Below are 144,179 nucleotides of genomic sequence, written 5' to 3'. Positions count from 1 at the left end.
GAGTTTGATAAGTCCTTTTAATAGATTTTGGATACTAGCCCTTTATCTGATACGTCATTCGCGAATATCTTCTCCCATTCTGTCAGGTGTCTTTTGGTTTTGTTGACTGTTTCCTTTGCTGTGCAAAGGCTTTTGATCTTGATGAAGTCCCAATAGTTCAGTTTTGCCCTTGCTTCCCTTGCCTTTGATGATGTTCCTAGGAAGAAATTGCTGCAGCTGAGGTTGAAGAGGTTCCTGCCTGTGTTCTCAAGGATTTTGATGGATTCCTGTCTCACATTGAGGTCTTTCATTCATTTGGAGTCTATTTTTCTGTGTGTTATAAGGAAATGGTCCAGTTTCATTCTTCGGCATGTGGCTATCCCAATTTTCCCAGCATCATTTGTTGAAAGAGACTGTCTTTTTTCCATAGGACATTTTTCCTGCCTTGTCAAAGATTAGTTGACCATTGAGTTGAGGATCCATTTCTGCATTCTCTGCTCTGTTTCACTGATCTATGTGTCTGTTTTTGTGCCAGTATCATACTGTCTTGATGATGACAATTTTTTTTTTTAAGATTTTATTTCTTTATTTGAGAGAGAGAAATCACAAGAGAGGCAGGCAGAGAGAGAGGAAGGGAAGCAGGCTCTCCGCTGAGCAGAGAGCCCGATGTGGGACTCGATCCCAGGACCCTGAGATCATGACCTGAGCTGAAGGCAGCGGCTTAACCCACTGAGCCACCCAGGCGCCCGATGATGACAATTTCTAATAGAGCTTAAAGTCTGGAATTGTGATGCCACCAACTTTCGTTTTCTTTTTCAACATTCCTATGGCTATTCAGGGTCTTTTCTGGTTCCATATAAATTTTAGGATTATTGGGGCGCCTGGGTGGCTCAGTGGGTTAAGCCTCTGCCTTCGGCTCAGGTCATGATTCCAGGGTCCTGGGATCGAGCCCCACATCGGGCTCTCTGCTCAGCAGGGATCCTGCTTCCCCCCTCTCTCTCTGCCTGTCTCTCTGCCTACTTGTGATCTCTCTGTGTCAAATAAATAAAATCTTTTAAAAAATTTTTAGGATTATTTATTCCATTTCCTTGAAAAAATTGGTGATATTTTGATAGGGATTGCATTAAATGTGTAGGTTGCTTTAGGTATCATAGACATTTTCACAATATTTGTTCTTCTAATCCATGACCATGGAGCATTTTTCCATTTCTTTGTGTCTTCCTCAGTTTCTTTCATGAGTACTTTATAATTTTCTGAGTATAGATTCTTTGTCTCTTTGGTTAGGTTTGTTCCTAGGTATTTTATGGTTTTCGGTGCAATTGTAAATGGGATCAACTCCTTAATTTCTCTTTCTTCTGTCTTGCTGTTGGTGTTAAGAAATGCAACGGATTTCTATGCATTGATTTTATATCCTGACACCTTACTGAATTCCTGTATGAGTTCTAGCAGTTTTGGAGTGGAGTCTTTTGGGTTTTCCACATAAAGTATCCTATCATCTGCAAAGAGTGAGGGTTTGACTTCTTTGCCAATTTAGATGTCTTTCATTTCTTTTTGTTGTCTGATTGCCGAGGCTAGGACTTCTAGTACTATGTTGAATAGCAGTGGTGATAATGGATATCCCTGCTGTGTTCCCGACCTTAGCGGAAAAGCTTTCAGCTTTTTCCCATTGAGGGATGATATTTGTTGTCGGTTTTTCATAGATGGCTTTGATGATATTGAGGTATGTACCCTCTATCCCTACACTTTGAAGAGTTTTGATCAGGAAAGTTTACTGTACTTTGTCAAATGTTTTTTCAGCATCTATTGAGAGTATCGTATGATTCTTGTTCTTCCTTTTATTAATATATTGTGTCACATTAACTGATTTGTGGATGTTGAAACAACCTTGCAGCTGTAGAATAAATCCCACTTGGTCTTGGTGAGTAATCCTTTTAATGTACTGTTGAATCTCATTGGCTAGTATTTTGGCGAGAACTTTTGCATCCGTGTTTATCAAGGATATTGGTCTGTAATTCTCTTTTTTGATGGGGTCTTTGTCTGGTTTTGGGATCAAGGTAATGCTGGCCTCATAAAATGAGTTTGGATGTTTCCCTTCCATTTCTCCTTTTTGGAACTGGTTCAGGAGAATAGGAATTAATTCTTCCTTAAATGCTTGGTAGAATTCCCCTGGGAAGCCGTCTGGCCCTGGCTCCTGTTTGTTTGGAAATTTCTGATGACCGCTTCAATCTCCTTACTGGTTATGGGTCTGTTCAGGTCTTCTATTTCTTTCTGGTTCAGTTTTGGTAGTTTTTATGTCTCTAGAAATGCATTAATTTCTTCCAGATTGTCAAATTTGTTGGCGTAGAGTTGCTCCTAGTATGTTCTTATAATTGTCTGTATTTCTTTGGTGTTAGTTGTGATCTCTCCTCTTTCATTTATGACTTTATTAATTGGGGTCTTTTCTCTTTTCTTTTTGGTAAGTCTGGCCAGGGGTTTATCTATCTTATTAATTCTTTCAAAGAACCAGCTCCTAGTATCGTTGATTTGTTCTACTGTTTTTTTTTTTATTATTTTTGGTTTCGATTTCATTGATTTCTGCTCTGATGTTTATTATTTCTCTTCTCCTGCTGGGTTTGTCTTTCTTTGCTGTTCTTTCTACAGCTCCTTTAGGTGTAGGGTGTAGGGTTAGGTTGTGTATTTGAGACCTTTCTTGTTTCTTGAGAAAGGCTTGTATTGCTGTATATTTTCCTCTTAGGACTGCCTGATTTGAAAATCTGCCTGCCAGATTTTCAATGGTTGTGTTTTCATTATCATTTGTTTCCATGAGTTTTTTCAATTCTCCTTTAATTTCCCAGTTCAGCCATTCATTCTTTAGTAGGGTGCTCTTTAGCCTGCATGTATTTGAGTTCTTTCCAACTTCCCTCTTGTGGTTGAGTTCTAGTTTCAAAGCACTGTGGTCTGCAAATATGCAGGGAATGATTCTCCAGTCTTTTGGTACTGGTTGCGACCTGATTTGTGACCCAGGATGTGATCTATTCTGGAGAATGTTCCATGTGCACTAGAGAAGAATGTGTATTCTGTTGTTTTGGGATGGAATGTATATCTGTGATGTCTATCTGGTCCAGTGTTTCACTTCAAGCCTTTATTTCCTTGTAGATCTTTTGCTTAGAAGATCTGTCAATTTCAGGAAGGAGGGTGTTAAAGTCCCCTACTATTACTGTATTATTGTTGATGTGTTTCTTTGATTTTGTTATTATATGGTTTATATAATTGGCTGCACCCATGTTAGGCATAGATATTTCAATTGTTTTATCTTCTTGTGGGACAGACCCTTTATGATATAGTGTCTTTCCTCATGTCTTATTGTAGTCTTTGTGTTAAAAATCTAATTTCTCTGATACAAGGATTACCACTCCAGCTTTCTTTTGCTGTCCATTAGCATGATAACTTGTTTTCTACCCCCTCACTTTAAATCTGGAGGTGTCTTTGGGTTTCAAATGAGTATAACATTTGAACATTGAAGACAGCATAACAATGGGTCTTTTTTTTTTTCTTGAAGACAGTATAACAATGGGTTCTTCTTTTTTTTTTTTAATCCATTCTGATACCCTGTTTCTTTTGATTGGGGCATTTAGCCTATTTACATTCAGGGTAACTATTGAAAGATATGAGTTTAGTGCTTCTTTGTATTGCCTGTAAGGTGACTGTTAATGTATATTCTCTCTGTTCCTTTTTAGTCTGTTACTTTTAGGTTCTCTCTTTGCTTAGAGGACCCCTTTCAGTATTTCCTGTAGGGCTGATTTGGTGTTTGCAAATTCTTTTAATTTCAGTTTGTCCTGGAAGCTTTTTATCTCTCTTATAGTCAATGACAGCCTAGCTGGATATAGTATTCTTGGCTGTGTGTTTTTCTCGTTTAGTGCTCTGAATATATCATGCCACTTCTTTCTGGCCTGCCAGGTCTCTGTGGCTAGGTCTGCTGCCAATCTAATATTTCTATCATTGTATTTTACAGACCTCTTGTCCCAAGCTGCTTTCAGGATTTTCTGTTTGTCACTGAGACTTGTAAGCTTTACTATTTGATGATGGGGTGTGGACCTATTTTATTGATTCTGGGGGGTTATCTGTGCTTGTTTTGATGCTTGTCCCCTTCCCCAAATAAGGAAATTCTCTGCTATAATTTGCTCCAATATACCTCTGCTGCACTCTCTCTTCTTCTTCTGGGATACCAGTTATTCTAATATTGTTTTGTCTTATGGTATCACTTACCTCTCAAATTCTCCCTTTGTGGCCTAGTAGTTGTTTATCTCTTTTCCTTAGCTTCTTTATTCTCCATCATTTGGTCTTCTTTATCACTAATTCTCTCTTCTGTCCCATTTATCCCAGCAATAAGAGCCTACATTTTTTTTTTATTTCTTTATTTTCAGCGTAACAGGGTTCATTGTTTTTGCACAACACCCAGTGCTCCATGCAGTACGTGCCCTCCCTATTACCCACCACCTGGTTCGCCCACCTCCCACCCCCCCCCGCCCCTTCAAAACCCTCTGGTTGTTTTTCAGAGTCCATAGTCTCTCATGGTTCATCTCCCCTTCCAGTTTCCCTCAATTTCCTCTCCTCTCCTTCTCCCCATGTCCACCGTGTTCTTTGTTATGCTCCACAAATAAGTGAGACCATATGATACTTAATTCTCTCTGCTTGACTTATTTCGCTCAGCATAATCTCTTCCAGTCCCATCCATGTTGCTACAAAAGTTGGGTATTCATCCTTTCTGATGGAGGCATAATACTCCATTGTGTATATGGACCACATCTTCCTTATCCATTCGTCCGTTGAAGGGCATCTTGGTTCTTTCCACAGTTTGGCGACCGTAGCCATTGCTGCAATAAACATTGGGGTACAGATGGCCCTTCTTTTCACTACATCTGTATCTTTGGGGTAAATACCCAGCAGTGCAATTGCAGGGTTATAGGGAAGCTCTATTCTTAATTTCTTCAGGAATCTCCACACTGTTCTCCAAAGTGGCTTCACTAACTTGCATTCCCACCAACAGTGTAAGAGGAGGGTTCCCCTTTCTCCACATCCTCTCCAACACACGTTGTTTCCTGTCTTGCTAATTTTGGCCATTCTAACTGGTGTCAGGTGGTATCTCAATGTGGTTTTAATTTGAATCTCCCTGATGGCTAGTGATGATGAACATTTTTTCATGTGTCTGGTAGCCATTTGTATGTCTTCATTGGAGAAGTGTCTGTTCATGTCTTCTGCCCATTTTTTGATATGATTATCTGAGCCTACATTTTTTTATTGCACCTCATTAATAGCCTTTTTAATTCCAACTTGGTTAGATTTTAGTTCTTTTATTTCTCCAGAAAGGGATTAATTTCTCCAGAAAGGGATTCTCTAATGTCTGCCATGCTTTTTTTGAGCCCAGCTAGGACCTTAGTCATCATCATTCTGAACTCTAGATTTGGCATCTTACTAATGTCTGTTTGGTTTTTTTTTTAAGATATTATTTATTTATTTGAGAGGGAGACAGTGAGCGAGAGCATGAGAGAGGAGAGGGTGAGAGGGAGAAGTAGACTCCCTGTGGAGCTGAAAGCCAGATGCTGGACTCGACCCCGGGACTCCAGGATCATGACCTGAGCCAAAGGCAGTTGCTTAACCAACTGAGCCATCCAGGCAGCACCCCCAAGTTATCTTTTTAAAAATCTGATGAGTTACTGAGAAGGTACCACTTTGGATCTAAATGTCACGATCAGAGCAGCTGACTAGTAAGTCTCCTTGTGTGCTGACAAAACTTATTTTTCCTTCTTTTCAGGGATGGGAAAACAACTTTTTAGTCTGGAACAGCAGACCGCTCACTGCTTAGCCATGAAGCTTGACAATCCCAAAACCAGAGGCAGAGAATCCTGGGGAGGGTGTGAAGTGTGTAGTTGCCTAAAGGGGAATCGGGAAGGAATCTCTCTTCCCTGGCATGACCAAACATTTGGAAGGGAGAGGAGCAGCTAGGCTATTGGAGGCAATTTGAGTGCAATGTCTGGAAAGGGCATTTGGGCTTGGCTAAGGTCCACAGATTATCTGGGGTGTGGAGCTGCTCCAACCTCGCATACAACCAGTGCTTCCCACCAGAAATATCCAGAATGATGTCTCTTTAATTCTATTATCAGGACCATGAGGTTTCTAGCAGGGAACAGCTCTGCTGGAGGCTTTCAGGAAGCTTGATAAATAAGAAGACTCATGTAGTGGTGGAAAGATCTCAGGCAGCTGTCACTTGGGAGATGGAAGTTCAAGGTTAATTTCACTTGGTTGGCAAACATGTATTGAGAAAAAAGTTCATTTTCATAATGCTTCTTTTGGCTGGAGACAGGAGAAATGCAGGAAAGCTTAACATTTCTAGGCTCTCTTTTGCACTAATCAGGTTATACTAATGAAAATATTTTAGTGTGCAATGCATAGTATTAAGTGCATCATGTATGTAAATTCTTTTAATCCTCACAGTAATCCCATGAGGTGTAGGCACTCTTATTCTGCCTTTTTTATGGTTGGGACATTGAGGCACAGAGAGATTAAGTGATTGCCCCGGAATCACCCAGCTGATAAGTGGCACAGCTGCGATTTGAACCACGTCTTAGAGTTGAGCTTCTGCTCTTTGTCAAGACACTGTACTGCCTGAGCACGCAGGGAGCATGTAGATAGAATAGTTGGCTTGGTCTCTGAACTCTCTGTAAGACTTCATGGAGCATTGATTTATCTCACTGGGTTTAAGCCATTGATTTCCATTTATATTACTTCTCTCCTTCTGTAACCTTCCAGAGGCAGGGGTTTGACTTTGCATCCCTGGCACCAGCTTGCATTCCTGGCACCTTAGAAAATTCTGGAACCTGGGGTCCAAGAAGAACAGCAAGGCTGGGAAATTCAAGTGACCCTGTGGCCTTTCCAGCTCTGGTCAGGGGAATAGAGATAATGTGTCAGAGTTTAGAAGTCACTGAAACCAAAGTTAAAGATGAATAGAATCACTCATTTCTGATGTGTTCGCTCTCCTTTTATTATCAATATCTTCATCTTTCCAGAACTATGTAAAGCTGATCAACATTCCCCAGAAGGTAAGCTAGCGAGACCGTTAGCTAGCAATGCTAAATAGATCGATTCAGAGCCACTCTTGACATCATAAAGCCCGATTCTTTTTCTCTGTCCTGACTGGGCACCTTTAAGATATTTATTATTTCTTTCCAGCCTGCTGTACTTCTGCGGGGATTCTGAGGTTATCTCTGGGGCAAGCTGTGTGCATTGGGAGCAAAGATTCAGTTACTGAGTGTGTCCAGAATGAAGCCGCAGACTGACAGTTCCTCTCCAGGTATATTTCAAGTTCATCTCCTGCCTTGTTCCCCCAAGCCCCCATCTTATGCACTAGACTGACTGTTCCCACATAGATCTGGTAGCTGCTGCCCTTGGGTCTGGCCTCAGATCGTTGCCTTTTCGAGATACCCGATATCCCATTTCTTCCTCTTTTTGGAAGCCCTTCTCGGTCTGTGATGTTCAAACTCCACCTTTTCTAAGCATCTGTCTAGGATCTCCCCACCTACATTTGACTTCTTCCTTCCCTACTCTGATCATCCTTCTTTCTAGACTGTTCTTACTAAGACAAGCCTCATATTAAGTATTTGAATGTGTCTGTCTTTTTCATTGGGAATTTTGGAGGACCAGAAATTGTGTGTGTGTGTGTGTGTGTGTGTGTGTGTGTGTACACATGTGGCTACTCCCACGTACATAAGTATACTCAATGTCTTTGCTGTCCCATAAGGCAGAATAGCAGGTACTCAAAGATACTTTTTCCATTTGAATGACCACCCTCCATCTTCCTGTTCACCTTCTGCCTCCACACATCATGGATGCCTCATTCTGATACCACAGAAAATATTTGAACTCTTCTGCCTTCTAGTCATACAGTTTTTGGATTGTCTCTCTTCCCATTCTTTTCATTTCTAAAAATGCTACAGAGTCCATAGCCACCTAGCATCTGCCTGGCCTCAGTAGTTTGATAAGCATTTAATAAGTTTGATAAGCATTTAAACTGTTTACCCAAATTAGCATAGAACTTACACATGTATTAGCAACATTTTAATAATGTTGCTCTATATTTCCTGCAAAACTATTGATGATTTTGTTATTTTTAAGTAGAAAGCTATGACTTCATTATAAAAATTTAAAGTTGTCTCACTATTAAGTAAAACTAGCTTTATATGTCAATCTTTAATTAATTACTGTGGTATTGCTAAATTCAGTCACCTTCCAAAGACTCAAAATTATTGCCCCTCAGTCTGTGGAATGCACTTAAAACAGGCATTTAAAATCACTTGTGTGGGGATACACTTGAAGAAATACCACATTTGTAAACAATGATCTTCCTATTTCTGAAAAATCTAACTCAATCCATAATGCAGACATGTTTGCAAAATGAATATTTCCTGCCAGATGAATCAGTAATTTCTGGATTTTAATGCTTCCTACGCTGCTCATTTTTAAAAATGTGAACCCCTGTCTTGGATCTTTCGAGAGTCCTGGACGTGGCTGGGGAGGGCTGGTGCTCTCTGTGTCATGGAACAGTGGTTCTCAAGCCTGTCTGTACGTTAGAATCACCTAGGGAGCTTTAAAGATATATCTAGATCCACTTCAATAGATCTGACTTGCTTGGTTTGGTGTAGGGTTTGGGCATTGTTTTCTTTAGTTTTGAAACTCTCCCCAGGTGGCTGTAAAGTGTAGCTAGGTATAAGAACAGTCCCGGGACTTTGAGGAGAATGCCAGCCATAACTGATACAATGCACTGAGTTTCAGCCTGGGTCCACCTCACTCAAGGTCCCCAGCAGCCTACCGAGACTGTGCTACCGGGGCTGTAGTCCATGTTCCCTTGGCCTAAGGCTGAAAGCCTCTGAGGTTATAGCTCTATACACCTAATGCAGTGGGTCAGAGGGGGTTTAATCTAGCCCCACTCGTGTGTGTCTGTATGCTTTCCTTAATAATAAGTACATTTATGGATTCACTGGGCTCTGTACTTGATGTCCAAGTTATTTTTAATTTCCCCAACAATTCTATAAAGTAGTGAAAATTATTATAACTTTACAAGGAGAAAACAAAAGAGCAGGGAGAGGGAAGAAAGTAATATGCCCAGGGTCATACAACTAGGAAGTGTTGGGATTTAAATCCAGGTAGTCTAACTGCAGAGTTCACACGCTTAAACCAAAGGGTTCGAGTAAAATGCCCATGAGGTAAGGCAAGGAACAAAAATGGCCAAAGCTGCTCAGGGGCAAAAACTAGGGAGTGGTGAGGACTGAGGAGCGTAAGGAGGGCAGCACCCCTCTGCTCTAGCCAATTGCTGGCAGGCAGATGTGTGGCCCCAAGTATAGTTAGCACATCTGATGTTTTAAGAGGTACTCTAAAAAATCTGGAATTTTAATTTTTAAAATTTATTTATTTATTTAAAGATTTTATTTATTTATCAGATAGAGAGCCCAAGTAGGCAGAGAAGCAGGCAGAGAGAGAGGGGGAAAGCAGGCTCCGGGCTGAGTAGAGAGCCCAATGCAGGGCTCAGTCCCAGGACCCTGAGATCATGACCTGAGCCGAGGGCAGAGGCTTTAACCCACTGAGCCACCCAGGTGCCCCCCAAATCTGGAATTTTTAATATGAATCTTCCTCAACTTTTAAACTAGCAAACCTCTGTTACAAATTATGCTGTCTTCACTGTTCTTCATTCTCATTAAGGAGAAGGCTTCCATTAAGGGAAGCCCTAGTCAAGGGCAGAGATACTGAAAAGACAATATGAGCAATGCATTAAGTTCTGTGAAAAGAAAGCATGTAGATTCTTTTGGGGGAGGGACTGGTCTTTCCACAGACAGGACCTGCATTGATCTACACAAGCTCTTTGTGTTACCCTTCTGAAACTGGTATATACTCTTCGTTGTCACACTAAACTAAGCTGCAGGTGCGGGAATGTCTTATTGATCTGAAGGTCATAGCAAGGATCTCTCCAGTTTTTTTGTCATCTCTGTGGTCAGTGGTTCAGCACAGATGAGGGTATCACGATATCATAAACACAGGTGTTAAGATATAACCTGCCCCCATCAATTTAATATCCTGTTTTTGCTTAATTTTCATGTATAAATTTTTCATTTTTCTGCATGTGCATTAATTAGTCTCAGCTGGGAAGTATGATGAACACTTTCTTAGTATTTATTCATTCAACAAACATACAGGCTGAGAAGTATTTAAGAACTTGGAAAAATAAAGTGTTTTATAATTTAAGGAACATTGCTTCAAATCTGATTTGGTCAGATATTGAGCCTTTCTAAGTAATACCTAAGGTTAAGGAACATTAGTTATAAGCAACTTTTGAGACATAGATTTCTCCCTTAGTGTTCTAATACAGCACAATAGTTTAGATAGTCTTAAAACAGTGCAGTGTTTTGCAAGAAATGTCATTGTTAAGGGCAATATAACCATGGGACCTGAATGATAGCACTTTGATTTAGAAACAGTCAAAAGCTTATTTTTCATAGCCTCTATAGCAACGGTTCGGATTCCATGAGTTTGAGTTACTCATCTGAACGTAATAGGAACTGTCTTTTTGTTAGAGGAACCCAAACTGAGTTCTTTTAGAAGATGTAGGGGGTCATAACTGGTACCTTAGAAAAACAGGGGCAATGTAATTAGTTATTCTTAAGGAAAAACTTCAGATGAATACATTTCTCTTGGAAAACCTAAGGTTATGAAAAAAATTGCACTGTTTATTTTAAAAAATAAGTTTTGGAGATGATGGATTGTTTATTTCAGAACTTGAACTGTTCAAAATTATCCTTGGCTTAAGTTTGTAAGCAGATTTCAAAATATTCTGTTTTTTTTTTCTTTTAATGATGAGGAAATAATTATTAAAATTTATTCTAGATTTATAAGTATTTAGAGATAGGTGTTCTCCTGTTTAAAAATTCTGTTTCTTTTAAATACAAGTAGGTCCTGAAATTAATGCCAAGCTTCAACTCGACTTTCTAACCATACAGCACATTTTATTGGACTGTGTTCTTTTTCCAGATAGTAACATCCATTTGTAATCATATGATTGAAGATGAAATGTTCAATTTGTACATAAAATTCTAGTTTCTTAGAAAGAATGCTAATGTCTAACTTTTGGGAAATTTAGAATTACTACTTCAGTTTGGTAGCTACTTATTGAGTATTGTATCTAGTAATTCTATTGGTTATCTAATTAAGAAAAAAAATATATGGGCCAAAGGATTGGATGAAATCTTCTGGAAGGAAGTGGGCTTTGATCTAGGCCCTGGAGGATGGATTGAAACCTTCCTTCACCACTGCAATGGTGGCTGCAATCCTTATGAGTGACACTGGTGATTGAAGGGAAATGATTGGAATTAGAGTATGTCTTTGAGACGAGGAATGGCTGAGCAATAATATTTAAAAAGGTAAATGAAGTTCTGTAGGAATGATTTATATAATTTTAAACTGATTATTGCTCATCTACTATCATCTGGTCCTGGGTGATTCCACTGGTTAAAGCATACATCTAGTGTAAGCCAGATCATGCTTGCTGCTTCCTCTTCTTCTTCTTCTTCTTCTTCTTCTTTTTATTTTTTTTAAAGATTTTATTTATTTGACAGAGATCCCAAGCAGGCAGAGAGGCAGGCAGAGAGAGAGGGGGAAGCAGGCTCCCCACTGAGCAGAGAGCCTGATGTGGGGCTCTAACCCAGGACCCTGGGATCAAGACCTGAACTGAAGGCAGAGGCTTTAACCCACTGAGCCACCCAGGTGCCCTTCATGCTTGCTTCTGTCCCAAGGCTATAGACTACACTTACTATCTCAGAAACCCGCAGCATGGGTCATCGAGCAGGTGGCTATTGACAGGGAAAAGGAAAAAACCTGCATTAGCCAGCCCAGGAATCTTGTCTTTTGCCTTTGACAGTTATTCGACATGGCATAGATACCAGAACAAAAATTCAGTTGGAGTTGCCTTAATATTGTCACTGAATGTATTATTCTAAGTTTTCTGGTAGAGAAGAGAGAAGATTCTTTCACTGATTACAGCCTTTTGATGTGGACTAATTGCTTCTCTTAAATCTTGAATGAAATGTCTTCCTGTACTTGTAGAAGATAATACAGATGACTATGAGTTATTTACATATAATCATATATTAAGCAGTTGTTGGAAAATTGGAATTCAAAAAAGAACACTGGAAAAATGAAATTGTTATACCCGATGAATTTAACACGTTTTCGTTATGCATCTGTTATGCGTGAGATTCTGGGCTAGATTCTGCGAGAGAACCAGGGAAACAGATTTAATCCTGATCTTTAAGAATTTTATCAGTAATTACCATTGCTGACTCAGTATTCGGGAGAACTGCTTCACCATGAAGTCCAGATAATGAGTTAACACAAGTGTATGGAGCTTGTGCTATGTGTCAGACCATATAAAATCCAGGACACATTAAGTGTAAGAGCTGTGCCTGGAGAGGACACGGGGGTTAGACCCTAGAAGACAGTATATGCAAAGGAGATCTATACAATTTGAGTATAATTCGATAGGTATATAATTCTCTCCTAAAACTAAATTTTAAACCCTTATAAGCTCCTGTATTTCTCTCTGTAGTAGTAATACAATAATTTTGGATGAAAACAAGGTAACTCTAAGTATCTAAATTCCTCAACTGGTGAAAGGCCATTTCCTACATTTTGTAGGTGAAATTAGTGGGTAGTATGCTAACTAGGCAGACTTTGGTCTGCCCCTGGTAATTGATGGAATTCGTTAGCTGAAAGTAGGTACTCAATTGTATTGTGCTCTTTAATGTGGTCTTAACTTACATGCTATAATTAGGTTAAGAGGACAGGATTTTCAGAAATTGTCTTCTGTAAGCAATATTCTGTTACAGATACAAGAGCTTACTCAAATTTTGTGCTTTTTATTCATTTTAGGAAAAAGTCCCTACAATCAAATCAAGTAGCCTTAAGCGGAAGATTTCTGTGCTCAAAGATATGAGGGAGTGCCATCCTTTTCCAAAGCAGGGCTAGGAAATTTGGAAATCAAATTTAGAAACGGAACATAATTTGGTGTCTGTTTCAGCCTCTGCATGAGGTCTCCTGACCTGACTGTTTTAATTTCCCTGTGGGGGAGTGTCGGTCTCATAATCCATTGAGCCATGGGAGAGTTGGTGCTGAGTCAAGCAGGAATTTATTCCAGGCTCCCTCATATCCTGGCTGGTTGACCTTGGAGACGTTACTTCACTTTTTTGAGACTCAGTTTCTCCATTGTTAAAATTCAGCTAAGATTATATCCAAACTTAGAGGATTATAGAAACATTAATTGAGTTAATTTATATAACTGGTGAAAAAAATGGACACTTTATTTATTAAATAATTAGTAAACTAAATATTATTGCTCTATCTGTGATAGAAATAGTAAGTTTGACCAGTAACCTTAATTATTCTGTACCTGATTTTCTTTTTCTGGTCATGTGGCAATGGCTAATTATTTCATGTCCCTTTATTCATATGTGTTCTTATTAATTAATTCTTTAGTGAATAGGCATCAAAGCACTTATGTCTGTCTTTACTTAGCCAACTGAGAATTCAGAGTTGTTTATATTTCTTGCCACTGAGAATAGGGCCATGCCAATTTATATGAAATACTCTTATTTTAGCTTTTTTAGTTTAGTATTTGGGCAATTTTCTTGATTAAAATAATGTTTAATATTTTTCTTAAACAGTCACAATCCACATATGAAAATATATAAAACATTTCTCATTTCTGAACAAATATTCCAGCGAGTGTGGACTTTTGACCCAGGGAGTTCATCATACATTTCTATCACTTTGGAATGAGAAAGAAACCAGTATGGCCACATCCCATTTATTCTTCACTTAATGAAGTGATACATAAGAAAGCAATTGTTGACACTGTTTATAAGTCATAGTTTTTGATGGCTTCCTTAGTTCAGTCTATAGAACAGAAGGGAATATTTAAATGAAAAAGAGAAACAGAACAGAAGAAATAGCCGTGCATCTGTTCCTTAACTGGCATTTTAAATGATTTTGAGAAATAAAAAATGGGATTACTTGGATCGGTGTTTATTAATTGAAATGGGGTGTGTGTGTGTGTGTGTGTGTGTGTGTGCATATGGATGTGTGAAAAACATTTATAATTATGGAGGTACTAACAGAATTCATTTCACCGAATGAGAGATGCAGTAGCTTCATCACTCATCTTCCTGCTTCTGAGCTTGCATCTCATTTTTTATTATCAGAATGGTACCAGAGTCTATCTAAAACATAGGCCAAGTCCTGTCACTACTCAGTTGGAAACCTTCCCCATTGCACTATGAGTAAAAGTCGAAGTTCTCATAATGGTCAGCAAGGTCCTATACTCTGCCATCTCCTTAGGTCCAGGGAACTGGGATGAGCAAGGACACCAATTCCTGAGTTTCAAGCTGATAACCCACCTCTACAGTGTGACTCGGCACTATAAAGTCACGTGCCACTTCATTTCTGAATTTTATTCCAGTTCTTTATCAGCTCTAGGGTCCAAATCTAAATCCTATTGCATTTGGAAGAGGCCATGACAATAAAAATTATTCCCCGGTAGGTGCTATTTTCCCTTCCTCCCACCTCCTCTTCTCCCCACTCCACGTCAAAGAGCATCTGTATATACGTATAACTTTCAGACCAATGACAGCAGGACACATGCTCCCATCTCCCTGAATAATATCATTGCTGCCTGACGTCTTCTTGCTGGGCACTTAGGACTTCCAGACAAACCCCCAAATATTGGGTGTAGTTCTGATTAGATTTTAGTTTACTGTTTAGTTTGTTCTTTATATTGTTTGCATTTTCAACCTCTAAGCTCTGCAAATAATTGCCCTAAACCACGTTAGTAATGTGCACTCAGCCTAGGGACAATTTCATTTACATCCCATTAAGGCTGCTTCTTGAGGATCTAGGATGATTTAAGTGTTCTGAAACACAGAAAGTACTGGTATTAGAGGGTGTTTGCTGCTTTGGAGCAGTAAGCAAATCTCTTGCATCTTTGTGGTTATATAACAAAATTCATAAAGTTTTGAACGGACATTAGCTTTTTCTTTGTTATTTTACATAACCCAGGTCAGAAAAAAATGCATACATTTTTGTTGTTATAATTGCTGTTTTCGTGTAAGGGAAGTTTTCTCGTTTACCTGCATCCAACTTGCTTCATGAATATTCAGCTGTTGATGGAGCTGCAAGCTAATATCTATGGAAATGAACTCATTAATAGTATTTTCCTGGCTCCTACTTGGTTCATGAAGTATACAGACTATTTATGATATTTCCTATTTCATTTTCCTCTTGGCTTTTGAAACATAGTGGGATTATTGATAATAATTGTTATCCCAGATTTTCAGTTATTTTTTCTCATTATTTCTTGAGTGCATAAGCAAAATCTTTCAGATATTTGCCTTTTTTTTTTTTAAGATTTTTATTTATTTATTTGACAGAGAGAGATCACAAGTAGGCAGAGAGGCAGGCAGAGAGAGAGAGAGGGAGCAGGGTAGAAGCAGGCTCCCCGCTGAGCAGAGAGCCCGATGCGGAACTCGATCCCAGGACCCTGGGATCATGACCTGAGCGGAAGGCAGCGGCTTAACCCACTGAGCCACCCAGGCGCCCCTCAGATATTTGCCTTTTTAAAGATTGTTAATGTATTTTTACAAAGCAAATTATGGATAAAAATTATAAGTGGCTTAAAGACAAAATAAAGATATTTTACATATTTATACATATACGATGCTAATCCTGTTGTTAATGCATTGATTATCACAGGTTGTATAAAAGACTGATTCTTCTTGGAGGTCTTTCAGAGATTAAATGTACTGTCATTTAATGAGAATAACATCTGGCAAGTATATTTGGTGACATAAAATAGGAAAAATTAGTAGTTCTAGCTAACAGTGATATATTGGTTTTTGAGGTAATAGTTGCTTCACAAATATTAATTTATTTAAACTTTGCATGAAGACTATAAGAATAAATACCATATTATTCTCATTTTACAGATGTTGGGACTGCATCAGGGAGGTAAATTTACTGGTGAGATGTCTTGTATCTAGCATTTGGTAGACCTGGGGTTTGAATCCAGGCAGACTGGCTCCAGAATTCAAACTTTAAACCACCTCACATTCTTTCTTTTTTTTTTTTATGTTGACAAAGTCTGCAAACTGGACTGTCTGTTGTCTCAACACCTGTGCATTCCTTCCCCACTGACTGAAAGTACCACGTGCTTCATGGGGCATCTGGGTGGGTCAGTTGGTTAAGCCTCAGACTCTTGATTTCGGCTCAGGTCATGATCTTAAGGTTGTAAGATTGGGCTCCAGTGGGGCTGTGGGCCAGCATGGAGTCAGCTTGAGGATTCTCTCTCTCCTCCTCCCTCTGCCCCTCTCTCCTCTCCCCTGTGCATGCTCGCAAGTGCGCTCTTTCTCTATAATGAGTAAATTAATTGAAAAAAAAAAAAAAGCACCACCGGTTTCAGATAGAGAATTCCCTCCTACTCAGAGTGTTTTCTGGGCTCTCTTCTGTTCCACTGATGTGTACTAGCCCCAAACTAACTGTTAACATTACTATACATTAGTTCCTTTTAGAAATAGAGTTCAAATAGAATGAAAATGGAAAGGAAACAGAACTACAGACTGAGAAGTGGATGGTATGTTGAATATCTAGACATGAAGAAAGGAGAGAAGGGGGTATGGCAAGTCAGAAGGGGCAAAAGGATGTTGGTAGAAAAGTCATATGTGTCTTAAGGATAGGAATGAACAATTTTAGCAGTTCTGAAGAAAAGGTAAAATAGATACAGAAATTTCTAAATAAAAAACGTTCTTTAAATTAGTTCAAGCATACATGTATCATGAAGCAAATTTAAAAAACCTTTCTTCTCTACCTTGTGGGATTTTATAGTGAGCTAGAACAGAGTGTGAAAAAAAAAAAAAAAAAAAGGTCTGGATACCAGGCAGAGATGAATCCTTGTGTTGGGATCCTCAAGTCATTTCTCTGGGTTGTTTTCCAGCACTAGATACTTTTCCTTCCCTCGCTGCTACATTTCCTTTTCATGGGAACTAAATTCTCAAATAATGACTTAAACAGGAATAGTGTTCTGCACTTTAAATTTGGGAAATGACCAGTTTTCTGTGCCAGAGAAAAATTTGTGCTTGAGAATATTATCTATATAGTGTGCTTTGTACTTCCTGCTTAGCCTTTTCTTTCATTGTGCTGTGTTTTTTAAGTTATCTGATATCACTGTGAATTCCTGAGCAGCACAATGTGAAGTATTATATTAGAACCACAATAGTCTCCTGGCATCTCTGACTAAATATTTGTGCAATATTAAAAATAAGTTAATTGAGCCGGCATTTTATTGAGGAAACGTTTTCACAAGTATGTTTGTATAAGCTTATGAACGGCCCTTGGAAATTCATTTTATCCCATATCGATCACCAACACCGGAAACATACTTTTATTAAATGCCACCCCAAATTCTGAGATATTGGAAATACCCTTTTTTGTTATTAATTCAGAATGTAATGAAAGGTTCATTATTTTCATCTGACTTTGAGCTCTTTTACAAATATTATGACTTGTAATATATAAAGGAATAGATTTTAATTTTTGTTCTATAATCTCGCCTAATGCACCACGTTTGTTTAATGGTCCTCTTGGTGCTATAAAGAGTTGATAGCATTCAGAAGAGCTAAGGCAGCTCCAAGGATATTAGTCTTCTTTTCTGTACCTGACTTTTCTGTAGAACTTTTTTCAGATTGGCCTGTCATTTTACTTTATTTTAAACTATTAAATATTTTTTTAATAAAGTGACTTTTGGCAATAAATTTTTCTTGGCTTATATATTCCAAGTATCATTTGATTCATGATGATCTTGTGTTCTGTATATTGTTTTGGGTGATTGATGTCTTTTTCCGGAATGGTCAGTGATACACCAAACTTCAGGAAAAAACCAACTAAATAAATAAGATTAAGAAGTGCCCAATGTTTATAGTCTGCTGTTTTGAAACCCCTCAGAGCTAATCCTCCTCAACACACCTATAAACACCTACCACACACCTATGCAGATACAGGATGTCTCATAGGCAGGGAATGCAGCCAAGGCTCTGAGCCTTGGTTTCCTCACATATTAAATTAGGTTAATAATAATAGTACTTTGGGGTGTTTGGGTGGCTTAGTTGGCCGAGTCTCCGGCTCTTTGTTTTGACTCAGGTCACTATCTCAAGGTCCTGGGGTAAGCCCCACATCCAGCTCTGCACTCAACACGGAATCTGCTTGATAGTCTCTCTCTCTCCCTCTGCCCCTACCCCTGCTTATGGGTGCATGCTCTTTGGATTTCTCTCTCTCTCTCTGTCTCGTTCTTCCTCTCTCTCAAATAAATAAATAAATCTTCTCAAAAGAGTAATAGTACCTACCTCACAGAGAGGCGAAAAGAATTCACAGAGGTAATTTTTGTCGGCACTTTGCACAGTGTCAGTGCATAATCAGGGCCAAATAAATGCTAACTGGTATTTCTGCCACTACTGCTGCAACCACAGCCATAGTTCTATTACATCTATTGTGGTTTTATTTATTGCTAACACTGGAGAAAAGAGAACTAAAGGGTAAATCCCCGCCTCCCATTTTTGCTCCTCTCTTAATAGTAAATCAAGCCAACTAATGCTAACTTCAAGACAATTCCTTGGTTTCAAAACAAATAACTCAAGGTATTTGTTGGGGGTGTGCTATTTGTTAAAATATGTGTATATTCCATATTGTCATATAATATTGGATCTTTTCTGCTCAGAATTCCAGGTTTGTCCTCAAATGTGGTTCATGTCAATCAATCTCTTCAGTCATATTTTCTACACATTTCAGAAATTTAAAAACTGACAAATGCAAAGAAGGTAGAAAAAATTAATTCAAGATCAAACGGTAAGGTGTTTATAGAGACTGCAGCCCATCTATCATCCTTGAGAGGACTTAGAGCACAAAGTACTAATAAAAGTTGAACAATGTATGTGGAGTAAGGCCACACTATGGCTTTGATTTCAGTGATCCGCTACATGATCTTGGTATGGACAGAACTCACACAGGTTGATAAAGTAAAATGACAGGCCCATCTGAAAAAAAAAAAATGTAAACTTTATGTTAGAATTAACATCTAATATAATTGTTAATGCCTTGGAGAAACAGATGTTAAGTCAATAGGCTCCAGTTTTCTTCGTGCTTTTTCTTCAAGCTTTTTCTCTTCTCATCGTGGGAATTTTTCACTCTACTACTTTAAGACCAAGTGCCATTTTAAAACTTAGAACTCCGGGGGCTCAGTCAGGGGACCATGCGACTTGATGTCAGGATGCTGAGTTCAAGCCCCCTGTTGGGTGTAGTGATTACTAAAAATAAGCAAACTTTGAAAATAAAATCAAATAGAAGTTAGAAGTGTGGAATTGTAAGGGCCTGGTTGGCCAGAGAGAGCCATTTCCTTGTGGGCTTGGGTTGACCCTGCCCCTCCCAGAGGAACTTGCTTGCAGGCCCCAGATATGGGGGCAGGCCAGGTTGGATGGAGACATCCAATCAGTGGGGTGCACATACATTTGCTGTGGTGAATTGGGATTCAATTGGCCACCCCTATTGCTGACCCAGGGTGACTGTGCAGTTTTCCTTGTGTGTTGCATTCTCATTGGTCACCTGTGTGTGGGCCGGGCTCAAGCACCTCTATAAAGGTTAGTCTGTGAGGCAGGGGAGTAGTAATAGTCTTTGGGGTAGTAGTGGTAGTGTGGTAGTCATCGGGAGCATGGGGTCATTGGGACCAGCATCGTCGGGAGCATGGTAGTCGTCGGGAGCAGAGCGTCATGAACCTCGCTGGGGAGCGGCCTCACCGCCTAGCCTCGCCGCCTCCCTCGCCTCCTCGCTGGGGAGCAGCCTCGCCTCACCGCCTTGCCGGGTAAAGGGAGCGACCTCGCCTCGCCTCGCAGGGTAAGGGCAACTGCTTCACCAGGTAAGGGGAACCTCCAGGGTCGGGGTCCTGGTTGTCGTCGCCTCTTTGTAAGAGAGGGCCTCCACTGGTTGGTTTGATTTTCGATGCTTGGTGCGAAGTAAAGCTTTGCTTGACTTTCACTTTGTTGGTTTTTGTCCTTTGATCACAGACCCTAACAGAATGATTACTATTAAAGAAAGCTTTATAAAAGGTAACAGGGCCTTGGCAAAACCTCAAGATTATGTGCTGAAAATTTAAAGGGCCACAGAGATTTCTAAGTCACAAAAATCAGTAAAATGAATTTTATATAAACTAGATGACAATATTAGTGTTGAGAATAAAAAACAATTGCCATTTAGTTTTGGTCTGGGGGTAACAGGGAATAGTGACGACTGCAGCGGGTGAAGGGAACTTGTGGTTGCTTTTGCTCCAGGCTATTGCTACCATTCAGGAATGTGGAACCTGGGTTGATTTTTTTTTTCCATTTGAAGCATTTGAAGAGGGACTGTAATGATTGATTTTTATGTAAATGTTTTTATTTCTTTAAACGGTAGCAGTTGAAACAATATTTTAACCAATTGTGTTACGTTCAAAAATACCTCTACTGCTTTATATCTCCACTTTAGACTTAACTCACTGCCTTAAGTCAATGGAAGTTAAATATCCAAGAAAGATGGCTATTATTAATCTACTTTTATGGGCTGAGCGGTGAGGATGAGACGTAGGAATTGAAATCACAAAAACACACAAGAGAAAAAAACTTAACAAAATAACAAAAATTGGCAAAAAACACACTTCAGAAAAGTTTGGTATGCTTTGAAATCACTTAATAAGTATTCTGATTCTTACTCTCCTTTCCATTTTATGCATCTCCGAGATTCCATTGATCATGGTTTTGGTTTTTCCTTCATCTTCTGTCCATTTTCACTAGTGGCTCTCTAACCATCTATTAACCATCCTTAAAATCTTGTGCCTTGTACGTGGTTAGATTACCGATTACATGCTGATCCTTCATGAATTCTTTCCCCTGAGAAGTCCTGAAGAGCACAGTTCTGTCATGCTGCCTTTTAACACATTGAGGTCAAACAGAAGACACTAAATAATGTTTTAATTATCCTCAAATCCTGGGGAAGTTTCAGCCAAGGAAGTTTAAAAAGTATGGTTGTATGGTGAAAAATGATCTTGGCCTAGATGTTGGTGATGTTAATTTTGAAATAATAGATGTTTTGAGAAAGAATAAAACATCTTTTTGTGGGAAATTGAGTACATATTAACAGACTCTCAACAAATAGGACGTAATAAATCCTTTTGGTTCTGAATCATGAAAAAACACCAACATTCCAAGAGTTTTTCCTCTGGATATTGACATACTGTTTGGTATCCCTGTGATCTTTTTAGGCATCTATCTGAGTAACCCAGGGTGACATATATTTTTCTTTAATGGTTTGTAGAGAGATAGATGCCCAAGAGGGTTAGTCTTCAGTGCTACTGAACAAGTGACAAGTGATTTATTATTCTCTGATTTTGGAGCTTTGTATGGGTGGAATGTTCTCATGGCAGTCTAGGGACAAACTAATATCTGTTCCAAAAGATGAAAACATGCTGCCCATACATTTTCTATAGGGTTATATAGTCTAATGGAGAACAGACATGCAAACTCCAAGTATTTTATAATTGTTGTGCATCGTGTCTGAGTTGAATCTACACAAAGGGAGCTTTAAAAAATCTGCTTTGTTTGAAAGGAACTTTAAGCTCTGCCTAATAATTTTATAAAAATGTGGTGGACTTTTTACTTATAATCTAACAAAATCATTGAAATAAGAAGATATATGGAGAAATAGGGGACATTGCTTAAAGCCCAGGAAGCCAGAAAAAATTATTTTTATAATGTAGCCCAGAGATGTTGATAATGCAGAAGCTTTTAGTCTCAAATTTGTGAATTTCCTTAATAGTGCTATAGGTATTTTGGGATTGTATATACCAGGGGCGCTCAACTGCACCACTGTGGGGGTGCTGAGTCATGGCAATGTGGAGAGACATTTTTGGTGGTTGCAACTGGGATGGTAGTTGCTGTTAGCATCTAGTCAGTGCAGGCCATGAAACACTGAAATATCCTACATGTACAGGACAAACCCCACAACCAACATTTTTCTGGCACAAGTGTCCAGAGTGTTAATACTGAGGTACCCTGGTATATGATGATGAAAAAGAAAAGCAATTGTATGATATTCTTATATTCTAAGTTGCTGATGATTAGCTATATTCTAATAGCTGGGAAGATAATACACTAGGGGAATTAATACTACACAGTCTGGTGGTCTTTAGAAACAAAGACCCTCTAGTGAAGAAAATATTTTTTACTTAAACCACTAAAGTTATTGAGTGCTTACCAAGTGCCAGGCATTGTTGGGAGACACTGGGGAAACCCGAGTGAACAAAACAGGTAGTCTGCCGTCACAGAGCTCTGGTATGAATGTGGGGGACTAGTAAACAAATACATAAAATGGGACATGGAGGAGCAGGTAGTGCCGTAGGGTAGATAAAGTAGAGTAATGGGGTAGGTAGGTAATGATGGGGGGTGGGAAAGGGAACACTTAGACTGGATGGCCATGAAAGACCTGAAGCTTAGGAGTGAGTGACAGCAGGAGGCAGCCAGATGAAGAGGGTTTTAGGCTGAGGAAGCAGGTTGTGAAAAGGTGCCAAGGTGGAAGTAGGCGTGGCTTGTTGGGGAGGCACAGAGAGGTGGCTGTGGTTGGGCAGTGGCCCAGAATGGGGAAGCTGGGATGAGACAGAATAAGAGAGGAGGGAGGGGCCAGATCATGCTCATTTCTTTTTTAGGTTGAGAATATTCCATCGTTTGGATGTATTTATCCATTCACTTACTGAAGGACATCTTGATTGCTTCCCACTTTTGTCATTTATGAATACAGCTGCTATGAACTTGCAAGTGTAGGTTTTGTTATGGATAAATTTTCAGCTCATTTAGGTAACTTCTAAGGAACACGATTGCTGAATTGGCATGGTGAGAACATTTATGGTAAGAATATGCCAAACTGTTTCCCAGAGTGGCTGTATCAGTTTGCATTCCCACCAGCAATGAGTGAGTGTTTCTGATTATTCCCCAGCCTGACAGCCTTTGGCACTCTGAGTATTTTGGATTTTGTCCTTTCTGATAGGTGTGTAGTATCTCATTGTTGTTTTAATTTGTAGCTGCCTAATGACACAAGATTTGAACACCTTTTCATATGCCTATTTGCCATGAGTATATCTTCGGTGAGGTGTCTGTTCAGTTCTGCCCATTTTTTAATTTCATTGTTGACTTTCTTATTGTTGAGGTACTTTGTACCTTTTGGACTATGATTCTTTATCACGTGTGTCATATAATTCTTAGGGAAATAATTACTGGTTTGTGGCTTGTCTTCTCATTCTCTTGTCATTCACAGAGGAAAAGTTTTTAATTTTAATGATGTCTGGATTGTCAATTATTTTTTTCATGGGTCATGCCTTTGGTGTTACATCTAAAAATGTCATCACCATACGTGGGGTCACCTAGAAATTTCCCCCTATGTTAATTCTAGGCACTTTATGGTTCTGTATTTTATATTTGGGTCTGATCCATTTTGAGCTAATTCTTCTGAAGGATGTAAGGTCTGTGTCTAGATTCTTTTTTTTTTTTTTTCTAATCTTTTTACATGTAGATGTCCAGTTGTTCCCAGCACTGTTTGTTAGAAAGACTATCCTTTCTCCATTGTATAGCATAGCCTTTGCTCCTTTGTCAAAGCTTAGTTGACTATATTTGTGTGAGTCTGTTTCTGGGCTCTCTGTTGTATTTCATTTATCTATTTGTTCTTTAACCAATTCCATGCTGTTTTGATTATGGCTTTATATTAAGCCTTGAAATCCAGTAGTGTCAGTCTTGTGACTTTTTCCTTATTTTTTTAGTACTGTTTTGGCTATTCTGAGTCTTTCATTCTGTATATAAACTTATAATCATTTTGTTGATATCCACCAAAGAACTTGCTAGAATTTTGATTAAAATTGTTTTAAATCAGGTTGGGAAGAACTAGCATCTTGACATTACCGAGTCTTCCTATCCATTAAAGTGGACTGCCTCTCTCCATTTATTTAGTCTCTTTTGGTATATTTTTATCAGAGTTTTGTGGCTTTCCTCCTGTTGTACATATTTTGTTAGACTTATACCTAAGTATTTCATTTTTGGAGGTGCTAATGTAAATGGTATTGTGTTTTTAATTTCAATTTCATTTGTTCATTGCTGGCACAGAGGAAAGTGAGTGAATTTTGTATATTAACCACGTATCCTGCAATTTTGCTATAATTGCTTCTAAGTTCCAGGAGTTGTTTTTGTCAGTTCTTTTGCATTTCCCACACTGACAATCATATCGTTTGTGAACAAAGACAGTTTTATTTTTCCTTTCCAACCTATATGCCTTTTTACTTCCCTTTTTGTCTTACTGTATTAGCTAGGAAATGGAGGACAATGCTGAAAAGGAGTGGTGACAGGAGACATTCTTGCCTTGGTCCTGATTGTAATGGGAAATTTTCTAGTTTCTCACCATTATATATGATGTTAGCTGTAGGGTTTTTTAAAAAGATTTTTTTTTTAATAATGTTGAAGACATTCCCTTGTATTCTTAGTTTACTGAGTATTTGTCATGAGTGGGTGTTGGAATTGTCAAATGCTTTTTTCTTCATCTTTTGTTCAGATCGTATGATTTTTCTTTTTAGACCGGTAATATGATGGATTTCATTAACTGATTTTAGAATGTTGAACCAGCTTTGCATACCTATGGTACACTCCCCTTGGTTGTGGAGTACAATTGTTTTTAGACATTTGTGGCTTTTATTTGTTAATATTTTGCTTAGAACTTTTTTAAAGATTGTATTTATTTATTTCACAGAGATCACAAGTAGGCAGAGGCAGGCAGAGAGAGAGGAGGCAGCAGCAGGCTCCCCACTGAGCAGAGAGCCCGATGAGAGGCTGGATCCCAGGATCCTGAGATCCTCAGGTCCTGCGATCAGGACCTGAGCCGAAGGCAGAGGCTTTTTAACCCACTGAGCCACCCAGGCGCCCCACTTAGAACTTTTATACTTACAAGAGATATTGGTCCGTTATTTTCTTGTGAAGTCTTTGGTTTTGGTATTAGGGTGATGCTAGCCTCATAAAACAAGTTAGGAAATGTTTCTTCTACTCCTGTTTTCTGAAAGAGATTGTAGAGACTTGGTATAATTTAAATGTTTGGTAATATTTAATAATAATTTTTTTCCAATTGTGTGTAGATATGTTATTATTACAGTAAGTTCATTGCTCAGTTTTAGCACCTAGCTTCTAGTACGCTGAATATGTTTATTATGTTTATTGCATATTGTCTGCCTCCTCCCACTAGAATAAGAGCAGAAATTCTTGACTATTTTGTTTATTGATATGTTTTATATACCTAAAACAGTGGTTCTCAACTGGTGCTTTGCAGGTTTTTGGGGTTTTGCAAAAATCCTTTTGGAGAATATATAAGGTCAAAGCTATTCTCGTAGTAATACTGAGACTTTATTTGCTTCCCGCCGCCCCCCCCCCCCCGACCCGCTACTGTGCTGTTGCTTACACTGGTGGGGGAAAATCAGTCATGTGTAAAACTGCTGATGTTTTAGTGTGAATCCAGCAGTGGTACCAAACTCTACTAGTAGCCAGGACATACTTCCTGGTCCTCACTCATGAGGGAGTGACAAGGGGATGCCAATTTCACTTAAAGCTGTAAAAATTACGAGTTTTATTAAGTCCTGACTCTTGAGCATGTGTCTTTTTAATATTCCGTGTGATGAAATGGGAAGTATACCTAGTACTTCTGCTCATACTCAAAAATATGGTTGTCTCCAGGGACTAGAATTTGTGATTGAGTTGCTATGGAACATTATATTTACTTGAAATAACAACTGTGAGATAAACTATGTTTCAGTTTCAGGGCATTCAGGCATTTGGCAGATAGTTTTTTTCAGAAAAAGAATGAAGTAAGCTTGTCACCTCAATTAAAACAACTGATAGTATTTGCTGATGATGATAAATTCAAGTTTGCAAGTGAATTTTGAGTTTTGGAAAATTTATATCTATGAGCTCGATACTTTCCTCATACTTACAGATTTTTCTAATGAGTTGGATACTGATACTAACTATTGTGATGTGGGTTTTCTTTGATATTAAATAAGAAAATGTGTTAATATCTTGAAGGTATGTTGAACTCCCAGTGAATCATTGCTAAAATACCTTATAGCATCAAGCATATATAATAGATCTCTTCAAACTGCAGATAGATCAGTTGGTGTTAATGCAACGGAATGTGGAGAGTTCACTGATATGGTTGGTTTCAGATTAAAAATCATGACTACCCTTTAAGAAATGACCTGAGGTTTGGTGTTGTATTAAAGAAGAATATCCACAACTATCTGAAAATGTTATAGCAATGAACATGTCTGTGTGACTTTTAAGAGTGATCTGCTGTGCATGCCTGACGGAAAGAGTGGGGAGGACAAAAATGAGTTGAAGGAGATAAATTAGTACATCAGAATTATAAAGTAAACTGGTACATTCTGAGAATAAAATTCATCGTGGAGTTTGCCTTACCCTTTGAGCAAGCAGTGGCCCAGATGGACAGACATGGAGGAAGGGAATTGCTGTCTTGTCTCTCTTCTATCCTCATGAGTTTTCTTCCTCCTTTTACTTTCTTGGTAGCACATTTGTGACATTTTTAGCTTTCTTAAGCTTTAATTAATATATGACATTTACCCTGTGTTACCAAAGATATGGTAGGAAAAAAACTATACAGAAGAAATTGAAGAGGAGATGAAGAGTTCTGTTCTTGGTGTAGGGAAAGAGAAGCCCCTGACCGCAGCGAATCTAGGAATGTGTTGTGTAATCATTATTAGGGGAATGCTGGCAAACTGAGTTCATGCTAACACACCTGCAAGCTGGAAGGTACAAGAAGGGGCAACTGTGAGCCTCACCTCTTCCAAATGCAGTGTAGGCTGTCTTAGCTCACTGGTCTCTGCATCTCCCTAGACTTCAGACATTATTATGCCCCATTTATGCAGCCCATATTTGAGGTTCATGGTCCAAAGGGTATCCTCTGGTGTGATGATCAGGAGCACCAAGTGGCAGATCCAGAGGTTATTGTGCATAGAGGGAGCTGACATAGGGTTTGAAAATGAAGAAGAAATAACGGAACCTATTTTTGCTATTGAGACTCACTTACTTATTTTTTCTTCACAGTCTGTTTCTTTCATCTTTGGAAGAATGAACTCACAGGAGTGGTCCCTAGACCAAATGCATCAGAATCATCTGGTGAACTTACCCAAAGTGCAGATTTCTGGGTCCTCAACTAGTCTGCTGAGTCAGACCTTCTGGGGATAGGGCAATCTACAATTAGAAGAAACTCTCCAGATTTCATGCACAATAAAAAGCTTGAGAACCACTGGCATTACAGGCTTTTTCCGGTACTTATTTTCAGTGTATTCGTATCAAAGTGAAGATGATCTAATTCTGATGAAACTCTGGACCAAAGGGAATTAATGAATGCAGAGATAAAACAGCGTATGAAATCCCTCATGTATTTTTGTATTTAGGGTATTAATGCTTCTTTGACTGATTGGAGAAAAATTAAATGCTCCAATTACAAAGTCTGAAAGGACTTTGTAGATGCTGGTTGTTACAAGAGGATTCTGAAAACACGTTATTTTTCTTAAAGAGGTAGACTTACGTGTTTTGTCCAGTATGTCAGTTTTCGTGATTTTGTGCTCTAGGCAAACTATCTGAAATCTGACTGAACTGTGTATATAAAAATCAAGCTCTTAGGAAGATAAATGCCTCATCAGAAATGTTAACAATTTCCAGGTTTTCTTTCATATACAGCTAAACAAAAAGTTCCATGTTGTCACAGAGGCTAAGAAGATAAAAAGTCAGGTGAAGAAACAGTTTACTTTCTTAGTTTGTATGTGCCTTTCTAACTCCTATTTTGATTCATTCGTACTGTCTCCTTACTTTAATTCCTGGGCTTCAGAATGTGACTGAGTTCAGCTCCTAGGAAAAGGTTTATAAATGTAGAGGTGAACTTTCGGTTTTGCTTGCATGGGAGGTTACCTGTTTACTGTGTTGTGTGGTCAACATGAAATGTAAACTAGGCGACTACACCACCAGTTTATTTTAAAACTAAGTGGAAAGAACTGATGGAGCCTTTTTGATAAGAGTGTACAAAACCAAATCTAAAATTAAAAATGAGACTGATAGTGATTAAAATGGGTAAAGTCAGAAAATTTGAAATCTCTTTTCATGAGCAATTTTACTGAACTCTCTAGATGATAGTTCAAAAATCATATCACATGTTTCCAATTAAAAAAACAAGGTGCCCTCCATTCCTTTCTTATTAAGTTTATTTAATTCAGCTGAATTATTTCATTCTGTTGAGGCTGTTAGTATTGATGTGGCTTTGTAGTTATAGACTGAAACATGAACTGATTGACTCGGATATAGAGATGGGTTTGAAGCTAATGCTAGGAATGAGGTCCTATGGCTCATTTGTTTTGTTTCTTTTAAATAGTTTTGCTTTTCTTTTTACTGATGTTACAGTATGCTCACAGCCAAATATTCTGTGCATAAGGAGGTATACAAAGGTCACTTTAACCACTGCTGCATTTTGATATGTGCTGCATATTTTTTCTTAGTATGGATGCACACTGCCATTACACAAGTATATTTATGCTTATATGCTTGCATGTAATATGTATATGTGCGTACATATATGTGTGCACCTATCAAGAACGCTGTTTGATAAATTTGTTCATGACACAGTATTTTATAGACATCTGTCTATACATATTTCTATGAAGTTTTTATCACATTCCATTTATGATTAGAGTTCTGCATAGTATTTTGTAATTTGCATGTACCATAATATAAATGATTCCCTTTTAATGGGCATTTAGGTTGTTCCAATGTTTTCACTTTTGTAATTAATATTTTGTCTTGTCTGAAAGTTTTCTTGGGATAAATTCATGGAGGTAAGAATTTGTGGGTTAAAGGGTATGCCCATTTAAGAATTTGAGATATATGGTCAAGTTGTTAACAGAAATGTGGTGCCATTTTATACCCCCCCCCCTTTTTAGAGAGGGAAGGCGGAGGGGCAGAGGCAGAGGGAGAAAGAGAAAGAGAATTTTAAGTAGGCTTCACACTCAGCCCAGAGCCTGATGGGTGGCTCCTTCTCACAACTCAGAGTCAGGACCTGAGCTGAAATCAAGAGTTGGATGCTTAACCAACTGAGCCACCGAGGCGCCCCTGTGCCATTTCATATTCTTACTCCAATGTGCTTGAGGGTGATAACTGTGGAACGTTATGAGCAATACTGGGTTTTCTTAATGTCTTAAGTGTTTGTAAATATAGCATGTCAAAAATGGGATTCTTACTTTAATCTTCATTTGTTTGATATAGTATCCAGAGGTTCCTTGGAGACTCTGTGTGCCCTGGGGAATGATGGGCTGTGTAGTCATACCCCAACTTGGCTTGGTAGTGCTTGAAGTTCTTAAGACAGACAAGAGAAACGATGATTTCACCTGGTTACTAGGTGGTTAATGAGCAATGTCTTGAAGACACAAGCCAGATTTGCTGGATGGAAGGTCACTTCTCCTTTTCCTTCCAAACTTTCTCTTTTAAGACCCAATATAAATAGCTCTTTCCACTCTTTTCTTCCTTTGCAAAAATAATAGCTTACTTGGTCATGGGTCCAAGCTTAATTAATGACTTATTAAGGAGAGTCCAGATCTTTGAAATACTAAGGAAATTTTTTGCCTACCATAGGGCTTTGAAGAGCCCTGACCGGATCCCAGAAATACAAAATCTGGCTTTCTAAAATTTGGGGAGGGGGTAGTTAAGAAGGAAGGGAAATTGTTTCATTCCTTCTTAAAGAGTCACTTTCTTTCTCTCTTTCTTTCATTCTCTTTTGATCTTTGACTCCCTACTTCCTTCCCTCAGTCTATCTCAGTTCCAAAGAATCACCTTGGAATTTCTGACCCCCCCTTTTTTAAATCAGAAGTCCCATTTTTCTTTTATTAATGTGTTCTATCACATTGATTGATTTGCGGATGTTGAACCAACCCTGCAGCCCTGGAATAAATCCCACTTGATCGTGGTGAATAATCCTTTTAATGTACTGTTGAATCCTATTGGCTAGTATTTTGGCGAGAATTTTTGCGTCTGTGTTCATCAAGGATATTGGTCTGTAGTTCTCTTTTTTGGTGGGATCCTTGTCTGGTTTTGGGATCAAGGTGATGCTGGCCTCATAAAATGAGTTTGGAAGTTTTCCTTCCATTTCTATTTTTTGGAACAGTTTCAGGAGAATAGGAATGAGTTCTTCTTTAAATGTTTGGTAGAATTCCCCTGGGAAGCCGTCTGGCCCTGGGCTTTTGTTTGTTTGGAGATTTTTGATGACTGTTTCAATCTCCTTACTGGTTATGGGCCTGTTCAGGTTTTCTATTTCTTCCTGGTTCAGTTGTGGTAGTTTATATGTCTCTAGGAGTGCATCCATTTCTTCCAGATTGTCCAATTTGTTGGCGTAGAGTTGCTCATAGTATGTTCTTATAATTGTCTGTATTTCTTTGGTGTTAGTTGTGATCTCTCCTCTTTCCTTCATGATTTTATTTATTTGGGTCCTTTCTCTTTTCTTTTTTTTTTTTTTTTTAATTTTATTTTTTTGACAGATAGAAATCACAAGTAGGGAGAGAGGTAGGCAGAGAGAGAGAGAGGAGGAAGCAGGCTCCCCGCCAAGCAGAGAGCCCGATGCGGGGCTCGATCCCAGAACCCTGGGATCATGACCTGAGCGAAAGGCAGAGGCTTTAACCCACTGAGCCACCCAGGCGCCCCCCTTTCTCTTTTCTTTTTGATGAGTCTGGCCAGGGGTTTATCAATCTTATTGATTCTTTCAAAGAACCAGCTCCTAGTTTCATTGATTTTTTCTATTGTTTTTTTGGTTTCTATTTCATTGATTTCTGCTCTGATCTTTATGATTTCTCTTCTCCTGCTGGGTTTAGGGTTTCTTTCTTGTTCTTTCTCCAGCTCCTTTACGCGTAGGGTTAGGTTGTGTACTTGAGACCTTTCTTGTTTCTTGAGAAAGGCTTGTACCACTATATATTTTCCTCTCAGGACTGCCTTTGCTGTGTCCCACAGATTTTGAACCGTTGTGTTTTCATTATCATTTGTTTCCATGAATTTTTTCAATTCTTCTTTAATTTCCTGGTTAACCCATTCATTCTTTAGAAGGATGCTGTTTAGTCTCCATGTATTTGGGTTCTTTCCAGCTTTCCTCTTGTGATTGAGTTCTAGCTTCAGAGCATTGTGGTCTGAAAATATGCAGGGAATAATCCTAATCTTTTGATACCGGTTGAGACCTGATTTGTGATCCAGGATGTGATCTATTCTGGAGAAGGTTCCATGTGCACTAGAGAAGAATGTGTATTCTGTTGCTTTGGGATGAAATGTTCTGAATATATCTGTGATGTCCATCTGGTCCAGTGTGTCATTTAAGGCCTTTATTTCCTTGTTGATCTTTGGCTTGGATGATCTGTCCATTTCAGTGAGGGGAGTGTTAAAGTCCCCTACTATTATTGTATTATTATCGATGTGTTTCTTTGATTTTGTTATTAATTGGTTGATATAGTTGGCTGCTCCCACGTTAGGGGCATAGATATTTAAAATTGTTAGATCTTCTTGTTGGACAGACCCTTTGAGTAGGATATAGTGTCCTTCCTCATCTCTTATTATAGTCTTTGGCTTAAAATCTAATTGATCTGATATAAGGATTGCCACCCCAGCTTTCTTCTGATGCCCATTAGTGTGGTAAATTGTTTTCCACCCCCTCACTTTAAATCTGGAGGTGTCTTCGCGTCTAAAATGAGTTTCTTGTAGGCAACATACTGATGGGTTTTGTTTTTTTATCCATTCTGATACCCTGTGTCTTTTGATTGGGGCATTTAGCCCATTAACATTCAGGGTAACTATTGAGAGATATGAATTTAGTGCCATTATTAGCCTGTAAGGTGACTGTTACTGTATATTGTCTCTGTACCTTTCTGATCTACTACTTTTAGGCTCTCTCTTTGCTTAGAGGACCCCTTTCAATATTTCCTGTAGAGCTGATTTTTCATTAGATTTTGGTGTTTTGTGCTTCGCAAGACTTAGAAATTTAGGAAATTTTGACTCCTAACTGTTTACCACAGAACATTGAGATCGTGGTGGATAAATTTAGTTCATATATACATGATCACTTTTGGTCTTGCCCCCAAATTCTTTTTTTTTTTTTAAAGATTTTATTTATTTATTTGACAGAGATCACAAGTAGACAGAGAGGCAGGCAGAGAGAGAGAGGGAAGCAGACTCACCTCTGAGCAGAGAGCCCGATGCGGGACTCGATCCCAGGACCCTGAGATCATGACCTGAGCCGAAGGCAGCGGCTTAACCCACTGAGCCACCCAGGCGCCCCTTGCCCCCAAATTCTGAAGGATATAATTCCCAGGGAGAAACCACTGTGAACCAGGGTTTCACCTTTTACAACTAAACTATTATTCTCAGGAGTTACTGGGTTTTTAAACTCTGGTTTCCTATAAAAAATTTAGTTCTAATCAACACCCTGTTATTTTATTAACCTAATGTTACCTTCACAATATCTTTTTTTTTGTTTGTTTCATGCAGGTATTCTCACACTGAATGAACCAGTGTGCTGCATTCAAAAATTGATCAAAATGTAACAGAAGAAACAGTGAAGGTGAGAAGAGGCACAGTCGGCCCTCAACCCAAGCACACATTCCCTTTTAGTTAAAATTTCTTCTGTGGGATGTTACTCTAGGCTCTTCAGCTTCTCCTCAGTTCCACTAAAAGTTCTGTGCCAGTCACTTGTGTGAGCGACCCTGAGATAAAGGGAAAGAGGGTTTGGGAAAAGAAACAGAGAGTGATGAGGATGGCGTAGAAGACATGGAACAATTTTTTGCCGAGGCCTTTGGGCAGTTTGAAAAGAGGAAGAAAAACAAACCCATGACCAAGAACCTCAGTGTCTGTGAGCAGGGGGGAACAGAGCCCTAAGTGGGAGCATTGCCTGAGGTGGCTTAGGAAGCCAAGATGTGGACAAATGTGACTTCAATCTTTGATCACCAAAGAGTAAATGATTTGGGTGGTTCCGTGGTGCAGAAAATGTCTGCATAATGTCTTCAACTCAGAAACAAATGTATAAGCCTTTCCTTTTAGGCTGCAGGAAAGGAAAATGATGATGAGTTTTGTAAAGGGGGTGGAGGTAAATGAAAATTAATTGCACTACTGTTATTATTCATTTAAGCTGCCTAAATTATTATTGATGTTTATTTTGGGTGCTGATTTGCTGTTTTATTTTACAAAAAAAAAAAAAAATCCCAAGGATTTTTATAGGCTCTTCTGACTATTTTTTTATAAATTAAAAATGAACTTTCAAATTCTCTTACCATGGGAGCATTTTAGTTTGTGTGTTTTTGGTCCCAAGCAATAGACACTTATTATTCAAACAAGTTGAAGACACTTCAGCTCTCATTTGGGGACTCCAGACAGAAGAGAAGGTTCAGGACCTGTGACTCAGGGAGGTTGATGAGATTGCCAGGTTTTTTTTGAAGGGTCAGGGGTGGGAGGTTGGGGGAACAGGTGGTGGGTAATAGGGAGGGCACGTTTTGCATGGAGCACTGGGTGTTGTGCAAAAACAATGAATACTGTTACGCTGAAAAAAATAAATTAAAAATTGAAAAAAAAGATTGCCAGGTTCTGTCTAGCTCTTCACTTTGCCATCCAGGTTATCCGCTTTGCCCCAGGGCTGGCTCTTCTCATCCCTGCAAAATGACCTTGTAGCTGTCCAAGCTATCACTTCCAGACACAGCACCTTTCCAGAGGGGAAGCTGTCCATTCCAGGACGCTGTTCCAGAGACCAAAGAAGCCTTTGCCCCCAAAAGCCTGCCAGCACATTTGTACCCCAATGTTTATTGCAGCAATGGCTACGGTTGCCAAACTGTGGAAAGAACCAAGATGCCCTTCAACGGATGAATGGATAAGGAAGATGTGGTCCATATACACAATGGAGTATATTATGCCTCCATCAGAAAGGACGAATACCCAACTTTTGTAGCAACATGGATGGGACTGGAAGAAATTATGCTGAGCAAAATAAGTCAAGCAGAGAGAGTCAAGTATCATATGGTCTCACTTATTTGTGGAGCATAACAAATAACACGGAGGACATGGGGAGATGGAGAGGAGAGGGAGTTGAGGGAAACTGGAAGGGGAGATGAACCATGAGAGACTATGGACTCTGAAAAACAACCAGAGGGTTATGAAAGGGCAGCGGGGGTGGAGGTGGGGGTGTTGGAGGTTGAGGAACCTGGTGGTGGGTAATAGGGAGGGCACGTACTGCATGGAGCACTGGGTGTGATGCCAAAACAATGAACACTGTTATGCTGTAAATAAACAAATAAAAATAAATTAAAAAAAAAAAAGCCTGCCAGCAAATCTGCCTGCACTATGTTACCTGCTGCCCATTCTCACTAATGGGTTAGGGACTGTCACGCTTGGATTTAATTATTCGGGCTTTTCCTGAGAGCCAGGAATGGGTTCCTGGTTCCCAGAGCTGTGTAGGAGTAGAAAGGATATCCAGACAAAATTGGTCCTCTGCCCTTTTCGTGGTTAGAAAGGATAAGCATGCCCTGAAATTTTCAGCTTGCAAAGAGAATACTATCCTCTCATGGACTTTTTTTTTGACCTGCTTCACTATTGCACTTACTATATTTATTTGTAGATGCTGTTCTCAAATATTGAAGATATCCTTGCTGTACCTAAGGAATTTTTAAAAGGCGTGGAAGAATGCCTGCATCCAGAACCTAACACTCAACAAGAAGTGGGAACCTGCTTTCTTCACTTTGTAAGATCAATTTCTGTTTATTTTAGAAGCTCTGCCCATCCCCCAGATTTTAAGGTTTAGCTTTTGGCACAGTAGCATGTGAGAATTCAGTGTAGAAGTAAAATGTGACACCGAAAGTTTGGGGTCTTTTAAGGCCAATGAAATCTTCCACTGAGAGCCAGGAAAGGGGTGAGGTCCTCACATCATCCATTTTATTCAGTGAAGAACAAACAGCCTTTTCTTTTTTCCAACAAGTTAGTTCTTGGCATTCTCTGTAGCTTTGAATCCTAATGAATATTCAGGCTGTTCATAATGAATGGATTTTTATGTTTCCCCCAAACATAGAGCATTTCCTTTTTGAGGCAGAAAATCCTTACTCTTAGAATGGCGTGATGAGCCTTTTGTGAGTCAGAATGTTTTCTTGTTAATGGGCTGGTGACAAGCCTGCAGGTGAATGAGCCCTGTCACTCTAGGTACACAGACACCAGAGTCTCGTTGTTTTTCAAGGGTAGTTTCTCAGAAGGTCGTACTGAGTGGTGCAGAAGAATAACCAGTCAGTCCTTCCTTGTTTCAAATTACACATCATGCTCATGTAATCATTTCCGTCTCTTCGGACAGGATAGTTGAAATTATTTGTGCAATTGATTTATAAAGTAAGAAGTCACCTATAAAATGAAAATTATTTTCAGAACTGAAGGGCATTCATAGCAAAAAAAAAAAATAGTGCTGCTATTTATAACATTTCACTGATGCTAATTTTCACCCACCTGAATTCCTCTCTGTACCAAAATGCCATACAATTGATGTTTTATTTAAAAATGCAAAAGAATATTTTGTCACAGAAGTCAATTTTTGTTTATTTTTATTTCTATTTAGCCTTTAGAAAGTTAACGGTATGTAATTTTTAGGTCTGTAATTCTGTCTGGAGTGGGCAAAGCTGCAGGAAATATTTCATAAAGGTACTTAATATTAAATGGAGAGAGGCTCCTTGGCGCAGGAAGATCAAGCCGTACTTTCCTTGGGTATGACTGGAAACCACGCATGTTTGTGTGCACTTAATGCAGACTGTCCCTCTTCATGAAGGAATTCACATCTTCGGCCAGCTGAAGCATCTGCTGCCTTAGTCCAGGGCCTCACATGGGAATCTTGCACTCTGACATCCATTTCCTCAGTAACACACTATGAATCTGTCATCCATGAATTTAGCTAAACTATTTCTGAAGCGTATTTCCTTCTGGGTCATACCATCTCTTGAAATAAGTAACTCAATATATTTTTTGCTGGCTATATAAAATAGCACTCAGTGTTGCTTTCCAAATGTATGTCATGGAAATTCCAGAGGGTGTACTTCGGTTCTAATATTTGATCAATACATTTTCTGTGTCTTCCTCTTATTGGAGTTGCTTTGATAGATACTAATCCTAGCCGCTGAGAGAAAAATCTAATGACAGAAGGATGCTTAGAGGTCATGATGGTGAAATTACTCCCTTTTTGAAAGTACCCCTTCTGTGGCAAATACGAAGGTTATTTATCTTGTTCCTACTTGATCACTTTTAATGAAAGCTATAAACACTAGAAGATCTTTATGTTAATCCTGAATCTGCCTACCACTGCCCATTATGGATTGCCCTTGCAATGTCCACCCAGTGGTCTTAGTTTTGTGTTTTGGAGCTACACAGTGTTGTAAGTCCCATTACACTATGACAGCTGTCTGAAAGTAGCTACCATTTCCTTACTTTATTATACTAACAAATGATTCTACTTGAAATGACCTCTCATACTTTGTCACAGAGAGTCTCATATTTGGAGACTCTAAGTCCATCATTATCTTAGTCACTTGTTGCTGACTATTCTCTTGTTTGTCCATGTCCCTCCTAAACACAGCTGTCCAGATTGGTGCATGTGAACTGCAGGGTATTAGGTTCCTCTATTCCTGCATGATCAGGCACATGCTTTTCCCTGTTCCTAAAATGCTTTCTTCCCTCACCCTGCCTGGGAATGATGCATTCATCTCTCTGAACCTTGCTCAGATACTACTTTTTTTTTAAGATTTTATTTATTTGACAGAGAGAGATCACAAGCAGGCAGAGAGGCAGGCAGAGAGAGAGAAGGAAGCAGGCTTCCTGCCGAGCAGAGAGCCTGATGTGGGACTCGATCCCAGGACCCTGAGATCATGACCTGAGCCGAAGGCAGCGGCTTAACCCACTGAGCCACCCAGGCGCCCTTTTATTTCTTTTTAAAGCTGTATCTGAACCCTCTCAGGAAAGCTAAGCACTCTCTTCTCTGTAATTTGCTACCATTTGGCTCATTTACTTAGTATTGCATTCATCATATTGGACTCTAGTTTGTATAACCTTTTTTCCTAGATTATTCTTCTTGAATCAGAGAAAATTGGTAAATGAAGTGTGCTTAGATACATACATAGAGTAGAGCTCCCAAAATATAGTAAACGCTTTGGACACATAAAATATGTTCGCAAACATCACACAGGTTGATCTTTCCAAATCGGTATTACCATGACTCTAACTTATCCTTATTCGAATTCACAGAAAGACAAGTTTGGTATCTATGATGAATATTGTAGTAACCATGAGAAGGCATAGAAATTGCTTCTTGAACTTAACAAAATAAGAACAATCCGCACATTTCTTTTGGTAAGTATATATATGAGTGTTACCATACGCTGTGATTTGTTGCTAGGCTCTCTAAGGAACTAAGGACTAACGTCAATGTGGTTAATTACTCATGGGACAATGCTTTAAATGTGTCCGGGCTAGGAGACTAGAGTCCCAAAGGACTCTAATCTTAAGAAGGGAGAGTTGGCAGAAGCTCATGGATGGGAAAACACTGATAATGGCCTCTCCTGGCTGACTATGAATTGTTTGTGAGAACCTCAGATTCTTAGTGAGAGAAGACATTTATGCCAGAGTTCATCATCGCTTGTATATCCCTCAGCTCCCTAGGGTTTCATTTGCTTTTGCTAAGAGAGCTGTAAGTGGGGCCGTCACAGGAAGGAAGCGATTCGTGGGTATAGTAGAAAAGAAATTTAAAGATTGAACTTTCTCCTGCATAAGTTCCTTACTCACTTTCCACAGAAAGAATAAGAATATATGTTTTTTTTTTAAAGATTTTATTTATTTATTTATTTGACAGACAGAGATCACAAGTAGGCAGAGAGGCAGGCAGAGAGAGAGGGAGAAGCAGGCTCCCCGCTAAGCAGAGAGCCGGATGTGGGGCTCGATCCCAGGACCCTGGGATCATGACCTGAGCCGAAGGCAGAGGCTTTAACCCACTGAACCACCCAGATCCCAAGAATATATATTTTATTTCTTTAGGATAGCACAGAGAAATGCATATTTTGGTAGTAATTTGGACAATTTAATTGCCCGTGAGGACCACATTGTAAGTGTACAATTCAATACTATTTAGCCAATTGTGGAGTGGAGGAACCATCCCCACTATCCAGTTATAGAGATTTCTAGCACCCTGAAAAGTCCCTCATGCCTGCTCATGGCTCATCTCTACAACCCCTGTAAACTCTAGGCAATCATTGATTTACTTTCAATCTCTGTAGTTTGCCTTTTCTGGATAGTTCTTATAAATAGAATTGTTCAATGTAATATTTTACACCTGGTTTCTTCTACTGAGTAAACGTTTTGAGGTTCATCTCCATTGTAACATGTATCCATATGCCATTCATTTTTATTGCCGGATAGTATTCGTTGTATGGCTATACCATATTTTATTTATCCATTTGCCGGTGTATGGACTTTGGGTCAGCAAGCAAGTATGATTAATGATGGGCCTTGAAGATCTTTTCAGAGAGAGGTATTAGTATAGAAAAAGTCAGGAAATGTCCAGTGGAACTGTTTTCTAAACGATGGTGAGATGAACATTCATGTACAAGTCTTTGGATATTTTCATTCTCTTGGATGGATGCTAAGAGTGGAATTGCTAGGTCATAGTAAGTGTATATTTAAGAAACTGCCAAAATGACTGTGCCATATACACCAGCAATGTACGTTTGCAGTTTCTTTATATTTTTGCAAACACATGGTATTACCAGTTGCAATTATAGCTGGGTTAGTGGATGTGTAGTTTATCTCAAGATGATTTTTATTTGCATTTCTCTCATGACCACTGATATCAGGCATGCTTTCAATGTTCTTATTAGACATTCATATATCCTGTTGGTGAAATGCTTATTCAAATCTTTTGTTCCATTTTTAAATTGAGATGTTTATCTTATATTGAGCTATAAGTGTTCTTTATTTTGGAACACATCTTCTGTATCTGACATATAATTTGTGAATATTTCCACTCAGTGTGGTTTGTTTAAAAATGTTATCTTTTGGACATCAAAATTCTTACATTTTGTTGAAGTAGGATTTATTAAATTTTTTCCATATGAACATATTTTCATTTTATTTAAGAAGTCTGTATTCAGGTTTTATACTTACTTTGTTAATTTTTTTCCCAAGTATTTTGCTCTTTTTGATGCTGCTGTGATCGGGATGATTTTTTCTTTTCTTTTTTTAAAATTTTTTATTTCTTTCTTTTTTTTTTTAAACATATAATGTATTTTTATCCCCAGGGGTACAGGTCTGTGAATCGCCAGGTTTATATACTTCACAGCACTCACCATAGCACATACCCTCCCCAATGTCCATAGCCCCCTCCCCCTCTCCCACCCCCCCTCCCCCAGCAACCCTCAGTTTGTTTTGTGAGATTAAGAGTCACTTGGTTTGTCTCCCTCCCAATCCCATCTCATTTCATTTATTCTTCTCCTATCCCCTAACCCCCCATGTTCCATCTCCACGTCCTCATATCAGGGAGATCATATGATAGTTATCTTTCTGCGATTGACTTATTTCACTAAGTGGAATGATCTTAATATCATTTTTTGGACTGCTCATTGCTACCATATAAGCATGTGACTTTTATTTATTTTTGTTTATATTTTTGTATTGTGTGCTTTAAATTCATGTATTAGTTCTAGTAGTTTTTTGGTAGATTCTTTAGGACACTTTACATATAGAATGAAGTCATCTGAGAGTAAAGACAGTTATATTACTTCCTTTTCAATATAGATGTCTTTTTCCCCCCCTGGGTTTTGCACTGGTTAGAACCAGTTTACTATTGAATAGAAGTGATAAGAACAGACATGCCTGCCTTGTTTCTGATCTTGGGGGAAATAAATCAGTTTTTCATCATGAAGTGTGAAGTTAACTGTCGCGGATGTCCTCTTCCAGTTGAAGAAGTTCCACTATATTCATAGTTTGTCAAGAGTTTTTATTGGGACCTTTTTGCTTTTTCCGACGTAGGTGTTTAAAGCTATGAATTTTGTCCTACACACTGCATTAGTTTTATTCCATAAAATTTTACATGTGTTTTCAGTTTCATTCAGTTGTTGAAAAGGTCTAGTTTCCTTTGTAGCATCTGTCATCTATCCTTTATTTAGAGTTTGTCTTGGAAGGCAGTTCTGCATGGGACTGTGTCCCTGCACATTTTCTGAGTGGAGGAACTGACTGCTTTTGTTCTGGCTGATCTTTAAAGGATGTTTATATCACGGTATAAAGGATATTTATATCAGAAGGTAGAGATATTCTCTTCCTCCTAAGCGGCAGGCAGTCACGCCTGCTGCCCTCATGAAAGATGCATGGTTCTTAGCCTCAGGTCTCCTTTCCAGGTATCCATGTGCATGGGCCACCTGGTCTTTCTTGTGTTGCGATTTGGGAACTGAGCCTTGGCAAACTGGTCCCAAAATAATGATACTCTGGCTACTGCTGTTGCTTTCAGGAAAAAAAAAAAGTCCGTAGCTCTGGCCTAGGAGTTTCATGTGTTCTTCCAGCATCCAGAAATCTCTGGCCGGTTGACTTTTGAGCTTGTCAGTAAGGTAAAATCTTAGAATGATCAGTTTTAACATTCCTTTATTTTATTTTCCAAGGTTGGAATTTTCCAGATTTCTTCCTGTAGTTGACTTTTTAAATTTAATTCCATTTTGGTCAGAGAACATAATTAAATCATTTAAATCTTTTTAAATTCATTAAGACATTTTTATGGTTTAGCATATGGTCTGTCCTGGAGTTTTTTGTTTGTTTGTTTTTTTCCCCCTCTCTGTATGCTCCATGTGTGCTTAAAAACTATGCATATTCTGTAACTGTTGGGTGGAATGTTCTATAAATGTTAGGTCAGTTTTGTTCATAGTGTTGTTCTTCTCTTCTTTCTCTTTTCCTCTAGGTGTTCTGTCAGTTATTGAGGGTAGGATATTGAAATCTATAGGTATAATTGTTAAATTGTCTGTCTTGCCTTTCAATTATGTCAGTTTTGTTTTATATGTTTTGGGGCTCTGTTGTTAAATATATACTCATTGAAAGTGCTTGTGTTTGTATTTCTATTGATCATAAAATGTTTTTCTTTGTCCCTAAGGATATTTCTTTCCTTAAATTCTGTTTTGGCTGATATTATTATAGCCATGGCACTTCTTGTACTGTTTGCGTATCTTTTTCCAGTATTTTCCTTACAAACTATTTAGGTCTTTGAATCTAAAACATGTCTCTGGGAGACAGTATATAGTTGGATCTTGCCTTTTTTTAAAATTTTACTTTATTTAAATTCAATTAGCCAACTATAGTACATCATTATGGATCTTGATTTTTTTATCCAGCCTGATCATCTCTGACTTTTGATTGGAGTGTTCCATTCATTGATCTTTAACTGAATTATTGATATTGTTGTATTGACAGGTACCGTTTTATTGTTTTTTCTGTATGTGTTTTTGTTGTTGCCCCTCTGTTCCTCCTTTACCTTCCTTAGTGTACTGTTTTATTTCCTCTGTTGATTTTTTTGAACTATTTTTTGGGGGGCGTGATTGCTCTAAGAACAATATTCATCTTAATTTATCAAGTCTATTTCCTGAAGTTGGTTGTTGTTTTTTGTTTGTGTTGTTCTGTTTTGTCTTTTTGTAACTTTCCTGGACTTGATTCAAGAACCTGTGACTCTTGTATGTACAACTGCTCTCTCTACTCAATTTTTTGTTTTTTAATTTAGCCTCTCTTTTTAGGGGTCACTCCAGTAACTGCTTAAATTAGTTCTGTCGGTGGTTTGTCAGAGGTGACCAAACATCGTTAATCATCTTGTCTATGGATCTATGTGTTACTTTAGGGGGGGTGGGGGAGACATTCAGAGGGTAGGCAATTTTCAAGTCAGATCTAGGTTTTTCTTTCCATGGGGACACCGCTTCCCCCTTGGGTCTTTTCTACAGATGCACAGCCTGATATCTGCTCCAAAGAGGGCTGTAATCTCAGGCCAACGGAATTGTGGGCATTCTCCCTTTTTCTTATATGGTGTGCTAACTTTATTGACAATGCCCTCAGGAGTGAGATATTTACTTTCTGCAGCCCCACCTGAAAGCAGGTTTTCAGGGTCTATCACTATGTCAGGACCCCTGTGATGGGGCCACTGCAGGAGAGCCACTGTGGAAGCACCGTTTTGATAGGGCCACTGTGCAGGGTGAGCTGAGGAGGGTTGGGGCACAAAGAAGCAGGGAAGGTGGGAGAAGCTCTTGTGAGAATGCTATAGACTCCCACCTTTCTTACCAGAAATTTCTGCAGTTTTTCATGAAAAAATACTTCTCTGTTCTTTTTGTTTGACTTTAGTTGATTTCCAGAGCCCTGAAGTTGATATTTTGACAATTTTGCTGAGGTTGCAGTTTTTTTTTTTAGGAAGAGGATTTACTGATCCCTTTTCTCTGCCACAGCCAGAAGAGGCTTCTATGCCACTAAAATTTTAGAGCTTTTTAGGAGGTGTTAAAACTTCATTGTCTTAGTGAATCCAGTCTGTTCTCAGCACAGTTGACTCTTTGATCCCCTTGATCTAGTTTATTGACTGAATTGTGTCAAGCCATGCCAGTCAAGTCTGAAGAGTTTTGATTTTTAGATGATCCTGCAGCACATAGTCTGGTAGGAAACCTGGCTTTTATAATACCTGCTCTGGTACTAAGTGATCTCTAATTACCTGAATGACATTAAGAAATTGATTTTGTCGCTGGTGTCACTTTCCATCTCCATAAAATGGGGGATAATAACAGTCACCCTTGGGAAGACAGGTAAGAGTTTACAGATTTGGTGATGGTATTATTTGGGTACTTGGGTATGCTGGCACAGTTTTCATCATCAGGGAGATCTGTGGGAGCTCATTTAGAAGATATTCTTTGTAGACGCATGGAGAGAGAGTTGGCTTTCATAAGCCAGTCTAAAGTGACAACCCACCTCTGCTATTATGAAGACAGTTCATGTTCTGTACAGTCCTCTTAGACAAGGAAATAACAGTGTGTTAAGCAGTCATGAATTTCTTAGGGTACCTCAACGTGGGGCTAGGGAAAGGGGTGGCTGTGTTTATAAGGGGCGCTAACGTATGTAAAAGTGCTGAAACATCACTGGAAATACAGTGAGATGTACATAGTTGTGTTTCATACGGTTCCTCTGGGGACAACACCGTGCGGGGTTGGAAAAAATATTTTGATAAACTGATTGCAATGGGGGATGAAGCCCTCAAAGAGCACGCTTGAGTCAGAACACTTCTTTGCTCCCCCGTCTTCTAAAGTGTCTGGGTGAAGTTAAAGTCATGATGTTAGTTTTGCTGACTCAAATACACTTGGCTAAAGCCAAGTTGCTCACGACAGTCGGGGGTTGGGGAGCAGATACTGCTACCCCCAGTCTTTTCTTTTTCATCCTTTCCTGCTCAGCTCTTGGTCTCTCTTCTCAATGAATGTAGGACAGTAGTCTCAACCCTTGTAAAATGCTGGTATAAAGGTTGCTAAATTATCAGTATGTTATTTGAGGAGCCCTTTTCTCCGTTTATTACATATTTATCCACTACTTTCTTTTTGCCAGTCACTCTGATAGGCATTGTAGGAAAAGGATTTGGCACAAGTTTCTAATCTTTTTCTTTTTTAAATTGATACTTAAATTATAAAATAAAGACCAGATGCTTCAGAGGATATAGGGTTTTTTTTTTAATCAGAGTTGATTTTCCTTCTATTTCATGTTATTCTGATTGCTGCTTTTGAGATTTCTCCATTCATTTTGCCTCTTTGGTGATCATACTTGACCTCCTTCTCAGAGAATGACTGGCCATTGTCACTGGTGGGGTATTATAGCTAAAAGTGACTGAGCAATCACTTGGTTAAAGCATGACAGTTTTACAGGCAGGAAAACTAGCATTCTGAAATCAACCCAAAGTTACATCACTAGTCAGTGGTGAGGATGTATAGAACCTGGTTGTCTTCAGGCCCTGCTGTTTACAACACAGCACAACACCACAATTCAGCTACAACACAACTCCTTTTATAAGCAGGATTGATCTGTGTATCTCTGTGTCTGTTATTTATTTATCCATCAGTCCATTCATCCACCCATCTGTCCATCCATCCATCCATCCACCTACCCATCATTTATTCCTCCATCTCTATCCTATATCTTTTTCCTCAGACTTTAGAGGATAGTACATAAAAATTATTTAAAACATATTTTAGTTTCTATAACTAACATGATACAAAAATACTTCTCTTTGTCTTCTGTCAATGTTCTTTTTGATTTCACAGGCTCATCTCAGAGAAAGAAGGTATAAAGACAGGCTTTCAAAAGATTTTAGCAGAAAATTTTTTGACAGAAGAAAATTTCATGGCTCCAGGTTTAAAAAATTGCGATTAGTTATTTTTTTTTATATTTATTTTTATTTGTTTATTTACAGCATAACAGTGTTCATTGTTTTGGCATCACACCCAGTGCTCCATGCAGTACGTGCCCTCCCTATTACCCACCACCTGGTTCCTCAACCTCCCACCCCCCCCCACCCCCCTGCCGCCCCTTCATAACCCTCTGGTTGTTTTTCAGAGTCCATAGTCTCTCATGGTTCATCTCCCCTTCCAGTTTCCCTAAACTCCCTCTCCTCTCCATCTCCCCATGTCCTCCATGTTATTTGTTATGCTCCACAAATAGGTGAGACCATATGATACTTGACTCTCTCTGCTTGACTTATTTTGCTCAGCATAATTACTTCCAGTCCCGTCCATGTTGCTACAAAAGTTGGGTATTCGTCCTTTCTGATGGAGGCATAATACTCCATTGTGTATATGGACCACATCTTCCTTATCCATTCATCCATTGAAGGGCATCTTCCACAGTTTGGCGACCATACCCATTGCTGCAATAAACATTGGGGTACAGATGGCCCTTCTTTTCACTACATCTGTATCTTTGGGGTAAATACCCAGCAGTGCAATTGCAGGGTCATAGGGAAGCTCTATTTTTAATTTTTTGAGGAGTCTCCACACTGTTCTCCAAAGTGACTGCACTAACTTGCATTCCAACCAACAGTGTAAGAGGGTTCCCCTTTCTCCACATCCTCTCCAACACACGTTGTTTCCTGTCTTGCTAATTTTGGCCATTCTAACTGGTGTTAGGTGGTATCTCAATGTTGTTTTAATTTGAATCTCTCTGATGGCTAGTGATGATGAACATTTTTTCATGTGTCTGATAGCCATTTGTATGTCTTCGTTGGAGAAGTGTCTGTTCATATCTTCTGCCCATTTTTTGATATGATTATCTGTTTTGTGTGTGTTGAGTTTGAGAAGTTCTTTATAGATCCTGGATATCAACCTTTTGTCTGTACTGTCATTTGCAAATATCTTCTCCCATTCCGTGGGTTGCCTCTTTGTTTTGTTGACTGTTTCCTTTGCTGTGCAGAAGCTTTTGATCTTGATGAAGTCCGAAAAGTTCATTTTTGCTTTAGTTTCCTTGGCCTTTGGAGACATATCTTGAAAGAAGTTGCTGTGGCTGATATCGAAGAGGTTACTGCCTATGTTCTCCTCTAGGATTCTGATAGATTCCTGTCTCACGTTGAGGTCTTTTATCCATTTCGAGTTTATCTTTGTGTATGGTGTAAGAGAATGGTCGAGTTTCATTCTTCTACATATCACTGTCCAGTTTTCCCAGCACCATTTATTGAAGAGACTGTCTTTTTTCCATTGAATATTTTTTCCTGTTTTGTCGAAGATTATTTGACCATAGAGTTGAGGGTCCATATCTGGGCTCTCCACTCTGTTCCACTGGTCTATGGGTCTGTTTTTATGCCAGTACCACACTGTCTTGGTGATCACAGCTTTGTAGTAAAGCTTGAAATCGGGTAACGTGATGCCGCCAGTTTTGTTTTTGTTTTTCAACATTTCCTTAGCAATTCGGGGTCTCTTCTGGGTCCATACAAATTTTAGGATTATTTGCTCCAGCTCTTTGAAAAATATTGGTGGAATTTTGATCGGAATGGCATTAAAAGTATAGATTGCTCTAGGCAGTATAGACGTTTTAACAATGTTTATTCTTCCAATCCAAGAGCATGGAACAGTCTTCCATATTTTTGTGTCTTCTTCAATTTCCTTCATGAGTGTTCTGTAGTTCCTCGAGTACAGGTCCTTTACTTCTTTGGTTAGGTTTATGCCCAAGTATCTTATGGTTCTTGGTGCTATAGTAAATGGAATCGATTCTCTAATTTCCCTTTCTGTATTTTCATTGTTAGTGTATAAGAAAGCCACTGATTTCTGTACATTGACTTTGTATCCTGCCACGTTACTGAATTGCTGTATGAGTTCTAGTAGTTTGGGGGTGGAGTCTTTGGGGTTTTCCATATAAAGAATCATGTCATCTGCGAAGAGAGAGAGTTTGACTTCTTCCTTGCCAATTTGGATACCTTTTATTTCTCTTTGTTGTCTGATTGCCGTTGCTAAAAGTTCTAATACTATGTTGAACAAGAGTGGTAAGAGTGGGCATCCTTGTCGTGTTCCTGATCTCAACGGGAAGGCTGAAAGCTTTTTCCCATTGAGGATGATATTTGCTGTGGGTCTTTCATAGATAGATTTTATGAAGTTCAGGAATGTTCCCTCTATCCCTATACTTTGAAGCGTTTTCATCAGGAACGGATGCTGGATTTTGTCCAATGCTTTTTCTGCATCCATTGAGAGGACCATGTGGTTCTTCTCTCTTCTCTTATTGATGTGTTCTATCACACTGATTGATTTGCAAATGTTGAACCAACCTTGCAACCCAGGGATGAATCCCACCTGGTCATGGTGGATAATCTTTTGAATGTGCTGCTGGATCCTGTTTGCTAGGATCTTGTTGAGAATCTTTGCATCCATATTCATCAGTGATATTGGTCTGAAATTCTCCTTTTTGGTAGGGTCTTTGCCTGGTTTGGGGATCAGGGTAATGCTGGCTTCATAAAAAGAGTCTGGAAGTTTTCCTTCTGCTTCAATTTTTTGGAACAGCTTCAGGAGAATTGGTGTTATTTCTTCTTTGAAAGTTTGGTAGAATTCCCCAGGGAATCCGTCAGGTCCTGGGCTCTTGTTTTTTGGGAGGTTTTTGATCACTACTTCAATCTCATTACTAGATATCGGTCTATTCAGGTTGTCAATTTCTTCCTGGTTCAATTTTGGGAGTTTGTAGCTTTCCAGGAATGCATCCATTTCATCTAGGTTGCTTAGCTTATTGGCATATAACTGTTGGTAATAATTTCTGATGATTGTTTCTATTTCCTTGGTGTTAGTTGTGATCTCTCCCTTTTCAGTCATAATTTTATTAATGTGGGCTTTCTCTCTTTTCTTTTGGATTAGTGTGGCCAATGGTTTATCGATCTTATTGATTCTTTCAAAAAACCAGCTTCTAGTTTCATTGATACGTTCTACTGTATCTCTCGTTTCTACCTCATTGATCTCTGCTCTAATCTTGATTATTTCCCTTCTTGCATGTGGAGTTGGTTTGATTTGTTGTTGATTCTCCAGTTCTTTAAGGTGTAGAGACAGCTGGTGTATTCTGGATTTTTCAATGTTTTTGAGGGAGGCTTGGATGGCTATGTATTTCCCCCTTAGAACCGCCTTTGCTGTATCCCATAGGTTTTGGACTGAGGTGTCATCATTCTCATTGGTTTCCATGAATTGTTTAAGTTTGTCTTTGATCTCCTGGTTGATCCAAGCATTCTTAAGCAAGGTGGTCTTTAGCTTCCAGGTGTTTGAGTTCCTTCTGAACTTTTCCTTGTGATTGAGCTCCAGTTTCAAAGCATTGTGATCGGAGAATATGCAGGGAATAATGTCAGTCTTTTGGTATCGGTTGAGTCCTGCTTTGTGACCCAGTATGTGGTCTATTCTGGCGAAGGTTCCATGTGCACTTGAGAAGAATGAATATTCTGTTGTTTTAGGGTGGAATGTTCTGTATACGTCGATGAGGTCCATCTGGTCCAATGTTTCATTCAATGCTCTTATTTCTTTATTAATTTTCTGCTTCGATGATCTGTCTATTTCTGAGGGAGGCGTATTAAGGTCTCCTACTATTATTGTATTCGTATCAATATGACTCTTTATCTTGATTAATAGTTTTCTTATGTAATTGGGTGCTCCCATATTGGGTGCATAGATATTCACAATTGTTAGATCGTCTTGGCGGATAGTCCCTTGAAGAATTATGTAGTGTCCTTCTGTATCTCTGAATACAGTCTTTAGTTTAAAATCTAATTTATCTGATATGAGAATCGCTACTCTGGCCTTCTTTTGAGGCCCATTGGCATGAAAGATTCTTCTCCATCCCTTCACTTTCAGTCTGGGTGTATCCTTAGGTTCAAAATGGGTCTCTTGTAGACAACATATGGATGGGTCCTGTCGTTTTATCCAATCTGCAACCCTGTGTCGTTTTATGGGTGCATTTAGGCCATTCACATTGAGAGTGATTATTGAGAGATAGGTTTTTATTGACATCGTGTTGCCTTTGAAGTCTTTCTGTCTATAGATTGTTTCTGTATTTCTGTTCAATGATATTCTTAGGATTTTTCCTCTCTTATAGGACCCCCCTTAATATTTCCTGCAGTGTCGGCTTGGTGGTTGCATAGTCTTTTAAGCCTTGCCGGTCTTGGAAACTCTTTATCTCTCCATCCATTTTAAATGTCAGTCTTGCTGGATAGAGTATTCTTGGTTGCATGTTCTTCTCATTTAGTACTCTGAATATATTTTGCCAGCCCTTCCTGGCTTTCCAGGTCTCTGTGGAAAGGTCTGACGTTATTCTAATGGGCTTTCCTCTGTATGTAAGAAGCTTCTTTGTCCTAGCTGCTTTTAAGAGGGTCTCTCTTGAAACAAAATTCCCCATTCTAATGATAAGGTGCCGTGAGGACTTTCGAGAATTTAAAATCTTGGGAGGAAATCTTTCTGCCTCTAGTACATGAACGTTGTTTCCATTCGTGAGATTGGGAAAATTTTCATAGACAACTTCTTCCACTATATCTTCTAGACTTCTTTCTTTTTCTTCCCCTTCAGGGATTCCAATAATTCTGACATTGGAACGTTTCATGGCATCGTTTATTTCCCTGATTCTGTTTTCGTGGCTTCTGAGCTGTTTGTTCCAGGCTTCCTCCTGATCCTTTCTCTCTATCTGTTTGTCCTCCAGATCACTAATTCTATCTTCTGTCTCAGTTACCCTAGCTTTTAGAGAATTTAGATTGGATTGGAACTCATTGAGAGCATTTTGAACATCATCCCTGGTGGCTTTCAGTTCTGCCCTAATCAATTCTGTTTGGTCATCCATGGCTTTCTCCAACCTAGCTATTGCCTGGATAATTGTTAGTCTGAATTCCTTTTCTGACATATTGTCTATGTCGATAGCCATTAGCTCAGTTGCAGAAGGCCCATCCTCTGTATTTTTCTTCTGTTGGGTATTCCTCCTCCTAGTCATTTTGGTAAGAGATGACTAAACAGATGCAGCTGGACTTATTGATTGTGGTGCAGTCAATGTGCACCCTGGAACGCTTCTGTGCAATCAGGATTCCCCACCCAAATGAGAGAAAAACGAGAAGAAAAAGAAATAGAGAAGAAGAAAGAAAAAAAAAAGGGGGGGAAAGAAAAAAGGAAAAAAAGAAAGAGAGAGAGATAGGAAAAAAAGGGAAGATAAAAGAGAAGGCTCAGCCCAAATGGGCCACAAGGTATGATTTGTGGAGTGTCAAACAAAAACAGACAGACAAAAAGAGTGATAAAAGTATATGACAAGAGAAAAAAATATGTATATATAAGCAAAAAAAAAAGGGAAGAACCTCATCAGAAAGAACCCCAAGTATAAGGTTTATATATTATCAGGACAAACACAAATTCACAGAAACACTGACAGAAGGAAAAATTGGGAGAATGGTTATAGATTCTCAGTGTGGGTGAGGAAGGTTATTTTGATTCTTCCTGAAGGTGTCTTGATGTTTTTGTTAAGGGACTCAACTTTCCTAAGTTACAGGGGGATTAGAAACTGGTTTGCCTATAGGGGTAGCATTGACTGGGGAAAGGGGATTACCTTGAAGTTTAACTCTATATGTATAGTAGAAAATAAAAATTAAAAAAGAATAAACTAGACTAAACTAAGTTAAAATTAAAAAAGAATTAAAAAAATAGAAAAACAAAAGAAAAACATGGGTGTATGTATCAAAAAGTTCAGGTTAGAAGGTTATTAAAGAATTTGATGTACTGGACATCTCAGTGTGATGGTAAATAGGTTAAAAAATTATCTGTATGTATAAAAAAAAAGAACCAGAATATTGGTAAAGAGTTAAAAATAAAAGTTGTATTTATGAAGTAGTGGTGATTGTTCTCTTGTAGTCTTTTTTTTTTTTTCTTCCTTCCTGGTTGGTTTTCTGGGGGAGGGGCCTGCCACGTGGGTTTTCAGACAATGATGTTCCCTGAGTTAGGTCCTCCCGCTCCCCTCAAGGGGGTGAGCTCTTTTTTTTTTCAGGAAACTGTTCTTTTCAGCCTTTTGTTCTCTGGGGGTTTTTATGTTCTTTCATCTGCTTTCTCTCGCCTTGACAGCTTTTGATGGTTTTTGGAGGTTTAAAGGAGAGCAAACAGCACCCCAACCTCCCTCTCAGAGAGAAGCCTCAGACTGTTTTGCAAAAGCTGCTGGCTGAGTCGGTTCTGAGTCACTGTCCCTGGGGATGCAGGAGCTCCTCGTTGTACCCAAAACCAGGGCAGCGGTGGCTGTCTAGGCAGCTCCAGACCGCCAGAGAGGTTCGGAGCAGAGATCGCACACTGAGATTTTCCCGCTGTCCCGGGCTTGAATGTCTGGTTTTTCTGGCTGCCAGAGCTCCAGGCTAGCGCCTAGTAGCACCTATCCCAAGGGAGGGTGTGGGACGCGCGCGTTTCAGGATTGCCCTCTGGCCAGGCTCCCAGCCCCTCAGGGGAGCCAGACCCCACTCCTTCTCGGGCGCGCTGGCGTTCAGGTGCACTGGCCGCTCAGGGACGGAGACCTGATTTCTCCGCCGCACTCTCTCTGGCTCCGCACCAGGGGAGGCTGTCCTGGGTCCGGGGACTTAGGTCCCTGACCCTAACTGCCCAGGTTCCCACTATTACCCCCCGCGATCCTTTGCTGTTTGTTTTTTGAGTGCTTTCAACCAGACTCCAAGTTAATGCTGGTCCCCAGACGCAGAGCACTCTCGTGTTGGGGTGTTACTTTCCGATCAGTCACCTCTGGTGGCTCCCTCCCCCTTTTGTTTATCTTCCGATATCAGTTGGACGTTCCAAGTCTGCTTTACCTGCCACTGGCATCTTCTGCTCCTGTAGAGATCCAGACGTGTATAATTCTGATCTCAGGCTGATTTCATGGGTGGTCAGAGTTCTTTGGTAGGTAATCAGCTCACTTTAGGGTACAGGTTGAAATGGTGCCTCCTCCTACTTCCCCGCCATCTTGACTCCCCAGGAGGCCCGCGATTAGTTATTTTTATTTCCACTGCAGTACTGCATGCTACTTGGAGGACGGAAGAATACAGATGTTCCCCTGGAAGGATATTTAGTAACACTAATACAAAGAATTTGCAAATACCCTCTCCTTTTGAAGGTATTTTATGTGTTTATTTCACTGTAGTATTTTCCTTGTATCTGAATATTTTGCTGCATATTTTGCTTTAAAATTTTTTTCTTTTAAATAATCCAATTTTCTCTTTTTTTTTAAAGATTTTATTTATTTATTTGACAGAGAGAGAGATCACAAGCAGGCAGAGAGGCAGGCAGAGAGAGAGGAGGAAGCAGGCTCCCTGTGGAGCAGAGAGCCTGATGCGGGGCTCGATCCCAGGACCCTGAGACCATGACCTGAGCCGAAGGCAGCGGCTTAATCCACTGACCCACCAAGGCACCCCTAAATAATCCAATTTTCTAAAGAAAGGGTAGATTATACTTACTAGGGAAAATAGCTATTTCATCACATATATATGGATTAGGAAACAAATCTTTTAGGAAAAGAGACTTTTAGTGCTCTTTGTAGAAAACTTATCTGTTTGAGTTTTAGAGTAAATGCATTAGTTTCAAGATAGATCCCACTAAATACCTTATGACAAGTTTATATTGCATATTGTCTACAGGGTTCGTTATCTTAAGTAAATCTAGTATTGTTGTATTTTTTGACTTCCCCTTACACTGGTGTCCTCTTGATGCTAATGAACTTAAAGTGAAAGTTACCTAATTTCACAGTGTGGTTTTTGAATCAGTATTACAGGGAATGTTGTGGGTCACATAGGACAATAAATGGTAGGATGTAGAACGACCGTGCTAAGCAAATACTGCCAGTGGACGCATTAATGGTCGTAGGCCATTGTCTCACTACAATGACTAAAAGTGTTACTGTGAAATACACATTTTAATGTGCTAATTATGCTTGTACTGTAAGAATATGTGAACAGATTAGAATAGCAATTCTGGAAATGGTGCTTCTTGGAACTAGAACAGCAGTCTGGGTTGGTGGTTGAGCACAGGAGCTCTGAGTTCAGATCCTAAGTATTCTGCTTACTATGACTGAACACATAATCTAACTTCTTTTTTTTTTAAAGATTTTATTTTTGTTTATTTGACAGAGATCACAAGTAGGCAGAGAGGTTGGCAGAGAGAGAGAGAGAGGGAAGCAGGCTCCCCACTGAGCAGAGAGCCGGATGCGGGGCTCAATCCCAGGCCTCTGGGATCATGACCTGAGCCAAAGGCAGAGGCTTTAACCCACTGAACCACCCAGGTGCCCCCACATAATCTAACTTCTTAAAGCCTTGGGTTTTTATTAATGAAGCAGAAAAAATGATGATGAAATTGTAGCATATGTCTGCAAGGATGTGTATAATGGATGTGTATGTCTGTGTATGTGTGTATATACATATATACATACACACATATGAAAAATGTATTACATAAAAATAGTAATTCAACTTTTATGCAAATCATTTAGCACAGTATGTACTCCGTATATGTTAGTTATTATGTACTCCGTATATGTTAGCTGCTATTATTCATATATATTTGATTCTGATTTATCTTAATAGATGAACTACTGCTTGCTCTCTAAATTTTTAAAATATTCAATATGTTATGCACATATTAACTGGTGTTCTTATTGATTTACTTTTTGAGAAACAAATGTAAGGAATTTGAACTTAAAATACATTTTTTTTAAACTACAACTTCCATGAGTTGCATAATTGGGTTTTTGTGTAAAATTTCTTTGAAAACATTTCTCCTTATTAAAAAAACAAGTCACAATTGCTTGCTTAAGCCACAGAGGGAAGCTAACATGGGGATCTTCCGTTCTGCAGACCTTTAATATGGTCTTCAGTTCAGGAAGATTGGGGCAAACGTGACTCCTGTCTTTCTGAGAGTCCTTTCAGACTCTTGACTTGGTGACTCAGATATGTCAGGTATTCCTGGACCAGATTTTGGAATCCCAGGCATTTGTTTGTTGTAAGAGTCAGAAAGGATAGTGATATTAAGAGAAGGATATCATGCTAAGTAGTTGTTCTGAAGTGATTTAGAATATCCATCACTTCTGGATGGGGATGACTACCAGATAGGGTTGGCTGATCTGACCTCTCAAAAGATAGAATAATGGACATATCCTTGCTTAGGAAGAAAAAGATCAACTCAGAGCTCCTTTGAGAAGTAGAAAGATGACATCTTTCCCCTTCTTTGGATGATTATCTTCACAAAGAAACATGAAGAAACTATTTACTTGTGTAGTAGATATGGTGGTGTTGATAATTTTTTTGTTTTGTACCATTGTGCCGATAGTCTCTTTGATTTTGGTTGGTTTTATTTATTCAGAGAAAAGCATTAGGGGTTAGGCTGTGTGTTAAACAATCTATCGGTCATCTTTGTGGAACTTGAAATTATTGGCGTGGCCAACCAGTACAGTGTTGATAGAAAGTAACTGACAAAAGATTAGTACTACTCATTTTTCTTGCTATTTCACATTGTCTACATTCATGTCTCAACTTCACAGATACGCACTGGGCACAATTCCATAGGACCTCAAATCACAGTCTGCAGACTGACTTGACCACTTCACATAATTTACAAATACTTCTGCACTTTAGAATTTTTAGAGAAGCCAGCATATCTCTTTTATGGATTTGTGATCCAACATAAGTTTTTAAATCTTGTCTTGGGAGTGATGTAATGTGCACGCTTCTGGTGCTAGCCCTGCAGAACGGAATGTGAACATACTGAATGCAGGGTCAAAGTTTATGGCAGAAGTTTCAACAGTAACAGACCTCAAGAGAGTATAACAATTGCATAGTTTCCCACTGGATGTTAAGAATTAAGAAACTTATTTTAAAGACTTGCCCAGGATTTCTGTAATTGTGTTAGTTAACGTGATGATGGCAACTGTAGTAAAGAGAGAAATGACTAATTAAAAAGCAATGTGGTCACAACTGTCTAGACAGTGGGTGAAGATGTTTAATTTTGTGCTTCTAAACAACAGACAGAACCTTTTAATATATTTAAAAAATTAAAGATCACACTTGCTCTGATATCCTGAATGGAAAAAACCATAAAATGCCAAAAAAAAAAACCCCAAATCAAAACAACAACAACAAAAATATGGAGGGGCCTATGGCAATTCATTCATTGCAGAAAGTGAAACCGAGTTATTGATGTAAATAGCATAAATTGCTCCGTTAGTGATGGAGTATCATGTAACTTGTAAGTTACTTATTTTGCTAGAGTATAAGACATCATTTAAAAATTTTGCTTTACTCATGACATGTTTTTGTAGTTTCTCAAAAGTGCTTTAGGAAATAAGGCATTGAAATTATTTTTGAAATTATGGGACATATTTATTTAAAGACTTACTGTTCTGCTAAGACTCTAGGAAGACATACAGAGTTCTATTTCTGTTGGAGCAGAGGTCAATCTTATAAACAAATTGCATGCTGCAGGTGAGATATTTGACAATTCAAAAGGAGAAATCTAATTTAGTTTTTAAAACAAAATAATTTTTAAGGCAAAAAAATTAAAGGAGCTACAAAATGTGTGTCAGGGTAACGTACATTCATTGATCTGAATTTCAGTGGAGTTTGTGATGTCCCTTCTGAAGGTGGCTCTCACAATCTCTGCAGTTCTCATTTCCTGGTCATTCTGAACCTGCTGTACCAGAAAGCTGAAGATCAAAGGGCGATTTGTTTTTTTGTGTATAAACAGGAGTTGCTGAAGCGGACTCCAAGGAAACACAGTGACTACGCAGCAGTAATGGAAGCCCTCCAAGCCATGAAAGCTGCCTACCCCAACATAAACGAGGCCAAGAGGCAGATGGAGAAGTTAGAAGTTTTAGAGGAATGGCAGTCTCACATTGAAGGCTGGGAGGTACATTTACTCTACTCAACAGTGGAGCTTAAAATAGTTGTGTTATATGTGTTATGCTGCATGTAGAATTGTTGACATTGGATGGAGCCATAAATGGTCATTTTCCCAGATAATGCCAGAGAGCTATAACCATTTCTGCAAAGTGCTGTCATTATTGTTTTTAAATATCTTTAGAGTGGCAAGTTAATTGACTTAACGTCAACCTGAAAGCTTTGTCATAGAGCCTTCTGATGTTGTGTGGGTTATAAGCTTTGGTATTTCAGTATTTGTGCATTTTGATTATCCTTTTCCCTGCCTTCCTTTGGTCAATAAGTACATAGCCTGAAACCTGGAGAGAGTAAGGAAGGGGAGTAACGCCCGGTATGTGTTCTATGATACTGTGATTTTCAGATTCTAAATTAGGTGTTTGATGATGAATTTCATGTTAAGGTCACTTAATCTCTTAAACTGCATTTCTTTGCAATTATTTCATCATTTCTAAATGAAGAAACTGTCTTATGATGTGATTTTTAAGGTCCATTCAAGATGAAAAGTCTTGCAGATTTATGACTCATTAAAGAGAGATTTTTTTAAATGATAAAAGAAGGAAACAAAGAGTGATATTCAGACTCTGTTATATGTTTTCATCCATGGTAACTTTGAATCCCTGTTATTTCATGGGGTTGGAGCCCTATGTTATTTTAGTGCTATATAAAGCATAAACTGAAATTTTGTCTTTAAATCGACTTAATTGAGATGAGATGAGCTTTCAACTGGGATCATTTAGTTTAAAAAATAAAGCAATTAAGACATTTTTAAAGGTATAGAGAAGATTTAAAATGTTTCCAGCCAAATAATGTTTTCACACAAATTCGAGTGGATTGCTTTGTATCTTTAGGACCTTATAATTGACTGATTTGTTTCATATCTTCAATATGTTTGTTTCCATTTAGATCTAAAATTAAATCCATTCAAAAATTATATCCATTCAGATTTGCAAAGAAACCTCAAACATTGACCTCCGGGAATTCCCCAGTTTATCCACCCTTCACCATGAAACTTTTCAAATCCAGCTGGGATCGAAGTTTTCTCTTCATCTATATTCTTTCATTTCAAGTGTCCAGGGGGACCTCCCATTTCAGCATGAATGCTAATTATTTCAGTCAGTTAAAATGGTTGTGTGTTTTGCAGTTGATTCATGATGATAATTCCTTTCTTGGGGAGCGGTTGTCCTGCTGGGTTGAGGAAAATGGACTGAAGTTTGCTTTTGTCGTTCTGTTGTCACGCGAGCATTGGAAGAAAAACTGAACGTGCTTTAAATTGCAGGGTTTCTCATTGATATCTGCCAGGCCTTTTCCCAAAACGAAACCTCACAGGTTCTTCTCGGTACTCTAGGGGAATGGAATCTGTCATAATTTTGTTCCTCCTCATGTATATTCTAAAAAAAATTGTATCTACTGGAGAATTAAGAGATTCTTTAAAAAGTTGATATTTCTTGCTCTGGGCATGGCAGTTACTCAGAGGAAGAATGTGTGTGGATCATGTTCCGTTACTTACAGCCCCTAACAGGGGGTGCCTCAATCTCACCAGCGCTCTCTGTTTACAACAAACAGTTGAAGTGCAAGAGGAAAATGCAGCATCGGGACAGAGGAAACTGGCTGCAGGAAATCAAATATAACTACAGTCCCAGCAGGCACAGAGGAGATCATATGAGTGTCAGGTCCCAAAAAAGGGCAGCGACGCAGATTCTATTGGAGTAGGATTTGAATATAATTGCATAAGACACAGCCAGGCTACTTTGGGGGGTTTTGGGACATTGAGGGAACACAGCTTGGAGGAAGGCCCAGCTAACTGGTTGGCAACTTTTGATAAGAACATGATTCTTCATCTCAGTCTGCCAGCTTGGAGAGAGTGGGAAAGCTCTTATAATACTCATACCTGGTCTGTTCCTGGAAGCTTTGGAGAAACCGCTGATAGTACTCCCGATTTGTCCAGGAGAGAGGGGTAGTCTTACAGGATGAATGCAGGCCCTGGGAGGGAAGGAGGATAGTTACAGAGCTTTCTCTGAATTGCAAACAAAGATTACTGCTCAGCTTGCAGACAGCTTTGTGTATGTTTAAAGTAGCTCTTGTGGGGTTAGGACACGGCCAAGGGCAGATATCAGGTGGCATGCTGGCCAAGAACGGAGAGTTCCTTAAAAGCCTTTGAGGTGAGAAGTCTTGAGCTAAGAAGGCTGGGAAACAACTCCCTCTCTAGTTCCTTCCCCAAACTCCTGCAGACCCTTGAGGACCACCTGAGGGATGACACCCTTGCTCCAGTAAATATAAAATTTCTTGAATGGGATCTGAATCTGATACACCATGAATTAGCATTGTTTTCACCTTAGGTGGATTATTTATTTCATGTAAGTCACTTAATTATCCAGTCTTATTTTCTCATTAATCAAATGAAGGCTTTTTATAGTAAAATCTGTCAGGTATCTTGCCTGTCTAATATTTTGTGCTAAAATTATCGTTACATTCCTTTGTGTTGAATTTAGGTAAACAAGTGATTGAAATCTATGGTCCCAAATTAGGATGACACAGAGCTAAAACCTGATATTAAAGCAGTCTTCATCTCTAGTCTGGATTCTAACCCTTACTTTGGGGATGATGCATCAGACCTCTCCCACCTACTCTGTGGGTTATTACAGGAGTCAAACAAAATAAGTGGAAGTGCTTTGAATACTGTAAAACCCTATGCAAATGAGAAGTATTTTAAAGCTCTGGTTCAATGGTAGGATTTTTACCCTTGAGAAATTCCTATTTGTCGAATACAAGCTCCTGACTACTGAAGGCATTATATCACTTCAGTTAAGGTTAGATGGCTCCAAGTCACAGAAACTAAAAGAAAAATTAATTTAAAAAGATATGGGGTAGCTCACAGAATGAGTAGAAAAGCTACACTCTCAAGGGTGTCTAGGCAGCCAAAACTGGTAGGTAGGTTCATCAGTGCCCTGACTAAAATGGATAGACTCTTAATAATGTTTTTTTTTTAAGATTTTATTTATTTATTTGACAGAGAGAGATCACAAGTAGACAGAGAGGTAGGCAGAGAGAGAGAGAGAGGGAAGCAGGCTCACTGCTGAGCAGAGAGCCGATGCGGGACTCGATCCCAGGGCCCTGAGATCATGACCTGAGCCGAAGGCAGCGGCTTAACCCAATGAGCCACCCATGCGCCCCTAATAATGTTTTCTACCATTCTATTACATCACTCAAGATTCAAGATCAAAATCTAAGATGCCTGTAGTCTTGCCTAGGGGAGGACAGAGGTCCTTGTTGGCCAGTCAGCCACTTTCCTTTGAGGAAAGGCTGATCTTCCATTGTATGCAATCTTGGTGAGCCCTTAACAGTTGGCTGAGGTATTATAATCCCCATTACACAGATTTAAAAAGTGAGGGTCCATATGATTTACCCCAAGTGCTTATAGCTAATGGATGGCAGAGTTTAAACCTATATTCCTTGTCACCATGTAATATTGTATCTACTCAAAAAAATTAAGCTAATTCTTTAGATTACGTTGATTGCTTGCCATTTAGAAGTAAATTGACTATAGAAATTAGGTTTTTGTCATCATTTACATAGTGACTGCCATTACAGAAGATCTGTAGTTTATTTGCTCATATTTGAAGTTCTGCCTTTTATTAGTATAATTTATGATATCTCAGTTTTATGTCTTCTCCAACATTCAGAGCATTGCACAGGATATTCTACCAAAGGTAATTGTAGGGCAGTGATCAGTGTGCTTGGAAAGGAAGTTCATTAGTTGTTTAATCAGAGTCACTGATTCATTTCATAGAGCAGGACCAGTCACCATCTTGGTCTGCTTTTTGGCTGATTGATAGTATTGTAATGGTAACTCTAATCTTTGGAGTCCTAATGAACTCTGTCGACAAGGGAGTATCAAAAAGCATTATATCACTTGCTAATTCAGCTTTATATCTGTGATAGCCCTGTTTGGAATAGATCTCTCAAATCTGAAAACAATCATATTAAAAGATAAGAGGGAGAATTATTAATATATGAAGGTGCTGGAAAAAATAAGATCAAAATAGTTACTGCATTTTATGAAATAGAAACAGAATAGAAATTTGACACCTCTTGGCTTTCTGCGTGGAGAAATATAATGGCACAAAACCGTTTTAACATCCATTTCCTGCTTTTTACATATGATTGTGTCTGACAGTCTATTGACTTCAAGTCATGTTCTCTTACTTTATGAGTATGAGTCTAACAGAGGTTGTGATGAGAATTTTTTTTTCTTTCTACAAGGTGATTTGGTAGATACAAATTTGTCTACTGCCTTGAGACAGAATTGATTTATAGATGGCCCTTGTTACTTAAGGATAGGTGGTTTGGGAAGAAGGCCATTGAAAGTCAATCTATGTAGAAAGGGAGCAGAATTTCCTAAGTGGGAGGTGGGGAAGCTTGATTGGGACTTCATTTCGATAAAAAGAAGATTTATGTTATTAGTTTTATCTAATAGATGACAGAATCTAGGTTAAAACATCAGTTAATAAATTGAATCTCAAAAAGAGCGAACCAAATGCTGAACCTTGTGGGGGACATACATTTTATGACATTCTATGATAAAATGATGTGATATTCTTCATTTCATGTTTAACTTTTCTATTAGATTTAAAAGGTTTTCTGAAAGAATATTCAAATGCTTCATTCATTTTCTCGAGACACTCCTTTGATACTGAAATCATTCTCTTATGAGACTCCCCTAGTTGTCATTCTTGTCAATTTTCTTTTCTTCCACAGTGAGTGGGTATAGCTCTTGTTAGATCTTCATCTGTCAGTGCTTTGTATATGATTGGGGGAAGTTTCAGAGCCTCCTGTCATCCTCCTCCTTTGCCAAGATTATGCCTTCTCTCTGCAGTCTGCATTTTTCCGGTATTGACATTCAACATTGAGTTGACAAGATGAATGGGGTAGACTCTGGTGTTAAGCAGGGAGCACTGACAGTGGGGTCAGATAATTAGTGACTAGTTTCCTATTATAGTGATTTTTTGCCTCCTCATAGCTGCAAAGAATCAGTAGTGAACCCTTCCATAACATATTAAGAGAACTTAACATAAAAAGATTTACCTTTCAAATAATCCAGATGTGGTTTTGCAATAGTATTTTCATTGGGTCTTTTTCAGAGGTGGGGCTTTGTTCTATTGTTGCAGTGCTTCATAAATCATTTTAATGTTTGAAGACACACTGGAAATTAGAGCCATAAAATAAATCCACACGCTCCTGACTGTCTTTTCTGGGTGTTGTCATTTTCTGAAAGCATACTTTGACACCTAACTTGTGTCCACCTATGGAAATTCATCATATTCCACATTAAATTAAATTACATTAAATTCTGTAATGGCACTTTGAATTTACTAGTCTTTCATGTATGCTGACTATATAATTCACACCTGATTATACCTCAAATTCATAGATCCAAAATTATTCAGCTTCTTAACAAATTAGATTCTGAATTGTCACCATTTTCTGGCTGGATCTTGACCATGAGACACCCACAGTGAGAAGAGGAGCCATTGGTGAGGAGTGTTGCCAACATGGACTGCTGCTGGGTCCTGGCTTTAATGACTGAAGTCATGGTTTGCTCCATCCATTTCATACTGATCTTTTCACCCTGTCAGAAGGTGATACTGAAATGGTGTACTTTGTCTGACAAAGAAAATCCCTAAAGAGTGATTGAAACCTGAAACCACGACATGGAATGAACTATATAGTTAATGATAAACAAATAATCATACACACACAGCTATCTCTAAGAGTGTTAATTCAGGCCAGCTCTCATTTTGTTGCTACTCTGTACTGCAGTGATCACACTGCATTTAATTCTATGCTTTCATATCTGTTTCTTCCATAGGAATTGGGAACAGGGGTCATGTCCCAAGCCTTTGCACCTGCTGGGACCAAGGTGAAGGGGGAGGGATGAGATAGGTTTCCACAGACTGGACTAGAAAGAGAAGCTTTTGGAAGGAGAGGCACTGGATGAGTAGATTCCCACTCATGGTGCAGTTATTAATGGGTGGTTACTTCTCCCCTTGGACGGCCAATCAGCCTCCCTTTCCTGATTTAATAAAAGTGGTCAGGATTAGAACCATCCACGGAACATCCTTGCTGGGGCTTTGCTCTATTATTTCTATATATATACAATTCATCACAGGTGTGATTTTACGTGATAAGTGTTGCTTCTTAAAGGGAAATGCATGTTAAAAAGGATAAATCATCTAGATGAATAAAGTACATTATTTTGGTCATTTTTTAAGGGATTGCTGAGACAGCAAAAGTCTGAATCATATGGGTAAACACATTATTTAAAAATATCTGTATTGGGGCGCCTGGGTGGCTCAGTGGGTGAAAGCCTCTGCCATCGGCTCAGGTTATGGTCTCAGGGTCGTGGGATCGAGCCCCACATCGGGCTCTGCTCAGCAGGGAGCCTGCTTCCCCCCTCTCTTCTCTGCTTGCCCCTCTGCCAGCTTGTGATCTCTGTCTGTGTCAAATAAATAAATAAAATCTTTTTTAAAAAATCTGTATTGAATATGTACATATACATATTACATTATGCGCAATAGCTTTAGGATAGTTCAAAATTAATGATTTATACAAGCCCTCTTACTTTTTAAAAATAATTCTTTATACCTTGCCTTCAAATGTTCATTTATGACTCTATGATGTATCACTTTACTGTTAAAATAGCTTATTTTCATGGACAATATTTTTTTCACAGACACATGAAGTTCCATCTTTGTAAAAGTATTTCTATAGGTTTTTTTTTTCCCATAGTGAAATAATCTGCCGCCTTCAACATCTACTTGGTGACCCATGGAAGACTGTATAAAACTGATCTAACCAAACATCTTTCCCTTTGTTTTATCTTCCTTCCTCCTGTCCTCCCTCCATATTTCTTTCCTCCTTCCTTCCTTCCTTCCTTCCTTCCTTCCTCCTTTTCTCCCTCCCTCCCATCTCCTCCTCTCCCTCTTGCTTCCTAAAACTTTACAGAGAAGCCAACTTGCTAGAGATTTAGGAAATCTCTAATTCAGGAAAAAATGTTTAACACATTGTTTGGCATGTTATAGAAATGTTAAAACCCTGACTTTAGTATTCATCTAGAGAAAAGTGTTTATCATACATGATTGTTCAATGACTAAATATGGAATTGCCAAAGAACAGATTTCTAGATTTAAAAATTAGCATCAATTTTCAAAATGAAGATAAAACACTAACTAGGTTTTGTAACATTATTTAGGTATAATTGAATATTCACCAGTGATGAAATATACCAGAGGTGACCATGTGGTATATTTGCGACCATGGTAACACGATCAATGCCTATCTGCCCTGGCACTAGGAAGCAGTCAGGACTACCTCAGGCAGAGACCTGTGCTCACCTCTATCTCCCTGTCAGCAGGGTTGCCATAGGATGCACTTGAGCACCTGGATTCAGGTACTCAAAGCCTCCAAGGCAATTTTACTTAAGAGTGTTCCACATGCATCAGCATTTACTGGAATGACGTGGGACCTACCCCAGCTTTACTCAGTTTCAATCTCCGAAGGTAAGACCAGGGAACCTGGGAATTTCAAGAAGCATATCAGGTGTGTCTCCCAAACTCTAAACTTTGAGAACCATTGCCCTAGAGGCTTTGCTGTCTTCTGATGATCTGCCTGGCTTGTTTTACTGCTTCGACATTTTTTATATTCTAGTTCACTTGCCTGACATTGTCATTTTGATAGACTTTAGTGCTCCTGACTCTTACCTAGTAATCTGATGTTCATCGCCATACTATATTTCAGTTCCTTCGGTGAATTTTGTAGCTTGACTTCTTTATTTGTAACCCCAGAAGCTCTCCTGGGATTTCTAGGTAAATGAAAAAAAATTGCATGTAATTTCGAAATATCATACATTTCATTTACTTTAAAGATAAAGTCGTGAGGGTTTTGTTTTGTTTTCTTTTGTTTTAGCTACAGAGAAAGGTAGATTTATCATGTAAGCAAGGGGAAAATAACACAACACTATTTAAAAAGAGACGCTTATTAAGTGTCTACTTGTACATGGGATGGATTTGAAGTGAGAGGCATATCATGACTATACAGAAGACGGTATATACACTTGGTCAAATTTTTAATATTTCTAACATTGTACGTCTCTGTAGTTAAGAGATTCTTACTGATTTCTAGTTGCCATTGTCCTAGTAATAATGCAGAGATGCAGTCATGGTAAATCAAGGGCACAATGGTTCTTCTTGACCATTTACAGCTTATACACATGGTATAAAGAGAAATGCTATAGGCCATTCATTTAGAAGGAGTTTTTTTAGACAAATGTGTATGTTCAACACAGATTCCTTTAAGTGTGTAAGCAATCCTCTGGGAATTATTTAATGGACATTTCATGTGATAATAGTAGATTACTATTATCTAATACTATTACTATTCTACTCTGGTAGAAGATGGTAAAGGTACCTACTGTACTGATTCTTTTTTTTTTTTTTAAAGATTTTATTTATTTATTTGACAGAGAGAGAGGTCACAAGTAGGCAGAGAGGCAGGCAGAGAGAGAGGAGGAAGCAGGCTCCCTGCAGAGCAGAGAGCCCGATGCGGGGCTCGATCCCAGGACCCTGAGATCATGACCTGAGCTGAGGGCAGCGGCTTAATCCACTGAGCCACCCAGGCGCCCCTACTGTACTGATTCTTAAAGCTTGCTGTTAAATATTAAAGACATGTCATTACAGTGATAGAAATGTCTCGGTAGGATTTAGTAAAATATAATAGGAGTGATGTTATGTTTATATTGTGAGATATACTTTAAAAGATAACAAGATTGTTGGGCTCGATGTCATTACCCCACAAAGTTTCATTAATAGATTATTAAAGAGATACTTTGGGCTGTTTTTGAAAAGAAGTGTTTTACCTCACAGAGGTCAATTAATATTATTCTGGTTTTTGATCAGAAGCTAGGAGCTAATGGGAACTTATGGTAATGACTTAAACATAATGTAGTTTTTAAAGATTTTTAAAAAATTTTATCTATTTGAAAGAGAGAGCACAAGTGGAGGGACAGGGACAGGGAGAGGCAGGCTCCCTGCCCAGGGCTCCATTCCAGGACCTTGGGATCATGACCTGAGCTGAAAAGAGACAGTTAACCAACTGAGCAACCCAGGTGCCCCCAAACATAATGTATTTGTAATATTAGTAAGGGGTTTGATAGTTTGCTATGATACCAATCTAGATTAAATCAAAAGTCAAACTATTTAAGCATACAATAGAGGAAAATGATCCAGAGGCGTTGTTGACTAATGGAGCATTTGGAATTAGCTGTAAGATGGGATTGCCATAAATGTGTTAATCCAATCTTATAGAATCAAGATATATTTTGTAGGGGTCTGGAGAAATACTGATATCACTACATGATTTATTCGCCAGCTTGCATCTGGGTGGTAGTGTTCACTTCTGGAGATGTTCTGTATTGAGGGAGACCCTCACAAACTGGAGAAGGTTCAGAAGAGATCTTCAGGGATCTTGCAGATCTTTCCATAGTTTGGCTATTGTGGACATTACTGCTGTAGACATTTGGGTGCATGTACCCCTTCAGATTACTACGTTTGTATTGTTAGGGTAAATAGCCAGGAGTGAGAGTGCTAAGACATAGGGTAGCTCTATTTTAAACCTTTTGAGGAACCTCTATACTGTTTTCCAGAGTGGATGCACCAACTTGCATTCCCACCAAGAGTGTAGGAGGGTTCCCCTTTCTCTGCATCCTCTTCAACATCTATTGTTTCCTGACTTGTTAATTTTAGCCATTCTTATTCTTATGGTATGGTATCTTACTGTGGTTTTGATTTGTATGTCCCTGATGCCGAGCGATGTTGAGTTCTTTTTCATGTGTCTGATGGCCATCTGGATGTCTTCTTTGCAGAAATGTCTGTTCATGTCTTCTGCCCATTTCTTGATTGGGTGATTTGTTCTTTGGGTGTTGAGTTTGCTAAGTTCTTTATAGATTTCAGGTACTAGTCCTTTATTAGGTACTAGTACCTAATATTAGTTATAAATAAATATTATTTATAACTAATAATATATAATATATATATTATATATATAGTAATATATTATAACTAATAATATATAATATAATAAATTATTTTATATCTATTTATTTATTATATATTTATTATATTTATATTATATATTATATAATATAAATATATATTTATTATATATTTATAAATATATATAAATATATTTATATTTATTATAATAAATAATATAATAAATTATAATTATCAGGTACTAGTCCTTTTTCAGATATCTTCTCCCATTCTGTCAGTTGTCTTCTGGTTTTGTTGACTGTTTCCTTTGCTGTGCAAAAGCTTTTGATCTTGATGAAATCCCAATAGTTCATTTTTGCCCTTGCTTGCCTTGCCTTTGGTGATGTTTCTAGGAAGAAGTTGCTGTGGCTAAGGTTGAAGAGGTTTTGCTACCTGTGTTCTTCTCAAGGATTTTGATGGATTTCTGTCTCACAATGAGGTATTCCATCCCTTTTGAGTCTATTTTTGTGTGTGGTGTAAGTAAATGGTCCAGCTTCATCCCTCTGCATGTGGCAGTCCAATTTCCCCAACACCATTTGTTGAAGAGACTGTCTTTTTTCCATTAGACATTGTTTCCTGCCTTGTCAAAGATTAGTTGACCATAGAGTTGAGGATCCATTTCTGGGTTCTCTATTCTGTTCCATTGACCTATGTGTCTGTTTTTGTGCCAATCCCATACTGTCTTGATGATTATAGGTCTGTAATAGAGCTTGAAGTCCGGAATTGTGATTCTGCCAACTTTAGTTTTTCTTTTCAACATTCCTCTAGCTATTTGGGGTCTTTTCTGGTTCCATATAAATTTTAAGATTATTTATTCCATTTCTTTGAAAAAAAATTGATGGTATTTTGATAGAAATTGCATTAAATGCATAGATTGCTATAGGTAGGTAGCATAGACATATTTACAATATTTGTTTTTCCAACCCATGAGCATGGAACACTTTTCCATTTCTTTTTGTCTTCCTCAATTTCTTTCATGAATACATTATAGTTTTCTGAGCACAGATTCCTTGCCTCTTTGGTTAGGTTTATTCCTAGCTGTCTTATGGTTTTGGGTGCATTTGTAAATGGGATTGACTCTTTAATTTCTCTTTCTTCTGTCCTGTTGTTGGTGTGTAGAAATGCAACTGATTTCTGTGCACTGATTTTATATCCCGACACTTTACTGAATTCCTGTATGAGTTCTAGCAGTTTTGGAGTGGAGTCTTTTGGGTTTTCCACATTAAGTATCCTATCTGCAAAGACTCAAGAGTTTCACTTCTTCTTTACCTATTACGATGCCTTTAATTTCTTTTTCCTGTCTGATTATTGAGGTTAGTACTTCTGGTATTATGTTTAATAGCAGTGGTGATAGTGGACATCCCTTCTGTGTTCTTGACCTTAGAGAAAAAGTTCTGTTTGTCTCTGAGAACGGATATTGAGAATGGATATTTGCTGTGAGTTTTTCATAAATGGCTTTGATGATATTGAGGTATGTACCCTCTATCCCTACACTGTGGAGAGTTATGATCAAGAAAGGATGCTGTACTTTGTCAGATGCTTTTTCATCATCTATTAAGAGTATCATATGGTTCATGTTCTTTTTTTTATTAATGTATCACATTGATTGATTTGCAGATGTTGAACCAACCTTGCAGCCGAAGAATAAATCCCACGTGGTTGTGGTGAATAATCCTTTTAATGTACTGTTGGATCCTATTGGCTAGTATTTTGGTGAGATATTTTGCATCCATGTTCATCAAGGATATTGGTCTATAATTCTTTTTGATGGGGTCTCTGTCTGATTTTGGGATCAAGGTAATGCTGGTTTCATAAAATGAGTTTGGAAGTTTTCCTTCCATTTCTGTTTTTTGGAATAGTTTCAGGAGAATAGGTGTTAATCTTTAAATGCTTGGTAGACATCCTTAGAAGCCATCTGTCCCTGGGCTCTTCTTAGCTGGGAGATTTTTTTTTTTTAAATGACTGCTTCAGCCTCCTTACTGGTTATGGGTATGTTCAGGTTTTCTGTTTCTTCCTGGTTTAGTTGTGGTAGTTTATATGTCTCTAGGAATTCATCCATTTCTTCCAAATTGTCAAATTTGCTGGTTAATAGTTGCTCATAATATGTTCTTATAATTGTTTGTATTTCTTTGGTGTTGGTTGTGATCTCTCGTCTTTCATTCGTATTTTTATTTATTTGGGTCCTTTCTCTTTTCTTTTTGATAAGTCTGGCCAGGAGTTTATCAATCTTATTAGTTCTTTCAAAGAACCAGCTCCTAGTTTTGTTGACTTGTTCTACTGGTTTTTTTTTTTTTTTTTTTTTTTTTTTTTGGTTTCCATTTCATTGATTTCTGCTCTGATCTTTATGATTTCTCTTCACCTGCTGGGTTTAGGCTTTCTTTACTGTTCTTTCTCCAGCTCCTTTAGGTGTAGGGTTAGGTTGTGTCCTTGAGACCTTTCTTGTTTCTTGAGAAGGGTTGTATTGCTATATACTTTCCTATCAGGACTCCCTTTGCTGTTTTCCAAAGATTTAGAACAGTTGTGTTTTCATTTTCCTTTGTTTCCATGATTTTTTTTAAATTCTTTAATTTCCTGGTTGACCCATTCATTCTTTAACATTATTCTCTTTAGCCTCTATGTATTTGAGTTTTTTTTTCCAACTTTCCTCTTGTGGTTGAGTTCTAGTTTCAAAGAATTGTGTTCTGAAAATATGTAGGGAATGATCCCAATCTTTTGATGCCATTTGAGACCTGATTTGTGGCCCAGGGTGTGATCTATTCTGTAGAATGTTCCATGTGCACTAGAGAAGTATGTGTAATCTGTTATTCTGGGATGGAATGTTCTAAATATAACTGTGATTTCCATATGGTCCAATGTGTCATTTAAAGGCTTCATTTCCTTGTTGATCTTTTCCTTAGATGATCTGTCCATTTCAGTGAGGGGTTGTTAAAGTTGCCTACTATTATTGTATTATTATCGATATGTTTCTTTGATTTTGTTATTAATTGGTGTATATAATTGGCTGCTCCCATGTTAGGGGCATAGATATTTAAAATTGTTAGATCTTTTTGGACAGACCTTGTAAGTATGATACAGTGTCCTTCCTCATCTCTTACTATAGTCTTTGGCTTAAAATCTAATTTATCTGATGTAGGGATTGCTATGCCAGCTTTCTTTTGATGTCCATTAGCATGGTAACTTGTTTTACACCCCCTGACATTAAATCTGGAGGTGTCTTTAGGTCTCAAATGAGTTTCTTGCAGACAGCATATCCATGGGTCTTTTCATTCTTGTTCTTTTCTTTTTTTTTAATCCATTCTGATACCCTGTGTCTTTTGACTGGGGCATTTAGCCTACTTACATTCAGAGTAACTATTGAAAGCTATACATTTAGTGCCCTACTATTGCCTGTAAGGTTACGGTTACTGTATGTTGTCTTTGTTCCTTTCTGGTCCGTTACTTTTAGGCTCTGTCTTTGATTAGAGGTCCCCTTTCAATATTTCCTGTAGGGCTGGTTTGGTGTTTGCAAATTCTTTTAGTCTTTGTCCTGGAAGCTTTTTATCTCTCCTTCTATTTTCAGTGACAGCCTAACTGGATATAGTATTCTTGATTGCATATTTTCCTTATTATATCATGCCAGTCCTTTTGGCATGATCTCTGTAGCTTGGTCTGCTTCCAATCTAATATTTTTACTGTTGGAGTTTACAGACCTCTTGTCCTGGGCTGCTTTCAGGATTTTCTCTTTGTCACTGGGAATTGTAAGTTTTACTATTAGATGATATGGTGTGGGCCTATTTTTATTGATTTTTAAATTTTTTAAATTTATTTTTATTTTTATAAACATATATTTTTATCCCCAGGGGTACGGGTCTGTGAATCACCAGATTTACACACTTCACAGCACTCACCATAGCACATACCCTCCCCAATGTCCATAACCCCACCCCCCTCTCCCAACTCCCTTCCCCCCTATTTTTATTGATTTTGAGGGGGCTTCTCTGTGCCTCCTGGATTTTGGTGCTTGTTCCCTTTGCCCAATTAGGGAAATTAATTCTCTGCTATAATTTGTTCCAAAATACCTTCTGCCTCTCTCTTTCTTTCTTCTTCTGGGATCCCAATTATCCCAATATTATTTTGTCTTACGGTATCATTTATCTCTCAAATTCTGCCCTTGTGGTTCAGTAGTTGTTTGTCTTTTTCTCAGCTTCGTTATTCTCCATCATTTGGTTTTCTAAATCACTTAATTCTCTCTTCTGCCTCATTTATCCTAGAAGTAAGAGCCTCCATTTTTTTATTACACCTCATTAAAATCTTTTTCGATTTCAACTTAGATTTTCATTCTTGTATTCCTCCAGAAAGGGATTTTTTTCTCCAGAAAGGGATTCTCTAGGGTCTTCCATGCTTTTTTCAAGCCAAGCTAGCACCTTGATAATCATCATTCTGAACTGTAGTTCTAAGATATTATTAGTGTTTGTATCGATTAGATCTCTAGGCACTGGTACTGCCTCTTGTTCTCTCTCTCTCTCTCTCTCTTTTTTTTTTTTTTTTTGTGGTGAGTTTTTCCACCTTGTCATTTTTTCCAGATTAAAAAGATGTTCTCTCGAACAAAGGGTGGCAGTGATCCCAGAAAATTATATACTAACCAAGTCAGAAGAGACCCAAAACTGGGAGGAAAACAAAGGAAAAAAGGAAAAAAGAAAAAATTATATATATTAGACTGGTGAATAGAACAGACGGAATAACAGTAAACATGATGAAGGGATGGAATATGACTGTAAAGCTGAAAATTTAAAAAGATTTTAAAATAGGAAATGATAAATTCTTTGAAAAAGGAGGAAAAAAAAGAGGAAAGAATGTGATCAGGCTGGAGACTAGAACAAAGATATGTGCTAGATTTAGGGTATATTTTGATCTATTAGAAGAATCTTTGTTCCAAAATTTTAAAGAAAAAAACCTGTATATATCCAAAAAATAAAGTTAAATACAATGAAGGGATAGAATATGAGTATAACAATGAAAATTTAAAAAGATTTTTAAAAAGGTATTGATAAGATAAAATAGTTAAAAAATGTTAAAATAAGATGGAGGAAATTTTTAAAAATAGAATAAGGAAAAAACAAAATTTAAAAAGTTAACTTTCAAAGACTAAAGAATCATGGTAAAAAAGTCATGAATTCTATGTGTTGCTTTCCCCTAGCTCTGGAGTTTTGCAGTTCTTATTAGTAGGGGACTTATTCTTGGCTAGATGTTCTTGCACATCTACTGGGGGAGGGGCCTGTTGCCATGATTCTCAGATGTCCTTGCCTGAGGTGGAACTGCACCACCTTTGCCAGGGGCCAGCCTAAGTAATCTGCTCGTGTTTGCTTTCGGGAGCCTTTGTTTCCTGAACACTTTCTGTATAGCTTTGGAGAACCAGAATGAAGATGGTAGCCTCTCAATCTCTGGCCCTGGAGGAGCTGAGTGCTTGGGGGCCCTACTGCTCAGTGCACTCTCAGAGAAAAGCAGTTAATCCCTCTGTCTCCCTGGTCTCTGGCTGCACTCCAAGCTCACCCATCCTGTGACTGAATTTTTCTATCTCTGTGGAATGGCCCCATTCGGAGTCTCCAAACCCAGCTGATTCCAGCACTGTGCTCCTATGCAGCTCCTCTTGGAGGAGGAAGGGGGGGTTCTCCCCTGATATGCCCCTTGTGGGGTTCCTGCTGGGAGAGTAGTGGCCCAACTATGCCTCGGATCATGGTTTAAGGTAACCCTGATCTTAGTTCTCCCTCCTTGGCTCTGTCTCTGCAGCCGGCTTTCCCTGCTCTATACCTGGGAGCTTTGCCACACTCAGACACCCCTGGTCTTTTTTTGAACCCGTGGGTCCTGAGACCATACTATCCCCACGAGTGATCTCCCCACCCCCACCCCCCTACCCCTTAGCCTCTACAATGACATCCCTCAGTGGAGTGGACTTCTAAAAGTTCCATTTTTGTGCTCCACTGCTCCCTCTCTTGCTGGGAGCTGGCCCTTCCCCCCCAGTCTGTCTTCCCATCTGTTGCCTCGGATTCACTTCTCTGCACGTTCTACCTTTTGGAAAGTGGTCTGTTTTCTCTTCTTAGAATTACTGGTCGTCTTCTCCTTGATCTCCAGTTGAATTTGTTAGGTATTCAGAATGGTTCGATGACTCTCTAGCTGAACTCCTGGGACGTGATATTTAAGTCTTCTACTCCTCCCCCATCTTGCTCCTCCCTTGCAGCTCCCATTTAATTAGATAAAAACTTAGCTTCTTCGCTTTACTTTTTTGGGCTACCATGAGAAATAATGTAACGTGACATATTTTGTACATTTTGTAAAATTGTTATCAATAAAACTGCTTTCATAACATTGCATAGGTCCTTGTGCAAGAATCAATGTGGTTTCCTTATTTCCATTTTTAGTAGTATTCTATCGTAATTTTTTTCTGAGGTAGGGATAGAACTTAAGAAATCATTGCCACTGAAATTGGGATTTATATTCGAATTTGATGACAGTTTTTACTTATCACATGAGAAAGGATATGAAATTGTATAAATTTTTGATCTCTAGTTATATGTCCACCTTTATGATGAAAGACGAGAAAAAGGGAAATGTCTTAAATCTAAAATATTTTGTAATGGATGGTCACCAGAGGGGAGGTGAGTCCGGGGGAAGCGTGAAAGAGGTGAGGGGGATTAAGAATACACTTATCGTGATGGGCACTGAATAAGGTATGGACTTGCTGAGTCACTACATTATACACCTGAAACTACTATAACACTGTTTGGTAACTCTCCTGGAATTAAAATTAATTTTTTTTTAAAATTTAAGTTAAATATAAAAACAAAAAATAAAATATGTGTGTAGGGATGCCTGGGTGTCTCACTCATTTAAGCACCTGCCTTTGGCTCAGGTCATGATCCCAGGGTCCTGGGATTGAGCCTGCTTCTCCCTCTGTCTGTTCCTCCCCCTGTTTGTGCTCTCCCTGTCTCTCTCTCTCTCTGACAAATAAATAAATAAGATCTTTAATAAAATAAAGTTAGTAAAAAATAAAAAATAAATAAAATGTGCTTGTAATGCAGATACTCAGCACAATCACATTCTCTTAACTTCCCATTTGGGAAATTTCTTACTGACATGTATGAGTTATCACTGTAATTTAAATTTTTATAATCAGATAAACCGTATCAATGATTACTGTGGAAATATGAAATTTACAATTTGTGGTCTGATTTTTAAATATCAAAAACAAAAATAAAAGCATTGAGTTGAAAAAGAATCAGAAATTTATCCCTAGATTTAAGGACCAGATATATTGAAAACAGAGCATGCTTATCAGCTATCTACTGAGAACTTTTTTGTTTTTCTTTTTGTTTTGTTTTTTGTTTTGTCTAACTCAGTGCATTAGTTGTGATAGTTTAGGATATAAACAAATACACTGCCACTTTTATAATGGCTCAAAGATCAGACTTTTAATCAGGTCACACAATAGTCCAATGCTTGTACTCTGCTTCATTGCGCAGCTTTCCTCTGTTCATGATGCAGGTTCTTTCCATCTGTGTCTCCTCTCATAGTTCTTGTGTGAAGACTTAGTTTTGTCACTAGTCATCTGACCTTAGCATGCACTCAGTGAAGGCTTATTTAAGGAACAAGTGTGCCTATGCTAAATTTTACCTTGGGTTAAAGCTGTATGGAAGGTTGCTCTCTTTAAATAGTTTTTTTTTTTCTTTAATTTCTTCTTTTTTCTTCTCTCCATCCAAGGAGTGGATAAATAAGTTGAGACCCATTAAAAATTTAGAGAATTTAATGTACTTTGTGATATATCCATGGAGCTCTTTTCCCATACCAGGGGAAGAGAGGAGGGGGAGAGAAGTGTTAGAGACATGAATTTTATGCATCAGTTTGAAATCATCTCCTTGTAAAAGAGCATAGGTAGCATGTATCATCCAAACTTATATATGCCTACATGTGTAAGAAAGCTAAAAGAAGACCCAGAGTCTCCTAACCACAGTTGTATCTGCTGAGACTGATGAGGAGGAGTCTGGGAGGAAAAGAGACCTCCATCCAGTGTATAAATATTTATGGTGTTTCAACTTTTATTCTGTCCGTATATTGTATCTTGAAATAAAAACAGACTTTTAATGAGAAAAAGAATTACACGCAAAAGTTTCTGTTAAGTAATCAGACATTATCTCTCTCTCTCTTTTTCTTTTTTTTAACCTAGGGATCCAAGATCACCGACACCTGCACTGAGATGCTAATGTGTGGCGTCTTGCTGAAAATTTCTTCTGGAAATATTCAAGAACAGGTGTTTTTTTCTTTTTGATAATCTTCTGGTATATTGCAAAAGGAAACACAGGTAAGGTGATAAACAGGTACTACTTCAGAAATAACTTATTAACTTTGGAAAATATTTTTTAAGAAAAAAGAAATGATCAATCTCACAGTTTCAACCTTTTCCTCTGTGCTCCCGGAACTCAGGATCTCCTCAGTAAAATTCACATACTCTTAGCCTGTTTTCTGATTCTTCTCGTTACCTTCTTGTAAAACCTGACTGAAATGTGACTGTCGTTCAATAACACTACCTTCCCAGGAAGCTATTGGAGGAAAAAAATTTTTTCTGTTGCTACCCGACATGCCTCAGGCTCTGTAGGAAAGGTGAATATGTCTTCCGTGTTTCCCAGTGCTGTTTCCCAGTCATTTCCTCCCCTTCCTTGGAAATATTTTCCTTGATTGCCCCATCTAGTATAGCCTCCCGGCAATTTTATATCGATACCTAGAAAATTCTTGCTAATATTTTCTTCATTATTTATTTATTTGTTGCCACTTTTGTTGGATTAGATGGTAAAGTTAATGAGAATACTGGTCTTGCTACTTATTCTGTGCTATTTCCCCAGAGACTGGACCTGCCATGTACCATGTAATAGACACTCAAGAGGTATTTGTTGAATAAGTGAATAAATGAATGAATAAGTGAATGAATGAAACACATGCAAGTTCCTGGTATAACTTAGTTATCATTAGTGTAAGTAATTTAATGTAGCAGTGTTACTGATGTATGTTTTTTTTTTTTTAAGTAGGGATATAATTTTTTCTTCAGGAGGTACTTAATATATAGGATGTTTCCTTGAACTCCTGGTGAAACGTTTTACAGATTATTTAAGCAAAATAATAAAGCTGAACTTAATTGGGAAATTTCCTGAGCCTTTATTTACTTCTTCCTAACCATATCTAGGATACATTATTTTCAGTTGAAAGGTACTAAAAGGCTTCCTGAAATTTAAAGGTGAAACAGATGGGTTGAGGATGCTGGGTTTGCATGAGTGTTTATTCTAGGTTCAGAAATGAGGACAGTGTAACCAAAGATTTTTGGTAACATGAAAATGAGAAACTCAAAACTGACTGATTTCTGAGGCAAGATTAAGGGAACGTCATTCTTCATCTCTTGAAATGGGATTTCCTAAGTCAATGAACAAGATGTCAAGAGCAAGTTCTCTGAGCTGGCAGCTGTATTGATGACATGGGAGTTCTGCCTCTTGGATTATAGTATCAGAATGCCCTAGCAGGAGACATTAGTGCAAAAATACAGTGATGCTGAGAAAGCATAGAACTACCCATGTGTCTTGCTGAAAGGGAACAGGTTAGGGTTAAACTCAAAAGATAGTTATAGGGTGCCTCTGGGTGGTGCAGTTGGTTAAGTGTCTAACTCCTGGTTTCAACTCTGGTTATGATCTCAGGTTTGTGAGACTGAGCCCCATATCAGGCTCTGCATCAAATTGGTGTCAGCTTGAGTTTCTCTCTCTCTCACTCTGCCCTTTCCCAATCTCACACATGCTCTCTCTCTCTTTAAAATAAATAAAGAAATAATAAATCTTTCAAAAAAAGATAGTAGTTGTTAATCCCTGCCTTAATGAGCTTTTTTTTTTTTAAAAAAGATGCTTTTTACCACATATGAAAATGAATTGACTATTTTTTTTACTATGCTCTTCTAAATTCTTTGTATTTTGCAGCAATATTGGGACTCATAGAAATACGTTTCAGGAAGATGTATAAAAGGCTGTTAATTTCACTTGTATATGACTCATTAAAATATTATAACGTGCTTCAAGTTGTTTAGGTACAATTGTTTTTATCCAGCTTTATTGAGGACTAGTTGACAAGTAACATTGTAATATATTTTAATTGTACTACATGATGATTTGTTATACATCATGAAAGGATTTTATCTATGAAGTCAATTAACACATCCATCTAGGTGCAGTTATTAAAGGCATCCATTTGAGAATGAGTTTTTTTAAATTACAATTGATCTCATACATGCCTGCCTTCAAGTGCAAAGCTTTTGCAAGATTAGCCATGTACAGTGATGATATCATTTATGGTCTTATGACTTTCCTTGTTAAATTGGTAAACAACAGAAAAGATTTTGTAAAATTAAAATCCTGAAGGTTTTTTTTTTTTTTTTTTTTTTGAGAGAGAGAGAGAGATAGTGAGCAGCAGGAGGGGCAAAGGGAGAGGGAGAGAAGCAGACTCTCCCCATTGAAGTGCAGAGCCTGACATGGGGCTTTGTCCCAGGACCCTGAGATCATGACTTGAGCCAACATCGAGAGTTGGACGCTTAACTGACTGAACCATCCAGGTACCCCTAAAATCCTAGTTTTTGAGCAAATATCCTTAATGGGTATATAATATGGACAAAATGCATAGTGACTAGAAATGGAAATACTGCATAAAAATGATTGTCTATTCACTTCCCGAATAGAAGTAGTAAGAATATACCATCTAGTCCCTTCATTTTAGGATATTTCATCCCCTTAACCAAGTACTATTGAAGCTCTAAAGATTGTTTAGTGAGTATGAGTAAACTGAACCTTTTCCAAATTTCCACAATATTTTAACTGCAAAACTTGGGGACTTGATGAATTGAATTCTAGATTTACATTCACAAAAGACAAAAGTGCTGATTAGGAATCTCAGCTCTGGAATTTACTAATGCTATTAATCTCAGGAGAAACTAGTATTAAAAAAAATGATGTATAATAGTTAATACATAAAGCATGATACGGCTTAGTTGGCTTGTTAATGAGCTCTATAAGTATGATAATGTATTTTGCTTTCTGCAATTTATATTTTGTATGCAATATAGTTTGTAAATTATTTATCCATATGTATAGGAATAGTTTATTCATTTAACTGTTGCATAATATTCCATTGGTTGAATATTATCACAATTATATTGATAACAACTTAATTACTCACTCTCCTATCAGTGGACTTTAGGTTTTTATTTGTTTGTTTTAGTTTTTCTGCCATTATGAACATTCCTGCAATGTGTATCTGATGACCATTAAAACAATTAATTAGAAGGGAAATCAGAAAATTGGGATATCAAATATTCTCCATTAAAACATAGAGCAAAATTATTTTCAAAGCAGAAGCTTTTCAGTTGATATACTTTAATAGAACCACCTTCTGAAGGGACCGAAGATCTCTCTTTTTAAGCCAAGTGTTAACAATATTGATCAGACACTTAGTGGAATTTCATACTGAGTGTTACTATCTATGGGTCAAGAGAAATTTAAAAGCCTATACAGAACTCACAAGATCACAAAGTAAATTAATGCTTTGGAAAATAGGACCCAGTGTTAGATTCCACACCATGATTCTTTGCCTGTGAATAAAACTTTTAAAAAAATGATTGAAGTATGATGTATCAACTTACAAGAAACTCTCTTTTGCAAGAGACCACAATAATATGTCCTACCTGGGAGAATATGCAATTATCTACATACTAAACTTCTCGGCATTCTTCTCTATCCTGGCTTTCTGTGATGCCAACTTGCATACTATATGGCCCGAATCCCTAATTGGTAGCATTTATTTAGGGTTATTAGCAAAGGACATTTAGAGGTGACTTTCATAATGAACTTAGGAGTGCAAGATGGTGAAGGCCTGGGCCGACAAACCCTAATCAGGTTAACTAATCTATTTAATTAGTTTCTTTTTTTTTTTTAAGATTTTATTATTTATTTGACAGAGAGAGATCACAAGTAGATAGGCAGGCAGAGAGAGAGAGAGAGAGAGCGAGGAGGAAGCGGGCTCCCTGCTGAGCAGAGAGCCCGATGTGGGACTTGATCCCGGACCCCGAGATCATGACCTGAGCCGAAGGCAGCGACTTAAGCCACTGAGCCCCCAGGCGCCCTTAATTAGTTTCTTTTAGTAGGGATGAAGGACTACTAAGTTCTGATGAGGCTTTAGACAAATGAGCTAGGAATATAGATTCTCTTTCAAGGAAGGAACTCAGACTGGGACAGCATCTTGTGACCCCTCCCTGCACCTACTCCTCCTGCTTCAGGGCTGATATCTAACTGCAGGGGTGGGGAGGAGAGGGACACTAAAGTTGGTGAATATTTATGCCTTCACTTTTGTCAGATGTGTCTGTACAGCAAATGGAAGAAATGAATAATTATTTCAGTATATTAAATTATTAGGCAGACTTTTGTCAATGAGTCAAATGGAATAGTTCAAGTTAATTGAAATCTTTTGAGTGACTAGGTATTCTGGAATCCTCCTGAATCATTTCTTAGAATCTTTCCTCTTTAATTAAAAGAACCTGTTTTTAAAATAATCCCTCCTGAATGTTCAGTGATTCAACTACAAACACATTTAGCCACATAATTCATTATTATAAATGTTCATCTATAAGCCTGGATATTTTAACTTCGTGTTACATTTAAAGATTAAAGACCAGTCTTAGACACACTATACCAAAGTTCTGGAATGTTTGAGAGAGGAGGAAGCAGGCTCCCTGCCGAGCAGAGCGCCTAACACGGGGCTCTATCCCAGGACCCTGGGATCATGACCTGAGCTGAAGGCAGAGGCTTTAACCCACTGAGCCCCCAGGCGCCCCCATGCTTAAAACTTTTGATGACAAGTTTAAATGTTCCCCCGCCTAGTTGAATATATTATAAAAATACTAGGTATTTTTGCATACTGTAGGTATAAGTAAAATACTTTTCTTTTTTTTTTTTTAAGATTTTTTTTATTTGTTTATTTGACAGACAGAGATCACAAGTAGGCAGAGAGGCAGGCAGAGAGAGAGAGGGGAAGCAGGCTCCCCGCAGAGCAGAGAGCCCAAAGCGGAACTCGATCCCAGGACCCTGAGATCATGACCTGAGCCGAAGGCAGAGGCTTAACCCACTGAGCCACCCAGGCACCCTAAAATACTTTTCTAAGTAAAGGACTCCATCAGACACTGATCACAATGATTTAGCTCAAAACTTGCAGAAGAAATAATTGCGTTTGGAATGAGACTAAGCTTTTAGCCAGTGTGTAACTATTTAAATCTTTTGAAAAATAAACTTGATTACACTCTTACTTATAATGTTTTATAAATTGAATTACATCAGTTGTATCTTAGAATACAAAAAAATAATGCAATAATGATATGACATGTAGAAATGTGAGAATTTGTTTGTTTTAATATATCCATGTTATCCATTACTACTTATGTTGAAGGAAGATGGTAGCCATTGAGTTTGTCTCCAGATTTCTATTCCTCCATTGTCTAGACCCAACTCTCATTTTGGTTAATTCTAATTTAATTATTCTTTGAAGATTCTTTCTGAGATATTAGTTTGAACATGATGCATAAAAGGTATCCAACTTAAGACCTACCTAGGAAAGCTTTTGAACTTTCTGCAGTTAACTTCCTTGGTAATTTTCATAGTATACGCTTAGACATTCATTCGGAAAGTAACAACAGGTCATTTATATTCTTTCTTAAGAACTAATTTATTTGTGTAGTTGGAGAGAGGGCAAAATGGTAACCTTTAGAAAATGTGATCTGTAGTGGTGTTAGGCAAACCACAAATTTCAATACAATGGTCAAATTTGAATTGAATAAGATGGAAATTTTTTATTCTTTAAGGCGTTCTTTAGTGTGAATTGATTTTCTTAAGGAAATATTTCAGCTGTCATTTTCAGTATAAATATTTTAGGCCATTTAAAGATATTAAACTCATTGAGTTTTTTTAATTAAATTTTGCTTATTAGAGAAAATTTGGAAATAACAGAGAAATAAATTGCAAATACTAGGTAATTTCATCACCTAAAAAGAAGTAAATGAGAATTTTTAAATATTTCCATTTTCTTTTTATGCATAGATTTTTTAAATGCTGGGGCGCCTGGGTGGCTCAGTAGGTTAAAGCCTCTGCCTTCGGCTCAGGTCATGATCTCAGGGTCCTGGGATCGAGCCCCGCATCGGGCTCTCTGCTCAGCAGGGAGCCTGCTTCCCTTCCTCTCTCTCTGTCTGCCTCTATGCCTGCTTGTGATCTCTGTCTGTCAAATAAATAAATAAAAAATCTTTAAAAAAATAAAATAAAATGCTTAAAAACATGAACCTCTATAATTTTGTATCCTCTTTTCAGTTAAGTAGAATCATTTTTTGAATTGTAGTCATCTTTGTCTTCATGTCTTATCATCCACATAAGATATTTATTGTTACTTAATCATCAACAAAATAGACAAACCATAATTACCTTTACAACCATGCTACTGTAGTATAAGCGCTATTGAATACTTTCTTAATAAAAAAGTAGCATAACTTTACAATGTTGAAAAGACTACCAAGAAATTTTAGTTCCTTCTTGATACAGTTAAATTTTCAATGTTATTAATTTAAAGGAGTGTTCCTGGGAATTGAAAAAAGGTCAGTGGGGTCACTTCTAGTTTTAAAAGGAAAAATCTGTTACAACCTTTAAAAAATTTTTTTTGCCATAAATAATGTCAAATAATTTTGGATGCCAGAAAATCTTCTTATGTTATTTGATAGAATCAAATATTTATTCCAAAAAGTAATTTTTTTCAGCAGTAATTATTCATAATGTGAGTAAATTGTGATTTTTTTAAAATTTCTCCTAGAAATTTATGCATTCACACCATTGATCATCAGGATGAGGGTTAAATACATTGTTTAGATATCAGTTTCTTGATGTTTTGAATAAATTTTTTGGCAGTTTCTTCTATTTCCTAGCTTGAGTATACAGTACGTGGCTAGTTTTCATCTCATTAAAACTCACACTAGTGAAAAGATACCAGTATTTCCACTGAGAGTTATAGTAGTATCAGTTTTTGAAAAACCTCATCTCTTTATGTAAAACTATGCTGAGTTAAGAGTGAGGAATTTGCAAACTGTATAGCTTCAAAGTAATTAGTGAGTTGTTCAGGGCTGCCCCTTGGATTTTTCTCTTTTTGGAAAAAACATCGGTGCCTGGAGACAGTTCAGTTTGGATATTCTACATTTAATGAATGACAATTTTAATTCCATTCCTTTTTAACACTTCCTGTAGAATTATATTTTAGATCCATTGAAGTTTGCAAATTCCTGCATATGGCATTAATAAATTATTCTTTCATTAAAAAATATTTTAAAATTTCTACTAAGGAAAAGCACTGTTGGGCTTTTCTGTGTTTTGTTTTAGGATTTAATTTATGAGAAAAAGAGAGAGGGAGAGAGAGAGCATGGAGAAGAGGGGCAGAGGGAGACACAGACTCCCTACTGAGCAGGGAGCCTGCCGTGGGCTAATGGGGCTGGATCCCAGGACTCGGATCATGACCTGAGCTGAAGGCAGATGCTTAACCAATTGAGCCACCCACACACCCCTTCCATGCTCTGTATGTTACTGTTCTTAATAAATAAGTTGAATTTAAATTTATTTTTAGAATGAAGTTATTAAAAATGTGCTGAGATTGAAATTATGAAGCCATTTTTATATCACTAATTCTTATTTTGAAATAAGTGGTAATTTGGTAACGGATATCATTGTGATATTTATACATTTTGAGGCCTGTTGTATGTATGTATGCATTCATGTTTACACATATGTTTAAAATTATTCATGATTTTTAAAATTAGTGATAGAAAGTGGCTAGCACATAAACTTTAAAAAGGAACATTATCCTTTCAATTTATTTATTTATAAAGATTTTATCTATTTGAGAGAGCAAATAGATTTTTTTTTTTTAACCAAGAAATGGATATATAGGCTAAGAAGTAGACAAAGCGAGATAGAATTCCTGGTTTTGATGCTGAGCAAACAACTTTGGACCAATGACGAATCCTCTTTAAGTATTTTTATCCATAAAACGAAGAGGACAGTACCCTCTCATTCAAAGGGTTGCTTTGAGAATATATCCAAAATTCTAAGCACAGAATATGCCTGCCTTCAAGAAATAGCGTTCTCATAAATAATCATAGGTGAAAGAAAGAGGTGAACTAGAAACAAACTGATGGTTATCAAAGGGGAGGAAGGTGAAGGGATGGGTAAAATCAGTGATGGGTAAAATCAGTGAAGGAGGCACTTGCAATGAGGCACTGGGTATTGTATGAAAGTGTTGAATCACTATATTGTACACCTGAAACTAACATTATACTACATGTTAACTGGAATTTAAATAAAAACTAAATAGTGTTTACTATAATGCTAGATTTGCTTCACAAAATTGATCTTTTTGGAGATATCTTTTATCTATTTGAGAGAGAGGGGAGAGAGAGAAAATGAGCAGGGTGAGTGGCAGAAGGAGAAGCAGACTCCCAGCTGGGCAGGGAGCCTGATGTGGGGCTGGATCCCAGAACCCTGGGATCATGACTTGAGCCGAAGGCAGACACCTAACCAACCCCCAGGCATCCCCTGTCTTTCCAATTTAAATTATTAAGTGATATAACCTATTCTTTCAAAATATTATACTGCTGCAGCAATTAACCTATTACTTGACTTGGCAGAGTGTTAACAGTCAGTTACAGTCTTGCTTTCTGTTCATGAAGCAATGGCCACATGCAATCTCATGCTGACTTGTCTAGCTCTTTTTTTTTTTAAGATTTTATTTATTTGACAGAGATCACAAGTAGGCAGAGAGGCAGGCAAAGAGAGAGAGAGAGGGAAGCAGGCTTCCTGCAGAGCAGGGAGCCTGTGCGGGGCTCGATCCCAGGACCCTGAGATCACGACCGGAACCGAAGGCAGTGGCTTAACTCTCTGCCACCCAGGCACCTTGACTTGTGTAGTTCTGAGTTTAATCATTTATTTTCCAAGGGAAGTCTGAATGCACGGGTTGTAATGGTTAGGCAAGGCTTCATGAAGGATCTGGGTATACTGTAAAGGGAAGAAGGAGTTGCTTGTGGCAGAGAGCAGAGCTGGGTAGCTTGATGGGAGCGTCAGCCTGCAGAACAGGTAAGTATTGACAGCACAAGGAGAAAAGCCACAAAGGGTGGCCCGGCCACAGAAGAACGCAGTGGAAAATGGCATTGTTCGATAGGGTGGGGTCAGTTTAAGGAGAAGCACATAAGCAAGCTTCCATGTTTTCACTTGGTTCAGTGGTGAGCTACCAAAGGCTTTTGAAGTAAGGAATGGCCTGATGAAATATTGAAGGAAGAGTCAGCAGGGTGTGGAGAGAGCAAGGCCAGGATCAAATAATCCAGGGAGGAAGGGAAGGAAGGAAGACCCAGCTTACAGGGGTGACTGGACCAGGACTTTGGTATGCAGGGTCAAGAGCATCAGCCTGGCACATGAACTTGTGTTTCCTCGGTTATTCTATGGGAAGAATACATTACGTTCATTTTAAAATAAGTTCAATATTTTATCACTGCAGGTTGCGTGTGGTTCTTGTGATTTTCTTTACCTGGAGTATGATTAAAAGAGGAGTAGCACTAGTGGGACTGTGGGATCTTTTAAGCGGCAGTGCTGGCTTCACTCAGCTAATCTCGGTCTGATTGTGGAAGGGGAGATCCTGAGTCTGAAAAATTGATGCTTGTTTGTGATACTGGCCCTGGAAGGTGACACATTTGTGGAGGAGGGTGTGTAGACATGTACAATTTGATCTTTTTTCCCCACCAATTTATCAGGATTTCTCACTTAGTGATTTTTTGTAGGAGGGAACAAGGCATTAAAGCCATTGATACCTGACATGTATTACTAGGTAATTCAGCTAGGAAACAGAAATGTTTGTGTTACTATTAATTTCTTTACCAAATAACTGATAAGACAAAAAGCAGTGTTATTCCTTTTTCCCAGAGACTTAGGAGCAAAATACCTCATTGCTGATGAAATTTCAGGACACAAAGAACCCTTTCTTCCAACTTCAGAAATTTTCCCCTGAAGAACATGCAAAGCTTCTACTTCGATTAAAATATTCATAGTACACATTTGTTTGAGAACTTCGAAAGCATTTCATCAAATACTTAACTCCTTTGATTGATCTGGGATGGAGAACCTGTGAGAAAAATTTAAAACAAAGATTATGAATACATAGCTGATTCTTTAAGTTTTGTTGAATCTAGCAATCAATTCAGATAGCATAGCAAATCATTTCAAAGGTAAAATAAATGTTTCATCAAGTTGAACCTTTATTTTTTCAGAATAGCTATGCGTATAGATAAATCTGAAGTGAAAAAGGAAGGAGGGAAAGAAGGAAGGAAAAAACGAAGAAAGCAAAGCAAGCAGACAAGCATGTTCTGTTAATTTGTTTATGTTAACAGGCTCTATTCTTAATAAAAATTATTCTGTTACTGACAAATGGTAATTCCTCCTCCATTGTAAAAAATAAAAATTCTAGTAAAAAATTTTGTAGTTAGCAGACTGAAAATAAAATCACAGAAATCTTGTGATTTATGTAGGTCCTATGATAAAGCCACCCATTAACTTCCTTTTGACCCCTTCTCTTTCCTTCCCCTGTGCTCCAAATTCAGGTATTTTTGTAAGGTTTTATTTATTTATGTGTGTGTGTGAGAGAGAGAGAGAGAACGAGTGCACACGGGGAGGGGCAGAGGGAGAGAGAGAAGCAGACTCCCTGCTAAGCAGGGAGCTCGATTCAGGACTCCATCCCAGGACCCTGAGACCATGACCTGAGCTGAAGGCAGGCACTTAACTGACTGAGCTACCCAGGTGCCCTGTGGTAGAGAGCTCTGTATCTGCAACCCCCTGCCCATGCTTGATGTGCAATAAATTTTGGTCTCATGCAGGCAAGAGTGAGTGAGGAGACTTTTTCAGTTACCTGTCCTTGGTTTCCTTTTCGATAGGTTTAAAATTAGGAATGGAGCAAGACACCTGGGTAATGATCTCGGAACAGGGCGAGAAACTCTACAAGATGATGTGCAAACAAGGAAATCTGACCAAAGACAGAAAAAGAAAACTGACCACATTCCTTAAATGCTTCCTTGGAAGGTAAGGTCCATAATCTGGGTGCATAGATTTCTTTCATATTTTTACTATGTCATGTATCAACTACCCTTCCTTCAATGATTTGCTTTTCTTTTAAAAAAAAATATTCTGGGGTGCCTGGGTTGCTCAGTGGGTTAAAGCCTCTGCCTTCAGCTCAGGTCATGATCTCAGGGTCCTGGGATCGAGCCCCGCATCGGGCTCTCTGCTCGGCGGGGAGCCTGCTTCCGTCTCTCTCTCTGCATACTTATCTCTGTCTGTCAAATGGATAAATTAAATCTTAAAAAAAAAAATTCCTCTGGGCATTTTTGAATATCTTTTTACTATCAACATTTCCTGGATGATAGTGAGGTGAAGGAATGGACCTAGAGCCCGCAATCATGGAAGATTTTAGACATCTATCCATCCATCCCTGAGGTCAACCATTTCAGATGTATGGTGTTCTGAGGGGGAAGCAGACACTGGGATCAGGCAGGGCTGGCAGGAAGCAGGTTCACTGAAGGGGGAGGAAGTCTAGCAAGGATGTGAGTACAGGGCCTACAAGTCAGAGAATCAAAGAATGTAAGACACAGAGTCCAAACCCGAGACTCATCAGCACTTTGACAACTGGGCTCAGGTTGAAGGACCATCGATGAGGAATCTGAAAAAGAGGGTCCTGCAAGGGGCCTGGCACAGAGCAACAGGCAGAGAGGTTGCCTGGGTTTTGAGCATAGACCCACTGTCAGTCCTCTGGGGTCTGCGGGCAGCAGCACGTGGAAGTCCCTGCCGGGTGAAGGGTGCAGAACCAAAGGGAAGGGCGGCTGCCTTAAGCCATGCCCCGAGTTGGCTGTTTCCATATATTTCTAATCCTCAGATGCATACTCTGCATTTATAATCTTTATATTTTTTAAAGATTCAGAAACCAGCTCTCAGGGAGTTTACCAGGCCCGCCTTCATACAACCAGTGAATGCCAATGTCAACTCTGTAGAAGCAGACTGGAGTGGTAGTTCAAAGCCCACACTTCGCAGTCAGACTGTCTCCATGCAAATCTGGTCCTACCTCTGGCTAGTTGAGCGATGTGGGAAGTTTAAATGTCTTTTTCCTCTCTAAACATGAAGATGATCATAGTGCTTACCTGTAATGCCTACCAGAATATCTTCTCGGTAAGTTATGCAGATACCATAAAATAACCATAGGCCACACCGGCTGCCAACCCAGGTAGAAGAATATAAGCCAGGAAACCCTGGCCTGCAGGGCAGCATGGGGCCCCTCCTTCAGGGGCTGGGGTCCTCACAGCAGAGCACTCAGCTGCCAGCAAGCTGCTGTTGCTGTCCTTGGTAGGCCCCCAGCCGACAGCTCTTGTGGGAGAGAAACCCACCTCTGGGGCATAACTTCCGGGGTTGTCAGAGGAACATGCCTGTTTATAGGAGTCACTTCAAGCTATAGCTTCTCACCAAGAATGTATTCATATTCCATATAGCCATCAGGAGTCATTTTGGCCATGATCAATGCTGCCTGGTAACCCAGCAGATGCCCTGCCTCCATCAGGTTCCAGGGAAACAGAGCTCCAAGGCTGACCCAGGGTCAAGTTTTCCTAATTAAAGGAGCCGGAGTCTTGTTAACTAAAGAGTTAACACGTGGGTGGAGTGTGGAGAGGGTGGCTGGGTGATGGACATTGGGGAGGGTTTGTGCTCTAATGAGCGCTGTGAAATGTGTAAGCCTGATGATTCACAGACCTGTACCCCTGGGGCAAATAATACATTATATGGTAATAAAAATAATAATAATGCTAAAAAAAAGAGTTAACATGATCTTACACGGCCAAAGTGCTAGTTAGTTACAATGATATGTGAGCGTTCTCCACAGTGCCTGATACACAGGAGAGACTTGGTAAATTTTAGTTTGTTCATTGTGGCTTTTTCCATAACAGCACACTAGCTTAGTTACTAGTTACTAATTATAGACCAAGTTTGAGATTGTTTTTGACTGGACAGGATCCTTTCACAGAGTGTTGATGGGATCTTGTGATTTCTGTAGGTCCCATGATAAAGCCAGCCAGTAACTTCCTTTCTTACCCCTTCTCTTTCCTTCCCCTATGCTCCTAATTAATAGAAGTTCTTACAGTGTGTTCTTTTCCTCATTTTAATTTGGCATATTCAGGAATCTGCTGACATCAGAACAGAGAATGATGCTTTCTCTATATACCAACCAGCTCAACCCATTTGTCAACCACTGACGTTTCATAAGTGCCAAAATGTGCCATACACTGTGCTGAGCTCCTGACGTACATCAACTCATTTAATCCTGTGACGGCACTGTGGAGTTGATACGCTTTTTTTTTTTTTCGCCAAGATTTTACTTAATTATTAGAGAGAGAGAGAGAGGGGTGGGGAGAGCAGAGGGAAAGGGACAAGCAGACTCCATGCTGAGTGCAGAGCCCGATTTGGTGCTTGATCCCAGGACCCTGAGATCATGACCTGAGCCAAAGGGAGATGCTTAACTGACAGAGCTACCCAGACATCATGGAATTGGTATTATTATTTTTGTGCTATTGAAGAAAAAACTGAAGTTTTACTTCTTTTTAAAATTTTCTTTCTTTTGGATGGCTTTAACAACTTCTTCTGCCTTAAAATGTACTTTGTAGACTAGATATCCATTTTTAGAATTCCATGCCCCTCGGTTATTTGACTTTAGCCATAGGTGTTGCTTTTGGTTTTGAAATAAATGGAAAAGTAATTTCCTGACACCTTGTATAGCTTGGCTTCTCTGACCTCTGTGCAAAGTTGAAACCATTCTAAAATGTATCCATTACTTTATGTAAAAGTTCAAATGTTATATTTTTATAACATGAGCACAATAAAGTATTTTATTGTAAAATGTTTCTCTATTTAGTGTTCTTTTACTGATACCACATGGCCCAAAAAACAGTACCAAGCTGGTGCTTTCCTGTGTTATAAAATATCATCCTACTTATCTGTGATGTGGGGCTCCACCCCACACCCCAAAATGGTAAAAGATGTGGTTTGTTCATCCTCCCTGACCTTTCACAGCCACAGCAGATGGATGTGGTAGACAGTTCTGATGGGTGGTTTTGTGCTGGAATATTCCTTTTTTAAGATTTTATTTATTTATTTGAGAGAGAGGGAGAATCAAAGAGAGAGAGAGCACAACAGGCGGGAGGCTCAAAGGGAGAAACAGATGTCTCAGTGAGCAGGGAACCCAATGTGGAGCTCGATTTCCAGACTCCAGGAACATGACCTGAGCCAAAGGCAGATGCTTAAGCGACTAGGCCACCCAGGTCCCTCCATCCCCACCCCCCAGATGACATTTAAATTCAAGAATGAATTAAAAACCGTATTTATAAAAAAAAACAAAAAAACGTATTTATTTGTTTATGTATTTTTAAAGGTTTTATTTATTATCTGAGAGGAGAGAGAGAGAGAGCACAAGCATCGGGAGGGGCAGAGGGAGTGGGAGCAACAGACTCCCTGCTGAGCAGAGAGCAGGAGGTGTGACTGATCCCAGGACCCCGAGATCATGACCTGAGCCAAAACAACCAACTGAGCCACCCATGTGCCCCACTAAATAACTTCAAAATTTGAAAACAGTATAGTAAAACTATTGGTGTGTACTAATTTTATATTGCTGCAGAATAAATAAATAACAACACACCTAGTGCCTTGAAACAACACCTATTCATTAGCTCATAATTCTATACGTCAGAAAGAAGTTGAGGGGGAGCAATGCTGGGCTGTCTGCTTAGGGTCTCACAAGGTCAAAATCAAGGCCAACATCAAGTGCTGAGCTGCGGCTGGGCCTTATCTTAAGGGTCTGAAGAAAAATTCACTTGCAAGCACATTCAGGTTGTTGACAGAATTCAGTCCCCCGTGACTGTAAGAATAAGTCCTACTTCTGTGCTGGCTGTTGGCCAGGACCACTCTCAGAAGCTGCCTGTGTTTCTTGGTACATGGCCCCTCTATCTTCAAAGGCAGCAGTGGCTCACTGAATCTTTCTTGTGCTTTTAATTTGTCTCTTACTCTTGTGCCATCAGCCTGAGAAAACTCTCTGCTTCAAAGTGCTCAACTGACTGGGTCAAGCTCACTTGAATAATTTACATCTTTTGAGGTCAACTGACTTGAAATTTTAGTTTCCTATACAAAATTCATCCATACCACTACCCAGATTAGGATTTGGTTACAAAACCAAGGGATGGGATTCTTGATAGTGGGGTAAGAGAACACGTTTAGAATTCCATCTACCATATGGGGTGTGCAGTTTTTTGGGGTTTGCCTTCTTAGAGTTCAAACACACTGGTTTTCTGTGCCTGGAAAGCCATATTCCAGTCTATCTCTTATATTCGGTCATTATTATTCTTTTTATTTTGTCTGTTTGCTATCTTTAGGATCTTGTTGTATTCTCTTTACAGTTAAAACTACTCTAAAAATTTCCCTTTGTGTTTATTAGAGGTCTCAGTAAGTTGAATAGGTATTATATAATAGGGTTTAGGTAAGCATGAATGAATGGACATGAGTTTTCTAGGATAGAGTAAAATTTAAATTTGCATATGTGAAAAAATGCAAGCTTAAATGCACTGCAAATATTTCTTTATATCTGAGGCTCCTTCCAAAGCTGCTTGATGAAAGCATGGTAGAAATAGACTTCTTGGGGAGAAAGGTGTGGGAAAACTCTTTAACTATTTCACTGGATTTCTATTGCAGTGAATTTGTGTCATGGCTCTTGGAAATTGGAGAGATTCACTGACCTGAGGAAGATGTACACTTTGGACAAGGATTATTAGAAAATGGAATCACCCACCATGGTAATTATTTTGTTAATTACTAAGTTATTCTCTTTGGTCACCAGTTGGAAGCATCTTGATTCTGTTAATCAATCTGACTTATAGTAAATGTCTACATTATAGGATGCTTATGTATTTTTAACATTTCAAGTACCTAATATATATAGAACTGCAGTTCCCGGAATTTTGTGGCGTATGGGTTTATGGTGATATATTTGCTAATTTTAATGTGAATGGCTACGAAACAGGCAAAAATTAGAAATACAGGTAAGTATTTACCTGGGATAGTGGAGTAAGACATGGCAAGTTCTTTTTAATTTTTTTTATAGATTTTATTTATTTGACAGACAGAGATCACAAGTAGATGGAGAGGCAGGCAAAGAGAGAGAGAGGGAAGCTCCCTGCTGAGCAGAGAGCCCAATGTGGGACTTGATCCCAGGCCCTGAGATCATGACCTGAGCCCAAGGCAGCGGCTTAACCCACTGAGCCACCTAGGCGCCCCGTGGCAAGTTCTAATTGGAGTATTTGGGGCTGCATTATGAGGGAAAGGGCCTCATGTAAGGCATTGTAGAATGAGTAGAACTCTGACAGGGCAGAAGGGAAGAAAACTGAAAACTGTTGGATGTGGGAGATGAGGAGTGAAGAGCAAGATCAGGTTACTGTGAGATTTCTGTCTGGTTGACAGGGATGATTATTCAGGAGAAGGAGCAGGGTGGGAGAAGATAAAGGGTTTTTGTCAGGATCGTTATAAGACATCCACAGGGGAACACCCAGCAAGAGGTTGAAAATATATGTGTAAAGCTCAGTGTATACAATCGTGGGAATCATTTCAAGAGAGCACCAGTTTCCTGAGAAGATCAGTAACAAAGAAGAATGCAGTGATAATGGGACTGAGAAGTAAATCTTGAAGAATTTCTAATGCAAAATGTGGGAGAGGAGAAAAAGAGGGAATTACGAATAAATATAGGTATTTGACTAAGCTACTTCAATGTTCTTTTTTTTTTTTTTCCCAGTTAGAGTGGGATGAAACTGAACTAGATTCTCCCAGTTTTTCCTCACCATTCTGGGTGCCCTGTGAATTCTTCCACCAAAAGAGATTGCTAATCAGACCACTTTTGTCACTTCCAAGATCCCCACCTTCTTCCCAGTTACAGCTTCTCCTTCCTTGCTCCTGCTTTTGTCCACCATCCCTATGACACAGCCTCCAGGAAACAGCTGGAGACCTTTTAAAACAAAATGTAAGCGCAAAGCATTCTCCTGCTTATAATCATCTTCTGGCATCCCATTACACTCAAAGAAAAGTCTGGAACCTCTTACTTAGTATGGTCCAGATCTCTTACCACGGCCCACAAGGCCCCACATAATAGGGCCCCTGACTTCCTCTCTGAGTTGGCAAATAATGCTGTACCCAGCTCATTACACTGTGGCCCCTGTGGTTTTCTGTCTCTTCCTTAAACACCCTGGGATGACTCTGCATTTAGGATCTTTGCTCTTGCAATTCTCATTCAACTATTATTTATTAATTCCTAGTATATACCAGGGAGTTTTCTAGGTGCTGGAGGGACAGCAGTGAATGAAAATGACAAGAGTCGCAGTATTCATGACTCATGTCTTCAGTGACACTCTTTGAGAATCTTATCCTATTACCATAAACTGTGTTTTTAATTTTTGGAAATTATCCTCATGAACTTATCACTCTCTAAAATTATCATGCTATTTTATTTGTTTATTTATTATTTCTCTCTTTACTTCCCATATTTATTCTGGCCCCCCATCAAAATAGAAGTACTATAGGAACAGGATACCTGGAGTGCCCATCCCATGTGGGTTCTCAATAAATATTTGCTCAGTGAATGAATAAAGGAGTAATTATATTGTTAGTAAATAGATGATAATAGTGATAAATTGTAGGTGATTTTGTTTTTGATTCTTTAGCACTGTGAAAACACACCACATATCATCTAGTGTGCTAAAACACATCATCCAAAAATTATAAGTAAAAATGGAAAGATGTTGAGTTAGATGACTTTCCTCTTGAATGCTTCTATTTCCTTTCTTCTAACCCCAAGCCCAAATGTATATGTGAGTCAAGAAGGGAATATGTTGTGTTTTGTCCTGCAGTCTACTGAAGTTCAAGTAGGTGGACTGTCGAGGGGTTTTACATACAATCATGGACCTTCAGAAATCAGGTGATTCCTTTCATTTAGGCTACATACTTCCAGAAACTGTGTCTTCCCAGTAGAGCAAAGAAGGGAAAATCTATTTATGAGCTATTTGTTTATTCCTTTCCTTACTGACTCTTTCCTTCATTCTGTGTATAAGATATTATGCTACGTAGCATAAAATTATCGTGTTATGGCCTTTATTTCTTATGGCCTAATAGTTTTAACTATCTTTTTACCTTATTCATCAAGCAATCAACATATTTCCTTTCAGAAAGGCAGAAATCCACCAGGATGGGATAATTAACTTTTTGCTGAGAACACTGAGAAGGAAAACTGTATTGGTTAGCAATAGCTGCTCTAACAAATTTAAACCTCAGTACAGTCCCATTGTAGAAGGTACTTTTTCTCTCAGGTAAAACCAGTCACTGGTGGAGGATGTTGGAGGCACCAGGGTTTTTTTATCCTGGAAGACAGGCTCAAGCTCCTTCAGTGCAGGGCTCTTAACAGTCATTTTGAAGGAGTGTTGGAGTTTTTGGATTGTTTGTTTTAAATGGGCCTGTACACTCCATGTTTTCGCTTACATTTCTGAGCATGTCCTTAGATGCAAGTCAGTTCCATGACCACTCTTTATTGCAAAAGAAAATTAGAAAAGTAGTGTAGGTTCATGCCCAAGGGAAATAAAAGCTAAACCAATTTGGTACACAGCGATCCAATGCCTGCCACTGAAGTATAGCTCTCAGGTCAGTATAAAATCTAGGGAATTATATGAAAGCCAGAGTAATCATTATATAAACTTGATGATGTTTTATCTGATATCAGCATATAATAGTCATAAAAATGACTTCTCACTCCACCATTGAACTGCTTTTTACCTTTGTCAAATCCCCATTGGACAAATTGGTGTCGGTCTATTTCTGGGTCCTTGATTCTGTTTTACTTAACTATCTTTATTCTGTTCCATTTGTCTATCCCTTCACCAACACCACACACTTTTGATTAATCTAGCTATAGATCTTGAAATTGGGTAGAAGGATTCTTTTGGTTTTCTTCTTCAGTTTTATTTCTCTTCTTTTTCTAGGTTCTGAAGCAGAGAGCTTATTGTTCTGAAATGCCTTTTGTTTCTAGACATGGAGAGACTGAGAAAGAGAGAGAGAGAGAGACAGGGAAGGGGTGCAGAGAGAGAGAAAGAGAGAGAGAGAGAAAGAGAGAGAGAGAGAGATTATTAAGGAGACTACATTCCCAGCACTAGCACAATGCAGGTTCAGTCTCACAACCCCAAGTTTGATCATGACCCGAGTCAAAATCAAGAGTTGGACTAACTAACTGAGCCTCCCAGATGCTCCTCCTCCTTTCTCACATATGCATTGAGTGCTCTACATGGTGCTGTCCATTGATTGAGCTGTGTCCCACACATTTTCATATGTTGTATGTTCATTTTCCTTCACTTCAATGCATTGAGATTTGATCTTTGATCATCTAGAATGTTACTTTCTCAGTGTTTGGATGTTTGTTATCTTTATCCTTTGGATACCTAGTTTGATTTTTAAATTTTTTTTTTTAATGTTTAAATTGTACTTCCAAGAAATTGATCGATAGGGTTGTATTTGTTTCAGGTGTACAATATAGCGATTCCCCTCCCCTACCCCAACTGCTGTCAGCTCCTGTTGCAGGCACTGATGTGCATTGGAGACTCAGGTGCACCTCCCCCACCCCTCCTCCCTTCAGCTCCTGTTGCCAGGCAATGGTTTGCGTTGGAGACGGAACCCTCATACGGGTTCCAAGCACTTCCTAGTGGCCCAGAAGACACTGGTGATCGGAGACCCAGCCACAAGGCTCTTTGGAGCCAGCTGGTGGCCATCCAAATGCCTCCCCACACAGTTCTGGAGCCGCTATGGGCTGTCCTGGAGCAGCTGTGGGATGCTGGGTTGGTGATATACAAACATTGGCCACATGTGCCACGAGTCTCTGGGTTTCGCTGGGAGATCCTGGTGTGCACTGCAGTGGTGGTGTTCCTGGTAAAGAGTGGACTCAGCTTCCGAAGAAGAAAGGGGCATTGTGCCCAGAACGATGAAGTCTCTGGAAAAGGCATGGAGAAGACCGAACCGGATGCACAAGCCCGTGGAGCTGTCGCATCATCGGAACAGAAGGCCAGTCCTCTCCTGTTCCAGCTTCTTGATCTGGCTGCCCTGAATCAAGATGCCGGGTATTGGTCAGTGGGAAACACCACACAACTGCTGAAGGGAGTTCGGGAAAGGCTGTTGAAGAGCCCTCACCAGCTGCCTGATGAAAATCCCATCTGTGGAGCAGCCCAGGAAGATGGAGAAGCCCTGGTGAGGAAAACACCAGAAGGCTTCAAGGACAGCCCTGATCTGCAGGCAAGTGCAGACCCGCTGGTTCAGGAGATTGGCAGCTATGGACAGAGAGTGCAGGAAGAGGCAGGGCAGGCAGGCAGGCCAGAGCTTCCTGAAGACAGAGTGCAGCGGCAGGCCAGCGCTGAGGGCCAGAGTCAACAGCACACCCTCAGCCAGATCCTCCTGAAGGTGATGCATGTGCTAGAGCTGCTTGGAGATCATCTGGAAGGTGGGGGCTCAAGGAGGCAAGTGGAGACTGGCTCCTCCTGCCCTGACCACGTGCCCTCAGGCGGGAGCCCTGTGAACCAAGGAAAGCCCTCCAGGGCACTGAAGAAGGCACATCAGAGGAATGAAGAGCTCCCAAGAAACCCAACAATCCACCAAGCTGAGGAAGTACTTGTTCACCTTCGGAACACCCTCCTGGACAGTGAGATTCAGAAGTTGCACCTGAAGCTTGAGGCAGAACCTAAGCTATGCGAAGAGCACCTCAGACACCTGGAGAGGAAGATGATGGAGGAGAAGGCACGCTGCCTGCAAGAGAAGAACGAGCTTGCCAAGGTGCGCAGGAAGGCGGATGCTGCCCACTGGCACTTGGGCCTCTACAGGAACATGGCCGCCGACCTGTACCAAGAATGGCAGAAAATCTCCTTGCATGACCGGGAGTGCCTCCTTGTGGAGAACAGAAGTGAGGAGAGCCAGAAGGCTGTCCTGTGGGCAGAGAGGGAGTTCCAAAGGCTCCAGGCCCAAAACCATTGCCTCAGGCAGAAGCTGGCCAACTCTGGGACCAAGGTCCAGCCTGTCTCCAGGGGGCCTCCTGCTCCTGCTCCTGCTGTTCCGGGCACAGCCTCCAAATACCCTCAAGGGCCAAAGGCTCCCCTGAAACCCAGGAAGCCCAAGAAGGGAGCAAGGGTGCACTGGCCAGACTCCAAGTTCTCGGGTCCCCTGCAGGTCTGATTCCCTTGCCCAGCAGCCACCAACACTCACAACCAGAGCACAAAAGCTCCTGTGCTTACCCCTTCAGCCATACCCATGGCTCCTTTGACTTGAGATCCACCCCATTCTTTAGCCTGATGCTCCATATTCCCTGGAGCGCTATGAGTGTGAGAGAATATTTTTCAGTGTTAAGCATAACACAAATAAAAATAAAAATATCCAATAGCTGAGACTCCTGCTACTGAGAATGGATTTGATTAAGGGATTCTATGCCAAGCAAGGGACGGTTTGAAGTGTCTTTTATCGATCACTTAATCGTCCCAGTAACCCAGTGTGTCATGTCTGACTGAGGTTAAGACAGGGGAAACAACTTGCCCCAAGATCACACAGCTAGTGAATTTCAGAGCTCCCGTTCCAAACCAGGGTTGTCTAATGATCACCTGCTGTGCCAATAACTTCTACTACTATGCCTACTACTTTTCTTCTTCTTTGGAGAGACAGAAAGGGAGAAGGCGCGCACACACACACACACACACACACACACACACGAGGGGGAGGGGCAGAGAGAGATTCCTGGACAGGCTTCAGACTCAAGTGCTGAACCAGACTGGGCTGGATTTCCCAGATCACGTGATCAGCCCTGAACCGAAATTAGGAGCCAGACACTGAACTGACAGGCACCCTTGGGCAAGGAACTTCTCGGCAAGCTGCTGAAGGATCCCAGAAGGGCTTGGTAAAATGTTCTCCTCGTTCAAGTCCTAGTAAGGATGCAAAGATTATAGTGGTGGCTAGCTGAGGTCAAGTCCCACCCAAGTGGGGAGAGCAGCCTTGAAGGGTCTCTAATGACTCCCATCTTGGGTACACATCGTTTTGTGTTCCATACTCTACCTCTTGATTCGAGTCAGGAACTACTGACTCCCTTGTAAAGGACAGAATGTGTAATAGGATGTTAAAGTAATAGGATGTCACTTCAGAGGTTAGTTTACAAAGAGACTGGTCTCCTCTTGGGCTTGCCCGCCCTCCGTCCCTCCCTCCCACCCTCCTCTGTTCCCAGGGAAGCCAGCTGCTCCTTGGGAGCTTTATTCTGGAGAGGCCCATGGGGCAAGGAATGACTATTTCTTGCTTCCAGCAATGGAGGACCTCTGGCTGCTCACAGCCACCTAAGTGAGCTCAAAAGCAGACTTAACCCCAACAAGCCTGGAGATGACTGAAGATCCAGAGGCCCTCTTGACTGCAGCCTTGTGAGAGATCCTGAGCCACAGGGACCTGGCTAGTTGCACCTGGATGTCTGGCCCACAGAAACCATATCAGGTTATGAATTTTGTTTTAGGCCCATTGGTTCGGGGAAAACATTCAAGAAAGACAGGAGTGTGAAGCCAAATGTTTGGCTTCTGACCCACCCCCCCTCTCCTGGGATTGAAATTCCAGGGAAATCAAGAGATGGTAGAAACGCCTGAGAGATGAGGGTAAACAATGGAAGAGAGAGGATGTCTATTCTGTTCGCCATGGATCTCTCTGAGAGGACATCCTCTCACTTGATCCTCCCGTGTCGATAGGTGGGAAATGCAGGAGGAGACACCTGGCACTGTGGTCCAAGTCGGCTGAGAGCACTCGACCCAGGTCTGCAGAGCCTCCTAGAAGGCAGAGAAAGAGCCCAGAATTTCCCTGGGGCCCCTAGAGAAGGCACAGATATTAGATGAGTTGAAAGCCTGGGACCTGGTCATTGGACTTCTGGGCTAGAGGGGAGATGGCCTTTGGAAGGGACACTGCCCGCAACCCCTGTTGGACCAGACCCCTCCTGTCTGCTTTGGGAGACGGGGGGTGAATAAGAGAATGAATTCGTGTAGAAGAGATGGTGTTCTAATGCATGGCAGGTTTTAACTTCTTGAAGTCGTTGACATTCCTTTTCTCCTTGTCCCCAGGACCACCATGAATGGGAAGGGGCCTTCAAAGAAGCAAGATGAGAACAGCTCTTACAAGCCTGTCCAGTGTCAATATCCAACCACTGCAGTCACTTCTACTCCCTTGGAGCCCCACTGCTTCCATCAGGACACAGTGCTAGTCCTGTACAAGTTTTTGAGCAAACGTAAGTTTGGATTTCTCTCAGAGAAATGCCAAGAGTTCAATGACTGGGTCATAGGATGGTTGCCAGTCTAGTTTTCAGAGAAACTGTGTGGAGGGTTGGGTCACTATACTGTGCACCCAAAAAGCCTATTATACTGCTTGTTCAGTGGAATTTAAGTCCAGGCCTTGAAAAAGAAAAGGAACTGTGAACTGTTTTCAAGAGTGAGCTCTCTCATCTTCCATTCCCAACAGCAATGCAGGAGCTGTCCAGTCATTCCACATCCTGCTTTGTATTGGGTAGTGGGGTCTCTCTCTCCCTCTCGGGTGCATGTGGTTTGCATCATGGTGATAGGTGTGCAGTGAGAGCTCATTGGAGTTTGAATTTGAATTGCCCCGATGGCAACTTTTTATGGGATTTCCGTCTGTGTACTCTTTGGTCAAGTGTTTCAGTCTTTTGCCCATTTTTTATTTGTTTCTTTGTTTGTTGGTTTTTTTGTTCTGACTGGATGGCTTGCTTATTTGAGGGTCAACTTTCGAGGTTCCCTACTTCAGACCGGAGTCCTTTATCAGGTATGTGGTGTGCACCTATTTTCTCTCAGTTTGTAACTTCCCTTTTGGGTTTTCTTCACAAGGTGTTTCACACAGGACAGACTTCCAATTCTGATTGTTGGATCATGTCTAATGAATCAACTTTTCCTGAATGGAAAATGATTTGATGTCCAGTCGGAGGATTCTTTAGCTAGGTGTCCATTCTGGACATTTTTTCCCTATAAGATTTATCATTTTATATGTAAGGCGGTGATTAATTTTGAGTTAATTAAAATTTTTTTTTTCTTTTTGAGAGAGTGAGCATGCGCATGAGCGGGGCATGGGGTGGAGGGAGAAGGGAAAAGAGCATCCTTAAGCAGACTCCCTAGTGAGCTGGGAGCTTGATTTTGTCCCAGGAACCTGACAGCATGACAAGAGCCGATATCAAGAGCTGGCTGCCTCAGCGGCTTATTCACCCAGGCGCCCCGAGTTAAGTTTTGTACAGAGGATGAGACTTCGATTGTGGTCCTCGTCCTCCTCGTCCTCCACCTCCAACTCCTCCTCCACTCTCTCCCTCCCTCGTCTTCTTCTATTTCTTCTTCTTTGCCTCTGGATGTCTACTTGCTCTAGCACCATTTATTCAAAACGCTGTCACTCCTCTAATGAACTGCTTTTCCCCTTTGTCAGAATCCCATTGGACATACTGGTTGTCGGTCTCTTTCTGGGTCCTTGATCCTGTTCCACTTATCTATGTTTATTCTGTTCCAATTGTCTATCCCTTCACCAACACCACACAGTTTTGATTTCTTTAGCTGTAGAACTTGAAATTGGGTAGAAGGATTCCTTTGGATTTCTTCTTTAGTTTTATTTTCTCATCTTTTTCTAGGTTCTGAAGCAGAGAGCTTATTTTTGAGACAGGGCAAGACTGAGAGAGAGAGAGAGAGAGAGAGACAGGGAAGGGGTCCATAGAGAGAGAGAGAGAGAGAGAGAGAGAGGGATTATTAAGCAGCCTCCATGCCCAGCACCAGCACAATGCAGGTTCGGTCTCACAACCCCGAGTTTGATCATGACCCAAGTCAAAATCAAGAGTTGGACTAACTGACTGAGCCTCCCAGGTGCTCCTCCTCCTTTCTAACATATGCATCGAGTGCTCTACATTGTGCTGTCCATTGATTTAGCTGTGTCCCACAAATTTTCATATGTTGTATGTTCATTTTCCTTCACTTCAATGCATTGAGATTTAATCTTTGATCTTTGATCACCTAGAATGTTACTTTCTCAGTGTTTGGATGTTTGTTATCTTTATCCTTTGGATACCTACTGTGCTTTTTAAATTTTTTCTTTAATGTTTAAATTGTATTTCCGAGAATTTGATCGATAGGGTTGTATTTGTTTCAGGTGTACAATATAGCGATTCCCCTCCCCTACCCCAACTGCTATCAGCTCCTGTTGCAGGCACTGATGTGCCTTGGAGACTCAGGTGCACCTCCCCCACCCCTCCTCCCTTCAGCTCCTGTTGCCAGGCACTGGTTTACGTTGGAGACGGAACCCTCGTAGGGGTTCCAAGCACTTCCTAGTGGCCCAGAAGACACTGGTGATCGGGGACAAAGCCACAAGGCTCTTTGGAGCCAGCTGGTGGCCATCCAAATGCCTCCCCACACAGTTCTGGAGCCACTATGGGCTGTCCTGGAGCAGCTGTGGGATGCTGGGTTGGTGATATACGAACATTGGCCACATGTGCCACGAGTCCCTGGGTTTCGCTGGAAGATCCTGGTGTGTACTGCAGTGGTGGTGTTCCTGGTAAAGTGTGGACTCAGCTTCAGAAGAGGAAAGGGGCATTGTGCCCAGAAAGATGACGTCTCTGGAAAAGGCATGGAGAAGACCGAACCGGATGCACAAGCCCGTGGAGCTGTCGCATCATCAGAGCAGAAGGCCAGTCCTCTCCCCTTCCAGCTTCTTGCTCTGGCTGCCCTGAATCAAGATGCTGGGTATTGGTCAGTGGGAAACACCACACAACTGCTGAAGGGAGTTCGGGAAAGCTGTTGAAGAGCCCTCAGCAGCTGCCTCATGAAAATCCCATCTGTGGAGCAGCCCAGGAAGATGGAGAAGCCCTGGTGAGGAAAACACCAGAAGGCTTCAAGGACAGCCCTGATCTGCAGGCAAGTGCAGACCCGCTGGTTCAGGAGATTGGCAGCTATGGACAGAGAGTGCAGGACGAGGCAGGACAGCCGGCAGGCCAGAGCTTCCTGAAGGCGGAGTGCATCGGCAGGGCAGCGGTGAGGGTCAGAGCCAACAGCACACCCTCAGCCAGATCCTCCTGAAGGTGATGCATGTGCTAGAGCTGCTTGTAGATCATCTGGAAGGTGGGGGCTCAAGGAGGCAAGTGGAGACTGGCTCCTCCTCCCCTGACCATGTGCCTCAGGCGGGAGCCCCGTGAACCAAGGAAAGCCATCCAGGGCAATGAATTGCTGAGACTCCTGCTACTGAGAATGGATTTTATTAAGGGATTCTATGCCAAGCAATGGAGGGTGTGAAGTGTCTTTTATCGATCACTTAATCTTCTCAATAACCCAGTGTGTCATGTCTGACTGATTTTCAGAGAGGGGAAACAACTTGCCCCAAGATCACACAGCTAGTGAATTTCAGACCTCCCATTCCAAGAGAGGGTTGTCTAATGATTCACTGCTGTGCCAATAACTTCTACTACTATGTCTACTACTTTTCTTCTTCTTCTTCGGAGAGACGAAAGGGAGAAGGTACACACACACACAAACACACACACACACACACAAGCGGGGGAGTGGCAGAGAGATTCCTAGAGGGGCTTCCGACTCAAGTGCAGAACAGGATGCTGGGCTGGATTTCACAGATCATGTGATCACACTCTGACCGAAATCAGGAACCAGACCCTGAACTGACAGGCACCCTTGTGCAAGGAACTTCTAGGCAAGCTGCTGAAGGATCCCAGAAGGGCTTGGTTAAATGTTCTCCTAATTCACATCCTAGTAAGGATGCAAATATTATAGTGGTGGCTAGCTGAGGTCAAGTCCCACCAAAGTAGGGAGGGCAGCCTTAAAGGGTCTCCAATGATTCGCATCTTGGATGCACATCATTTTATGTTCCATACTCTACCTCTTGATTAGAGTGAGGAACTAGTGACTCACTTCTAAAGGACTGAATATGGCCAAAGTGATAGGATGTCACTTCGGAGATTAGTTTACAAAGGGACTGATCTCCTCTTGGGCTTGCCTGCCCTTCCTCCATCCCTCATCTTTTCCCAGGGAAGCCGGCTGCTCATTGTCTGCTGTATCATGGAGAGGCCCATGGGGCAATAATGAAGATTTGTTGCATCGAGCTATGGAGGACCTCTGGCTGCTCACATCCCCCTGAGTGACCTCAAAAGCAGATTTCCCCCCAAGAAGCCTGGAGATGACTGAGGATCTAGATGCCATCTTGACTGCAGCCTTGTGAGAGATCCTGAGGCACAGGGACCTGACTAGTTGCACTTGGATGGCTGGCCCACAGAAACCATATGAGATTATCAATATTGTTTTAGGCCCTTTGTTTTGGGGAAAACATTCAAGAAAGACAGGAGTGTGAATTCAAATGTTTGGCTTCTGACACATGCCTCTCTCCTGGGCTTGAAATTCCAGGGAAATCAAGAGATGGTAGAAAGGACTGAGAGATGAGAGTAAACAATGGAAGAAAGAGGACCTCTATTCTGTTTGCAATGTATCTCTCTGAGAGGATGTCCCCTCAATTGATCCTCCCGTGTCGATAGGTGGCAAATGCAGGAGGAGACAACTGGCAGGGTGGTCCATGTCAGCTGAGAGCACTTGACCCAACCCCGCAGAGCCTCCTAGAAGGCAGAGAAAGTGCCCAGAAGTTCCCTGGGGCCCCTAGAGAAGGCACAGATATTAGATGAGTTGAAAGCCTGGGACCTGGTCATTGGACTTCTGGGCTAGAGGGGAGATGGCCTGTGGAAGGGACACTGCCCGCAACCCCTGTTGGACCAGACCCCTCCTGTCTGCTTTGGGAGACTGGAGGTGAATAAGAGAATGAATTTGTGTAGAAGAGATGGTGTTCTAATGCATGGCAGGTTTCAACTTCTTGAAATCATTGACATTCCTTTTCTCCTTGTCTCCAGGACTACCATGAATGGGAAGGGGCCTTCAAAGAAGCAAGATGAGAACAGCTCTTACAAGCCTGTCCAGTGTCAATATCCAACCACTGCAGTCACTTCTACCCCTTTGGCAGCCCCACTGCTTCCATCAGGACACAGATCCATTCCTGTACAGGTTTTTGAGCAAATGAAAGGGTTTTTTTTGTTTGTTTGTTTGTTTACAGCATAACAGTGTTCATTGTTTTGGCATCACACCCAGTGCTCCAGGCAGTACGTGCCCTCCCTATTACCCACCACCTGGTTCCTCAACCTCCCAACCCCCGCCCCTTCAAAACCCTCTGGTGGTTTTTCAGAGTCCATAGTCTCTCATGGTTCATCTCCCTTTCCAGTTTCCCTCAACTCCCTCTCCTCTCCATCTCCCCATGTCCTCCGTGTTCTTTTTTATGCTCCACAAATAAGTGAGACCATATGATACTTGACTCTCTCTGCTTGACTTATTTCGCTCAGCATAATCTCTTCCAGTCCCGTCCATGTTGCTACAAAAGTTGGGTATTCATCCTTTCTGATGGAGGCATAATACTCCATTGTGTATATGGACCACATCTTCCTTATCCATTCATCCGTTGAAGGGCATCTTGGTTCTTTCCACAGTTTGGCGACCATAGCCATTGCTGCAATAAACATTGGGGTACAGATGGCCCTTCTTTTCACTACATCTGTATCTTTGGGGTAAATACCCAGCAGTGCAATTGCAGGGTCATAGGGAAGCTCTATTCTTAATTTCTTCAGGAATCTCCACACTGTTCTCCAAAGTGGCTGCACTAACTTGCATTCCCACCAACAGTGTAAGAGGGTTCCCCTTTCTCCACATCCTCTCCAACACACGTTGTTTCCTGTCTTGCTAATTTTGGCCATTCTAACTGGTGTCAGGTGGTATCTCAATGTGGTTTTAATTTGAATCTCCCTGATGGCTAGTGATGATGAACATTTTTTCATGTGTCTGATAGCCATTTGTATGTCTTCGTTGGAGAAGTGTCTGTTCATATCTTCTGCCCATTTTTCGATAAGATTATCTGTTTTGTGTGTGTTGAGTTTGAGAAGTTCTTTATAGATCCTGGATATCAACCTTTTGTCTGTACTCTCATTTGCAAGTATCTTCTCCCATTCCGTGGGTTGCCTTTTTGTTTTGTTGACTGTTTCCTTTGCTGTGCAGAAACTTTTGATCTTGATGAAGTCCCAAAAGTTCATTTTTGCTTTTGTTTCCTTGGCCTCTAGAGACATATCTTGAAAGAAGTTGCTGTGGCTGATATCAAAGAGGTTACTGCCTATGTTCTCCTCTAGGATTCTTATAGATTCCTGTCTCACATTGAGGTCTTTTATCCATTTTGAGTTTATCTTTGTGTATGGTGTAAGAGAATGGTCGAGTTTCATTCTTCTACATATCGCTGTCCAGTTTTCTCAGCACCATTTATTGAAGAGACTGTCTTTTTTCCATTGAATATTTTTTCCTTTTTTGTCGAAGATTATTTCATCATAGAGTTGAGGGTCCATATCTTGGCTCTCCACTCTGTTCCACTGGTCTATGGGTCTGTTTTTATGCCAGTACCACGCTGTCTTGGTGATCACAGCTTTGTAGTAAAGCTTGAAATCGGGTAACGTGATGCCGCCAGTTTTGTTTTTGTTTTTCAACATTTCCTTAGCAATTCGGGGTCTCTTCTGATTCCATACAAATTTTAGGATTATTTGTTCCAGCTCTTTGAAAAATATCGGTGGAATTTTGATCGGAATGGCATTAAAAGTATAGATTGCTCTAGGCAGTATACACATTTTAACAATGTTTATTCTTCCAATCCAAGAGCATGGAACAGTCTTCCATCTTTTTGTGTCTTCTTCAATTTCTTTCATGAGTGTTCTGTAGTTCCTCAAGTACAGGTCCTTTACCTCTTTGGTTAGGTTTATTCCCAGGTATCTTATGGTTCTTGGTGCTATAGTAAAAGGAATCGATTCTCTAATTTGCTTTTCTATATTTTCATTGTTAGTGTATAAGAAAGCCACTGATTTCTGTACATTGACTTTGTATCCTGCCATGTTACTGAATTGCTGTATGAATTCTAGTAGTTTGGTGGTGGAGTCTTTGGGGTTTTCCATATAAAGAATCATGTCATCTTTGAAGAGAGAGAGTTTGACTTCTTCCTTGCCAATTTGGATACATTTGATTTCTGTTTGTTGTCTGATTGCCATTGCTAGAACTTCTAATACTATGTTGAACAAGAGTGGTGAGAGTGGGCATCCTTGTCGTGTTCCTGATCTCAACGGGAAGGCTGCAAGCTTTTTCCCATTGAGGATGATATTTGCTGTGGGTCTTTCATAGATAGATTTTATGAAGTTCAGGAATGTTCCCTCTATCCCTATAGTTTGAAGCGTTTTCATCAGGAACGGATACTGGATTTTGTCAAATGCTTTTTCTGCATCAATTGAGAGGATCATGTGGTTCTTCTCTCTTCTCTTATTGATTTGTTCTATCACATTGATTGATTTGCGAATGTTGAACCAACCTTGCAACCCAGGGATGAATCCCACCTGGTCATGGTGGATAATCTTTTGAATGTGCTGCTGGATCCTGTTTGCTAGGATCTTGTTGAGAATCTTTGCATCCATATTCATCAGTGATATTGGTCTGAAATTCTCCTTTTTGGTAGGGTCTTTGCCTGGTTTGGGGATCAGGGTAATGCTGGCTTCATAAAAAGAGTCTGGAAGTTTTCCTTCTGCTTCAATTTTTTGGAACAGCTTCAGGAGAATTGGTGTTATTTCTTCTTTGAAAGTTTGGTAGAATTCCCCAGGGAATCCGTCAGGTCCTGGGCTCTTGTTTTTCGGGAGGTTTTTGATCACTGCTTCAATCTCGTTACTAGATATCGGTCTATTCAGGTTGTCAATTTCTTCCTGGTTCAATTTTGGGAGTTTGTAGCTTTCCAGGAATGCATCCATTTCATCTAGGTTGCTTAGCTTATTGGCATAAAACTGTTGGTAATAATTTCTGATGATTGTTTCTATTTCCTTGGTGTTCGTTGTGATCTCTCCCTTTTCAGTCATAATTTTATTAATTTGGGCTTTCTCTCTTTTCTTTTGGATTAGTGTGGCCAATGGTTTATCGATCTTATTGATTCTTTCAAAAAACCAGCTTCTAGTTTCTTTGATACATTCTACTGTATCTCTCGTTTCTACCTCATTGATCTCTGCTATAATCTTGATTATTTCCCTTTTTGCATGTTGAGTTGGTTTGATTTGTTGTTGATTCTCCAGTTCTTTAAGGTGTAGAGACAGCTGGTGTATTCTGGATTTTTCAATGTTTTGGAGGGAGGCTTGGATGGCTATGTATTTCCCCCTTAGAACCACCTTTGCTGTATCCCATAGGTTTTGGACCGAAGTGTCTTCATTCTCATTGGTTTCCATTAATTGTTTAAGTTCATCTTTGATCTCCTGTTTTATCCAAGCATTCTTAAGCAAGGTGGTCTTTAGCTTCCAGGTGTTTGAGTTCTGATAGCTGTTAGATCTTTTAATTTACAAAGTTGATTATACTTGTTTACTAGCTTTTATAAGAGGGTTTTAATGATGTACATAGCATAGTAAAATTTTATTTGTGATAATAACTTATTAATTTCTAACCTCTTAAAAAATCATGTTCGATTTTACTTTTGTCATCTGGAGACCCATATTTCTAAGTAAGAATTTTTGTGCCATTAATAATAATCCATCACTGAAATAAAACAGAATTATATATGATGAATTACAATGTAGAAGTAATAATAAATATCTTGAAATTATATTCTTTGTTTTATTTTTTAAAAGGCTTTTCTTGCTTTATCTACCAGCTATCCAGGGAATATCAAACATTTAATTGTTTCTATATTGAGTTGAGAGTATTTACACTTAAACAGTTGTGATGTCATTGTTTTTGTGTCTTTATCACTATCTGGATATTTTGTAGGGTGGGTCTGCTTGATTTTATATCCCTGGCATTAATCAGTTTGCATATAAATTGAGTCAGCTTTGATTTTAATATTGCTTTCTTATGAAATATTAATGTTTTTATTAAATCTTTACTACTGCCAGGTACATTGAATGTTATGGAGAGATTGTAAAATGAAAATTGGAATTAGTCTAATGCCTTGTCTTGAAGTACATGATGAATTAGAGTGGTTTTCCTCTGAAGCTGGGATGATGTTACCATGGTGAGAGCTTCTGTTGCCATGACATTTGCTTGCATATTTTGATAGGTCTTCATTTGAAGAAGGGCTCTGTTTCCTGGCAGACTGGAAAAGTGTCATTCTATCTTTTCCCCAAATGTGTTATTTTTTACTGAAAAATATAATAATTTCCAAAGAATTGTAATAGTGAAGTGCCAAGAAAGAAAATATACCTTATTTTAAATTTTTTCCCTTGTTCAACTTTTGGAACATAGCAACATAGTCTTAGCTTGCTTTGTATGAGAAGGAAGAACATCATTTTTCTAGTTTTCTTAATAAATAGAATACTGTATTTCCATTGGATTGTGTTGACAAAATAAGCAGCTAAAGATGAATTATTTGTAATCAGTCTCAGTTGGATATAGATATATAATGTTATTGTTCAACCAAAGACATGGCTAATGATGATATATTGGTAGCAGAGCAAGGGGAAATAAATATAAATAAGGATTTCACAAAAAATGAATGAATCAGTGAATTCCAGTAGGGTAAATATATAAAGTGTAAAATCAGTTTTCATATAAATGATAAATATTAAACACAATGAATTAAGGATAGTTCTTTCTTACTCATAACGTAGGTTTAGTGTTGAAACATTAATGGTAATTTTTTTAAAAAAATGTATTTGACAGTGGTATGTTTTTAATTTTTAATTGCTCTCCCATATCATCTCTTCCTCAGTTACTGACTATTGCTAGTTTTTAACTTTTTGTGTTTCTTTATGCATTTATAAACAATTACAAGTATGTTAATACATTCTTATTCCCACCCTACTTTTCAAGAAAGGCAGCATATTATTTTGTGCTTTGCTTTTAAGAATTTGTCCATCCATGTTTTTAAATGTGTATTTTGTTAGTGCTTTAATTTTAGCATATGGGGACATGTTGGGATCAGCACAAAGATAGGGGTTATTTTAGACATCTCCCATCCTTTATGCTTGAGGCAATTCAGAGTTTTAGAAGAAAATATTTAAAAGTACACATTCTGTCAATTAAGAATGAAAAAAATTGATTTTCATTTTGTTGTTGAAGTTCAGTGATGACTTCAGTGGCTTTTTCTACTGGTAGACCAATTTGTTTTGTAAAAGGTATAAATTGAAATGTTCTGTAATGAGTACATATTTATACAAGCTATTTTTTTTTCTGCTTCAAATTGTTTTCTTCTTTCCTCTATTACTCCCATTCATCCTTCGAATGTGAAATTAGGTGTTGCTTGGGGAAGCCAGGTCTGGCTAGGTGAGTGTGACTCTGCCTGCTACCACAGTACTCTTGTTGGCTCCAAATCATTTAACACCATATTGTGATTTTTAGTTATTTTAAGAATTCGTTTTTCCCTAACTAGACTATAAATACCATGAAAGCAGAGACCATATTTGTCTCATTCACAGTGATATTTTTAGTACCTATAACGTAGTAGGTTCTCAGAGGATGACTATTAGGTGCTGTGTTTTGTATGTATACATTCTAAATGTCTCAGTTCCTGAGATTCACTGGACTTTCTCTTATTTCTGTTTATATTCATTCTTCTTCCCTAGAACTCTCTGTTTAAATTTTACTTCCTTTGAGAAGCTTCTCTTGGTCTGTTTGATTATATGCTGTATTCTATACTACATACCATCATAGTTCTGAACTGCACATTTGGTATAGTTCATAATCTATTGTAATTGCTTATTTGTCTGAAATCCTCCCATTACCTTCATCTCTCTGGCCTCTAGTGTAGAGGTTGACACAGACCTACTAGTTGATCGGTAGATATTTGTTGGAGAAAAAAGGAATGAATGCATACTCTAGACAGTGGTTCTCAACTGGGCCCATTTTATTTGCCAGATGACATTCGACAATGTCTGGAGACATTTTTGATTATCACAGATGAGAGGGGGTGAATCAATGTTGGTGCTGGTGTCAGTGAGCACTGGCCAGGGATGCTGCTAAATCTTCTACTATGCACAGGACAGACCTCCCCTGGCCCCATTCCATGCTGTGCCCCAAGCAAACACTTATCTGGACTACAGATGAAGATTTGGAAGTAGGTTTTTTTTTTTTTTTTTTTTTATATTTTATTTATTTATTTGACAGACAGAGATCACAAGTAGGCAGAGAGGCAGGCAGAGAGAGAGAGAGAGAGAGAGAGGATGAAGCAGGCTCCCTGCGGAGCAGAGAGCCCGATGCGGGACTCGATCCCAGGACCCTGAGATCATGACCTGAGCCGAAGGCAGAGGCCCAACCCACTGAGCCACCCAGGCGCCCGGAAGTAGGTTTTTTTAAAAAATATTTTATTTATTTGACAGAGAGAAATCACAACTAGGCAGAGAGGCAGGCAGAGAGAGAGAAGGAAGCAGGCTCCTTGTGGAGCAGAGAGCCCCATGTGGGGCTCGATCCCAGGATCCTGGGATCATGACCTGAGCTGAAGGCAGAGGCTTTAACCCACTGAGCCACCCACGCGCCCCTGGAAGTAGTTTTTAGCTTAGGTGTATTTGGAGCTCTAGAGGAGTGGGTCATAATGCAGTGAGTAACAGTGAGAAAAGGCAGAGAATAGATACTTGAAGAATGTATATTCAAAATTGATTCCAATGTTGAAATTTACCCCAAGTGACACAATTTTTTAAATCTCTGATAAATATTTAATGTTAATGTTTCTCTGATGGTTTTTAGTGAAGCAGAATAAGCCTGTATAGTATTATATATTGACTTTTTTGCACATTCCCTGTCTGCCATGCCCTGTTGTGTGATACTTGTATGTGTTTTCTTTCTGTTCCTTGCTTTCTGTCATTCAAGGGCTGTGTGTGTGTGTGTGTGTGTGTGTGTGTGTGTGTATGTGTGTGTGTGTTGTGTGTTTCATGTTGAGTAATGTAACGTAAAATTATAAAATTATTTTTGTTATGAAGTTTTTGAGAACTTCTTTGCTTCCTGAGATAATTAAAACTCTTGGAGTTATTTATTAAATAAATGATTTACAAAGAAATTGAGTTGTTCTCTTAAACAGAAATATTGACAAGAGGGCAAAATTACTCCCATTGCCTTCTTTAACTAAATTATCTGCCTTCCAACTGAGAGCACTGCCTATCATATCAATTCTTCATACCAATGTTAGGAGCACAGAAGATTGTTTTAATGGTATATGTAGTACAAATTACTAAGAAGGAGCTTAATGTGGTTGATGTATAGAGTAACTAGGTTGCAGGTGTTTATTGTATCTAGAGTTTGATCAACTGTCAGTAGACTGCTTTGATTTAGACTTGTGTCCACCAGAGAAGAAGAGAAACTGTGAAAGTCTACTATCTTGAAAAGTTAATGGATGTTTTTAATCATATGACAGTAATCTTAGATATTAAGTGGGAATTAATCTGGAGTTGTGGAATGTATTAGCTCATTCCTTCGTCTAATAAGTTGGGTACTTACTATACATCATATACATTGCTGAGTTTTGGAAATGATAAAAATGGATAGAGGCGAGGTGTCTGCCCACAAAGCACTTGCATTCTGTGGAGAAACTTGACATAGCAGCATGTTACATTACAGTGTATAAGGTGAAAGGGTGCAGACTGATGGAGCAGGGGAGGTTCTCTGGTGGGCCCAGAGAGTAGGATCAGGATACATGGGGAGATTAGGCCCATGTTAAAGTTAGGTATAGATAGTTGGCTTAGTAGGCTTTCACCATTAGTAGAGATGAAATAAGTGGTTTGGCTTCTGAAGAAGTTTAGGTGCTGAGCTCTTTTCCTGCTATCCAGGACTCTTGCCAGTTGCTTTCTCCTCCCACTCATCCCTCCCCACAAAACTAGAGTCATTAGAAAACCACTGACTTAAAATTGGTTTCCTTTGAACCAGTTTTATAATCTTTTCTCTTGACATCATTTAATCCAACCTTTTCAACCTTTAATCGTTTGTTTTTGGACAAATGATACATTTTATTATGTTAATGGCATGAAGATTTTTGTACTACTGTGATTTGGGAATTTTTTTGGACAAGTTGTAATCATTCTGGTTATCAATTTGTTTATCTGTAAAAGGGGGAGTTTACTGCATGTTGTCAGGGCCTTTCATTTTTCTAGTATTTTTGTTTGGGTCTATTAACTGGTCTTGATACTGAGTATTTTTATTTAACCTTTTTTTTTAAAGATTTTATTTATTTATTAGAGAGAGGGAGAGATGAGAGAGAGCACACAAACAGGGGGAACAGCAGAGGGAATGGGAGAAGTTGGCTCTCTGTTCAGCAGGGAGCCTCATGTGGTGCTTGATCCCAGGACCCTGGGATCATGACCTGAGCCGAAGGCAGATGATTAACCAACTGAGCCACCCAGGCACCCCTAACCTGTCATTATCCCAGTTTCCTTATTGTCTAAATTTTAAAATCACTGTAGTTCTATGGAACCGCCTAGATACAGATACTAAAGCTGAAGTTTCAGAAGTCTTTGTATAATTGTAGTTTTTTCAGAAGTTGTTTCATTAGAAATGTAAGCCACGGGTTATTTTATTAAAACAACAGCAAGAAGAAATTAATTAGACTTGTGAATAAGATAGTAGAAACAGTAATCTGAATGTTTTTGAGTAACCTGAATAAACCAAGAAACTAAATCAGTTCTCTTATAATTTTACTCTCAAATTACAACTTCAATTTCCAGAAGTATCAGTAAAACTTTGTAAGTAAATGAGAAATGTCCGCAAGCTTTTGGGAACTGAGAAGTCTCCATTTTCTTCTCTGAGTCTTTCCATGATACCTCTCCTTACTGTCTCTACAAAGTTTGTCACCTTTCAGAAATGGAATACAAAATGATTGCCTTGACACAGTTTTATTGAGAGAATGGTTCTCCCCTCCCCCCATTTTACATCAATAAGAACAGCATAGAGTAGTGAGCCAATTTAGTCTCAGAAGACTTGAACTAACTTCCCCTCAATTCAGATTATATTCCTGGTCCCATTACTTAGAATCTTGTAAACTGATTGTTTTTAAAAATTCATTTTATGCATTTTTCTTATTCACAAAGACTTCCTTTCACCCATCCCTCTGATTTTAATGTCTTTGTTGTACTTCCTTAGCAACTCTTCCTTTAGTTTTTTTTTTAATACCTTTATTATCTCTTGCAGATTAGATTAAAAGCCTCACTGTGGTTGAGGTCACTGTTTTGTTACTTTGTGTCTTCTCCAGCTAGTGTGGTACTAGGCACAGACTATTTAGTTAGTATTGAATGAATAACTTATCTTCCATACAGGGTATTTATATTTGTCGATTTTGCATCAGAGATATTTGCTATTTTCTTTTCTGTGATCTAACCAAGCCACTAAGTCTGGCGTTGTTTTACTCTTCTGTCCTGTAGCATTATACCTAATTATACCAGTTAGGATTTCTTCTGTTTTCCTTAAAACTAAATGCTAGGACAATAAAAATAAAACTAATATTATGGTAAGACCAGGGATCTTTCTTAGCTTCAAGGTGTGATCCTTGTAAAGAAGGCATTCTGTCTCAGGTTTCAGTGTAGGGCCTAGATGGGATATGATGACATAATTGCTGACATTTTACTAGTCTCAAGCCTTATTGCAGCCTCCCACATATCAAGTATTTATTGAGGATTTTACTAGGGGTTTTGTAGGCACATAATTAGACATGCTTTTTGCAAGAGTAGAATGTAAATTCTAATAAGTATTTAATACATTTTACTCATAAAATCTATGTCATTATAGAATTTGCATTCAGTAATTGAGAACTATGGTATTTTAAAGTATAATTTTCTAAAATCTATTATGAATTTCATTAATTTTCATAAAGGTGCTTTGAAATTCCCAATAATATCAAGTCTATTATTTCAAATTAATAAATGGTTTGGTGTGCAATGAGATGAGGAATGACTTAAATTTCTGAATTATTGCTGTGAAAGAAACAGAATTAGTACATGCTGTTTTCTCATTAGATTGAAATTTCCAGAGAGAAGAATTGAAGGATATTTAATGTTTATTATACAAATAATATTATAGATTTAAAATTCTTTTCAGAATTTGTCATTAGCTACCTGTTATGAAATATTTTCAAACTGTACACCGTTAAACTTTCCTATATTTAATAACTTAGATTGGTATTGGTTTTTAAGTGGTCCCATACTCATAGTTGTAAATAAACAGGGAGCAGAAGCAAAGTCTCTAAGGATGACAGTCCTTTGGCAGAGGTTGTAAATGGTGTTAAGGTGGGGTGCTGAATTTACTTTCTTCCCTTACTTTTTTTTAAACCCCTCAGTAGCAACAGCGAACCACTCTCACCAAAAGGTCTATGACATTTCTGTCAGGTGTACTTTATTAGAAAAAAGATTAAATTTTATCAGATTGTTTTCATTAGTGGGTTGAGAACTGGAAAATTTTACAGCTTTAGCATTTAAAAAACTTTATATTCAGTAAGTTTAAAGGGATTTATGTGTTCTTACCCCGAAGGAAATATGTTACCTAAATGAATCTTTCAGGGCAAAGAAATGGATGAAATTTCCACTGAAATAGTATATATTTGATTTTATATTCATTCATGTTTAAACACAAGACTTGGGGGAAATAGCATGTATTCTTAAATTTGCTACAGATAAAATATCTTTCCTTTCAAGGCCAGTGGTTTGCCTTTGTAGTAAATCAAGTCATACTAAATTTGTCATTATGTGGATTTCTGTTTGAAATAAGTAATCCCATGACTAGGGTTTTTGCAGTTTTTCTCAGATTTATAAAAATGTATTAGAATGCAATTTGACTTTTACATTTAAGAAAAATACTAGTAGTAGAGAATTCTTAGTCATTTTTCCTTCCTGATGAGTATCTTTCTCATAATACGGCTCCATTCTTAATGCCCTTGCTGAATATATATACTTGCCTCTCCTTCAGTAGGTCCTGTATTTTTCTACTCCTATGTTTTACCATGTTTATTTCATGCTCTGGTCTACATAAGTGAATGTTATCCATCTGTCAAGGCTTATAATGATCATTCCTCTATAATCAGTTACTAATTCACTCAGGTAAAATATTTCCTCTTTTTACTATGTTCCCAGAATATATTTAAACGTTTTTTTTTTTCCCTATAGTCTCTTTAATTGCATGGATAGCAATAACTTATATTTGCCCCACCCCCTAGCTCCTTGTACCTCTTATCACTATGAATTTGCCTATTCTGGATATTTCATGTAGGTGTAGTCATACAGTTTTTGTCTTTTTGTGTCTGGCTTATTTCACTTAGCATAGTGTTTTTGAGATTCATTCATTTCGTAATATGTATTAGAACTTCATTTCTTTTTATGGCTGAATACTCCATTGTATGTACATAGCATATTTTGTTTATCCATTCATATGGTGATGGAACTTAGGTTTCCACCTTTTGACTATGGTGAATAATTCTGCACCAAACATTTGCATATGTAAGTATCTGTTTGAGTCCCTGTTTTCATTTTTTTTTTTTGGCTGTGTACCTAAGTTAGGGTTGCTGAATCATAGGATAATTCTGTGTTTAACTTTTTGAGGAACTATCAAACTGTTATCTGTAGTGGCTGCATCATTTTTTATTCTGTATAGTAATATATGTCGGTTCTAATTTCTCTGTACTCTAACACTTGTCCCCCACTTTAAAGACAAATGAAAGCCACCCTAGTAGGTATGAAGTGGTATCCCATTGTGATTTTGATTTACATTATTTTCATGGCTTAGCTTTATGTGCTTATTGGACTTTTTATATCTTCTATGTAGAAATGTCTATTTGATTCAAATGTGAGGCTTATACTCAGGATCCTTATAACAAGAACTGAGCTGAGATGAAGAGTTGGATGCTCAACCAACTGACCACCCCAGGCAACCCTGACAATTTTTAAATTGTATTGTTTGTCCGTTGTTATTGAGTTGTAGGAGTTCTTTATATATTTTGGGTATTAAATCCTTATTAGATAATGATTCGCATTTTCTCTTCCATTCTGTAGATCGTCTTTTCATTTTCTTGATAATGTCTTATGATGTACAAGTTTTTTAATTTACTTTCTTAATCTTTATTTTTTCATTTTTTTCCATTTATTTTATTTTATTTCTTTTCAGTGTTCCAGAATTCATTGTTTATGCACCACACCCAGTGCTCCGTGCAGTACATACCCTCCCTAATGCCCACCACCAGGCTCACCCAACCCCCCACCTTCCTCCCCTCTAAAATGCTCAGTTTGTTTCTCAGAGTCCACAGTCTCTTACGGTTTGTCTCCCCCTCCGATTTCCCCCATCTCACTTCTCCTCTCCATCTCTCCATGTCCTCCATGTTATTCGTATGCTCCTCAAGTAAGTGAAACCATATGTTAATTGACTCTCTCTGCTTGACTTATTTCACCCAGCATAATCTCTTCCAGTCCCATCCATGTTGATACAGAAGTTGGCTATTCATCCTTTCTGATGGAGGCATAATACTCCATTGTATATATGGACCATATCTTCCTTTTTTAAAAAATAATTTTCTAATTTTTTATAAACATATAATGTATTATTAGCCCCAAGGGTACAGGTCTGTGACTTGCCAGGTTTACACACTTCACAGCACTCACCATAGCACATACCCTCCCCAATGTCCATAACCCCACCACCCACTCCCTAACCCCTTCCCCCCCGCCGGGAACCCTCAGTTTGTGTTGTGAGATTAAGAGAGTCTCTTATGGTTTTGGACGATATCTTCTTTATCCATTAGTCTTTTGAAAGGTATCTTGGTTCTTTCCATAGTTTGGTGACTGTGGCCATTGCAGCTATGAACATTGGGGTATATATGGCCCTTCTTTTCACTACATCTGTATCTTTGGTGTAAATACCCACTACTGCAATTGCGGGGTCATAGGGTAGCTCTATTTTTAATTTTTTGAGTAATCTCCACACTGTTTTCCAAAGTGGCTGCACCAACTTGCATTCTCACCAACAGTGTAAGAGAGTTCCCCTTTCTCTGCATCTTCTCCAACACTTCTTGTTTACTGACCTGTTAATTTTGGCCATTCTAACTGGTGTAAGGTGGAATCTCAGTGTGGTTTTGATTTGAATCTCTCTGATGGCTAGTGATGATGAACATTTTTTCATGTGTCTGTTAGCCATTTGTATGTCTTCTTTGGAGAAGTGTATGTTCATGTCTTCTGCCCATTTTTCGACATGATTATCTGTTTTGTGTGTGTTGAGTTTGAGGAGTTCTTTATAGATCTTGGATATCAGCCCTTTGTCTGTAGTGTCATTTGCAAATACCTTCTCCCATTCCGTGGGTTGCCTCTTTGTTTTGTTAACTGTTTCTTTTGCTGCACAATAGTATTTTAATTTGATGAAGTTCAGTTTACTTTTATTTTTTCTTTTATTTCTTGTGTTTTTTGTCTCATATCTGAGAATCCATGATTATAAAAATGTGCCCATGTTTTCTTCTAAGAGTTGTATGGTTTTAGTTGTTATATTTAGGTTATTGATCCATTTAAAAATATATACTTATTTATTTTAGAGAGAGAAAATGTATTTATTATAATTAATTATAAAATTATTTATTTTATTATGATTAATTATAAAATTGTTTATTTATAAATGATTTATTTTAGAGAAAGCAAGGGGAGGGGCAGATGGAAAGGGAGAGAATCTTCAAGCAGACTCCCCACTAAGCATGGAGCCTAATGGAGGACTTGATCCCACAACTCCAAGATCATGACCCAGAACAAAATCAAGAGTCAGATGCTCAATTGACTGAGCCACCCAAGCCCCTAACATTGGTCCATTTTTAATTAGTTTTTTTATATAGTGGGAGATAGCAGTCCAACTTCATTATATTTTGCATGTGGAAATCTAGCTATCCCAGCATCATTTGTTGAAGAGAATATTCTCTCCCCAGTGAATAAACTTTGCATCCTTGTAAAAAAAATTCATTGGATATTGCCATAAAGTTTATTTCTATACTCTCAGTGCTTTTCCATTTGTCTGTGTTTACCTTTATGCCAGTATTTCTGTTTTGATTGACAGTAACCTTGAACTAAGGTTTGAAATTGCGATGTCTGAATCCTCCAACTTTGTCATTCTCTTTTCAATATTGTTTTGGTTTTCTTGGGTCTCTTGTAATTCTATATGAATATGGGGATCAGCTTTTTTATTTCTATGCAAAAGCCTGTTGGAATTTTGATAGGGAATATGTTGAATCTACAGATTGCTTTGGGTCGTATTGACATCCTAGCAATATTCAGTCTTCCTATATTGATACCTAAATTGAGACCATTTCCAGTATGTGATGTGTATGTGGGTTCCCCACATCAACAACTAATTCTAAGACACCAGCTGGGTGTCCTATAATCCAACTCAATTCTGACACTTGGAGGTAGTATCAGATTCCACAGGTTGAAGACTCAGTCCTACAAGATTTCTGCCTTCCCCCTTCCCTTTGGAAGCCAGTGGCAAGCCCAGTTGTTACCTGTACTTCTGACCAACTGACTGTAAATCTGAGGTTTCCATGACCCTCTCCTCAGGTTTGATTAATTTGCTAGATGGAATCCATCCATAGACAAAGGAATTGGGAAGGGGCACGGAATTTTTATGCCCTTTCTGGCCTTGCCACTCTCCCCGAATCTTCACATGGTCACCAACCTAAAAGCTCTCTGAACCCTCTCCTTTTGTTGTTGTTCGCGCGCGTGTGTGTGTTTCCCCCTATGGAGTCTTTATTACATAGGCATGATTAATTAGATTAGTGGCCATTGGTGATTGATCTAATGTCCAGCCCTTCTCTATTCCCTAGAAGTCAGAGGGGGAGGGACTGAAAATTCCTACCCTCTAATCACATGGTTGGCTGCTTTGGCCACCAGTCCTCAACGTTAATTAAGTGCTTTCCAAAATCCACCTCACTTGACAGAACAAAAGACCTTTATTGTACTCATCACTTAGGGAATTCCAAGGGTTTTAGGAGCTCTGTACCAGAAGAAGGATGAAGACCAAATATGTATTTCTTACTATAAATCATAATATCACACTATGTATGAACACTGGATGTTTTCCAACTTTTAGGTCTTTAACTTTTTCAGTAAGGTTTGGCAGTTTTCAGTATAAAGATCATTTACTTCCTTGGTTGAATTTATTCCTAGGCATTTTGTTCTTTTAGATGTTATTATAAATGGAATTGCTTTCCTTTTTGGATTGTTTTCATTGCTTTTGTATAGAAACACAATTGATTTTTATATTGATAGTTCAACCAAAATATTAAATTATGAGAAATGAATTTAAGAAAAGTTGCCTTAAGATTCACATATTGAAAACCAGACAACATTGCCGAGAAAATTTTGGAAGACCTAAATAAATATATTTGCAGTGTTCATGAATTGGAAGATTCAGTGTTAAGATGCCATGTCTCTCCAAATCGACCTTTTGATTCAGTGCAATCTTTTTTTTTTTAAAGATTTTATTTATTTGATATATAGAGATAGATCACAAGTAGATAGAGAGGCAAGTGGAGAGAGAGGGGGAAGCAGGCTCCCTGCTGAGCAGAGAGCCCCATGTGGGGCTCGATCCCACGACCCTGAGATCATGACCTGAGCTGAAGGCAGAGGTTAAACCCACTGAGCCACCCAGGCGCCCCTGATTCAGTGCAATCTTAAATAAAATTCCAGTAGATTTATTTTTTACAGAAATTGATAAGCCAATTTTAAAATTTATGTGGAAATATAAATGCAACCTTAGCTAAGAGGGTTTGGGAAAAGAACAATGTTTAAGGACTTACACAATGAGATTTCAAAACTTATGATAAAGCCACAGTAATTGAGACTTCCCGTGTTTACTGCAGCATTATTCATAGTAGCCAAGATATGGAAACCACCCAAGTGTCTATCAACAGATGAATAGGTAAAATATAGTGTGTGTGTGTGTGTGTGTGTGTGTGTGTGTGTGTGTCTGTGTGTGTGTGTATGTGTGTGTGTGAGAGAGAGAGAGAGAGTGTGTGTGTGTGTGTGTGTGTACACACATATACTTAGGGAATATTATTCAGTCTTAAGGAAAGAAGGAAATTCTGCCATTTGTGACAACATGGATGAAGGTGAAGTACTTCATGCTAAATGGAATAAGCTAGACAAATATCACATGATCTCACATAAATGGAATCTTTAACAGAAAAAAAAAAGTTGAACACATCATAACAGAGAGAGGACATAGTTACTAGAGACTGAGGATAGGTGAGAAGAGAAGATACTGATCAAAGGGTAAAAACTTTCTATCACAAGGTGAATAAATTCTAGAGACCTAATGTGAACATGGTGATTATGGCTAATAATATGTATACTTGAAATTTCCTAAGAAAGTAGATCTTAAATGCTCTTGCCACATGCCCACAAAAATGAAATTATATGAGATGATGGATATGTTAGCTTGATTGTGGTAATCATTTCACAGTTTATACATATATTAATCATCATGTTATACAGAACCTAAATTTTTTCTCAGTCAAGCTCAGTAAAACTGGAAAAATTGATTTTGGGCTTCATTAAAATAAAAAGAATTACTCATAAAAAGAAATTAAGAAAATGAAAAGGCAAAACAAAGACTGGTAGACAATATTTGCAGTATATACATGGCACCAAGGTTATTTATTCAGAATATATAAACAACTCTTTTGAACCAATAAAAGGAGATAACCCTTTAAGAGCAAGGGTAAAGTTTTGAATAGACATTTTACCAAAGAAGATACACAGAGAGCAAATAAGCACATTAAAAGATCCTTATGATCTTCTGTAATAGACCAGAAAGAAACAGAGACAATCTGCAGAAATCAGAGACTTTACAGGCAATACAGTGACACTAAGTTCATATGTTTTAATAGTTACTCTGAATATAAATGAGCTAAATGTTCCAACCAAAAGACTCAGGGTATCATATTGGATAAAAAATCAAGAACCATCCATATGCTGTCTACAAGAGACTCATTTTAGACCTAAAGACACCTCAAACTGAAAGTGAGGAGGTAGAAGAATTTACCACACTAATGGACTTCAGAAGAGAGCTGGGGTAGCAATCCTCACATCAGATGATCTAAGATTTTAAACCAAAGACTGTAATAAGAGTTATAGAGGGATACTGTATCAAAATTAAAGGGTCTATCCAGCAAGAATATCTAGCAATTGTAAATACCTATGCCCCCAGTGTGGGAGCAGCCAGTTATATAAACCAATTAATAACCAAAGTAAAGAAATAGATTGATAATACATTAACAGTCGGGGACTTTAACACCCCACTCAAAGTAATGGACAGATCATCTAAGCAGAAGATTAGCACAGAAACAAGGGCTTTGGATGACACTCCTGGACCAGATGGACTTCAGAGTTACATACAGAACAATTCATCCTAAAGCAACAAAATACTTCTCAAGTGCACATGGAACTTTTTCAGAATAGGTCACATCCAGGGTCACAAATCAGGTCTCAACTGATACCAAAAGATTGAGATTATTTCTTGCATATTTTCAGACCACAGTGCTCTGAAACGAACTCAGTCACAAGAAGAAATTTGGGAGGAACTCAAACACTTGGAGTTTAAAGAGCATCCTACTAAAGAATGAATGGGTCGGGGCGCCTGGGTGGCTCAGTGGGTTAAAGCCTCTGCCTTCGGCTCAGGTCATGATCCCAGAGTCCTGGGATCGAGTCCCGCATTGGGCTCTCTGCTCAGCAGGGAGCCTGCTTCCCCCTCTCTCTCTGCCTGCCTCTCTGCGTACTTGTGAATCTCTGTCTCTCTAGTAAATAAATAAAATCTTTAAGGAAAAAAAAAGAATGAATGGGTCAACTAGGAATTTAAAGAAGAATTTAAAAAATTCACAGAAACTAATGAGAATGAAAGCACTTTGGTTCAAAACCTTTGGGATATAGCAAAGGTGGCCCTAAGAGGGAAGTACATAGCAATACAAGCCTCTCTCAAAAAATTAGGAAACTCCCAGATACACAAGCTATTGTACACTTGGAGAAAGAAAAGCAAAGCCTAAACCAAACAAGAGAAATAATAAAGATTAGAGAAAAATCAGTGAAATAGAAACCAAAAGACCAGTAGAACAGATCGATGAAAGTAGGAGCTGGTTCTTTGAAAGAATTAATAAGATTGATAAACCTCTGGCCAGACTTATCCAAAAGAAAAGAGAAAGGACCCAAATTAATAAAATCACGAGTGAAAAGAGAGATCACAACCAACACTGAAGAAACACAACTGTAAGAACATATTATAAGAATCTATATACTAACAAATTTGGCAATCTGGAAGAAATGGATGCTTTCTTAGAAACTTAGAAACTACAAAGACTGAAACAGGAAGAGGTAGAAAATCTGAACAAACCCGTGACCAGCAAGGAAATTAAAGCAGTATTCGAAAACCTCCACAAAAAACAAGAGTCAGGGCCAGGAGGCTTCTCAGGGGAATTCTACCAAACATTTAAAGAAGAAATAATACCTATTCTCCTAAAGCTGCTTCAAAATATCGAAATGGAAGGAAAACTTCCAAACTCCTTCCGTGTGGCCAGCATTACCTTGACCCAAAACTAGACAAAGACCCCATCAAAAAGGAGGAATAAAGACCCATATCCCTGATGAACATGGATGCAAAAATTCTCACCAAGATACTAGCCAAGAGGATCCAACAGTACATTAAAAGGATTATTCACCATGATCAAGTGGGATTTACTCCTGGGCTGCAAGGTTTCAACGTCTGTAAATCAATCAGTGTGATACACTACATAAATAAAAGAAAGGACAGGAGCCATATGATCCTCTTAATAGATGCAGAAAAGTATTTGACAAAGTACAGCTTCCTTTCTTGATTAAAATGCTTCACAGTATAGGGACATAGGGAACATACCTCAATATCATAAAAGCCATCTATGAAAAGCCCACAGTGAATATAATTCTCAATGGGAAAAAATGGAGAGCTTTTCCCCTAAAGTCAGGGATGTCCACCATCACCACTGCTATTCAACATAGTAGTAGAAGTCCTAGACTCAGCAGTCAGAGAACAAAAAGAAGTAAAAGGCATCTGAATCGGCAAAGAAGAAATCAAACCCTCATTCTTTGTCGATGACACAATACTCAAAACCCAAAGAACTCCACCCCAACACTGATAGGACTCATATAGGAATTCAGCAAAGTGGCAGGACATAAAAATCAATGCACAGAAATCACTTGCATTTCTATACACTAACAATGAGGCACAAGAAAGAGGAATTAAGGAATCAATCCTATTTATAATTGCATGGAAAACCATAAGATAGCCAGGAATAAACCTAACCAAAGAGGCAAAGAATCTGGACTCAAAAAACTATAGAACACTTATGAAAGATATGGAGGAAGACACAAAGAAATGGAAAAATATTCCATGATTATGGATTGGAAGAACAAATACTGTTAAAATGGCTATGTTACCTAGAGCAGTCTGTTCAATGCAGTCCCTACCAAAATACCATTGACATTTTTCACAGAGCTGGACTAACAATCCTAAAATTTGTATGGATCCAGAAAAGGCTCCAAATAGCCAGGGGAATGTTGAAAAAGAAAACCAAAGCTGGGGGCATCAGAATGCCTGACTTCAAGCTCTAGTGCAAAGCTGTGATCATCAAAACAGCAAAATACTGGCACAAACAGACATTTAGATCAGTGGAACCGAATAGAGAACCTAGAAATGGATGCTCAACTCTATGGTCAACTAATCTTCAACAAAGCAGGAAAGAATATCCAATGGAAAAAAGTCAGTCTCATCAATAAATGGTACTGGGAAAATTGGACAGCCACCTGCAGAGGAATGAAATGGGACCATTCTCTTATACTGTACACAAAGAAACTCAAAATGGATGAAGGACCTAAATGTGAGACAGGAATCTATCAAAATCCTAGAGGATAACACAGATACTAACCTCATCGACCTTGGCCACAGAAACTTCTTGCAAGATACATCTCTAAGGCAAGGGAAACAAAATCAAAAATGAACTACTGGGACTTTCATCAGGATAAAACGTTTTGCACAGCAAAGGAAGCAGTCAACAGAACTAAAAGGCAACCTGTGGAATGGGAGAAGATATTTGCAAATGAGATCAGATAAAGGGCTGGTATCCAAGATCTATAAAGAACTTAACAAACTCAACACCCAGAGAACACATAATCCAGCCAAGAAACGGGCAGAAGACATGGAAAGACACTTCTCCAAAGAAGACTTATAGGTGTTCAACAGACACATGAAAAAGTGCTCCACATCATTTGCCATCAGAGATATACATATCAAAACCACAATGAGATACCACCTTACACCAGTCAGAATGGCTAAAATTAACAAGGCAGGGAACAACAAATATTGGCAAGGATGTGGAGAAAGGGGAACCCTCTTACAGTTTTGATGGGAATGCAAGCTGGTACAACCATTCTGGAAAACAGTGTGGATGTTCCTCAAGAAGTTAAAAAATAGAGCTACCCTATGACCCAGCAATTGCACTACTTGTTCTTTACCCCAAGGATACAGTTATAGTGAAAAGAAGGGCACATGCACCCCAATGCCCATAGCAACAATGTGCACAATAGCCAAACTATGGAACAAGCTGAGATGTCCTTCAACAGGTGAATGGATAAAGAAGATGTGGTTCATATATGCAATAGAATATTACTCAGCCATCAGAAAGGATGAATACCTGCCATTTACATCAATGTGGTTGGAACTGGAGGGAATTATGCTAAGTGAAATAAGTCAAGCAATAGAATATTACTCAGCCATCAGAAAGGATGAATACCTGCCATTTACATCAGTGTGGTTGGAACTGGAGGGAATTATGCTAAGGGAAATAAGTCAAGCAAAGAAAGACCATTACCACATGGTTTCACTCACATGTGGATTATAAGGAATAGTGCAGAAGATCATAGGGGCGGGAAGGGAAAACTGAATGGGAAGAAATCAGAGGGGGAGACAAACCATGAGAGACTCTTGACTCTGGGAAACAAACTAAGGGTTGGGGAATGGGAGGTGGGTAGGAGGATGGGGTAAATAGGTGATGGGCATTAAGGATGGCACACGATGTGATGAGCAGTGGGTCTTATATGCATCTAATGACTCCTTGAACATTATATCAGAAAATAATGATGTATTATATGTTAGCTAATTGGATTTAAGTAAAAAATGAAAAAAAAATGAAGAAAAGATATTTCATTAGAGAAACACAAATTAAAATTATGAGATACACTTCTGAATTAAAATGACCAACAGTACCTAGTCCTGGAGTTGATACAGAGAAATTGACCTCTCATATATTACTGGTGGGAATGGAAAATGTTATGGCCACGTTTTAAAACAATTTGACAGTTTCTTATAATGTTAAATATATATTTACCATGTGACCCAGCCATTCTGCTCCTAGATATTTACCCATGTTAGTAAAACATGTCGACAGAAATGTTCAGAGCAACATCATTCATAATTTCCTAAACCTGGAAACAACCCAAATAGGCATTAGCCTGTAAATGTGTAAACAGTTTGTGGTATATACATAAAATGGAATATCCCATTCAGTAGTAAAAGGGAACAAACTGCTTGTATATGCACCAGCACTGATAGATCGCAAAACCTTAGGTTAAAAATTTCTTATGAGGGGCGCCTGGGTGGCTCAGTGGGTTAAAGCCTCTGCCTTCGGCTCAGGTCATGATCTCAAGGTCCTGGGATCGAGCCCCGCATCCGGCTCTCTGCTTGGCGGGGAGCCTGCTTCCCTTCCTTTCTCTCTCTGTTTGCCTATCTGCCCACTTGTGATCTCTGTCAAATAAATAAAATCTTGGGAAAAAAAAAGAATTTCTTATGAATTCTAGAACAGGCACAGGTATAGTGTAAGAAGAAGGTCTCTGTTGCCAGAGAGTTGGAAGAAATTGAGTGCAGATGTCAGGAGGGAAATTTGGGGTGATTGAGTGCTATAGATCATTACTTTGATAGTGATTATATACTTATATCCATGTGTTAAAAGTCAATTGTTAGGGGTATCTGGGTGGCTCAGTCAGGTAAGAGTCTACCTTTGGCTCAGTCATGATCCCAGAGTCCCGGGTTGGATGGAGCCCCATGTCGGGCTCCCTGCTCAGCCGGGAATCTGCTTCTCCCTCTTCCTCTGCCCCTCCCCATGTCCTGACTTTCTCTCTCTCAAATAAATAAAAATCTTTTAAAAAATCACTCATTAATTTTATTCTTTGTAAATTATCCCACAATAAAGCTGAACAAGAAAAAACAACTTTTAAATAAATGATCAAACTCCTTTAAGTCATAGAATGATTGGAGAGAATAACAGGTTTCATTTTTTTCTGGACTTTCACAAACGAGGGTGTGCATGCTTTGGCAGAATGGAGAAAGGCTATCACCAAGCAGGTAGGTATCTAGCTTTGCTCATCAGTTGGAGATAAAACTTAAATTCAGAAAAGAAGTAGTAATTTCGCTTAAAATAAAACAAAAATAAAATTTCACTTAAGAGTCTCAAATTTCCAATTATAAAAGAAATAAGTAACAATGATACAAAGTACAGCCTAGGGACTATAGTCAGTAATACTGTAATAATTGTGTGGTGACAGATGGTAACTGCACTTTTCGTGGTGAGCAGCGTGTTTGTAGAATATGTAAAACTGTCAAACTTCTATGTTGCATACCCGAAATGTACATAAGATTGTCTATCAACTGTACTTCAGTTTAAAAAAGTACAAAGCGAGTGCCTGGGTGGCTCAGTGGGTTAAAGCCTCTGCCTTTGGCTCAGGTCATGCTCTCAGGGTCCTGGGATCGAGTCCCGCATCAGGCTCTCTGCTCAGCCGGGAGCCTGCTTCCCCATCTCTCTCTGCCTGTCTCTCTGACTATTTGTAATCTCTGGCTATCAAATAAAATCTTTATCAAATAAAATATTTTTAAAAAGTACAAAGCAGACATCCAGATGGCGAACAGACACATGACAAAGTGCTCCACGTCACTCGGCATCAGGGAAATACAAATCAAAACAACAATGAGATATCACCTCACACCAGTCAGAATGGCTAAAATTAACAAGTCAGGAAATGACAGATGCTGGCGAGGATGCGGAGAAAGGGAACCCTCCTCCACTGTTGGTGGGAATGCAAGCTGGTGCAACCACTCTGGAAAACAGCATGGAGGTTCCTCAAAATGTTGAAAATAGAACTACCCTATGACCCAGCAATTGCACTACTGGGTATGTACCCTAAAGATACAAACATAGTGATCCGAAGGGGCACGTGTACCTGAATGTTTATAGCAGCAATGTCTACAATAGCCAAACTATGGAAAGAACCTAGATGTCCATCAACAGATGAATGGATAAAGAAGGTGTGTTATATATACACAATGGAATACTATGCAGCCATCAAAAGAAATGAAATCTTGCCATTTGCGACGACGTGGATGGAACTAGAGTGTATCATGCTTAGTGAAATAAGTCAATCGGAGAAAGACAACTTTCATATGATCTCCCTGATATAAGGACATGGAGAAGCAACATGGGGGGTTAGGGGGATAGGAGAAGAATAAATGAAACAAGATGGGATTGGGAGGGAGACAAACCATAAATGACTCTTAATCTCACAAAACAAACTGGGGGTTGCTGGGGGGAGGTGGGATTGGGAGAGGGGGAGGGGACTATGGACATTGGGGAGGGTATGTGCTATGGTGATTGCTGTGAAGTGTGTAAACCTGGTGATTCACAGACCTGTACCCCTGGGGATAAAAATACATTATATGTTTATTTAAAAAAAAAATTTGGAAGGGGAGGCGAACCATAAGAGACTATGGACTCTGAAAAACAACCTGAGGGTTTTGAAGGGTCAGGGGTGGGAGGTTGGGGGAACAGGTGGTGGGTAATAGAGAGGGCACGTTTTGCATGGAGCACTGGGTGTTGTGCAAAAACAATGAATACTGTTACGCTGAAAAAATAAATAAAATGTAAAAAAATGTAAAAAAAAAAGTACAAAGCATATTATAAAAACTAGTTGATATATCTAACTTTTTAGCGCTTATTAACCATTGTCATTTTAATTCATTTTAGAAATACAAACACGGCCGATGTGATGATATTTTGAAATGGAAGCCTCCCAGTCTAAAATTCTGTGGATTTCTGCCTAAAGATAACAAGAATGGGAGGAGAAGGGTAAGTATACCCTTTTGCCATTTTTACATGAAATAATGCTGTTTGTATAAGGCTTCACTGTCTACTGGATACTTGATATATACTTTACCCCCTCAAAAGTAAAGTACTTTATTTTTACAATATACATACATACCTGTACATCTGATTTTCAGCTGTTAGAACTAACATTTTGTATCCTAACATCTGATTTTCAGCTGTAAGAGCTACTAACATTTTGGTCTTCAAAAGTACAGTTATTTCTAAATAACATGGAGGACATGGGGAGATGGAGAGGAGAGGGAGTTGAGGGAAACTGGAAGGGGAGATGAACCATGAGAGACTATGAACTCTGAAAAACAACCAGAGGGTTATGAAGGGGCGGCGGGGGGGTGGGGGGGGGTAGGAGGTTGAGGAACCAGGTGGTGGGTAATAGGGAGGGCACGTACTGCATGGAGCACTGGGTGTGATGCCAAAACAATGAACACTGTTATGCTGTAAATAAACAAAAATAAATAAATTTTAAAAAGTACAGTTATTTCTAATACAAAAAAAATGAACTTTGTTAAATTGTAAAAGTGAAAATAGATTTTCCATTCCTGCCAACTGAATTATAAATTAAGATATGATCATGAGGGGCGCCTGGGTGGCTCAGTGGTTTAAACCGCTGCCTTCGGCTCAGGTCATGATCTCAAGGTCCTGGGATCGAGTCCCATATCGGACTCTCTGCTCGGCAGGGAGCCTGTTTCCTCCCCTCTCTCTCTGCCTGCCTCTCTGCCTACTTATGATCTCTCTCTGTCAAATAAATAAATAAAATCTCAAAAAAAAAAGATATGATCATGGTTGTTACATCTAAGTGTTTTGAAGTAGGCCTTTTTACTTCAAAAGAAACTACTTCAGGCTTGCATTTGGATAGCAAAAACATTTCTTCATGGTTTAATTGTTGACTTTCATTAAGATTTTTCATAATTAGGGGCACCTGGGTAGCTCAGATGGTTAAGCATCTGCTTTTGCCTCAGGCCCTGATCTCAAGGTCCCGGGATCAGGCCCCACAAGGGGGACACATATAATGGGTTACTAGTTTCAGAAGTACGCTTCAGTGATTCATCAGTCTTAGGTAATATCCAGTACTCATTTCATCACATGCCCTACTTAATGTCCATCACTGCAGCAACCCTCAATTTGTTTCCTATGATTAAGAGTCTTTTATGGTTTGTCTTCCTCTCTGATTTCATCTTGTTTTATTTTTCCCTCCCTTTCCCTATGCTCTTCTGTTCTGTTTCTCAAATTCCACTTACAGTGAGATTGTACTATAATTGTCTTTCTCTGATTGATTTATTTCACTTAGCATAATACCCTCTGGTTCCATCCAGGTCATTGCAAATTGCAAGATTTCTTTTTTTTTTTTTTTGATTGCTACATAGTATTCCATGGTATATATACATACCACTCCTTCTTTATCCATTCATCTGTTGATGGACATCTGGGCTCTTTCCATAGTTTGGCTATTGTGGACATTGCTGCTATAAATATTGGGTGCAGGTGCCCCTTTGGATCACTATATTTGTATCTTGGAGGTAAATACCTAGTAGTGCAGTTGCTGGGTTGTAGGGCTTTTTGTGTGTTTTATTGATGTTTTGTTGAGTTTTGAAAAATTATTTTGTTTTCCTTTTTACAGATCATAATTCTTAGCATTGAAAAGCTACATGAGGGGCGCCTGGGTGGCTCAGTGGTTTAAGCTGCTGCCTTCAGCTCAGGTCATGATCTCGGGGTCCTGGGATCGAGTCCCGCGTCGGGCTCTCTGCTTGGCGGGGAGCCTGCTTCCTCCTCTCTCTCTCTCTCTCTCTCTCTCTGCCTGCCTCTCTCCCTACTTGTGATCTCTATCTGTCAAATAAATAAATAAAATCTTTAAAAAAAAAAAAAAAAAAAAAAAAAAAAAAAAAAAAAAAAAAAAAAGAAAAGCTACATGAGGCTGTATATAGAATGTGCATTTTCTAGGTAGCAAAAATGGTAATACTAATTTTTTTCTTGCAGTTTCCCACTGCAGTTAAATACAGCAAAATGTTTAGTAGTTTGTCATCCTAGTTTTGCTTTGTTCTTAGTATATTTTAAACTATATTTTATTCTTTTAAAATTTTACCTATTTTTAAATGACTTCTTACAAAAAAAGAGGAATTACTTTTAATTCTGGTACATCTTTAAAACACACCACAATATTAATACTTAAGGTGATTTTATGATAGGAATGTGTAAGTTATATTTGTGTAGGTACATAATTTATTTATGTAACATGGGTTTCAGTTTTCAAAAATAGGGTATTTAATATGAAATACAGTGTAATAATATTACATAAAGCATGTATTATTCAGTTAGCTAGAGTAGTATGATTTTTTAATGTAAAGAATGTTATGTATTATAGCAGTTTTCACTAAATAAATGAGCTTACATCTAATGCCTATGTTAGATGCTGTATGTTAGAGGGCATTTTAAGAAATATGCCTTTAATAGTTTGAAAGGAGAGTAGCCATTTATCTAAATTATAAGAATCTGAGCATGTGACCAGTGTAAGTGGTTTAAGATATTAAAATACCACGAGACAAGCTAATTTCTTTTCTTGATTGCACTTCTGAATATTTCTGAATCTAAAAGTTAATCTAATCTAAAGCTTAGAATGGAGTGGAATGTCTTAAAAAGTGCAATATAAGTACCAATCCTTAAAAATGTCTCTGGTTGGTTTTATTTTTTTAATGAAATCTTAGATTTTCAAAGTATGTTTTTAAGTTTTATCCAGCTGCATTACAGCAATAAAGTGGGTATAGTAGAGATTCTTGTTAGTTTAAAATTTAATACAAATAGAAAAATGTATTGTTGGGGCGCCTGGGTGGCTCAGCGGGTTAAAGCCTCTGCCTTCAGCTCAGGTCATGATCCCGGGGTCCTGGGATCGAGCCCCGCATCGGGCTCTCTGCTTGGCTGGGAGCCTGCTTCCTCCTCTCTCTCTCTCTCTGCCTGCCTCTCTGCCTACTTGTAATCTCTATCTGTCAAATAAATAAATCTTAAAAAAAAAAAAAAAAAAGAAAAATGTATTGTTAAATGCCCTACAATGGCAATTAAAATCTAAACTTCACCTTTTTTTTCTCAAACTCCTTTTAGTATCATTTCTAAAGTATATTAACTTTGATTTATCATGGCTTAAATAACTTGCATGTATCTTAGCTATTCACATTGTGTTGAACTTTATAGACATACAATAGAGATTTTTATTTGAGAGCTGTATGGTGTTTTAAAAAATATTATGGGTTTATATTAACTTCTCTATAACCAGAAACTGTGGTCGTTGTTTCAAAAGCTAGAATCACAAAGGTCTGTTTTGAAAAGTGCAAACTCTTGAGTACAATGTCAGTGGTTTATAGTGAGTAGTATACCTTTATCATTTTTGTAGCATAGTAGTTTAGAGCACAGAATCTAGAGTCAAACTGCCTGAGTTTAAATATCCTTATTAGCTGTATGACCTTGAGCACATTCATTTTTTCTGTGCCTTATATTCCTCATTCATAAAATAGAAGTTGACCTCATAAGACTTAAGAAATAAAAGGATTAAATAAGCTAATATATGTACAACAGATGGCACATGGTGAGCATTTAAATGTTTGATGTCGTTTTTAGTTAAAATAGTTCTTTTTTATTTGGTTTGCCTCTCTTTAAATTTACTTATTTATTTATTTCAGCGTAACAGTATTCATTGTTTTTGTACAACACCCAGTGCTCCATGCAATACGTGCCCTCCCTATTACCCACCACCTGTTTCCCCCAACCTCCCACCCCCGACCCTTCAAAAACCCTCAGGTTGTTTTTCAGAGTCCATAGTCTCTTATGGTTCGCCTCCCCTTCCAATTTCCCTCAACTTCCTTCTCCTCTCCATCTCCCAATGTCCTCCATGTCATTTGTTATGCGCCACAAATAAGTGAAACCATATGATACTTGACTCTCTCTGCTTCACTTATTTCACTCAGCATAATCACTTCCAGTCCCGTCCATGTTGCTACAAAAGTTGGGTATTCATCATTTCTTCTTCTTTTTTTTTTTATAAACATATAATGTATTTTTATCCCCAGGGGTACAGGTCTGTGAATCACCAGGTTTACACACTTCACAGCAATCACCATAGCACATACCCTCCCCAATGTCCATAACCCCCTCCCCCTTTCCCAACCCCACCTCCCCCCAGCAACCCCCAGTTTGTTTTGTGAGATTAAGAGTCATTTATGGTTTGTTTCCCTCCCAATCCCATCTTGTTTCATTTATTCTTCCCCTATCCCCCTAACCCCCCATGTTGCATCTCCATGTCCTTATATCAGGGAGATCATATGAAAGTTGTCTTTCTCCGATTGACTTATTTCACTAAGCATGATACGCTCTAGTTCCATCCACGTCGTCGCAAATGGCAAGATTTCATTTCTTTTGATGGCTGCATAGTAATCCATTGTGTATATATACCACCTCTTCTTTATCCATTCATCTGTTGATGGACATCTAGGTTCTTTCCATAGTTTGGCTATTGTAGACATTGCTGCTATAAACATTCGGGTACACGTGCCCCTTCGGATCACTATGTTTGTATCTTTAGGGTAAATACCCGGGAGTCCAATTGCTGAGTCATAGGGTAGTTCTATTTTCAACATTTTGCGGAACCTCCATGCTGTTTTCCAGAGTGGTTGCACCAGCTTGCATTCCCACCAACAGTGTAGGAGTGTTCCCCTTTCTCCATATCCTCGCCAGCATCTGTCATTCCTGACTTGTTAATTTTCGCCATTCTGATGGTGTGAGGTGATATCTCATTGTGGTTTTGATTTGTATTTCCCTGATGCCGAGTGATGTGGAGCACTTTTTCATGTGTCTATTGGCCATCTGGATGTCTTCTTTGCAGAAATGTCTGTTCATGTCCTCTGCCCATTTCTTGATTGGATTGTTTGTTCTTTGGGTGTTGAGTTTGCTAAGTTCCTTATAGATTTTGGACACTAGCCCTTTATCTGATATGTCATTTGCAAATATCTTCTCCCATTCTGTCAGTTGTCTTTTGGTTTTGTTAACTGTTTCCTTTGCTGTGCAAAAGCTTTTGATCTTGATGAAATCCCAATAGTTCATTTTTGCCCTTGCTTCCCTGGCCTTTGGCGATGTTCCTAGGAGGATGTTGCTGCAGCTGAGGTCGAAGAGGTTGCTGCCTGCATTCTCCTCAAGGATTTTGATGGATTGCTTTCTCATATTGAGGTCCTTCATCCATTTTGAGTCTATTTTCATGTGTGGTGTAAGGAAGTGGTCCAATTTCATTTTTTCTGCATGTGGCTGTCCAATTTTCCAAAAACCATTTATTGAAGAGGCTGTCTTTTTTCCATTGGACATTCTTTCCTGCTTTGTCAAAGATTAGTTGACCATCGAGTTGAGGGTCGATTTCTGGGCTCTCTATTCTGTTCCATTGATCTATGTGTCTGTTTTTGTGCCAGTACCATGCTGTCTTGATGACAGCTTTGTAATAGAGCTTGAAGTCCTGAATTATGATGCCACCAACTTTGGCTTTCTTTTTCAATATTCCTTTGGTTATTCGAGGTCTTTTCTGGTTCCATATAAATTTTAGGATTATTTGTTCCATTTCTTTGAAAAAAATGGATGGTATATTGATAGGGATTGCATTAAATGTGTAGATTGCTTTAGGTAGCATAGACATTTTCACAATATTTATTCTTCCAATCCAGGAGCATGGAACATTTTTCCATTTCTTTGTGTCTTCCTCAATATCTTTCATGAGTACTTTATAGTTTTCTGCATATAGATTCTTAGCCTCTTTGGTTAGGTTTATTCCTAGGTATCTTATAGTTTTGGGTGCAATTGTAAATGGGATTGACTCCTTAATTTCTCTTTCTTCTGTCTTGTTGTTGGTATACAGAAAGGCAACTGATTTCTGTGCATTGATTTTATATCCTGACACTTTACTGAATTCCTGTACAAGTTCTAGCAGTTTTGGAGTGGAGTCTTTTGGGTTTTCCACATATAGTATCATATCATCTGCGAAGAGTGATAATTTGACTTCTTCTTTGCCGATTTGGATGCCTTTAATTTCTTTTTGTTGTCTGATTGCTGAGGCTAGGACTTCTAGTATTATGTTGAATAGCAGTGGTGATAATGTACATCCCTGCCGTGTTCCTGACCTTAATGAAAAAGCTTTCAGTTTTTCTCCACTGAGAATGATATTTGTGGTGGGTTTTCATAGATGGCTTTGATCATATTGAGGTATGTGCCCTCTACCCCTACACTTTGAAGAGTTTTGACCAGGAACGGATGCTGTATTTTGTCAAATGCTTTTTCAGCATGTATTGAGAGTATCATATGGTTCTTATTCTTTCTTTTATTAATGTGTTGTATCACATTGATTGATTTGCGGATGTTGAACCAACCCTGCAGCCCTGGAATAAATCCCACTTGATCGTGATGAATAATCCTTTTAATGTACTGTTGAATCCTATTGGCTAGTATTTTGGTGAGAATTTTTGCATCTGTGTTCATCAAGGATATTGGTCTGTAGTTCTCTTTTTTGGTGGGATCCTTGTCTGGTTTTAGGATCAAGGTGATGCTGGCCTCATAAAATGAGTTTGGAAATTTTCCTTCCATTTCTATTTTTTGGAACAGTTTCAGGAGAATAGGAATTAGTTCTTCTTTAAATGTTTGGTAGAATTCCCCTGGGAAGCCATCTGGCCCTGGGCTTTTCTTTGTTTGGAGATTTTTGATGACTGTTTCAATCTCCTGACTGGTTATGGGCCTGTTCAGGTTTTCTATTTCTTCCTGGTTCAGTTGTGGTAGTTTATATGTCTCTAGGAATGCATCCATTTCTTCCAGATTGTCAAATTTGTTGGCGTAGAGTTGCTCATAGTATGTTCTTATAATTGTCTGTATTTCTTTGGTGTTAGTTGTGATCTCTCCTCTTTCATTCATAATTTTATTTATTTGGGTCCTTTCCCTTTTCTTTTTGATAAGTCTGGCCAGGGGTTTATCAATCTTATTCTTTCAAAGAACAAGCTCCTAGTTTCATAGATTTGTTCTATTCCTTTTTTGGTTTCTATTTCATTTATTTCTGCTCTGATATTTATGATTTCTCTTCTCCTGCTGGGTTTAGGGTTTCTTTCTTGTTCTTTCTCCAGCTCCTTTAGGTGTAGGGTTAGGTTGTGTATTTGAGACCTTTCTTGTTTCTTGAGAAAGGCTTGTACCGCTATATATTTTCCTCTCAGGACTGCCTTTTCTGTATCCCACAGATTTAGAACCGTTGTGTTTTCATTATCATTTGTTTCCATGAATTTTTTCAATTCTTCTTTAATTTCCTGGTTGACCCATTCATTCTTTAGAAGGATGCTGTTTAGTTTCCATGTATTTGGGTTCTTTCCAGCTTTCCTCTCATGATGGAGTTCTAGCTTCAGAGCATTGTGGTCTGAAAATATGCAGGGAATGATCCCAATCTTTTGATACCGGTCGAGACCTGATTTGTGACCCAGGTTGTGATCTATTCTGGAGAATGTTCCATGTGCACTAGAGAAGAATGTGTATTCTGTTGCTTTGGGATGAAATGTTCTGAATATATCTGTGATGTCCATCAGGTCCAGTGTGTCATTTAAGGCCTTTATTTCCTTGTTGATCTTTTGCTTGGAAGATCTGTCCATTTCAGTGAGGGGAGTGTTAAAGTCCCCTACTATTATTGTATTATTATCGATGTGTTTCTTTGATTTTGTTATTAATTGGTTTATATAGTTGGCTGCTCCCATGTTAGGGGCATAGATATTTAAAAAGGTTAGATCTTCTTGGACAGACCCTTTGAGTAGGATATAGTGTCCTTCCTCATCTCTTATTATAATTTTTGGCTTAAAATCTAATTGATCTGATATAAGGATTGCCACCCCAGCTTTCTTCTGATGCCCATTAGCATGGTAAGTTGTTTTCCACCCTCTCACTTTAAATCTGGAGGTGTCTTCGTGTCTAAAATGAGTTTCTTGTAGGCAACATATTGATGGGTTTTGTTTTTTTTTTAATCCATTCTGATACCCTGTGTCTTTTGATTGGGGCATTTAGCCCATTAACATTCAGGGTAACTATTGAGAGATATGAATTTAGTGCCATTTTTAGCCTGTAAGGTGACTGGTACTGTATGTTGTCTCTGTACCTTTCTGATCTACTACTTTTAGGCTCTCTCTTTGCTTAGAAGACCCCTTTCAATATTTCCTGTAGAGCTGGTTTGGTGTTTGCAAATTCTTTCCGTTTTTGTTCGTCCTGGAAGCTTTTTATCTCTCCTTCTATTTTCAATGATAGCCTAGCTGGATAGAGTATTCTTGGCTGCATGTTTTTCTCGTTTAGTGCTCTGAATATACCATGCCAGCTCTTTCTGGCCTGCCAGGTCTCTGTGGATAAGTCTGCTGCCAATCTAATATTTTTTACCATTGTATGTTACAGACTTCTTTTCCCGGGCTGCTTTCAGGATTTTCTCTTTGTCACTAAGACTTGTAAATTTTACTATTAGGTGACGGGGTGTGGACCTATTTTTGTTGACTTTGAGGGGGGTTCTCTGCACCTCCTGGCTTTTGATGCTTGTTCCCTTTGCCATATTGGGAAAATTCTCACCAATAATTCTCTCCAGTAGACCTTCTGCTCCCCTCTCTCTTTCTTCTTCTTCTGGAATCCCAATTATTCTAATGTTGTTTCATCTTATGGTGTCACTTATCTCTTGAATTCTCCCCTCGTGGTCCAGTAGCTGTTTGTCCCTCCTTTGCTTGGCTTCTTTATTCTGTCATTTGGTCTTCTATATCACTAATTCTTTCTTCTGCCTCATTTATCCTAGCAGTGAGAGCCTCCATTTTTGATTGCACCTCATTAATAGCTTTTTTGATTTCTACTTGGTTAGATTTTAGTTATTTAATTTCTCCAGAAAGGGCTCTTATATCTCCAGAGAGGGTTTCTCTAATATCTTCCATGCCTTTTTTGAGCCCAGCTAGAATGTTCAGAATCGTCATTCTGAACTCGTGATCTGACATATTACCAATGTCTCTGTTGATTAGGTCCCTAGCCTTCAGTACTGCCTCTTCTTCTTTTGTTTGTGGTGATTTTTTCCGCCTTGTTATTTTGTCCAGATAAGAGGATATGAAGGATCAAATAAAATACTAAAAGGGTGGCAAAGACCCCAGAAAAATGCGCTGTAACCAAATCAGAAGAGACCCCAAATTGTGGGGGGGAGAGGGTATAAAAAGAGGTTCATAAAAAAAAATTAAAAAATTTAAAAAATAAAACAAATAAAGAAAAAATATAAAAAAGAAAAAATATATATATTTAGATAAACTAGTCAAAAAACGTTAAAAAAGAAAAGGGTAAAAGTTTTAAAAAATTTAGCAGAAGAAGAAAAAAGAAAGAAAAAAATTGAAAAAAAAATTGAATTGACCACAAGACTAAAGAATCATGGGGAGAAAGCCATGAATTCCGTGCTTTGCTTTCTCCTCCGCTGGAATTCTGCTGCTGCCTTAGGTATTGAACCTGCTTTCCTTGATAGATGAACTTCGTCCTGGCTGGATATTTTGTTGATCTTCTGGAGGAGGGGCCTGTTGTAGTGACTCTCAAGTGTCTTTGACCGAGGTGGAATTGCACCACCCTTAACAGGGGTGGACTAAGTAATCTGCTCGGGTTCGCTTTTGGGAGCTTCTGTTCCCTGAATGCTTTCCATAGAGTTCCGCAGGTCAGGAATGAAAATGGCGGCCTCCTAGTCTCCGGCCTGGAGGAGCTGAGAGCCCGGGGCCCCACTCCTCAGTGCGCCCCCAGAGGACAGCACCCAATCACTCCCGTATCCCCAGCCTCCAGCCGCACTTCAAGCTCACCCAGCCCGCGACCAGTTCAAGCTAACCCCGAGCTGAGGGTTCAGTCCTCGGCTCTGTCTCTGTAGCCGGCTTCTCCGTTCTAACACCTGCGAGCTCTGCGACACTCCGACATCCCTGATCCTTCTGTGACCCTGCGGGACCTGGGGCCACACTGACCCCGCGTGGGCTTCACCCCGGTTTAGTCTCTGGAGCAATGTCCCTCAGTGGAACAAACTTTTAAAAGTCCTGAATTTGTGCTCCGTTGCTCCGCCGCTTGCCGGGAGCCGGCCCCTCCCCCCGCGGTCTATCTTCCCGTCGTTTTAGATTCACTTCTCCGCCAGTCCTACCTTTCAGAAAGTGGTTGATTTTCTGTTTCTAGAATTGCTGTTCTTCTTCTCTTCAATCTCCCATTGGATTTGTAGGTGTTTGCAATGTTTAGATAAGCTATCGAGTTGATCTCCTGCTACCTGATGTAGTCTCAGCCTGCTACTTCTCTGCCATCTTGACTCCTCCCCCTTTAAAATAGATTTTAAAGTCCATATTTCCTTTTTGTTGCTCCTGCAATTCTTTTGTTTACTGAACTGTGTAAGTTCAATTTTCTATGTGAATTATTTCCCATTTGATTGAAATCCCTATTAACTTTTTCCTTTTAAAATGAATATATCTTCATCTTATTTGTGTAATTAATCATAAATTCTTAAACACCTGGAGAGCAAGAACATAAAGTCGCAAAACTTATTTGTAGATTTTTTGGGTAACAAACGTCTTAAAATAACCTTGGCAATATGTGTAGTGGTTAAGAACACAGGTCTACTGGTTAAAAACATGGGTTCTTGGCCCAGCCTGCACAGAATCAAATCCTAGCTTCAGTCCTTTCTTGTGCTGTTACTTTCTTACTAATATTTCTAAGCCTCCTCATCTGTAAAGTGCCCACAGTAATAGTTTTTATCTCTTGTTGTGAAGATTTGCTTATACTTTATAAAATTTTCAGGAGTTAACAAAGTAAATATGGGTTCTGCCATTATACACTTGGTATTTATGAGCTATCGAGTTAAAATGCAAAAATAATACTGCTTTTTGAGATTTGGTAGGGATTAAATAAAATGATACATTGAAGAATACACAATAAAATCTAATAAATGTTTATTTTTGTCATTTTTGATGGTTATAGTTATTAATTTAACCTCAGCAGACTGTGTAGTCATATCATGGACTAAAAGTATGCCCTGCATAATCATGTGGGGGGGGGAAGTGCTCTGAAGGAAGAAGCTGCACTTTTCTGTGAAAAGATAAAGATGTTTGCTCTTTCTAGTAGAAAATTCTAAAATCACAGTGAAGTTTAAGTTTTCATCCATCACATTGGCAAATATTAACAATGTTCCTTTTGATTGGGTTGACTGGGGTGTGAGCAAATAGACACTCTGCTATTCTGTCTGATAGGAATACAAATTGGTACAACTCTTCTAGTGGGCGATAAGGTAGCATATGTCCTGAGGAAGTATGCTTCAAGTTTTGTGAAAGGAGAAGTCTTATTTGTCTTCCGCATAGTTGTATTTCTAGTACCTGGTGTGGTAACTTGTACATAATAGATACTCAAGAAATATTAAAAGGCGTAATATATATGTGTGTGTGTGTATACACACACACATTTTATTATATATATGTACATAAACAAAAATACCAAAAGGTGTATGTATAAGAATTCTGTTGAAGTATCACTTGTAATAGGGAAATTAGAAATATTCAGTGTCCTTTTTTATTACTGTATAAATCTTTTGAGATATCTATATATTCATGTGTGTTTCTAGGAGAGTTGCTAAGAATGTTATAAATAGTGTCTTTTACAAATAGGTCCAGTCTGTTGAGTTATAAGATTTTCTTAGAGGTTTGAAACTGAACTCAGACCTACTGTCCAGCTTTGTTGTTTGATTTTATATTCACACATAGTTTATATGATATTAATAGATACATCATTTTGGTTATAGGAAAAAACAAAACCACAACAATTACTTTAACAGAATTAATTTAATATGAAGAACTATAATCAGTTACTAAAGAACTGAAAAGGCAAAGAAGTGTTGAAGAGATAGTAACTTCAGGAAGGACCTACCGTGCAAGGAACAGAGGAACGAAGGTGAATTACTAAAATATAAAAGTTTGGAAGGGGCCCTGTAGAGCTCATTAGAAGTTTACTGCCAGCTGGTCGTGGTGTTGCCTCAAGATCTTGGAGGATTATGGCTCGAATTTTGACATCTGAGGAAGGGTACAGCACTGGCAAGGAGGTGCTGATTTTTCAGAAGGGGCCAAGTGAAGCTGGTTCTAGAACTGTGGGAAAAACTAGTGGAGCCAACTGGTATTGCTGGAATCAGTTGTCACTCCAGGGTAGAAAACTTGTGCAAACAGGAGAGAGTACATTCTTTCTTTCTTCTTTAGTCTTTTAGTACCCTTGCTCACCCACCAGGAGTTCTAGAATAACAAATTGGAGCATAGAGAGTGAGTTTGAAGCTAGATGACAATAGCTTAATATTAGCTCAGTGCACTTCTTTAGTTACTTATCCATTCAATTCTACACATACTTGAATTTCCATAGAACAGCAAAAAAATCCTTTCACTTGAGAGGCATATATTCTCTTGCTATTCAAAGTGTACAGACAGGGGTCTCAATTAACCATTTACCCATTTCTGGGAGATAGTCATGATATCTATCTCTGGGCAATATTAATCACTCCTCAAATTCAGTCACAGTTCTGTACAGATGGGATCGTGCACATTCAGGGTGTTATGGCTGTAGACAGTCACAGTTCTATACAAATACCTATTACTTAAGGACTGAATCGTTAAGTTAGTCAACATCAGCAGTCCTGACAGTGGTCATGAGACAATGGCTGAAGTTCTCTTTCTGTCCATTTCATTTTTCCTTTGTTCTGAGATGATCCAGGCTTTTTACTTGGTGGGGTGACACAATACCTTTATTCTGGACAGATTTGATCTGCAGTGGTTTTACAGGCTTTTTTTGTTTATATAGTTTTCCATTAACTTTTACTGTTGGACATGGAAATACTAAGAGACAGAGGTACCTCAGAGAATACTCTAGGTTCCAGAAGTATTCCTCCCTAATGCTTTCTGTAGCAGCAGTCTAACTCTTCTTTGGGAACAGAATTGGTCACTTTAGACAGTAGTCAGTCAGTCAATTAATCAATCTCTCTCTCTTTTCATTTTTTGGTTCAGTTACATGAGAAGCACAAAATGGTCCACTAGCAGTTTTGGTTTCCAATTCAGTAGGACATTCTTGTGTTCCTTGATACAGAAGCATTCTTACTTGCAAACCAAAATTTCTACTCCAGAGTTGCTGGGACAGGAAACAAAAATTCTGTGAGTGGATAGTTAGAAATCATATTGAGATGAGGACAGTTCTTTGACTCATGTATTTTGGCTAAGGGAGAAATTACACCATATATTTGGATACAGATTTAAACCATGTCCCACATCCAGTGAGAACACAGCCTTTTAAAGTGTGGTCTTCTAACTGGTGTTGCAACTGAATTTTCAGTTGACCATCCTACTTGTTCTGTTAAGTCAGCTGCTTCTAGGTGGGCAGTAAGACCAGTGAATTTCAAGGCTATGAGCCTGTTGCCTCACTTATTTTTGCTGTGAAGGAAGTTTTATGGCAACCTTTGTTAATGTATAAGATATCCCACAGGAGGTAATGTTAGAAGAACTGTTAAAGAATAGAAAAAATTTTTTTGAAATCTAGGATGCTTATGTGATCTAGTAAGGATTTATCCTCTCTATGGTAGAAGAAGTCAGTGTAATCAGCCTACCATAATGACCTAAAATATGCTATCAGCCTAGCATAGTGATCCTTATTCTATGGGTCAGTGTCTGTCTAATTCTCCTGGGGAACAATGCTGTGTCAAGGGCCTCATTGTAGTTGAGACTGAGTAGTTGAGTTGAGTTGGTAAATTGAGCACTTAGTGGTAGCTGGTGCCAGATGAGCTATGGTGAGGAAAGAGCCCCTGCATAGCCTCTATCCCTTCCACTTTTGTCATTTTTTGGTAAGGTTTCATTGAATAAACTCTAGGATGGCTGGAAGAAATAAAAGAATTGACATTTAGAATGGGTCACTTAGGACATCTGATTATTGAGAGCCTCCTTTGAGCTGGATACCTATTTCATCATAATCTGTGCCTCTTTTTTTAAGATTTTATTTATTTATTTGACAGACAGAGATCACAAGTAGGCAGAGAGGCAGGCAGAGAGAGAGGGGGAAGCAGGCTCCCTGCTGAGCAGAGAGCCGGACGCAGGGCTCGATTCCAGGACCCTGAGAGCATGACCTGAGCCAAAGGCAGAGGCTTTAACCCACTGAGCCACCCAGGTGCCCCATCCACTATCCAGAGCTTTGGGCAAGCCCCAGCAAGAGAATCATACAAGTCCTCAGGGTTTTAGAGTAAAACCATGCCATTTCCTAAAGATCATTATTCTTTTGAGAAACAGATCTTAGCTTGTTATTGGACCTTGAAAGATACTGAAGGTCTAATCACGGGAAACAATAACCATAGGATGACTTAAATCACCCATGATGAAAGGGGTACTATTTAACCCTTGAAACCATGAAGTACATGGACAGTTGGAACAAACTATCCAGTAAGTAGAAATGCTTTGTAAGAAGAGTGCCTGGGTGGCTCAGTTGGTCAATCTCTGGGTCCTAGGATCAAGTCCCACGTGGGGCTCCCTGCTCAGCAGGGAAGTCTCTGCTGAGACTTCTTTCTCTCTCTCTTTTCTCTCTCTCTCTCTCTACTGCCTCTCTCTCTCACTCTCTCTCTCTACTTACCCTCCTCTGCCTCTCCTACTTGTTGATAGATAGGTAGATAGATAAGAGAAATGCTATATAAGAGGAGCACCTGGGTAGCTCAGTTAAGCCTCTGACTCTTGTTTTTGGCTCAGGTCATGATCACAGGGTTGTGGGATTGAGCCCCACGTCAGGCTCCGTTCTAGGCATGAAGCATGCTTAAGATTCTCCCTCTCTCCCTCTCTAAAAACAGAGGAAGGAAGGGAGGGAGGGTGAAAGGGAGGGTAATGCTACATAAGATATTGAGCTTGAGCAGGTCCAGAAATACAGATAGAGCTATGGCTTTCTTTACTGAGACACTGCCTTCTTTTCTTCAATCCATACCTAACATCAAGGGGGAATTTCTTAATACCAGATGAAGGAAAAAAAAAAAAACCCTGCGTTGCAGTTTAAAATTCAAAGTTCCATGATAGCCTAGGAAGAAAAAAAAAAAGAAAGAAAGAAAAAAACATACTGCTACATGATAACAGCCCGAAGACATGAGCAATGGGAAGTTCTACCAATGGACTAAGCTCTTTTTGTTGTTGCTTCATTTTGACCCAATGTTTATTATCCTTTTACAATATGACATTTTGGGTTTAAAAACTGCTTGCAATTAGTTTTCCAACATTAATTCAAAAGCATGTAAAATAAAATCAACCTTTCTCTCTATAAACACCCAGGAACTGTGGCCCTGTATCCTCCTGCCCAGAATGGATAGAGGGAGGAAGAGAGGGCTTGGGTAGCACTGAGTGAAGTGCAGATACTTTACTGTGAGGAGTGGTGGTGATGCCTTGGTTCACATTCAGACAAGTCTCTGGGCCAAGCTTTGAAAAGTACAGTCTGGACTGAGAGGTAGGTAGAAGCACAAATCTACACTCACTGCAGATAGTTTAGAAAACTGGTCAACGATATAGAAAGAACAGGATTAGAAGATTAGTGGCAGTGAAGTGTAGGGAAGATATGTCGAGACCTCTCAGAAGAGGCACAGATTATGGGGCTCAGGTCATGATCCCAGGGTCCTGGGACAGAGACCCGCATCAGACTCTCTGCTCAGTGGGGAGCCTACTTCCTCCCCTCTCTCTGTGCCTGTGTCTCTCTCTGCCTACTTGTGATCTCTGTCAAATAAATAAAATCTTTAAAAAATAATAAGTTTCAAGTAATAGAAGAGCTTATACTACAGCCTGGATTTGTTACGGAGCTTTCTTTTGCTCTGATCCTGACTTACAAATGCTTGTCAAGCATTGTGCCTCCCCAGTCTCCCCTTCTTAGTAGTAAATGGTGTACATAGTAACTTCTCTTTAACCTTGGAGACAGGTCTTAGGCATTGGATTCCTAGAAATGTTACTTTACTAATGTTTTTTTTTTTTTTGTATATTGCCTCTCATATATATATTTTTTAATTTACTTGAGAGAGAGAGAATGAGAAAATGAGTGGTGGGGAGTGGCAGAGGGAGAGTAAGAAGCAGACTCCCTGCTGAATAGGAAGCCCCATGTGGGACTGGATCCCAGGACGCTGGGATCATGACCTGAGCTGAAGGCAGACCCTCAACGGACAGAACCGTCTTACTAAGGCATCTAAAGAACTTTGTGATTCCTCCTTCCCATTTTTAATAAGCATAAGTCCAAAGTCATCAGTGTTGTGGATCAGTGTTTTGTTCTGTGTAATGTCAGAATAATCACTGTCTCTGAAAAAAAAAAAAAAAGATTAAAATCAGTGGTGGTAAGGATACAAAGAAATTGGAGCCCTCAGATAATGAGATTATAAATTGGTGCAGCCACTCTCACAGTTCCTCAGAATGTTAAAGGTAGACTTACCACATGACCAAGCAGTTCTACTTCTAGGTATATATCTGAGAGAAATGAAATCCCGTATCCACATAAAAATCTGCACATGAATCGTCTTAGCAATATTATTCATAATATCCAGAGAGTACAAACAATCCAAATATTAGTCAACTAAAAAAGGGATAAGTGTACAAACAAAAAAAGCTCTTTTATTGAACAGATTTAGCATAGTGGATCCTCTTAAGCAAAGGGGCTCTGGATTTTGCCACTTAGGTTTCAGTTTCGGCTCTGCCACTCTTACGTTGTTTAATCTTTGTGTTGCTTGCATTTCTACAGCTGTATAATGTAGATAATAGAAGTGCCTATCTCTTGTGGAAATTTAATGAGAAAATACGTATAAACATTTAGTCCACTGCATGTCACATAATAAATAATAAATTATTAAGAAAACACGACCACTGTCTCTATGAATTATACAATGGCAAAAGCAGGAGAGTTAATGGCCATGAATTATGTTGTTGGTCATGCCCGAAAAAAGGCAAATATCTTCTGAGAGTAAATCAGTTAATATAGAGACAAAGTATTTGCCGTCTTGTAGTTCTGTGTAAGATTTCAGATTGTGTTGATTTGCTTCATTAAAGATAGCACATCGGGAACAGCCACAGCATTTGGTGTCACAGCCTGATTGAATTTATGGTGATTTGTAATCACTCTTCACAGTCACCCACCTTCTGTATAGGCTAAACAGGTAAATTCAATGGATATATGACTGATATTTATCACTCTAACATCTTTTTCTGTCTTGGGTGGTGACACTAACCTCTGCCACTGTCTTGGGGATATGGATGCATTATTGCTTTTGCTTTACATCCGTGGCAGGAAGAACAACTTCTAGGGACTTTCATTTGTTTTTTCCTAGTGTACTGATGCTTACGCCTTGGGTCAGAGAGCCAAGATGGAAATTCTTCCAGTTGCCAAATATTTCTCTTCCAATTATACTTGCAGGAACTGGAAAATAACCACAGGATACATCTGTAGATATACTGTTCCATTTAGATTTAAACTGGAGCTGGAAACCCATTTATCACCAGATCACCCTAAGCCCTCTAACTAACAGACCACGATGACATTTTATGTCCCTGGTAATTAATGTCTGTTTAAAGTATGTGTCTGAGTCCCCGACTGGTCTAGGTATTTCTTTTTTCCAGTGCATAATCACCCTAGCAAGCACTGCCAGTGTTTTGAAGAATAATTCAATGAAGATTTACAGCAAGGGTCAGCACATTTCTTTTTAATAAAAGACCAGATAGTAAATACGTTTGGGTTTGCCTACCATTCAATCTTTGTCTCAAACTTTGCCATTGTATTGCAAAAGTAGCCAGACCATATGTAAATGAATGAGTATGGCTGTTTCCAATAAAACTTTATTTACAAAAACAGTTGCTAGGATGGATTTGGTCTGTGGGTTGTTGTTTGCCAATGGTAGCTTTATGCTATAAATACTGGAGGTAGT

General features: G+C 39.0%; 2 long non-coding RNA genes across 2 annotated transcripts; both read left to right on the top strand.

Annotated features, from left to right (window-relative positions):
* Nucleotides 1–34,903: 34,903 nt before the first annotated feature.
* Nucleotides 34,904–51,830, top strand: LOC123925648. The gene is made up of 3 exons (XR_006815056.1): nt 34,904–34,959; nt 37,488–37,592; nt 51,741–51,830. It is a non-coding gene; the product is annotated as an uncharacterized LOC123925648 (long non-coding RNA).
* A 3,711-nt stretch (nt 51,831–55,541) lies between these two features.
* LOC123925655 lies at nt 55,542–89,657 on the top strand. The gene is made up of 4 exons (XR_006815057.1): nt 55,542–55,621; nt 73,933–74,067; nt 84,781–84,925; nt 89,618–89,657. It is a non-coding gene; the product is annotated as an uncharacterized LOC123925655 (long non-coding RNA).
* Nucleotides 89,658–144,179: the final 54,522 nt, after the last annotated feature.

Source organism: Meles meles, chromosome 1 (assembly GCF_922984935.1).
Source record: "Meles meles chromosome 1, mMelMel3.1 paternal haplotype, whole genome shotgun sequence".
Taxonomy (NCBI): domain Eukaryota; kingdom Metazoa; phylum Chordata; class Mammalia; order Carnivora; family Mustelidae; genus Meles; species Meles meles.
Note: the sequence above shows the minus strand (reverse complement) of the source record. Positions and strands in the feature narration are given on the sequence as shown.